The following is a 144,179-nucleotide window of genomic DNA, read 5'->3' as shown; positions in this document are numbered from 1 at the left end:
ACATCAATACACTGGGTTCACTGCCATCTAGTAGATCTTTTATCTGCAGATTCTTAATGCACGTTGGGTCACCAGTGATAATAGTTAAAGGAGCATTGCAGAATCATCTAGACAAGACTGCAATTATAGTTCAGACACAGCATGGGTTTGTCTTGGGAAAGTCTTGTCTGAACAATTTGATTGGATACTATGATGCAGTCACAAAAGAACAGGATGCAAAAAATAATTTTGATATCATATACTTGGATTTCAGGAAAGCTTTTGATACTGTTGCATGGAAGACTGCTCTACAAATTGGAGCAGTATGGCATTAAGGGCAAGTTGCTGCTATGGATGAAGTGATGGTTGAGTGAAAGAAGGCAGAATGGTAATCAATGGACACTGCCCTTCGTGGATTAATGTTATTAGAATCCCCCAGGATTGTGTTGGACTCATTGTTGTTTTGTATATTTATCAATGATATTGATGAAGATATATCAGGCTTAATGTCCAAGTTTGAAGATGATATGAAGGTTGGCAGATTCATTAATGAAGTACACTATTGCAACAAGATCTAGAAAAGTTTGGCAGATGGGCTGCAACTGAAGTTTGACAGTGACAAGTGCAAAGTACTGCATACGAGTAGCAGTAACCCCAAAGTAATGTACCAACTGTGCAGTGCTACACTCAGGGTAATGGAGAAGTAAAAAAGAACTGAGGGTAATTGTGCAGTCAGGTATGACGTTTTCTGAGCAGAGCACACAGGCTTCCAGGGCAGCTGATAGGGTCTTGTCAATGATATACAGGAATCCTGCTAGCAGGGATAAGGAGGTGATTATCCCTTTGTATAAGGCAATGGTAATGCAATGGCATTACCCACACCTTGAGTAATGCACACAATTCTGGAGGCCTCATTTTAGGAAGGATGTAGAGCTGCTGGAACTAATGCAGAGAAGGGCAACTAGATTGGTGAGGGAGAACAGAGGCTTGCTCTTACCAAGAAAGGCTTAAGTTCTGCAAATTGTAGTGTCTGGAGACTAGGCAACTGCAAGGTGATCTGATTGAAGTGTATAAGGGCTTGAATGGTTTGAGCAAGCTCAATGCTGATGGGATACTTCCTCTTGCCCAGATTACACACCTGAGGGGGTATAAATTCAAATTGACAACTGTAGAATAGATGTGTGCCTTTAGCCAGCAGGTGGTTGACTGTTGGAACAAACTTCCATCTGTCATTGTGGAAGTTGATAGCTTAAATAAATTGGATAAACTTTGGAGCAAATGGAAGGGTTAAATGGGAAGTGTTTTTTTTTTTTTTTTTTTTTTTAATATTTTTGAGGGCTCATCTGTATTTTGAGGGCTTGCTTTCTTGCATCATATGCTAACGTGAATGCTAGTCAGATCAAGAGTATTACTTTGTAATCCACAAAAGCCTTGGTAATGTGTGAGTGTGAGTTCTAGTCAATATCTGGAAAGTTAAAATCCTTCATTGTAAAACATTCTGATTTACTGACCCACAATTTCTCTGTAGAGTTTTTGTTGTACTCATCAGAATCATTAGGTCTATAAACACACTCCTACTCATTTTTTTTTTTTTTTTTTTGTTTTCCCAGTGCTTGTGTCACGCCAAACTGATTCAACATTGCACTGGCCACCCTTGTCAACTGGATGCACCATCTAAGATGGTGTGCTTGTTAACTAATAAGCATAATTCCACCCCCCCTATCCTTTCTACACCCATTGTACTCCCCATATTGAAATTCTGCATCCCTTATATCTGAGGGACACCACATCTCTCAAATCCTCTTATCTCCACATTTGTTTACTTGATGAACAAGTCAAATTCATCAAATTAGTGTACATGCACCTGTTCTTACTCTTGGTTACCTTTACACAGCCTGTGTATTTACCTGTTTCATGATGACCTACAGCAAGCCTTGAAATCTGCAGCACCTTGTTTTCTAGGCTGCTGCAGCAGTTAAGCAATTATCCATTAAGCCAATACCAGCAATAATCATACCCTCAGGACACAAGTAAACCCTGTGATTGTGACTATAAAAGATAATCCTTTAGACTCTTTTCCACCAAGCCACCTGGTAACACGATTAAGTAACCCACAGTACATACACTGTGCTGCCACTTTATTAGGTAAACCCCTGCTGTGCACACAAATGGTTTTGTCCCACAATGTTGCAAGTCACACGACCACAGTTGTTGATATAAATGCAACAGAACAACCTTTCTAGTATCAGTTAAGCGTACAAACCGTAGCAAGAATGGGGAAAAGGAGTGATCTAACAGACTTTGAAAGTGGCATGGTAGTAGGTACAAGACATGCTGGACAAAGCATCTCTGAAATGGCAGTTCTCCTGAACTTTTGACGCACCACAATTTCAAGGGTGTATCGAGAACGGTGCAACAAACAGAAAACATCCTCTCAACGGCACTCCTGTGGAAGAAAATCGCTTGTTGATGAGAGAGGTCAGAGGAGGATGGCTAAAACTGTGCAAGCAAACAGATGGGCCAATGTCATACATTACATCAGAATACAACCTTGGTGCGCAGAACAAAATATTGCAATGGACTACTAGTCGCACTTTGTCGCGAATGGGCTACAACAGCCGATGGCCATATCGCGTACCTTTGTTATCAATGAAGAACAAAAGAGCATGCCTCCTGTGGGCACAGCAACACCAGCACTGGACTATCAAGGATTGGAAAACAGTTGCTTGGTCTGACGAGTCAAAGTTCCTGGTGTATCATGTCGATGGAAGGCTCAGGATTTGGTGAAAACAACATGAATCCATGGACCCGTGAGGTCTGACGACTACTGTGCAAGGTTAAGGATTGGAAAACAGTTGCTTGGTCTGACGAGTCAAAGTTCCTGGTGCATCATGTCGATGGAAGGCTCAAGATTTGGTGAAAATCCATGGACCTGTGAGGTCTGACAACTACTGTGCAAGGTGGTGGGGTAGTGTTATGGTGTGGGGAATGTTTTCTTGGCACACGTTGGGTCCATTGATACCCATAGATTCACGTCTGAATGCCACATTGTACCTAAACATTGTTGCTGACCAAGTGCATCTGTTCACGTTGACAGTTTATCCTCGGTCAGATGGTTCTCTCTAGCAGAATAATGCGCCAGTGCACAAAGCCCAAATCACTGTGGAATGGTTCCAGGAACATGACAATGACTTTTCTTTGCTGCAGTGGCCTGCTCAGTCCACAAATCTCAATCCTACTGAACATCTTTGGGATGAGCTGGAAAGGGCTGTTTGCTGCAGGCCTACACCTCCGTTGAATCTCAAGAAACTGCGTGACACACTCATGTCTGCATGGTACTCCAATCCTGCACAACGTTATCAGCACCTTGTTCAATCCATGCCTAGACGAATTCAGGCTGTTTTGAAGGCTAAAAGAGGCTCAACACGCTATTAAGTAGGTGTACCTAATAAAGTGGCAGCACAGTGTATGTTTCACCCATTAACAAACTCTTCTGACCAAAGTGATCTTCTGTGACAGTGATACTGCAGAGACAACTAGAAAGTGTTTACATATTATTGTTATTTACTATATAAAAATTAACCTTAAAACAAAATTCTTCATATCAGATCTTAGTTTGATTCACTAAACCTTTTAATTCTACTAAAAAAATTTAAGAATTCCATAATACAAAGGGTACTAGGAAAGTTTTGCAATATGACGCAACAATGAATCACAGGAAGCTGCTTGTTGCTGCATGTTGAGACATGTTCATACGTGCATAGTAGACGCCGCGCCAAGTCGATGGGCTCAGTTATTCATTAGTAGTGAGAGTGTAAAGTGCTTGCGATGGCATCGTGGTCACGAAATGAGATAAGGACAGTTTTGCGGTATAATTTCGTGCGTGGTTTAACCATAGACCAGTGCTTACAAGAAATGACTCTTGCACTAGATGATGATTGTCCACATCGTACAACGATATTCAGGTGGTATAGAGAATTCCAAAGGGGAAATTTCACTCTGGAGGATTCTGAGAGGCCGGGAAGGCCACGAACGTCAGTTACGGAGGAAAACGTTACTGCTGTGAGGAAAATGCTTGACAAAAACAGGCGAGTGACCTACCAACAGATAGAGGATACTTTGGCCTAAATGCACCAGCAATTCGTTCGATTCTGCAAGATCATTTGCACGTGAAGAAACTTTGTTCTCTCTGGGTGCTGCATCAACTGACTGAAGAGCAGATGACACGACGTGTGACTTGGTGCCGGGAGATGTTAAAAAAGTTTGATAAGGGACAATCTCGGTATGTGAACAACATCGTGACAGGCATTAGCATTAGCATTAGTAGAGGCATTTGATGCAAGAAAGCAAGCTTATGCAGCATCAGCCAAAAAAAAAAAAAAAAAAAAGTAACATAAATAAATAAAAATAACCACTTCCACTTCACCCCTCTGTTCGTTCGAAATACCTGTCCAGCTGAGCCTTAAACTTATTTAGGCTATCAACTTCCACGACAAGGGATGGAAGTCTGTTCCACCCACCAACCACCCGCAGGTGACGAGACTTGGCTGTACTATTACGATCTGCCGACCAAGGCTCAAAACAAAGTTTGGGTCTTTGATGATGACGACACACCCGTAATTGTCAGAAAATCCCGATCTGTAAAGAAGAAAATGATAGCTGTATTTTTCAGATCGAGTGGAATTGTGGAACGTGTCGTTTTGGACACGCAGAAGACAGTCACAGCTAAGTGCTATACTGAACAATGCCTGCCTAAAGTCATTGGATCTATGAAGAACCTGCGGCCAAAGTCAAGAATGGACACCTGGTACCTCCATCACGATAATGCTCCAGCTCACCGTGCCAAAGCCTGCACCGAATATTTGACCACGACAGGACTGAAACTTCTCGAGCACCCTCCCTACAGTCCAGACCTTGCTCCCTGCGACTTTGCACTGTTCCCGCATGTGAAAATGAAGCTAAAAGGGAGGCGGTTTTCCAGTGATGAGGACCTTTTACGGGCTTGGGACAACGAGTGTGCTTTACTCCCTAGTGAAACTTGGCAGAACTGGTTTAAAGATTGGTTTCGGAGGATGGAGAGGTGTATTGAATGTAGAGGAAATTACTTTGAAAAAATTAAATAAACAAAGCTGTATTGCAAAACTTTCCTAGTACCCTTTGTAATAACCCTTAGTTACTGTGTTTGCAGTCACTGAAGAAGTGGTAAGAAAACACCATGAAACATTTGATCTCATTATGTACAATTCAGAAATAAACAGAATATACCAACATACAGTTTGAGTGTTTCATTATCTTCAGGCAATGTATGTATTATTATGTTAGTAGAGTTTTAAATTAATTATTGCTGTACTAGAAATAGAATTTCTTAGCTAAAAACTAAACAAAAAAAAATGCCACCCTTTGTGATTAGATCTTATGAGCTACTTATTTCCCACAATTAAGATTCTATATGCAATATTTGCTCCAAATAATGCAATACAAAAGCTTCATAAATATTAAGTCGTAACTTACAAAATCTCTAGCTAAATTTAAAAATAAGCTAATAAACACGTTGATCATGATGTTCTCATAAACGAGATCCTTGAAATACTCAGAAACTACATCCACATCTATGCTTTCTACTTACTAGCTAAAGATAATTGGAATGATATTCCAATTATCTTTAAATTTTACTGTTTTATGGTTTTTTTTTTTTTTTAAGTCCATGTGCATCTACCATGTTAAAGCGGAAAAAGGTTTACTCTTTCTGTAGAACAAGAATTTCAGCTCGTAGGTAAAGAGGAAAAAGTTACTCAAATATCAGCTTTAATGAGTCTGTTCAACTACGTGGGACAACAAGGTCATGCCACTCTTACAAGACGAAGTTTTGAAACTTATATAGTACTATACGCAGAAAGGCAAACCAAAGGAAAGCAAACAACTTTATTTCTTTTTTAAATATATAATATGCATGTATTAAATTTTATGTAAAATCTTGTACAGTGCAGTTTTATAAGTATGAATACAGTATGTTTATAAATAAATTTGTTTTTTGTGACATTTATGCTTTTTTTTTTTTTGTGAATTATTTGCAGTTTTGATTATTTCCCCAAATTTATTTTTCCGACCATCCCGGATAATCTGATGCCTATGGTATCTACAAACATCCAGAAATTCGAAATCCAGTCACATGTGTCCAAAAATTCATCTTGCTATTTCGTGGAATTGGACTGAACTGTTTGTGTTAGCATGAAAGCAACTGAAACCATGAGACAAATTAAAGCATATCTTCAAATCTGCACTGGTTCTAAAGTCAACCTGTCTAGCCTAACCCAACCCAGCTGACTTCAGACTGCTCCAAATTCCTTCCATTTTCAATGAGATTTTAACCTTGACCTTTACATAAAAAATTATATTATTTCATCTAATTATTGTGTGATAATGTTTTTCAGTGCTACTTGTTTGACTCTACTTTGGTAACCAGCAATTATTTTCTTTTTTAGTTAGCTGAAATAGTATAATTTATAATATTTAAAATTTTTTTTTACTGTTTTTTTTTTTTTTACTATATTTTAGATGCTGTGGATGGTACTCCAAATACTGACATACCAGTGAATGAAAACTCAAAGTTCTACTCTATTATGAGCAATAAATTTGGTTGTCTTTCACTCCTTTATGCAGCAGAGATTGATGCACTAGACTCTACACATTTGGATAAATCAGCTGACATAATGACAAAGTCGTATGTTGAAATAAAAACCTTAAAAAAAACTAGAAGTAGCAAAGAAGAAAAGGAACTTCACAGGTAACATTAAAAGATTGCAAAATATAAATTCATGCAATAATTACAAGTGCATGTGAATATTATTATTAGTTACTTTTTTATTGGTGATCCAAACACAAAAGGTTCTTGAAACTAACACTACTGGCATGAATGGTTAAGAAGCTAGATAAAATTTGGCATTCATACCCTGAATTTCTGTTAAGTTATAATTTGCAGGAAATACATATGGAAGCAGGATGAGAGCAGGAATAAAAGGAATGAATAAATAAGTAAAGTTTGATTGGTAAGTTACAAGCTAAATAGTGATTTTCCATCCAGCTTACATGAATGGATGCAAGCTGGATGGAACAATATCATGTGTTTTAATTAGAAGAAAGTAGCAGTTACAAATAATTCAAAACAGTAACCATGGAAATATTACAGAAAACACATATAACAGAAATCAGATATCTGTGTGATAGGGAGTGGAGCGAGTTGCAAGAGAAAGAGGAGAGAAGGCCACTGATTAATGAGTACTCTCTTTTGGACAGAGTTGAAGATTTTTACCTAAGTTTTTTTAAATGTATACATAAATATTTTATAGTTGGCCAAATCTATATGCAAGAGACTTTAAAAAATTAATTGCTCAGAATAAAAATACTTCTGCAAAAGAGAAAACACTTTTTTGAATACAGAGGAAGTGACAAATACAATATATTTGTGACAAGAGCAGATGACATATCTTAAGTTTGGTGATCTGTAATCAAAATTCTAAGATGGTTGCAGCAAGAAATGAGAAGCCAAATAATTTTGAATTTTAGTGGCCTTGCAAACAGACAACTTCATAATTCTTCAAGAAATTATCCAGAAATGAGAGCTGAATATAACTGAACAAAATAATCTGTTATGAGGCTTCAGTGTACGGTCTGTAAAGTAAATTGCATTTAAACATCCCAATCAGGTTATTCCATAGGTAACTGGTATCCAAATGCTGTAACTTACAAAACAATCTCTTGCTCTGTGCCCTTAGCCAATCTCATTCCACTTCTGTACCCCTTCAAATATGGCTGCATCTTTCCAAAAATGGTATCTCTAAGCCCATATGCAATATTTTAGATGAGGACTGACCACTGCTTTGTATAATGGAATAATCACATCTGTATTCATACTGGCAAGGTTCCTATACATCATTGACAAAATCATATGAACTGTCCAAGCCTGTCAAACATTGTTCAGAAAACCTCATATCAGACTGTATAGTCTAAAGTCCTTTTCATTACAGTTACTTGAGTTTGGTGCTATCCAAGTGATATGTTACTCTAGGATTATTACTATTCAGATGCATGAACTTGCATTTTCCAGTATTAAATCTCAGGCTGCCATTTCTCAGCTCATACAAATAATTTATCTGTTTTGATGAAGTACCATATCCTGATTACTCTCATTAATTACCACACTCCTCTTTGTATCACTTGCAAACATTACACATTGAACTTGAAATACCCATATCACTATCATTAATGAATATTAGACAGTAAACAGGTGCCAAATTCTTTGGAATTGGTGCCTGTTTACTGTCTGAACTTCATGAGACAGTGTTAATAACACTGTCCCACGAAGAGAAGTAGATTTATAACTAGTCTGGCTCCTACCACACACTTTATCCATAGGAGAAACTTGCCCTTGAATGGCACATTCCTCCAATTTTTACAACAATCTTTGATGTGAGACTGTATCAAAAGCTTTACTGAAATCAAAATAAATAACAGTTATTCCTTCTATCCAGTTATTTACTGACAGCCAATAGTAGCTAAGCAATTTAGTTGAATATGATCTGCCCTTAACAAATCCATGATGTCATTCCCTTATAATTCCATACCTGTCCAGTATTCTATATTGCATTCTTAACTAAGGACTCCATCATCTTCTGTAGCAGAGTAATTAAACTGATGGATCTGTAGTTGCTCATTTCACCCTTTGAGCTACCTTTGTGAGTAGGCAAATGTTTTCACATCTATACACAGTCTATAGGGTCATTACTTGAATCAAAGGATGTCTTATTACAACAGCTGAAGGTTTGCATACCTATTCTGCTGCTTCCTTCAATATAATAAAACAGACTTCACCAGTCTGTTTTATTATATTGAAACTTGTGCCTAGTTCACTTGAACCTCACTTCTAGTCCCATCTCAGTTATCATAAAATCATTCAACTCCCAATTAGCATGAGCTGGACACTGGTATTCTCAACTTTAAAAAAACTTCCACACATGTGAACATAAACAAAAAATATTTACTGAACTTACAGTAACCACTTCTTGCACTACTTCTATTAGAATAAGCAGTGGCCTGGAGTGAGGGGTGCTGGGGGTTTCAGAGACTGATGGCATTCATCGTGAAACAGGTGGGTATATGGGATGTGTTAGGGTAACTAAGAATAAGAATAGGTGCATGTATACCAATGCTAGAAGTATAGTAAATAAATTCGATGAATTTGAAGTGTTGGTCAAGACATCAAAGGTGGATATTGTTGGTATATCAGAGACGTGGTGTCACAGATATTAGGAATGCAGAATTGGAATTTGGGGAGTACAATGTGTACAGAAAGGATAGACAGGGAGGAGGTGTTATGCTGCTAATTAAGAAAAACAAAATCAAAAGTCTGAAGTGCATCCAGTTGATATAAATGAACAGCGCACTGTTGAGTCAGTTTGGTGTGAAATAAGCACTGCAAAAGCAAAAATAAGAGTAGGAGTGTGTTATAGGCCTAATGACTCGAATGAGTACAATGAACAATTGTACTCATTGTACAGAGAAATAGAGTAGACTAGTAAATCAGAATGTCTTATAATGGGGGATTTTAATTTCCCAGATATTGACTGGAACTTGTGGGTTGGTCACTCACACACTAGTAAGACTTTTGTGGATTTATTGGATGATTGTTTTCTGCAGCAGCATGTTCGAGAGGCAACCAGAGAGGGTAATACTCTTTATCTGGTTATCAGCAGTGATCATTCGTGTATTAAGAATTTGCAGATAAAGGAACCACTAGGTAGCAGTGATCACAGTGTACTGATGTGGGATTTACTTAAAGATATAATTAGCATCAGGGGTAAAGGAAAGGGTTTTTGCTTCCATAAAGGTGACTACAGTGGTTTCAGACAGTTTTTAAATTCTGTACAGTGGGATCAACTGATGATGTTACCAACAGAAAATTCTAAGTGGGAAGCATTCAAGGAATTAATCATGGAAGCTGCTAAAAGTTTCATACCTATTAAGAAATACTGTTCAAGGTTTAGGCCTAAATGGTTATCAAATGAACTAATGAGACTCGTGACATAGAAGAAAAATGCATGGGATGCATATAAATTATCAAGCAACACAGAAGCCTATGACAGATATAAGCTAGTCTGCAATCAGGTCACAAAGGAGGTTAGGCAGGCGATGGCAGATTATGAGAAATCTTTGGCAAAGGATGCTAAGAAAATCAGCAAAGATTTCTTTACTTATATAAACTCTAAAAGGAAGGGGATGAATCTGATTGGTCCACTTGATATCGATGGTTCGACTGTTGATTATCCTGCTTAGATAGCAAACAAACTGAATGAGTATTTTGCATCTACATTCACACATGAGGAGTTATTAAGGCTTGAAAATGCCAGAAGGTTATCAAATTGTAGCAGGGTGCTTAATGATTTTGTAATAACTGAGATTTAGGTTATATAAAATTACACTTTAAATTTAGGTTATATAAAATTATATAACAATTTATACAACAGTACGGACTACTGTTCAAATAACATGGGAATAATGCAGCAGTGCTGTACTTTTTATTTAGTTTAGTGTGATACTTTTAATTTAAAATTAAACAAATTATTGAGCAGCAAAGCAAACCTTTTGGAGTAGTGGGAATGTTTTGGTTTGGGAGAGAACTGTCAAGAGCAGTTCTACAAATCTGGTTTTTATAGTATGCACTATGTGCAGCATTTGCAAAGCAATCTATAGCAGGACATGATATAGCCAAAGGAGATGCCTGTATGTTTTTCGATGCAGTGTGTGAAGTAGAAATTTAGTATCCAGATGAGTGAATCTGAGAGCTTGAAAAACATGGCTGTTACCCTGAAAGGAATTAAAATGAGGGACCCATCAAGCACTCAGCCACCCAAGGAAATGCTAGAGCCCACACTCGTGCGTGAGGCAGCACAGTGGGATTTCCAAAGACAGAAAGTGCTAGTCTCACAGTGCTATTATTGGTGACCTTATTGTCAGGAAAAACCTCTGCATATTACATCTGAGCAGTGATGTGTGCTAAAAAAAAGATAATGTATGAAACTACAATGATTTCAGCACAAGTTCAGAGACATTATACACACCTGTGAGAATTTCAGAAAGGAACACATGAACACAGTGCTGAAAACAATGGTTAGAGAATTGGTCACTGCAATTGTTCTAAATCTACTGATGAATTTCTGGTGGCTTCAGAACTAATGAACACTTGATGGTTGATGGATCCATCAATAGATACAGTGTAGATCAATGATCCATATGGTTCACAATACCTGCCAGATTTTAGCAATGCTAAATGTGCACAGTCTGTCAATGTAAACAGTTAATAGATAATGGTGAAGACAGGTTACATTCTTACTACCCACTGCTCCAGTGACAGTATGGTATGTACATCTCATGCCATACCTAACAATGTCAGCATTTGCAGTGATGTCACAGTCAATGATTAGAGTGACAAATCTGGGAACTCAAAAAATTATAATAAATCTTTAGTTGGATTTAACTTATTATTGTTATTTTTTTTTGATTTTTAGGAGCATTAGCAACTAAGGCCATATTGCTCCGGGAAATGCGGTGGTCATTCCCTGACCTTTCTGCATCCTCCGTATTTGGTGGTGGCGGGCTCGAACCCCACTCTAATCAAGAAGCGTGTGCTACGCACTGCTGCTCCTTCCCACCTGGCTATGGAGGCGCAATGGATTTAACTGTTCAATGCAAAAACAATTCAAGCCATGATGCATCTTTGTACTTGGTGCTGATAAACTGTACATATTTTAACCTGCTGGAGGTCATGTGCAATTCCTTTTGATCATCCCCCCACTTTTTTGCTTTGACTTCACCTGAAACCTATTCCATTCACTGTGGAGTAAATAAGGTGCTTTCTAAAGCAATCTTTTGCAATAGTTTTGCTATTAAAAATTCAAGAAGCCCTAATGAATGGAATGAAAATCTGCCACAAAATTAGTAATATCTTGCATATGATTTCACAGATTGCCAATAAGTTAAAGTCTGGCTTGCCTGTTTTACAAGATTACAAATAGAAGTTTCGTAGTGATTGGAGAGCTCTTTCCCATAGGGAAACTGAGACCACTGATTTCTGAATCAGACTCCTCCAGAGAATGAACAACTAGAAATCCAGTAAAAAAAATCAGAAAAAGGCCTATCATCATCAATACGATCTAAACCCAAACCCACATTTTTCTTTATTTAGAGTGACAAATGCCTAAAAAGTTTCAATTCTGTCTGGGAACCCAAAACTTATAATAAATCTACTACTATATTAGTTGGATTGAACTGTTTATATATGAACTGCTCATATCCTTTATAGATGCATATGAGCAAATTCTGTTATATTTGATAAAGACTGACCTTAGGAAGGTCAGTCTTTATCAAGTATAACAGAGAATCTGCTCATACGCATGTATCAAGGTGGTGGTGGTGTAGAGGTTTTGCGGCACAAGGGCAACTGAGGCCAAAATGTGCCTATTCAAATATTTGGATTTTTTTTTTTTTTTTTTTTGATTTGGTAGTTGTTGGCGCATCGGCTTCTATGGCCATATTGCACCTCCCAAGGTTTTTGCAGTACTTTGATCCAAGCCCGAGGCGGGAATCGAACCCGTGACCTTGGGTTTCCGGGCAGGTACTTTACCCACTCGGCTAGCCCGGTCGGCTCAAATATTTGGAATGGTACCGGAGTTTGCCTTATTTGATATTAGATATATTCATAAAGTCTAATTTGTTTGAGATAAGCGAAAAGCTCATCCAGATTGGCATTGTTTCCTAATAGGTGGGTTAGTGATAAAGGTTCTTGCATTTGTGTCAGTGAAAGGAAAGTAGTATTTCTGATATGGGAATAATACGAACAATCTAGCAGAATATGTTGAACTGTAAGTTGTGATGAATAATGCATGTATACAGGAGGGTCATCGCTCATGAGAGGAACAAGTGGGTCAGGTGTGTGTGCCCTATGCGCAATCTTGCCAGTATTACTTCTTCGTGCCTGTTTTTCATCAAGCTCGAGCTCCATATTTGTGGTTCTTGTTTAATTTCAAATAATTTATTGTTTGGATGTGTCTTCCAAACATTTAACCATTGGTCCCTACAGATATGTCGGATATGTTTTAGGAAATCTATATAGGGTACTTGGTAAGATGGAGGTGCATTGCTCTTTGGGTGCTTGGCTGCCTGGTCTGCTGTTTCGTTACCTGTGATTCCAGCATGCCCTGGAATCCAACAGAAACTTACAGTATGATTCAGATTCCTCAAATGATTTAGACGAGACCGGATTTCTTTTACTATGGGATGTGGGGTTGAGAAATTGTTACTTATTGCGGAAAGTTCACTCATGGAGTCTGTATATATTAAACTATTAGTGTTGAGACAGATATTGATATTGTATATAGCTAGGTGGGTTGCATAAAGTTCTGCAGTATAACTGCTACATTCAGCCAGGACAGATACAGATACTGCAAATGTGGGAAAGACTGCTGCAGCATCTGATTTTGAGCCATCGGTATATATTAAGCAGCTCTGCGCATTGCTAGCAGCATGTCCTTCGTGCAGTTGCTTGATGTAACAGTTTTCCATGGACTTTTTCCCCCATTGTTGGAAATAGGTGCCACAGTAAGGTGGGTTTGAGAACCAAAACAGATCAGATATTTTGGTTTCTTTGAGCGTGTTTTCAAAATGAACATTCCAGCAATGCATCAAATCTTGTAGTCTAATACCAGTTAGTCTATTTTCAGTGGGTTTATTGTTATAGAATGTTACCCTTTCAGGACTGAAAAGTAGCGGTTGATTCGGATGATCTGGAAGGCTTTTAATCCTGGCTGCATAGGTGAGGAGTAACATTTTCCTTCTGAGGTGGAGTGGTGGTTCGTTTGCCTCTATATACAGACTTTGGACCGGGGATGTTCGAAAAGTTCCAAGAGCAGTGTGAAGAGCACTGTGCTGTATTGTGTTCAGTCTTGTAAGTACAGTTTTTCTAGCTGAGTCGTATACTATTGAACCATAATCTAGACGGGACCTGATGAGCGAACGATACAAATGCAGGAGAGTGCATCTATCTGCACCTCATGCCATGGCAGAGATGGCTCTGAGTATATTGAGTTTTTTCAAGCAGAGAGTTCTGAGATAAGTTATGTGCAGGGCAAAATTAAGTTTAGTATCTAATATTAAACCTAAAAAGTGGATATTGCTGGCAAGAGGGATTGGTTGGTTTTTTAATTTAAGTTCAGGCTCTGGATGTAATCTGCGCTTTTTACAGAAATGAACTGCAATTGTCTTTTGCTTTGACAGGCGATAACCATTTTGTACAGTCCATGTCTCTAACTTATTTATGGAAAGTTGTAACTGTCTCTCTATGCTGTTAATGGTTGGTGAATGGCATGATATAGCAAAATCGTTGGCATATATATATATTTCTACGGTTTTCGGAATATTCTGCGTCATGGTATTCAGTCTAATTGCGAAGAGGGTAGGACTAAGTATGGACCCTTGAGGCACCCCTTCTTCTTGAATAGAATATTGTGAAAATACATTCTGGTGATGAACTTGAAATGTTCTGCACTTGAGAAAGTTCTGGATGAATTGAGGTATGTGTCCTCTCAACCCTAGGGCATACAGCTCTCGAAGAATGCTATACCTCCATGTGGTATCGAATGCCTTTTCAATATCTAGACTCACCATTACCAGATGTTCATTTTCAACATATGCATTGCGAATGTTAGTTTCTACTCTTACCATAAGGTCCAAGCAGGATCTGTTTTGTCGGAAACCACATTGGTTGATATTTAGCAGCATTTTGCTTTCTAGTATCCATTTTAATATCCTATGTATCATTTTTTTCTAGTGTTTTACTCAAACAGCTGGTTGGGGAAATTGGTCGGTAGTTTTGTGGAAGCGATTGATCCTTTCCTGGTTTTGGAAAAGCAAGAATTACAGAATGATGCCATGAGGAAGGATAAACACATTCAAGAAATATCCGGTTGTAGAAAACTAGTAATAATCTTAAAGCTGTATTATTTAGATGTTTAAGCATTATATAGTAGATTCCGTCCGGTCCTGCTGAGCTGTTTGCTGATCTGTTCAGAGCTTCTTGGAGTTCAGCTAGGATGAATGGCTAATTATAAGGAAGGGATTGGGTGGTGTTGAAATTTAATTTATATTTTTCTGCAGAGGTTTTGATTTTCAGGAAAGAATTGTCGTACGCAGAAGCTGATGATATTTGACTGAAAGTCTCTCCAAGGAAATCACCTATTTCCTTTGGGGAAGACAGTTCTCGTCCATTCTTAATCAACATTGGAGCAGAAAAGGGAATGCACTTATTATTTAATTGTTGGATTTTCTTCCATATTAGCCGACTGCTAGTGTCCTTCGTGATGGTACTGGCAAATGTTATCCATGATTCTTTTTTGGCTTGTCTTCTGATTTGTCATGCCCTTGCCTTTTGTTTTTTATATAAAATGGGGTTGGCTGTTGTAGGAAATCTACGAAATAGGTTCCAAGCTTTATTTTTTTCTCGTTTTGCACTGTTACAGGCCTCATTCCACCAGTGTTTTGCATGTCTTTTTTGGTTTGCAGAGGATTGAGGAATTGCCTCAGAAACTGCTGCCAAAATTTGTGCAGTAATGTGCTCTGTGACTTTATCTATTGGTTGCGATTTAATAAATTGATCATCAAAATAAACACAGACTAAATATTTTGTCCAGTTTGCTTTTGTGAATTTCCATTTTACTCTGTAATCTGGAGAGTGGGATTGTTTTGTTTGTATTTTACATATAATTGGAAAATGATTGCTGTTGTGTGGATCATATAAGGTTAACCACTCCATGCTGGGGAACAGTATGGGAGAACAAATTGACAGATCAATTGTTTAAGTGGAGCCTGTGGGTAGATGGACATAAGTGTGATGGCCAGTATTTAACAAGGTTAACTGCTGTTGATTCAGTAATGTCTCTATCATATGTCCTCTTTTATCCATGCTTGAAGATCCCCACAATGGGTGATGCCCATTGAAATCTCCAAAAAGGCAGAAAGGTTCTGGCAATTGTGCTATAAGATCTTCCAATTCTTTAAGCATGAAAAGTCTATTTGGTGGGAGGTATATTAAAACAAGAGTTAGTGTTATTCCAAGCACAATACGCACAGCAACAGCTTCTAAGTCTGTAGAGAGATATGTCGAACTGGGATTTTAGAGTTAACTAGTATTGCTACTCCCCCATGTGCAGATTTTGCAGTATTCCTGTCTTTTCTGTACATTGTGAAGTTTCTAATTGAGAGAGTTACCTGTGGTGTTAAATTTGTTTCTTGCAGACAAATACTCACTGGATTGGACTTATTGATCAGGTCATATATATCATCAGTATTGGCTTGTATGCGTCTGCAATTCCATTGAAGTATGTGCTGCATTATTTGCTTTTAGGAGTTATGTTTTGATCTGTCTGTTTTTTTGAAAAAGTTTGTAACGATCTGATTTATTTCTGTCTTTTTTGGGGAAAACCGGTCTCTCTGTATCCATGTGTTCTTCTGCATGAAGTTCTAATATAGTTTCTTCTTGGTCAGTTCTGTTGTCAACATCAATATGTATGGGGAATTGTTTCTTGGTCTGAGCATGATCTGTTGGTACTGTTTTGTCTGCTTTTTTTTGTAGTTTCAGGCATGTTAGGCGGAACTGAAATTGGAGTATTTCCTTGTGTTTGGCAGGTTCTGATTTAGCATTAAGAACGGACCTGGCCCAATCTGCAAAATAAATGTTTGGAGGGATTGCAATGTCAGTTTGAGTAGCTGTTTTGTTTGTTGTTTGGTTTTTAGGAGCATTAGCAATTAAGGCCACATTGCTCCGGGATATGCGGTGGTCATTCCCTGACCTTTCTGCATCCTCCGTATTTGGTGGTGATGGGCTCGAACCCCGGTCTAATCAAAATGCATGTGCTACGCACTGCTGCTCCTTCCCACCTGGCTACGGAGGCGCCATTTGAGTAGCAATAGAATGACTGTGTTGGGTTGCTTGTGCATACGTGCGTTTCGGCATAAACTGTATAATATGCTTTTTGGCTTCCTCTGATACGTTACTTTTTCTTTTTTGTATTTCTTTCCCCACTTTCCACATTTCTTGAATATGTCGGATGGTTACCTTTGCAATTGGGACAGGTGAAGGAGGTTACGGTACAATCAGCTTGAGTGTGTTCTGTTGAACCACAGTTTGGGCAAATCATAGTGCCACGGCATGCTACCTGGGAGTGTCCATATTTCTGGCATTTATAACACCTGGTGGGATTCAGTATATATGGACGTATACTCTAATTCAGATACCCTGCTTTAACCATTGTTGGTAAGTTTGGGGTACTAAAGGTCAGTATTATTTTCCTTGTTGGCTTTTAATTCTCCATCTTTCTGGATTAATATTCTTTTTGCATATATGTTCCTTGTTGGCTTTAATTCTCCATCTTTCTGGATTAATATTCTTTTTGTATGTATCAATTCTTTGATCTGTCAATTCTTGTACAATTTCATCCTCAGATGTTAATCAGCTCCCACTCTGCTATAACGCCTTTAGATGTATTCAGAGTGGCATGAGGCATTATTTTCAAGGGAATTCCACCAAAAGTAGTCAGTTTCAATAATATTTCCGAGTGTTTTGGCTTCATTGTCTCTCCAGATCGCCAGACTGTAATCACTTTACCATCTTCAGTGATCCTGCAGCATTTTCTAAGCATTTCTGGATTAGAAATGGGGATAATTTGCTAACAGGAGAATCTGATACAGAATGAAAATAAGGAGAAAGGCTGGGTGATCTTGTTGACATAGATCTATTTTTTGTCTTTTATTTTGATAGGAGTCATGATTGGATTAGTCTTGATCTCAACTGATCAAGTGAGGGAAAGGTTTCTTTGTCCATTTTGTACTCCTTTTGGCCCTGAGGGTTGGCTTTCCCACTCAGATTACCGGCCCTGCCATGGGGAGGCAGGAGTAATGCCACGAGTGGCCAAGCGGTTGTTAGGCTAGTTGGGTTAGTAACTCTAATAAAAATAAAAGGAAAGTTGTCTTTTCTTTCCTGACTTAACTTACAACTTGTAAGATGAAGTCAACTGTGCTTTTTTTAAAGAACTTAAGAGAAACTAACAGGGAACTTAAAGAGAAGAGTGATTCCTTTAAAGGAGAACGCTTTGAATCGCTTTATAGAGCTCAGAAAATTGCTTGGCCACGGAAACGCTTGACACCCGGGGGCCCATGTATGAAGGATATTGTTTACATTTTCACCTAATTAGAAAAGCTAAATTATGTTAGCACTGACTGGAGATATAACCAATTTGTATTGCAGAGTTTTACTCAAATTAAAGATAAGTCTTGTTAAACTTAAACATTATGCTGCTATGGCTTTCAGTGGTATTCTGTAATTGTAATTTTGTTTTTAACTTACAGAAGGAAATCATTAGTCTGGTGGCCACAGTCCTTTCTTGCAGGAATTTCAAAAATTATTTGTGGTTTTAGAAATAAATCAGGAATTGTAATCACTGTTAATTCCATTCAGACTCACGACATGATAAAGATGTCACAGGTAAATATTTATAAGTAAATTGCATATTTTACTTTTTTAATCTACCTACCTATTGCTGTAAAAAGACTATAACATTAAAAATCTGTTTGAAACATCAATTAATTTTTTTTGTTAATTTAAAAAATGTCTCATACAGATACAGAAATTATGTAAAGAAATAAATTGCTTTTAAAGATATATATGATACTATGTACAATGTTTAAGTGATCCCAAGGGTACAGAATAAATAAATAAAAATAAATTTTTTGTTTATACTCTGGATGACCACATAAGGTCAGAAGAGTTCACAAGATAGAGAGAATACAAGAACATTATACCTTATTTATTAGTAGTCACTCTTTTTTTTTTTTTTTTCTGGTAGTTGTTGGTGCATCGGCTTCTGTGGCCATAATGCACCTCCCAAGGTTTTTGCAGTACTTTGATCCAAGCCCGAGGTGGGATTCGAACCTGCGACCTCTGGGTTGCCAAGCAGGCACTTTACCCACTCGGCTAGCCCGGTCGGCTTAGTAGTCACTCATGCTTGAACCATGCATGTGCAGTTTTGTACCCTTGCATTTGACCACTTGGCTGAGTGGTCAATGCAAAGATATATATGAGGTATGCCTACTCGTGTAACGCTCATTGAAAATACAAACAAGTGGGTGCACAGTGCACAAACAGCACCACTGAATATTGTTGGCATAATGCCAAGAAATGCCCCAGAATTGTGCACTAATGAATGTTAATGAATGTTATACTTTATTTTAATTAAAAAAAAAAATAGATAAAATAATGAATACAACAATGCATATTAGTATAAACTAAAACCCGAATAATGATAAAATAGTTTCCCTCTAGCTGGCCAGTGTGGAGTGAAATTTTCACATCTTAAAATGCTTACGGCACTGCCTTCTATGACAGTACAGTGGTTTCTTCATCTTTTGTTCATTTGTAAGTCTGAGTTTGGATTTGAATCTCTTCAAAGGCAGGAAGAATTCTTAAAGGCATCTTCAGTCAGGACTGAAGATGCCTTTCTACAGTAACTGAAGAAGACATCTTCAGTCACTGTAGTTAGCCGATTTTCAAAATAGGAAGTAGTTTTTTTGCTCCATGAGTTACACTAGATTTTTCAGCCCACACTACATGTAAATCAGCCCATTACACATACAGGGTGTCTATGAAGTCCTGTTCCTATTTTAAAATTTAGTTATGCCACAACCAAAAGACAGAGCAATGTGGTCTTATGCAAATTATTATGAAACCCCAAAAGTTTATGATCTTCAATACACCTCAACATATGCACCCTAAGTGGCCTTGAGAGCATCAAGGAAAATTCCACTTCTTGCTATGTGCAGGCCAGCATAACAACACAGTGTTCATTGCTTCGGTTATCCTTGCACAAGGAGTTTCAATGTTAGTAACATTGTGTTCTGTAAACAAAATCCTTGGCGTACCTCATTGGAATAAGTCTAAGGGTGTGATGTGAAGGGGAGCGTGGAAGCCAAGCAATTGGTCCATCACAGCCCATCCATCTACCAAGAAATTTTTCATATAGAAATGATGAACATTCGTACTCCAGCGTGGAGGTGTGCCATGATGTTGAAAAATGATGAATGGCTGCACTCTTCCAGCTGAGGGATCACAAATTGCTGTACCACGTCGAGATAAATGTTTCCTGTGATGCTCTTCTCACAGAAGAAAAATGGACCTATCATGCATGAGCCCACACCAACCGCTTAACTTCGGGCTATCACGAATGTCATGCAGGTTTACAAAACCCCATATGCTGATTCACATCCAGATAATGTAGAAAGTGGCTTCATCAGAGAAAAGCACCTTCTTCGGGTATTTGTTGTCTTCGTCGATTGAAGCCGGCATGGAACAATCATAAGCATAGGAAGATTACATGCAAAATTACCAAGGAAGATGATTTTGCTGCAAAGCTTGGTCAATTTGCACTTTGTATGAATAAAGATGTAATTGCTTATGCAAAATTTTATGGATTGTTGATTTTTGTTACTACAGTCCTCAAAAGCAGCACAACAAATCAACTTTTGAGGACTGCACTGGTTGCTGCCTGGACATTTTCGATAGTTTCTTGAGATACGCATGGACACCCAATTTGAGGCAGTTCGATCACATGTCCTGTTGCTCAGAAATCCTGAACCCACCTGATACTTGGTTTGGAGGGAGGATCCTTTCCATATTGATTGCTATAATTTTGTTGCATGGTAATTACAGATTTTGACTCCACAAAACATGACACATTCAGCCTTCCCTTGTGGCGTCACCATTTTTATGCAGCATGCCCTGTAAAAATTAAAAACCATTTTTGAGTTTTATAATACTTTGTAGTTTTGTAACAATTTACATAAAACGACATTGATCTATGTCTTTTGGTTGTGACATAATTAAATTTTAAAATAGGAATAGGACTTTTGGACACCTGTACAGTCTGTTCCTGACATATGTAAGAGATGTGTTCCAGGATTTCTTACGTGTCAAGTTTTACACAACTTGGGAATGACTAACAAAATATTACTACTATATCTCTGATATGCCAAAATTACTAAAACCACATAATATCCTCAGAAGAATGAAGAAAAATACTGTAGTTATATACCATAACAATTAGAAACTTCATCTGGGGACAGCAGTGAAGTAGTTTTTTTTTTTGGTAGTTGTTGGCGCATAAGCTTCTGTGGCCATAATGCACCTCCCAAGGTTTTTGCAGTACTTTGATCCAAGCCTGAGGCGGGATTCGAACCTGTGACGTTTGGGTTGCCAGGCAGGCACTTTACCCACCCAGCTAGCCCGGTCGGCGCAGTAAAGTAGTACCGCTTTCACTTATTCTCTTAGGCAGCAACATGATAACGGTTAAAATGAAATTTTCTGTAAAGAACTTCAGGGGTTAAGTTAAAAGAGATGCTGTCACACCTTACAACATGCGAATGAGGCACACACTACATAATGATAGTTTAGCAGTAGTAGAGGCATATGATGCAAGAGAGCAAGCTTATGCAGCATCAGCCAAAAAAAAAAAAAAAAAAAAACACTTCCATTTCACCACTCCGTTCATTCAAAATACCTGTCCAGCTGAGCCTTAAATTTATTTAGGCTATCAACTTCCACAACAAGGTATGGAAGTATGTTCCACCAAACAACTACCCACTGGCTAAAGGCAAATTTCCATACATCTATCCTATATCTGTCTTTCCTCAATCTGAATTTATTCCCTCTCAGGTGATTATTCTGAGCAAGAGGAAGAATCCCATCGGCAATGAGAATGCTCAAAGGATTCAAAGCTTTATACACCTCTATCAGATTACCTCGCCGGTGACTAGTCTCCAGACACTGTAATTTGCAAAATTTAAGCCTTTCTTTGTAAGAGCAACCCTTTGTTCCATTCACTAATCTCGTTCCAGCAGCTCTACATCCTTCTTGAAATGAGGCCTCTAGTCCTGTATACAGTACTCAAGGTGTGGCCTGATCATTGCCTTATACAAGGGAATAACACCTCCTTATCCCTGCTAGAAAAATTCCTGTATACCATTGACAAGACACCATGAGCTACTCTTGCAGCCCATCTGCACTGCTCAGAGAACTTCATATCTGCCTGCACAATTACCCCCAGCCTTTTCATTCTTTACCACTGTCAGTGTAGTACCACAGAGTTAATACGTTGCTCTGGGGTTGCTGTTTCCCATATGTAGTACTTTACTTTTGTCAATGTTAAACTTCATATGCCACCTCTCAGCCCATCTGCTCAACCTTTCAGGATCCTGTTGCATTAGCATAGCATCAGTAGTGTCCTTAACAACCCTGAAAACCTTCGTATCGTCTGCACACTTGGACATTAAGCTTGATATACAATCATCAATATCAATTATAAATATAGAAAACAATAATGGACCCAACACTGAACCTGAGGGTCTCCACTAATAACATTAGTCCACGATGAGCAGTGTCCATTGATTACCACTCTCTGTCTTCTCCCCCTCAACCATCCCTTTATCCATGGCAGCAATTTCCCTCCAATGCCACACAGCTCCCATTTTTGTGCAGCGTCCTCCATGTGCAACAGTATCAAAAGCCTTTCTAAGATCCAAATATATAATATCAAAGTTATTCCCTGCATCCAGTTCTTTTGTGACTACATCATAATATCCAATCAAATTGGTCAGGCAAGACTTCCCCTTAACAAAACCATGCTGTGTCTGAGCTATAACTGAAGTCTTGTCTAGATGATCCTGCAGTGCTTCTATAACCAGTGCCTCCATTAATTTTCCTGGAACAAAAGTTAAACTCACAGGTCTATAATTACTTGTGTCAGCCTTTGATTCTCGTTTGTGAATTGGGGGTCACATTTGCACATCTCCAGTCTATGGGTACCTCCCCTGAATCCAAAGAAGCTCTCATAATTATGGCTAAGGCTTTGCTTACATCCTTTGCTGCCTCTTTTAATATAACTGGATAGATCCCATCCACCCCAGATGCCTTTTTTATGTTTATCCTCAACAATTTCTCCTCCACTTTCCTCTCAGTTATTACAAAATCATCTAGCTCATTGCCAGAGTTTACTTCACCTCTGGCATTCCCCTTCCTGAATAAATCCTCATGTGTGAATGTAGATGAAAAATACTCGTTTAGTTTGTTAGCCACCTGAGCAGGATCCTCAACTGGTGAACCATCAATATCTAGTGGACCAATCTGATTCATCCCTTTCCTTCTAGAGTTTACATAGGTAAAGAACTCTTTTCTGTTTTTCTTTGCATCCTTTGCCAAGGATTTCTCATAATCTGCCTTTGCCTGCCTAATCTCCTTTGTGACTTGGTTACATGTTTGTTGTTTGTTTTGTTTTTAGGAGCATTAGCAACTAAGGCCATATTGCTCCTGGATATGCGGTGGTCATTCCTTGACCTTTCCGCATCCTCCGTATTTGGTGGTGACGGGCTCGAACCCCCGTCTAATTAAGAAGTGTGTGCTACGCACTGCTGCTCCTTCCCACTTGGCTACGGAGGCGCCTAACTTGGTTACAGACCAGCTTATATCTATCATAGGCTTCCATGTCACCCATTAATTTATATGTATCCCATGCATTTTTCTTCTCTGCCATATGTCTCATTAGTTCATCTGACATCCACTTAGGCCTAAACCTTGAACAATATTTCTTAGTTGGTATGTAAAGCCTAGTAGCTTCCAAGATAAGTTCTTTGAATGCTTCCCATTTTGAATTTGCTGTTGGTAACATCATCAGTTGGTCCCACTGTATAGAATTTAAACACTGTCTCAGACCATTGTAGTCGCCTTTACGAAAGCAAAAACCCTTCCCTTTACCCCTGATGGTAGTTACCTCTCTGAGTAAATCCCATTTCAGCACACTGTGATCACTGCCACCTAGTGGTTCCTTTATCTGCAGATTTTTAATGCATGAAGAATCACTACTGATAATCAAATCAAGAGTATTACTCCCTCTAGTTACCTCTCGAACATGCTGATGTAGAAAACAATCAACCAATAAATCCACAAAAGCCTTGCTAGTGTGTGAGTGACCAACCCACAAATTTCAGTCAATATCTGGGAAATTAAAATCCCCCATTATAAGACTCTCTGATTTACTGGCCCACTCTATTTCTCTGTACAGTTTCTTATTATACTCATCAGGCCTATAGCACACTCCTACTCCCAATTTTGATCTCCCAATGCTTATGTCACACCAAAGTGATTCGACACTGCACTGTCCAGCGATGTCCACTGGCTTCACTTCCTTGGATTTTATGTGTTTCTTAACTAATAGCATAACCCCTCCTCCCTTCCTATCCTGTCTATCCTTTCTGTAGACATTGTACTCCCCAAATTGAAGTTCTGCATTCCTTATATCTGTGTGACACGACGTCTCTGATATCCCAACAATATCTGCCTTTGATGTTTTGAGCAATACCTCAAATTCATCAAATTTATTTACCAAACTCCTAGCATTGGTGTACACACAAGTATACATGCACCTGTTCCTATTCTTAGCTACTCTAACACAACCCATGTTTATTACTGTTTACTTGTACCGCAATGACTTCCAGCAGTCTCTGAAATATCCTGCATCTTGTTTTCCAGGCTTCTGCTCATTCCAATAGGAGCAGTGCAAGAATCACTTTCACCTCTGCCAGTGGCTACTGTTAATCTATTAGTCCTTGTATCCCCCCCAAGCTAGCAGTTTTCCGACCCGCCTAACACTGCCTCGATCGCATCAGTAAATATTCTTGCACCCTTTCTATTTAAGTGTATCCCATCCCTGTAGAAGCACTCTCTCCTGTTAACAAATACAGATCAGGCTGAAAAAAATTCTACCCCTTGAGCCTTGCACAATCTTTCCAGGGCCAAATTGATTGACAAGGCTCTCATCATATACTCCCTCCTATCGTGTCTGGGCAGAATTGCAGACACTTTCAAATTCAACCCTAATTCACGGCTTTTTTTCATCCGTGATCCGTACTTGTTAAGTAATTCTGCCGGTCTCCTACTCTTAATAGCATTAGTGCCAACGTGTACAACTATATATCACCTTTTGTGCCCTTAAAAGGTGATATCCGCTCTACAACATCATCAACCTTTGCCCCTGGCAGATATAGTTTGATGCAAAGTCATTGAAACTGGTAGGACAATGTCAATTTCAACTTCACCACAATAATAATAATATAATCCAACATGTGTATAATATTTTGGTGCAATATGGCCTAGTGATGTCACAAAATTTTCAAAAATTCAACAAACCAAACATAGCATGGGAATTTCTGAATATTTCTTGCAAGCAAAGAATGGCTGTTTGCATGATGCAGCTATTTAATAATTACAGGGCTTGTTTTAATCTCTAGACACAACTATTACATGATGCAAGTATTTAATAATTTCATCAATATAATCCCTGCAAGTTTTTAGAGAAATCCCTAAGGATTTCAATAGCATCTTTTAGGGACTTTTTATTATGATTAAATGTTTATTAAGTGGAAGGAATATTGAAAAACTATTATGGAGGTACAGTTAAACGAAGTGTTGAGAAAAGACCATTTATTTTAATGTAAGCATTACATCTATGTAGAGCTACTTACACAAACTCACATGCACAAAAACTATTTGTAATTTTTTAAAAAATCAGACACTTTTCTTTTCTTTTTTTATTATCATTATTTGATATGTATACCTGTCTCCAATAGAAGTGTGCCTTCATATTGACAAGTAAATTCCTCCAACTCTTTTCTGTTTCTGATGTCATTGCAATACAATTTTCTGCATACATCATTGGTTCAATACTTCTGCAATAAATATAGAGTTCACTGAGCAAAGTAATAAAATCGCAATGTTATAATGCCACTTACAAATATTAGATAACTACAGATAATATAGAAGCAAATTATTAATGTTTTATCCTGTTTTTACAGGGTTCCTGGTCCCCCACTGTCTGCATCAATTTTTGCCATCACTTTCTTACCTTCCTGAGAGATTGTGTCACAGAAGATGATCCATAGTAAGAAGCCACTTTTCAATTTCTCTACAAAATGTTATATTTTTATTCAATAAAAATATATATTTGTGTATTTAATTAAAATTAAATACAAAAAATATATTATTTAACTACAGATAATACAGATGTGACTGTTGATTAACCCATAAAGATTCATATAAATTTTTTTGGTTGTATGGAGTGAAAGTTTAACTCTCGGTAGTAAAGGTTGCAGATTTATTAGTATTAGAATTAATATTGGCCATATCATACTAGGAAGCCTTGGGCTTTTGCTGCATGTCAACCAAAAAAAATTAATAAACTACCTATTTGATCCTCCTCATGTATTTATCCAGCTGAGCTTTGAATTTTCTCAAATTGTCAGCCTCAACCATCCATGTAGGCAACTTATTCTAATAATTAACAACTCGCTTGCTAAAAGTCTAACCTTCTTCCCCCCCCATAATTTGAATTTATGGCCCCTAGTTCTGAAACCATTTGTAACAGTGAAAATTTCACCCTCATTCATTTTACTTTCACCTCTCAGAGCCTTATACACCTCAATCACATCTCTCTAAGGTGTCTAAGTCTCCAACCTGTGAATCTCACAATATTTGAAGTCTTTCCTCGTATGGGTGTTCTTTTGCCAATCTCACCAGGCATGTTGCCCATCTTTGGACTCTTTTGAGAAACTCATGTCTTTATTTAATTTCATTTTATTTCAATACGTGCACATACTACTGATATAATCTAAAAATAGTACACAGTTCTGCATTCAGAACACTTGGGTCACTCCAGTGACAGCAGCTGAAAGATGAGCTATTCTTCCATTAGAAATAACACCATTATTCACAGATAAACCTAAGTTGATCTGTGGATAATGGTGTCACAATATAACACAACATGTCTAATACAACACACATGGCTTTGCAGAGATGCTCATAACAGAGACACAAGGCAGATTTAAGGGAATCCTTAGGAACTATCATAACAATGCTACATATCCACACGTCCTTTTTTGTATATGTTGTGCTCACCATATTTAAATTCGGTATCCTTACGTCTCAGTGGAATGATGTTTCTGATATATCTATAACATCGATTTGACCAATACTTCAAATTCGTCAAATTTATTACTATACTTCTAGCATTTGTGCAAGGCATGTTATACACCGATGAGCCAAAACATTATGACCAGCAAGTTATGCAAATTGAAGCAACTGCAGGTGAAATACGGCATAGGTCTGGACACGGAATAAAAAACACCTGATACTGAGCTCCGTTAATCTGTGTTACTCTTGTTCTTCAGATGGGAAAGGCAGCAGACTTAAGCAAGTTTGACAAAGGCCAGACGACTGGGTCAGATCATATCTGAAACAGCACGGCTAGTGAGGTGCTCACAGTCAGCTGTGGTTAGTACTTACTGAAAGTGGTCCGAGGAGGGAAACCCAGGAACCGCTGGTGAGTTGGATGACCACGGCTCATCGATGCTCGAGGTGAGTGAAGGCTCTCCCAGATGGTACGTGGCAACAGAAGGGCGACTGTGGCGCAACTCGCTGGTAATTGGAATGCTGGCGATGGGAGTAAAGTGTCACAACACACAGTACATTGAACCCTGCTAAAAATGGGGCTGCGTAGAGGCCACTCAGAGTGCCCATGCTAACCACAGTTCACCAGTGACAGTACCTACAATGGGCACGAGAGCATCGAAACTGGACCTTGAGTGATTGGAAGAGGGTCGTCTGGTCCGATGAATCATGTGGATGGCCGGGTATGTGTGTGTTGTTTACCTTGGTAAGCGATGGCATGCCTGGATGCACTGTAGGATGAAAACAAGTCGGTGGCGGCAGTGTCATGCTTTGGGCGATGTTCTCCTGGGATACCCTGGGTCCAGTCATCTATGTGCCAGGCACTCTGACATCTACCACCTACCTAAACATCATTGCTGACCAGGTACACCCTTTCGTGGCAACGGTCTCCTCTGGCAGTGCTGTCTTTCAGCAGGATAATGTGCCATGCCACACTGTCCGGATTGTTTGAGAATGGTTCGTGGAACACGAGAAAGATTTCCGGGTATTACCCTGGCCTCCAAATTACCCAGATATCAATCCCATTGAGCATCTGTGGTTTGTGTTGGAACAGCAACTCCGATCTGCTGCGTCTGAACCACGGACCTTACAGGAGTTAAAAGGATCTGCTGGTTATGTGTTGGTACCAGATACCACAAGACACATTTAGAAATCCTGTAGCATCCATTTGGAGGTCAGGTATTACCCTGGTCTCCAAATACCCCAGATATCAATCCCATCGAGCATCTGTGGTTTGCGTTGGAACAGCAATATCAACTCCATATATTTGCTTGTCCCATGAGGACCCCCCCCACCACAGCACACCTTGCTTTCCAGACTGCTACATGGTCCCAACCAGAAGCATTGCAAGAATCAATTTTGCTGTGCTTATGACTGCCAATTAAACTATTAGTCTGTGTATCCCTCCCCCAAACTAGCAGTTTTCTGACCCACCTAACACTGCCTCGATAGCATCAGCAAATATTCTTGCGCCTGTTTTACTTAAGTATATCCCACCTCTCTAAAAACAGTCCCATGCATTAGCAAGTACAGGAAAAAATGCTGAGAAAATTTCTACCCAACACAAGCCTTGTATAATTTCTACAGGGCCAACTGATTAACAAGGCTCTTGTCATGTTTATGCAAATTCAAAATACTTTCAAATCAAATTAAATCCTAACTCGTGGCTTTTTTTATCAACATTGCTCTATCTGTTAAGTAAATCCTCAGATTATCTATTCTTAATATTTGGTACCAGTGTGAACAACAATATCACATTTTATGTAGCCTTAAAAAAATAATCATTTTACATGATTTAACTTTTGCCACTGACCGACATTGCACCATTCCACCTCTCCTTTTGCATAGCATATTTTCCATTTCCTTGACATAGAGCTAACAATAATACCTATTCCCATGGAACCAACACCTTCTGCCTTTGGTGATACTGCTGTGCTGCCTGATGCATAAATTGAATACTTAGAACTGCTTAGTAAATGCTGAAATTACTTACTAAATATATTTACTCAGATTAACTTTTAATATTTATTAAGATATTACTAGTGAATGAAAGTAGACAGTGAATGAAAATAAACCATGTATGGATTGATGCTGGGTATCAAGGATGTTACTCCTTGTTTTTCTTGTAGACTCAACTGTAGATGTTATTAGTTGCATAATATGATAACTGTAAATGTTTAATATATAATAATCATTTTCTAAACTCAGGTTTAGAAAATGATTATTATATATTTTAGTAAACAAATGTATGCCATTTATCAATTTATGATTAACTTATTAGATTTGTTACAGGTAACTGCTTGACATGAAATTTCACTTATGGTAAAGAAATCACTGATTATTTTGTAAAATGCCAAAAATAATTTGAGAAGCATAAATAACTTTAAGAAGTTCAGTATATTTTTGTAGTACAATAGAATAAAAAGATATAATTTAATACATACAATTTAATAATTTCCTGAAATTATTTATATTTATTTATGTTTGTTTTAAATATTTTCAGCATCATTTACAAGTTTGAATGGAAGCCAGGGCAAAATGTTACTTGGGTCAAACTGTCTGCCCCATCATATTTTGAGATTTTACCAGACTGGTATATTAATGCTTTCTGGAAGAAAACCAAAGGCTAAGAATTGCAGTGCAGGAAGATAAAAAAAAAAAAAAAAACAGCAGAAGAATGCAGAAATATGCTACAATGTGTGCTTAATTTAGTTTATGAAATGATATACACATATATACTGCAAAATGTTGCAAGACTCTGAAAATTTATGTTATATCCTGTGCTTGAAATGAAGTAGGATGAGACAGAATGCATCAGAAAGCCCAAAAATTATGGACTTGAAATGGTCCCAGAGTTTATTCATGATATTTAGCAGCAATTTTGCTATTTTTTTTTTTCAGCTCAGTTAAACTTTATAAATCAACTCCCTTCCCATACACAATTCCAGCACTGGTTTTGTTATACAGATATTTTTCACCTTCTATAATGAATACAAATAGTAGAACTGTCAGAAACAAAGCCAGAATTAGAATTTAAATTACGAGAGTGGCTCAAATGAAAACAACAAAAGCTAAAACAAAAATTCTTATTCAAACTTGGAACCTTGTTTTTTTATCAAGTTCTTCTCTTCTTGCAATATCCATCTTCTATTTTGAAATTGATGTCTAGTTATTGTCAAAGAAGAATTACTTTGATTGCTTGCTTGCTTGCTTGTTTAGCTACTCATACATCTTGTCAAACAATGACAAGATGATGCATGTCCTCTATGTTACTGGCTTGGTACAAACTTGAGGGGGGGATTTCATAAGCTGGATATGAGTCATAGATATATTACTTTCAGTGTAAAATTAAGCAAACTAGTAAAGAAAAATTTTGGAGTTTATATTTCTATCCAATCACCAAAAATCGTAGTTGTATGATCGCATCTGACCTATCATCCTTTAATATACTACTACTTTACACTATGAAAATAAAACTATAAATTATACACAAATAAAATTCTTAAAAACTCTTAACTGATAAATCTATATAGATAAAATAGGGACTATTTACAATTAAATTTCTAAAATTATACATGGAAGCTTTCAACAATGAATATGGTCTTTTTCAACCATAATTATCATGAGTTCAGTTATGATTAAAGAGGCCTGTGCACTCTGGATTCATTATATTGTGGATTATTGTGTGACACAGAGCGAAACGGAAGATAAAATAAATAATGACAGGTTTAATACTAATTATAAAACACACATATATTAAATACATACAGTATAAAAGCTTTCGGTTATTATGGTAACCTTCATCAGTCAAACTGACAGTTACGAGTGTGGAACATGAGGGCATGTACTGCCAGTCATATATGTGAAACTGCATGATGCAATAGTTAATTGTTTAATGTTGAAGCCTGTGGCTGTGACATATGTGAACATTGCCAACGTTTGTTATTCATCAAAATGGTTGCTTCAATAATAGGGGGGACACGACATCCACTGCTTCTGTTGACTGAGGTATTAGAGTGTGTGATGTTCAACAACTCCAACCAGACGCATTGCCAGTAGTGGCACAACTTATCTACAATCACGACATCGCAGTGCGGGTTAATATCGTGGCAGGTTGACCAGAAGTGTTCAGCAATAGCCGAATGTTCATGTCCACTAAACGGATGGCTTTTTCACGTTCCGTAAGACGTTTGATGAGCCGTCTCCCAGTTTACCCCAGTGTAACAGCTAGTGCAGTCATGGCAAGAGATGCAGTAGACTAGACCACTTTGTAGTAAGGACCAGTGTCTTCACTCTAGAGATGAAGGATCAAAACTTTCTGCCTGAGAGCTGCATGCACTTTATCCTATGTGATTTTAGGACCCTAGAAACCTGTTCTGATAGGTTTGGGTAGTATGGGATAAAGGCACTCGCGGTTGAGTCATTATCTTGGACGTTCCTGTTGATCGCTTGACAGTGATAAAAATTCATCCTCACAATGCCCACACAACTTTTAACATCAATTAAGACTGCATTTTTAAGTGCTACTGCACCTATCTTATTTTCTTGACACTGCCCCAGGTGACTATCCTCATTTTTCGATCACTAAAAGATACACTTTGGGGGGGGGGGGAATACTACCAATATAATTACAAGGTACAAAAGAGGTGCTCGAGTGACTCAGCAAGCAACCACAGAATACTTCTCTGACAGTATCCAGTGAAAGGCATGTATTAAAAGAGGAGACTACTTGATAAATAGATTCCTTAGGTTTGAATAAAGAATTGTTCAACATTTGCTGTTTCATTTGAATGAAACTCACAGGAGCTGTTGTTGTTGTTTTTGGTTTTATAGGATTTGATTTGATTTGGTAGTTGTTGGCGCATCGGCTTCTGTGGCCATATTGCACCTCCCAAGGTTTTTGCAGTACTTTGATCCAAGCCCGAGGCGGGAATCGAACCCGCGACCTTTGGGTTGCCGGGTAGTTACTTTACCCACTCGGCTAGCCCGGTCGGCGGTTTTATAGGTGCATTAGCAACTAAGGCCATATTGCTCCGGGGATATGCGATGGTTATTTCCTGACCTTTCCGCATCTTCCGTATTTGGTGGTGACGGGCTTGAACCCCGGTCTCACAGGAGCTTTGTGACTCAAATTAGAAAAATTTGAGTAATTTCATAACAAGAGCTCTGGTTTTTGGTTCTGACAGTTCTACCATTCACATCCATTTTTGCTGGGTACTTGTGCATTACCCAGTATCTAACTCATGTAGATGATATATATATTTTTTTCTACACTGAGTTATTTTCACATGAAGATCTCTTTAAGCCTTATCTTCATGTGAAAATAAAAATTCAAAGTATATGGCAGCTTTGTTACTATACATTCACAGATACATGTAATTTTAAATCTCAATGTTTCCGATCTCAGTGTAGTCCATCTGTATTTATTTCTAATTCCACTTACATTAGCATTAGCATTAGCATTAGTAGAGGCATTTGATGCAAGAAAGCAAGCTTATGCAGCATCAGCCAAAAAAAAAAAAAAAAAAAAAAAGTAACATAAATAAATAAAAATAACCACTTCCACTTCACCCCTCTGTTCGTTCGAAATACCTGTCCAGCTGAGCCTTAAACTTATTTAGGCTATCAACTTCCACGACAAGGGATGGAAGTCTGTTCCACCCACCAACCACCCGCTGGCTAAAGGCAAATTTCCGCACATCTATCCTACATCTGTCTTTCCTCAATTTGAATTTATGCCCTCTCAGGTGATTTTTCTGAGCTAGAGGAAGAATCCCATCAGCATTGAGCATGCTCAAACCATTCAAGGCTTTGTACACCTCTATCAGATCACCCCGCTGGTGCCTAGTTTCCAGACACTGTAATTTGCAAAACTTAAGCCTTTCTTCGTAAGCGAACCCCTTTGTCCCATTCACCAATCTAGTTGCCCTTCTCTGTACTCGTTCCAGCAGCTCTACATCCTTCCTGAAATGAGGCCTCCAGGCCTGTATACAGTACTCTAGGTGTGGCCTGACCATTGCCTTATACAAGGGAATAATCACCTCCTTATCCCTGCTAGAAAAATTCCTATATATCATTGACAATACCATGAGCTACTCTTGCAGCTCGTCTGCACTGCTCAGAGAACTTCATATCTGCCTGCACCACCACCCCCAGGTCCCATTCATTCTCTACCACTGTCAGTGTAGTACCACAGAGTTGATACGTTGCTCTGGGGTTGCTGTTTCCCATATGTAGTACTTTACATTTGTCAATGTTAAACTTCATTTGCCACCTCGAAGCCCATCTGCTCAACCTTTCCAAATCCTGTTGCAGCAGCATAGTGTCAGTAGTGTCCTTGACAACCCTGCCAACCTTCGTATCGTCTGCAAACTTGGACATTAAGCCTGATATACCATCATCAATATCATTTATAAATACAGAAAACAATAAAGGCCCCAATACTGAACCCTGAGGGACTCCACTAATAACATTAGTCCACGATGAGCAGTGTCCATTGATTACCACTCTCTGTCTTCTCCCCCTCAACCACCCCTTTATCCATAGCAGCAACTTGCCTCCAATGCCACACTGCTCCAATTTGTGCAGCAGTCTTCCATGTGCAACAGTATCAAAAGCCTTTCTAAGATCCAAGTATATAATATCAAAGTTATTCCCTGCATCCAGTTCTTTTGTGACTGCATCATAGTATCCAATCAAATTGGTCAGGCAAGACTTCCCCTTAACAAAACCATGCTGTGTCCTAGCTATAACTGAAGTCTTGTCTAGATGATCCTGCAGTGCTTCTTTCACCAGTGCCTCCATTAATTTTCCGGGAACAGAAGTTAAACTCACAGGTCTATAATTACTTGTGTCAGCCTTTGATCCCCCTTTGTGAATTGGGGTCACATTTGCACATCTCCAGTCAATGGGTACCTCCCCTGAGTCCAAGGAAGCTCTCATAATTATGGCTAAGGGTTTGCTTACCTCCTTTAATATAACTGGATAGATCCCATCCACCCCAGGTGCCTTTCTTGTGTTTATCTTCAACAATTTCTCCTCCACTTTGCTCTCAGTTATTACAAGATTCTCTAGCTTACTGCTAGAGTTGAATACACCTCTGGCATTCCCCTCGCTGAATAACTCCTCATGTGTGAATGTCGATGCAAAATATTCATTTAGTTTTTTAGCTACCCGAGCAGGGTCATCAACAGTTGACCCATCGATCTCAAGTGAACCAATCTGATTCATCCCCTTCCTTCTAGAGTTTACATAAGTAAAGAACTCTTTGCTGTTTTTCTTCGCATCCCTTGCCAAGGATCTCTCGTAATCTGCCTTCGCCTGCCTAACCTCCTTTGTAACTTGGTTACAGATCAACTTGTATCTATCATAGGCGTCCGTGTCACGTGTTAATTTGTATGTATCCCATGCATTTTTCTTCTCTGCCATATGCCTTATTAGTTCATCTGACAACCATTTAGGCCTAAACCTTGAACAATATTTCTTAGTTGGTATGTAAAGCCTAGTAGCTTCCACAATAAGTTCTTGGAATGCTTCCCATTTTGAATTTGCTGTTGGCAATATCATCAGTTGAACCCACTGTATAGAATTTAAATACTGTCTCAGTCCATTGTAGTCGCCTTTACGAAAGCAATACCCCTTCCCTTTACCCCTAATGGTAGTTACCTCTTTGAGTAACTCCCACTTCAGCACACTGTGATCACTGCCACCAAGTGGTTCATTTATCTGCAGATTCTTAATGCATGAAGAATCACTACTGATAATCAAATCAAGAGTATTACTCCCTCTAGTTGCCTCCCGAACATGCTGATGTAGAAAACAATCATCCAATAAATCCACAAAAGCCTTGCTACTGTGTGAGTGACCAGCCCCCAAATTCCAGTCAATATCTGGGAAATTAAAATCCCCCATTATAAGACTCTCTGATTTACTGGCCCACTCTATTTCTCCGAACAGTTTCTTATTATACTCATCAGAGTCATTAGGCCTATAGCACACTCCTACTCTCAATTTTGATCTCCCAATGCTTATGTCACACCAAACTGACTCGACACTGCACTGTCCAGCGATGTCGACTGGCTTCACTTCCTTGGATTTTATGTGTTTTTTAACTAATAGCATAACCCCTCCTCCCTTCCTATCCTGTCTATCCTTTCTGTAGACATTGTACTCCCCAAATTCCAGTTCTGCATTTCTTATATCTGTGTGACACCACGTCTCTGAAATCCCCACAATATCTGCCTTTGATGTTTTGAGCAATACCTCAAATTCATCAAATTTATTTACTAAACTCCTAGCATTGGTGTACACACAAGTATACATGCACCTGTTCTTTTTCTTAGCTACCCTAACACAACCCATGTGTTTACTTGTACCCCAATGATTCCCAGCAGTCTCTGAAATATCCTGCATCTTATTTTCCAGGCTGCGGCTCATTCCAATAGAAGCAGTGCAAGAATCACTTTCACCTCTGCCAGTGGCTACTGTTAATCTATTAGTCCTTGTATCCCCCCAATCTAGCAGTTTTCCGACCCACCTAACATTGCCTCGATAGCCTCAGCAAACATTCTTGCACCCTTTCTATTTAAGTGTATCCCATCCCTGTAGAAGCAGTCTCTCCTGTTAACAAGTACAGACCAGGCTGAAAAAAATTCTACCCCTTGAGCCCTGCACAATCTTTCCAGGGCCGAATTGATTGACAGGGCTCTCATCATATACTCCCTCCTATCGTGTCTGGGCAGAATTGCAGACACTTTCAATTTCAACCCTAATTCACGGCTTTTTTTCATCAGTGACCTGTACTTGTCTCTTACTTACTCCTATCTGTACTTACTCCTAATTAAATTCCAAATAGCTTAGGCCACATGGAGAAAGCTTCTATTTAACAACCTCTACAGTTTCTCTAGCCAATAAACTGATTGACAAGGCTGATATATTTGCTCCTATGTCCAGGGAAAATTACAATTACTTTCACCTTAATTTCCAATGCATGATCATTTTGACATAACATCATGACATTTTCTTAACTAGTTTTATATCAATTATATAAGACTAAAAATTATATCATAACTACTCTTTAAGTCATTTTGTCTAGTGTCATTAGTGCCAAATTAGATAATAATAAATTTCCATTTACACTCTGTGTAGACTGCAAGAGTAGTTTACAATTTCACAGTAACTGTTGTACTGCAACCAATATAGAACCACAGCAGTTAACAATAGGCTGTGCATATCAATGTCCACTAACCCAGGTCTGCAGCCAGCCCTTCTATCTCTTTGTATCCATATGAGATGTTAAATGACTGATGGTACCTTGTAACCTTGCTCCAGATCACTTCTGATTACATTTCATCTAGTGTGCCACTGACTTTTCCAACAAGGGATTTCCTCATCATCACAACCTTCTGTGTTGATCATTACTCAGAGCATATTCAACCAACAGAATTTTCCATAATTGATACACCAAATCCTTCTGCTTCCACCAACTTATTCTTCCAAAATAAATTCATCGGTAGTCATCTCTTCTAATAAAATATGAAAATTTCTTCCATTTTAATATAAATTTCTCACTGTCTTTACTTTTAATACATCAGAAATGTAATAAAATGATTATCACAACACTGCTACATTAATCTAAACAGAGCTCAGCTTTCATTCCACAGACTACCAACTTATCACAAGTTTGGTCTGACCCATTGTAACTTTTCTGATTACTTTGCTCTTTGTCACTGAGTTATTTCAGATAGAAAAACTTATAAAACTACTGTAACTTCACCATATGTATATTATGTAAATATCACAACACCTAAAAAAGAATTACAATGTTTATTAACTAGTTATCCCAGATATTTATTTTCCTTGCGGGATAACCACACTAATTTATGAATATTGCTAAAAAAGTATGTGGGGGAACTATAATTTAGCTTGATATATGATAAACAGAGAACAGTAAAGAAGGTGTCCCCACCACTGTTGAGTTTCTTGTAATTTTTGCTTTTGCAGTCACAGCCATTTCTGCATTGCATTTTGTGATATATATATAGAGATAATAGTGTGAACTTCTATCTGGTGACACAACTTATATATCATTACTATATATCATACTATATATATCATTACCATTATCATTATATATATATCATACTATATATATCATTACTATATATATCATTACTATAACTTACATGGACATAGGTATAATATCATATAATTTGATTTGATTTTTTACATATTCCTTAGTAATATACTCAATTTATTGTATTGTGTATTAAAGAAATTGCCCTGTATTATTTATAAGTTAATATGGTTCACAATTTTAAAAAATATTCTCATTAGGAACAGGGATGGCTGAAGGGTATACGGTACCCTAGGCCAACACTGACTGATGGCATTCCCCACCCTCTGATGCAAAGGTTTTAATTTTTTAGAATGATTAATTTTATCAATTTGTGCCAAGGTTTGGGGGGGAGTTGGTACCCCTAGGCCAGTGCCTACTCTGCCTTACCCTAAAGCCGGCCCTAATTAGGAAGTCCTAGACAAGATTTCAAACAAAAAAGTTTCCATTAGCAATTGTAATTCTATCTGTTATCTAAATTAACCAATGAAAAAAAGATGCAAAATGTTCAAGAAAGGACTATTGAAGCCTGCTTTTTCCATTTATTTCAGCACAATTTGGGTGAATAACACAGTCTATTTAAATCTTGTCTCAAGATGATAAATCAAAATAAAACATCTTGTCGGCACACCCTCCCATGTACTATAAATTTAGTTTGGATTAGATTGCAAAACATATGATTCTAAAATGTTGGTCTTATAATCTTAGTGATGGCCATCTTTCAAAATGACAATAAGAATTTAGAAGACAGATCAAAAACCATAAAAATTAACTCAAATTATCCTTAACACAGCAGTTCAAAAAATGTGGCTGCTGACTCTAGTTACTACATGCACTTCTCTGAATCTCCTCCAGTCACTGCTAGCACTGGATGAATTCTCTTGACCTTGTTTAATGATTCCTTGATTTCCATTGCATCTATCACTGTCAGTTTTTAACTTGAATTGTTAGCTGAAGAAAGAAAGTAAAACCTTCAAAACTTCTATAAATATATTGTTTCAACATGGTGTAAAGTTATTCATTAATAACTTTTTAACATTCCTATAATTTAATTTGATTTCTTGACTTAAAGAAAAGTCATCCTGATAGTTGCCTTGAAAGCTTAAGTCTTGCAACCATTTTTAATTACTTTTATTTCATCTTATTCGTTTTATCATTTTTATTACTTTATCAGTTTTTAACTTATTTTTGCATTTATTGTATTTTAATAAAGCTGTGTCCAATCCAGAAAGGAATTTTTACTGATATGATTCCCAACACTCAAGGCTATTTTTTTTTCTAATATCAAAGTTTAACAGTCTATAACACAACTCCATCTACTACCATTTCATGCTCAATTTTAGTAACTCATAGCAACTATGAATAATTTGCTATTCAATTTTTTTTTTATCTTCTTGTTCATACAGCTTGATACCCTATAAAAATAAAATAATTTTTATTATATTCATAAAACAAATTTTTTTCCCTTTTATCCTAAGCTAAATAGGCACTTTTAATTACTGCAGAGCTACATTTTTAGAAAGTCATGACAGGAAAATAATGCTGTCATGATTTTGCAAAAAAAATAAAAATAATAAAAATTTATGGGTTTTTTTCTATTTTTTTTATTTCTTAACTCACGTGTTCACTTCGGGCAACAGCAGCACTGCTTTAATTTATTATATGATGAATAGAGATTTTTAATGGAAATCCAGTTTTCAAATAAAAGAAGATTATTTTGATAAAATTCATTTAAGGCATATTTTGAGGAAGGTAGATTCCTCAACAATATTACTTTTAAGTGAAATACAAGCATGAATGCATTATGGCCAAAGTAGCCTATGCGCCATCAAACCTCCATATCAACAACAAGCATGAAAATGGAGATAATTTCTTGCACATATTTACAGCATAAATTAATGCTCACAGAAGTATACTTAATCATACTACAGACTTTATAAAATTAATACTCTACAGCTACAATCATTTATATATATGCCATGGGGGATGTCTTTGTGTGTGCGCGATGCAAGGAGTGTAAGGAAATCAGGCGACAACTCAGCATTGTTATGGGCCTATATGAGAGCTTGAAGGACAGGGTGGATGCCCTCGAAGGATTAAAAGTGAGGGGCCCATCAAGCTCTCAGCTGCCCACACCAATGCCAGAGCTGTTGTTATTGTTGTTATTTGGTTTTTAGGAGCATTAGCAACTAAGGCCATATTGCTCCGGGATATGCGGCGGTCATTCCCTGACCTTTCCGCATCCTCCGTATTTGGCGGTGATGGGCTCGAACCCCGGTCTAATCAAGAAGCGTGTGCTACGCACTGCTGCTCCTTCCCACCTGGCTACGGAGGCACCCCAACGCCAGAGCTTGCACTTGGTCATCACGCAACACAGCGGCAGCCCCCAAGGCAGAATGCGCTGGTCCCAAAGAAATTAGTAGTTGTTGGTGACTCTACTGTCAGGGAAACGGGAAACATGCTTTGTAAAAAGGATAGGTGGAACAGGACCAGGGGTATGTCTGCCAGGGGCAAAGGTTGATGACGTTGTAGAGCGGATATCATCTTTTAAGGGCACAAAAGGTGATATAGTTGTACATGTTGGCACTAATGATATTAAGAGTAGGAGACCGGAGCCGAGTGGGTAAAGTACCTGCCCGGCAACCCAAAGGTCGCGGGTTCGATTCCCGCCTCGGGCTTGGATCAAAGTACTGCAAAAACCTTGGGAGGTGCAATATGGCCACAGAAGCCGATGCGCCAACAATTACCAAATCAAAAAAAAAAAAAAAAAAAAAAAGGAGACCGGCGGAATTACTTAACAAGTACAGGTCACTGTTGAAAATGAATTAGGGTTGAATTTGAAAGTGTCTGCAATTCTGCCCAGACATGATAGGAGGGAGTATATGATGAGAGCCCTGTCGATCAATTCGGCCCTGGAAAGATTGTGCAAGGCTCAAGGGGTAGAATTTTTTTCAGCCTGGTCTGAACTTGTTAACAGGAGAGACTGCTTCTACAGGGATGAGATACACTTAAATAGAAAGGGTGCAAGAATGTTTGCTGATACTATCGAGGCAGTGTTAGGTGGGTCGGAAAACTGCTAGATTGAGGGGATACAAGGACTAATAGACTAACAGTAGCCACTGGCAGAGGTGAAAGTGATTCTTGCATTGCTTCTATTGGAATGAGCCGCAGCCTGGAAAATAAGATGCAGGATATTTCAGAGACTGCTGGGAATCATTGGGGTACAAGTAAACACATGGGTTGTGTTAGGGTAGCTAAGAAAAAGAACAGGTGCATGTATACTTGCATGTACACCAATGCTAGGAGTATAGTAAATAAATTTGATGAATTTGAGGTATTGCTCAAAACATCAAAGGCAGATATTGTTGGGATTTCAGAGACGTGGTGTCACACAGATATAAGGAATGCAGAACTGGAATTTGGGGAGTACAATGTCTACAGAAGGGATAGACAGGATAGGAAGGGAGGAGGGGTTATGCTATCAGTTAAGAAATACATAAAATCCAAGGAAGTGAAGCCAGTCGACTTTGCTGGACAGTGCAGTGTCGAGTCAGTTTGGTGTGACATAAGCACTGGGAGATCAAAATTGAGAGTAGGAGTGTGCTATAGGCCTAATGACTCTGATGAGTATAATAAGAAATTGTACAGGGAAATAGAGTGGGCCAGTAAATCAGAGAGTCTTATAATGGGGGATTTTAATTTCCCAGATATTGACTGGAATTTGGGGGCTGGTCACTCACACACTAGCAAGGCTTTTGTGGATTTTTTGGATGATCGTATTCTACATCAGCATGTTCGGGAGGCAACTAGAGGGAGTAATACTCTTGATTTGATTATCAGTAGTGATTCTTCATGCATTAAGAATCTGCAGATAAATGAACCACTAGGTGGCAGTGATCACAGTGTGCTGAAGTGGGATTTACTCAAAGAGGTAACTACCATTAGGGGTAAAGGGAAGGGTTATTGCTTTCGTAAAGGCAACTACGATGGACTGAAACGGTATTTAAATTCTATACAGTGGGACCAACTGATGATGTTACCAACAGCAAATTCAAAATGGGAAGCATTCAAAGAACTTATCTTGGAAGCCACTAGGCTTTACATACCAACTAAGAAATATTGTTCAAGGTTTAGGCCTAAGTGGATGTCAGATGAACTAATGAGACATATGGCAGAGAAGAAAAATGCATGGGATACATATAAATTAATACGTGACACAGAAGCCTATGATAGATACAAGTTGATCTGTAACCAAGTTACAAAGGAGGTTAGGCAGGCGAAGGCAGATTACGAGAAATCTTTGGCAAGGGATGCAAAGAAAAACAGAAAAGAGTTCTTTACTTATGTCAACTCTAAAAGGAAGGGGATGAATCAGATTGGTCCACTTGATATCGATGGGTCAGCTGTTGATGATCCTGCTCAGGTAGCTAACAAACTAAATGAATATTTTGCATTGACATTCACACATGAGGAGTTATTCAGCGAGGGGAATGCCAGAGGTGTATTCAACTCTGGCAGTAAGCTAGAGAAACTTGTAATAACTGAGAGTAAAGTGGAGGAGAAATTGTTGAAGATAAATACAAGAAAGGCACCTGGGGTGGATGGGATCTGTGCAGTTATATTAAAGGAGGCAGCAAAGGAAGTAAGCAAACCCTTAGCCATAATTATGAGAGCTTTCTTGGACTCAGGGGAAGTACCCATGGACTGGAGATGTGCAAATGTGACCCCAATTCACAAAGGAGGATCAAAAGGCGACACAAGTAATTATAGACCTGTAGTTTAACTTCTGTTGCAGGTAAGTTAATGGAGGCACTGGTTAAAGAAGCACTGCAGGATCATCTAGACAAGACTTCAGTTATAGCTCAGACACAGCATGGTTTTGTTAAGGGGAAGTCTTGCCTGACCAATTTGATTGGATACTATGATGCAGTCACAAAAGAACTGGATACAGGGAATAACTTTGATATTATATACTTGGATCTTAGAAAGACTTTTGATACTGTTGCACATGGAAGACTGCTGCACAAATTGGAGCAGTTTGGCATTGGAGGCAAATTGCTGCTATGGATAAAGGGGTGGTTGAGGGGAAGAAGACAGAGAGTGGTAATCAATGGACACTGCTCATCGTGGACTAATGTTATTAGTGGAGTCCCTCAGAGTTCAGTATTGGGTCCATTATTGTTTTTTGTATTTATAAATGATATTGATGTATCATTCATTTATGATATTGGTATATCAAGCTTAATGTCCAAGTCTGCAGACGATACGAAGGTTGGTAGGGTTGTCAAGGACACTACTGACACTATGCGACTGCAACAGGATCTGGAAAGGTTGAGCAGATGGGCTGAGAGGTGGCAAATGAAGTTTAACATTGACAAATGTAAAGTACTACATATGGGAAAGAGCAACCCCAGAGCAACGTATCAACTCTGTGGTACTACACTGACAGTGGTAGAGAATGAAAGGGACCTGGGGGTGGTTGTGCAGGCAGATATGAAGTTTTCTGAGCAGTGCAGATGGGCTGCAAGAGTAGCTCATGGTGTATTGTCAATGATATATAGGAATTTTTCTAGCAGGGATAAGGAGGTGATTATTCCCTTGTATAAGGCAATGGTCAGGCCACACCCAGAGTACTGTATACAGGTCTGGAGGCCTCATTTCAAGAAGATTATAGGGATGCTGGAACGAGTACAGAGAAGGGCAACAAGATTGGTGAATGGAACAAAGGGGTGCTCTTACGAAGAAAGGCTTAAGTTTTGCAAATTACAGTGTCTGGAGACTAGGCACCAGCGAGGTGATCTGATTGAGGTGTATAAAGCCTTGAATGGTTTGAGCATGCTCAATGCTGATGGGATTCTTCCTCTTGCTCAGAAAAATCACCTGAGAGGGCATAAATTCAAATTGAGGAAAGACAGATGTAGGATAGACGTGAGGAAATTTGCCTTTAGCCAGTGGGTGGTTGGTTGGTGGAACAGACTTCCATCCCTTGTCGTTGAAGTTGATAGCCTAAATAAGTTTAAGGCTCAGCTGGACAGGTATTTCGAACGAACAGAGGGGTGAAGTGGAAGTGGTTATTTTTTATTTATTTATTTATTTATTTATTTTATTTTATTTTTTTTTTTTGGCTGATGCTGCATAACTTGCTTTCTTGCATCAAATGCCTCTACTAATGCTAATGCTAATATAAACATGAGACAAATTAGAAATAGCAGCTAAGAGACAGAGATCAAATGATGTCTGGTCTGCCTTTTTTTTTTTTTTTTTTTTTTTATTAGGCAGGCAATAATTTATTAGAAGAAGAAATCTTTATTTATTGTGTACAAAATGCATATGCCGTACACAATACCCTTCACGGCTAGAAGCCAGGGATTATTTACCTTTGCTCCTCTGTGGTTCACAAAAGTTCTAAAGTAAAATTTTTGCGACTACGAAAGTTTTTACATTTTACTAAGTCTTAGTAAACTGTGTTAATATGACTTTATTTTGATTTATAAACCATGGTTTATTGTTATGTTTCTGATCTCTATACACAAAATATATGAAACGTATAATGTGTGTGTGCATACACACACATAAAAAATAAATATATATGTGTGTATATATATAACTGTAAATGTGTATACACACACCACATATATATACCGCAAAGTGAACACTTAGCTCTCCTTCAATCACCATTGACAACATCTTCCAGTCCATACAGACCGTAAGTTCTCTTGTTTTTGCCCCATCTCTTAGATATTTTTGAGTTTAAATTTTATACTTTTCTTTCCACAGGTTATTTATTTATTTATCATTTTTATTTTTTATTTTATAGTTTATTTATTATTTTATTCTTCCTTCTGGTCTCTGTCAGGTGTCGGCTGTGATGTATATGTATACCGTTTACGTATATACATCATAACAGAAACATGGACTATTGTTGTGGCTCCTACGATTTTCGCTGCCAACCCTTTTCAAGAAGTAGTTAAAGTCCTAGGACCCACAGCTTTTGGTTCTTACAGTTATTATGCTCTTATTAATTGCATTTTATATTTATTTCAGGTAAACTGATTTTTTACTTACAGGTTCTCCCTATTTTTTTCCATGGTTACTATATTTATAGTTCAACTCCCCTACCATATGCAGAAATATACTGATTTTTACCTTTTTTGTCTATATATATATAATATATATATAAATTAATACATAAGGCCAGTTCCTCACATTTGCATGGGTTACGTGTTAGCACTTCCCATGAAAACGTGAAACTCTGCGGAAATCTGTACTCTTGCCCAAATAGCCACAGGCATATGTTTAGGCATATGTTTTCTACATATGCCTAAACACTTACGCAACCATTTACAATTAACAGAAAAATGTTTAAATGGATTTAAAAGATTTTAGCTGCATTTTACAGTAATGAGTAACATTTTAGACCCATGTTCTGAAAATACTAAATCTAAAATTTTACGCAGTTAAGAAGAATAAGGCATGCACCAAGGTATTCACGACAGGATTCAGCACTCCTCAGTAGTAGGGGGTTGCAGAGGCTGGAGAAGAAGCAGGGTTGGCCGAAGTTGAGACTTCTGGTTCGGGGGTACGAGGAGTTTTAGGCATCGATGTGGAAATTTTCCTTTTCAGGAACATTGTGATGGGAAGCTGCTGCTCCCTTTGTTTGAACTTGTTGAACATTGCTGTGAATGGTGTTAAAATATTGTTAAGGCTTTCCTTGAACTTCATTGCATGAATCACGTTGTTGTCATATTTGTAGAAGCTCGCTAGGCGTTTGGCGCCACGCATTGCCTGTGCTAGGTTTTCCAAGGTTTTCTTCCTCAACCTCTTCCTCTGTTGGAACAAACAAGCTCCAAGTTCATCATCAATTAGTGTTGTTGCTTGTCCATCAATTAAATCATTGATGTCGTCCTCCTCTAAGTCTTCAAAACTTTGTCCTGTTTTTGTTTGTTGTTTGTTGTTTGGTTTTTAGGAGCATTAGCAACTAAGGCCATATTGCTCCGGGAAATGTGGTGGTCATTCTCTGACCTTTCCGCATCTTCCGTATTTGGTGGTGACGGACTCGAACTCCGGTCTAATCAAGAAGCGTGTGCTATGCACTGCTGCTCCTTCCCACCTGGCTACGGAGGCGCCAACTTTGTCCTCTAAGAACTCTTGTGTTCTGCGCGTGGAAAATTAGGCCAGGCTTTGTCATATGGCCTGCTGCATTCCTTCAAACTAGCAGCGTAACCCAATCTCATGCCGCCCTGAATCCTGGGGGCTTCTTCTCTTCGATGGCTATACAGGTGCACTGAGGCATCTTCTTCCAGAATAATGCCGTCTCATTGGCATTGAAAACCTGTTCAGGTTTGTATCCCTTCTCGTCGATGAGCTTCTTGATTTGCAGAGTAGGCTTAGCAGCCTCGTGATCAGCTGAAACAGACTCGCCCATAATCTTTACATTATGGAGTGAATAACGCCTCTTGAATTTCTGGAGCCAGCCTTTGCTGGCAATGAAAGTGATTTCAATGGTGCTTCTGATATAGAGGGTTTGCTGCTTAAATCTGTTGTAATATACGAGGGCTGTTAGCAGAAATTGTATCAATGTTCACAGGCAACTTTTTCTTGTGCTGTCTTCGATCCAAATGAACAGTAGAGTCTTCATCATTTTTAATATCACTTTATCATGCAACTAGGCGGCATATTTAGCAGTAAGAATCCCACCAGTTTGCACTGCTTCTCTGATCGCAGTTTCTTGTTTCCTTATGTATCGAATGGTACTTTCGTTGATACCAAACATGTGGCCTATGGTTGTGTATGTGAGCCCTTCTTGACATTTATCTAGAATAAATGTCGAGAATAGACCAAAAGGGTCAAAAAAGTGATCGTCCAAAGTCGATCACTTTTTTGACCCTTTTAGTCTTTTGCCCGCCACTAGATGTGCTTTGTTTAGTTTCATGCTTATGTGAATACCCATGGGTATTCACATAAGCATGAACACAGATACACACAATGGTAGCCCAACACAGACACACACACAACACACAAAGGTCACAAGCCGTTCTACTCGGATGGCACTAAATTCGAGACTGAAGACATGCGTGCCCCACCTCAACTCAGGGTGAATGCAGCAAGCAAGCAGCCAAATTTTTAATATGATAAATTTCACGATTGACAACATGAAAACACAAATCAGTGAATACAGATCACGCAAATATGGAGATCCGACTGTATATATAGAAATAAGCCAATAATATAATACAAAATGATATTGTCGTATACTGCACAATCCTGGCATCATTATCAAGTGTCAGCAACCAGAATTGCATGACAAGATGACAGTACAGAGTTCTTTGTTTCTAACTTAAAGTATGCCATGGTCAAGGAGAATAATATTATTACATAGTATGTATTAAAAAAAAAGGGGGGGGGGATATACAGAAGGTTGGCAACTAGGTAGAAGTTGTATACCAAAATTGTGTGCCAAAAATTGAAAATTGAGATAATCCAACAGACACATCATCAACATATCTAAAAAAAAAAAAAAAAAAAGTGACCTCTTTAAGTAAGGAACATTCATACCAATAAAGGTAAAGATAGGCTATAATACAGGATGCAGGACTTCCTATAGTTTAAATAGTTTAACCAAATTATTCTAGTAGGAGGTATTACATTTAAATATATGTTTATATTCCTAATAAATATTTTGAAGAACTTTATAAAGATTATCTAAATTAATACTAGTGAACAAGTTCTAGAAGCCAAATGTTTGAATTTCTGTAATAAGACAGGTATTTAACTTAACAGGTAAATTAATGAAAATAATGCTGCTGTTTGGAATAATGTTCCAAATTATTGTAATTATTAATGTTCCAAATTAATGAAAATAATGTTCATCACCTCCTGTAAAAATAGCTATGCCAAAGCCTTACCAGGCTTGGGCATAGCTATTTTTACAGGAGGTGATGAACCTAAAACTAACAGGTGGAATTTTGGTATGAAGTAAACATAAGGGAATTTATAATTATTGATGTTTAATTTTAGAATTTTATTTAAAGCCAATATTTTTTTATAATGATATTGTGTACAGATACAATAGGTTTATTAGTAACGCTAGATTGAACTTCTTTCTTTAAAATAGAGGCATAGAAAGCTTTGAAGATAAAAGCATAATTGTTAGATGCTTTATTGATATGTGGCATAACAAATGCTTATGAAGTTCTAGTAATTGCTTTTTTGATATTGGCAAAGTTGTAGAATTTGAAGGATTTATTGAGAAGAGATTTAGACCATAATTTGGAATACCTATTGACCAGATCATGGAAAACAATATTAATCCATATTTGATATGATTCTATAGGGTTATTGTATTTGTAAGCTGAGTGTATACAGTAATCTAAAAGGTCTTGATAGAGCTGTGTTTTGAAGGATGCATAGTTTAAGGATAAGTCTGAGTTTAAAACCATGAGATAGAATATCTCTAAGATCAGAATGGGTAACAATATCCGAATCTCCAGTAATGATGATAATGACCAAAATTGTTGTCTACGTAAGGTAAATAACTGCTATGTTTGCAGATAGTTATCTAAGTCATCATAACGTATGTGTATGTGTGTGTGTGTGTACACATACAAGCTTTCTGAAATACACATAAGCAGTTACATGTTTTTTTCAAACTGATCTTAATGAAATTTATTTACAACTTTATCTTCACATATGATTTATGAACAAATAGAAATTCAAAAGTATATTACAGCAATTAACACTCCTGGCCAATAAATTTCTGAAAAAGAGACTTTTCTGTAAAAGTTTTTCATAGTTCTGAATTTGAAAATTATAGTTCATTACCCACAAAAATATATATTAAAATACTTCAATCTTCTCCTATCATGCAAAAACAACTAAATGGGCCTAAGCATACTCTCAAATGCTGCAAACTCTTCTCTTGTCAGAGATTCCATATCAAAGCCACGTGGTTCTGACTTTCCTTCCATTTCATACAACTTGGACACTTTTGGCTTCAAGTTCTTGCGTAATTTCTTGATTTCATCATCAAGTTTTTGCTGATCTGAGTATAAAATACCCATAAATATTCAAAATTTAGTTACAATAAACAACTATAAACACTAAACATTAATATATAAAACATTCAATAAACATAAAAAAATGTTTATATAGTGAAGTATTTCCTTATTATTAATATATAATTGCACTACTGACAAATTAGTTACTGAATTGGTATATGAGGGATTGAATAGGTCCCATATACACTACACCTTACTCACTAATAAAACTGACATAAAATTTTCCCAGGGCATTTTCTAGTCAGTTCAGAATTACCTGTCTCAGGTCACAGTCATGTTTATTTCTGGAATTCATCTGACTTCCCTTCATAAAAAAAAAAAAAACACAAATACACATACTAATTAGTAACTACATATTAATATTAGTAGTGGCAAATGATGCAAGAAACCAAGCTTAAAGTATCAGCAAAAAAAAAACCTTCCCTTTTCACCCATCCATTTGCTCCAAAAGTTTGTCCAGTTCTTTGAATTTAGTTAAGTTATCAACTTTCACAATGACGGATGGAAGTTTGTTCCAGCAGTCAACCACCCGCTGGCTAAAGGCAAATTTCCACATATATATTCTACGACTGTCTTTCCTCAATTTTAGTTTATGCCCCCTTGGGTGTGTAATCTGAGCAAGAGGAAGAATCCCATCAGCATTGAGCCTGCTCAAACCATTCAAAGCCTTATATACCTCAATCAAATCACCTCACAGGTGCCTAGTCTCCAGATGCTGCAATTTTCAGAACTTAAGCCTTTCTTGGTAAGAGTACTCCCTTTTTTCCCCCCACCAATCTTGTTGCCTTTCGTGGTACTCATTCTAGCAATTCTACATCCTTCCTAAAAATGAGGCCTTCAGACCTGTATGCAGTGGCCTGATCATTGCCTTATACAAAGGGATAATCATCTCGTTATACCTACTACCTACTAGCAAAATTCCTGTATATCATTGATAAGAACCCATGAGCTGCTCTGGCAGCCTGTCTGCACTGCTCAGAAAACATCATATCTGAGGGTTCATTCAATTCATTCAGAATACCCACTTACAAAACAACAGATGGAAGTTTTTTCCAAAAATATACCACCTACTAGCTGAAAGCAAACTTCTGCATGTCTATCCTTAACCATCCTTCCTCAATTTTAACATATGACCACTGATATGCGTAGTCTGAGTAAGAGGAAGAATGCCATCAGCATTCAGTTGTCTCGATGCATTCAAAGCATTAAACACCTCAATATATCGCCTCGCAGGTATCTAGTCTCCAGCTGCTCCAATTTGCAGAACTGAAGCCTTTCTTGATAGGGCCACCCTTTTGTTCCCTTCACCAATATTGTTGGCTTTCTCTGCACTCGTTCCAGCAGATCTACATAATTCCTAAAATGAGACCTCCAGACCTGTATGCAGTACTCAAGATGTGGCCTAACACCATTGGCTTGTACAATGAGATAAAACCTCTGCTAGTAAAGTTCCTGTATATATCATTGACAAATCCCATGAGCTGTCTGCACTGCTCAGAGAACTTCATATCTAACTGCAAAATTATTCCCAGATTGTTTTCATTTTCCACTAACCTAAGTGTAGTATGCACAGCTGATACATTAACTTGGAATTACTGCTACCCATACAAAGTACCTTGCATTTGTCGATGTTAAACTTCAACTGCCATTTCTCAGCTCTACTTTTGCTGCCTAATTTTTTTTATATCAGCCCCAATAATCTGCCTAATTTTTTATATCAGCCCCAATAATCTGCCTAATTTTTTATATTAGCCCTAATAATCTGCCTAATTTTTCTAGAATCTTGTTGAAGTAGCTCCTTGATTAATGTAATTAACTGCCCTGCCAACCATCATATCATATGAAAACTTATACATTTAGCCTCATATACTTTCATCAATATCATTAATAAATATAGAAAACATCAATGGCCTTGTACGGATTAGTGTTATTAGTGGGGACTCCATTAATAACATTAGTCCAAAAAAACACTATCCATTAATAACCAATCTGTCTTCTCCCACTCAACCATACCTTTATTCGTAGCAGTAACTTGCCCTTAATGCCACAATGCTCTAAGTTATACAGTAGCCTTTTTGTTCAACAGTATTAAAAGCTTCATTGAAATACAAGTTTATGATATTATTTGTTTTTTGGTTTTTTTAGGAATTAGCAACTAAGGCCATACTGCTCCGGGGATATGCGGTGGTCATTCCCTGACCTTTCCGCATCCTCCGTATTTAGTGGGCACGGGCTCGAACCCCAGTCTAATCAAGAAGCATGTGCTATGCACTGCTGCTCCTGCCCACCTGGCTACAGAGGCACCAAGTTTATGATATCAAAATTATTTTTTGTATCCAGTTCTTTCGTTACTACATCATAACCAATCAGATTGATCAGAGAAGGTTGCTCCTTAACAAATCCATGATCTGACCAGGACCATACGTATATTTCTTGGAGACCAAGGTGCCAAGCCTTTGCAGGGCTCCCTTTAAAGATACCCGAGTCCAAAAAAAAAAAAAAACTTTGCATATATAAATATAATCAGAAAAAAACAATTTTTACTGATGTTTAAACACAAACATAATACTGCAAAATATAAAGAACAGTACTGAACTGAACTCTGTTGCGCATTGTTCACACCTCTGGCCTTTAGACAATAGAGCCGCTGCTGTAGAATGCACAAATTAAGAACTAATAGGATTAAAAAGTAAAAGGACATTCAACAATTTAGTGATGCCTGTAACGCATTTACAACTGACTCTCACATACTGTACCAAAAAGTTGCGCTGGTCAACTGCTTTCTTGTGTTCACAGCCAGTGGAAAAGATTAAGGCATATTCCTGATGTGGATAATATGCCATGGTCAACCTGTGTTCTACTGTCATGCCCTATTAGAGAATTAGGAGAGAGTGATTTTCCTTTATTCTGGAAATTAATCTGTTCTTTCGCAGAAATGAGTCATCCACACTTTCAGTAAATTTCACCTGTCTCTGTTTACATGGTAGGTAAAAGTGGGCCTTAGTTTAGATCAGGGCATTAAAAAAAGAAATTGCTTTAAAAAATTTGATATTACATGCAAGGCCCCCTCCCCTCTATGTCTAACCCAAGGCTAATGCCCCATATGCCTGTTCATAAGTACGGCACTGCTATGACTGCAATAGAAGTTAATCTAACAGGTCTGTAATTATAGTGTACCTTTTAATCACCCTTTCGCAAAATCGGACAAATGCTAATAATTTATTGTAATTTTTCCTTGTAGAGGATTTGCGATTTCATGGATTTAAAATAAACTCTGTGGATTTTTTGAAAAGGGTAGTTTTGGAAATTTTAAAGGAATATTAAACTTAAGAATATTATATATTTTATTTAAGGAAGAATACTCTTACCTGGGGTTTTCTTCAGGGACGGCTGAATCCGGGACAGGTGTAATTAATACTTAATTACACCTGTCTTACAAAATCATTATGCTTAATGATTTTGTAATAACTGAGAGCAAAGTGGAGGAGAAATTGTTGAAGTTAAACATAAGAAAGGCACCTGGGGCGGATGGGATCTATCCAGTTATATTAAAGGAGGTGGCAAAGCAACTAAGCAAACCCTTAGCCATAATTATGAGAGCATCCTTGGATTCAGGGGAGGTTCCCATGGACTGGAGATGTGCAAATGTATCCCCAATTCACAAAGGAGGTTCGAAGGGTGACACGAATAATTACAGACCAGTTAGTTTAACTTCTGTTCCGGGTAAAATAATGGAGTCACTGGTTAAAGATGCATTGCAGGATCATCTAGACAAGACTGCAGCAATAATTCAGACACAGCATGGGTTTGTTAAGGGAAAGTCTTGTCTGACAAATTTGATTGGTTATTATGATGTGGTCACAAAGGAACTGGATGCAAAAAATAATTTTGATATCATATACTTGGATTTCAGGAAAGCTTTTGACACTGTTGCACATGGAAGACTACTGTACAAATTGGAGCAGAATGGTATTAAGGGTAAGTTGCTACAATGGATAAAAGGATGGTTAAGTGGGAGAAGACAGAGGGTGGTAATCAATGGGTGCTGCTCTTCGTGGACTAATGTTATTAGTGGAGTCCCACAGGGTTCGGTGTTGGGTCCACTGTTGTTTTGTATATTTATCAATGATATTGATGAAGGTATATCAGGCTTAATGTTGAAGTTTGCAGATGACACGAAGGTTGGCAGGGTTGTTAATGACAGTAATGGCAGTGTGCTACTGCAACAGGATCTAGATAATTTGGGCAGATGGGCTAAGAAGTGGCAACTGAAGTTTAACCTTGACAAATGCAAAGTACTGCATATGGGTAGAAGTAACCCCAGAGAAACGTACCAACTGTGTGGTACTACACTTAAGGTGGTAGAAAATGAAAAAGACCTGGGAGTAATTGTGCAGTCAGATATGAAGTTTTCTGAGCAATGTAGACAGGCTGCTAGGGCAGGTCATGGGGTTTTGTCAATGATATATAGGAATTTTGCTAGCAGGGAAAAGGAGGTGATTGTCCCTCTGTATAAGGCAATGGTCAGGCCACGCCTTGAGTACTGCGTACAGGTCTGGAGGCCTCATTTTAGGAAGGATGTAGATTTGCTTGAGCGTGTACAGAGAAGAGCAACACGATTGGTGAGGGGAATGAAGGGATCCTCTTACCAAGAGAGGCTTAAGTTCTGCAAATTGCAGTGGCTGGAGACTAGGCACCTGCGCGGTGATCTGATTGAGGTCTATAAGGCTTTGAATGGGTTGAGCACGCTGAATTCTGATGGGATCCTCCCACTTGTTCAGAATACGAACCTACGGGGACATAAGTTCAAATTAAGAAAGGATAGATGTAGAATAGATGTGCGGAAATTTGCCTTTAGCCAGCGGGTGGTTAATTGCTGGAACAAACTTCCATCTGTCGTTGTGGAAGTTGATAGGTTAAATAAATTTAAGGAGGAACTGGACAGGCAATTGGAGGGTATGGTGTGATTTTTTTTTTTTTTTTTTTTTGGCTGATGCTACATAAGCTCCTACACTTGCTTTCTTGCATCAAGTGCCACTACTACTACTACTACTACTACTACTAATTCAGGTGTTGAAATTGCAATTATATGGAAGGAGGACGAAAGAAAAGGCCAGTTTTTGTCCTAAATCCTTGCATGGGGAGTAACTGTTGGCATAAAGGGGGATGATGTCCTGAAGCCTGATGGGGGCTTTTCATTAATACCATCTTCAAAGGAGAGTGAATATGTGTTGAGGCCATCTTTTATAGCCCAGGCACATTCCACTGCCGTATTTCAAAAGCGTGGTTGGTGGGGGGGAAGAATTTCCCACCTCATCATATTACACTTATAGTTTGGGAATTTGGAAATTGTAGATTTTTTTTTTTTTTTTTAGCAGGACTCGACTACTCAAGTTGTCTGTCCAACTGTCTAATAAAGTTTCAAGACTTTAGGACCTCCACATATTTTTTACTTTGTCTTTTAATCACCCTTTGTGAATTGAGGATATATTTACAATCTCCAATCTATAGAAATTTCCCCTGAATCCAGGGATGCTCTAATAATCATGGTTAAAGGCTTGCTTACCTCTTTTGCTGCCTCCTTTAATATAACTGGATATATTCCATTCACCCCAAGCACATTTTTATTTTTGGCTTTAACAATTTCTCTTCTACATTCCTCTCCATTATCACAAAATCATTCCCTGTTAGAGTTTGATGAACTTCTGGAATCCCCTTTCCCAGTGCTTTTTTTGGGATGGTATGCAACGCTACAGCATACTGGCATCTTTATTAACAGTGACGTGTGACATTTGGATGCTTTGAAATTTGTAATATTCATTTAATTTTATTTACATGTTTACCTACTACTGAAATGAGCTTAAAGTTATTTAACTAAATTTGCATTGTCTATTGTTAAGATATTTTCTATATAGAACTTTATAACCATTTTTAGAATTTTAAATTATTCAGTGGGACCTCTGTTTAACAAACTCCTTTATAACGAAGTTTTTTGAATTCCGCTTGGAAATTGCATTTAAAATATGTAGTTTCCATTTTGCAAAGAAAATTTTAATATAATGAAACAGTGCGTACTTGGTACGCACTGTTTGCACTTCTGGCCTTCAGGCAATTTAGGCAATTAGTGTCATTTCTGCTTCTTGTGCCTCTGCTACTACTTTCCTGTGACATTTCCGGTTATGGGTTCCTATGCGATTCACATTCCTTTAGATGTTACCTATCAATCACAGAATTAAAACAATCACAGAAGCATTCAAGGCTTCTGTGATTGTTTTAAAGGTACAACATAATTCAATTGTATTTGCTCTCTGTGCAATATCTACCCACTTAATAGAAGCTATGTAGCACCTTAAACCCATTCCTTTGCCTTTAACTACTGCTTATTTTATGTTTATTGTACGAACTTTCCATAACTGCCGCTAAAGGTGCTTTCCCCGATTGTTACTGAGCAGACTGTGTGTGCATGCCAGTACTTTAAAGGCCATACACCCATTGTCGAGCTAGTATTGCGTGAAGACAGTTTTTTATCCATGTTTTGAAACATGGATTGACGTTTGTTTTGAAGCAGGTATCATGTCGGATGTACAGATTGCACAGCAATCTGTACATCAATCAGATTTGTACAGATTGCACAGCAATCTGTACAAAGAATGAAGCATATGATATTGAGTGTCTTGGTTGGATGGCCATATTTAAATAGCACAAGCGATTCATTGAAGGCCGTGAGTGTGTTGCAAATGACCCAAGACCTGGTCAGCCTTCCTCCTCAACTCCTGAGCAAATCATAAAAGCCCAGGAAATGTTGGACGAAGACAGGCGAATTACACTTCATGAATTAGCTGTTAGAATGTCCGTTTCATATGGCAGTGCTCATAATATCGTGAAAGATCACCTGAAAATGTCGTGAATCTTGCCCACTGGATTCCACACAATTTGACTTCAGAACAAAACAGCAAAAAGTAGACCTGTGCAAAGAAATGATTAATTGTTTTGAAACACAGAGTCAAAACTACTTAAATTGAAGAGTGACGTGATGAAACTTGGATTTTTCCCCATGATCCAGAGACAAAACAAGTCGAGCGAGTGGAAGCATTCTGATTTACCAAGACCTAAGAAATTTCAAGCTTCTTGTTCGGCTGTCAAACAAATGGTTCTTGTGTTTTTTGACATAAAAGGCATTCTTGTTACACATTGTGTCTCGTGGAACAACTATGAATAAGGAAACATACTCTAAGGTTCTCAGAGACAAACTTCGCCGCACCATTCATGAGAAATGTCAAAAACATTCCAGTGTGAAGTGGATTCTCCATCGAGACACTGCCAGGCCCCATATGGCTAATATTGTGCAGCCATATCACTGCCATAGGTGCAGAGGTTTTGTCACATCCCCCTTATTCACTGGACTTAGCCCCTTGTGATTTCTTCCTGATTCATGTCTGAAGAAAGCCCTGAAAGGCAAGCATTTTGCATCTGACAACGATGCTTGCAGAGCCACAATGGAAGCACTTAGCAGTCTTTTGAAACATGGCTTGCAAGAAGCATTTAATGTGTGGGTATGATAGTGGCGAAAGTGCATAAAGTTCAAGGGAGAAGGAGAAATTCATAGAAGATTCCGATGATGACAATTAAGATAAGCTCTTGCACCAGTTCGCAAATTAAATAATCACCCTTTTTATATGCATCCTGAAACTAAAAGACAATTTTCATACAAAAAATCCTTATCCAAGTTATTTCTGCACCATAAAGTTTAAAAGCTTATACAATGGCAATCATTTATCTGCCCTTGCTTTTTTTTTTTTCTTGTCAAGATATTTTGAGCACCAGAAAAATGAAATATCATATTTACACCACTAGCTTTTTTTCATAAAAATAAAAAAGCTTTCAAATGTTTATGATATGACTGCTCACAAATATTTCCAGTTAATTTATTTTAGCGATCAATGGTACAGTGTGAAAATAAAACATGGTCATAAATGATATTTTACTTTCTAAAAAAAAAATTTCACAGTATTGTTCCATTCGTTTTAACTTTATATATACAGTCGATTCCGGTTAATTGGGACACATCGGGACAGATCACTTTGGCCCAATTAAGCGGCTGCCCCAATTAAGCGAAATTTTAATGAGCTGAAAAGCACATTCTAACGGAGGCAAAAAAGGTATGAATAAAATAAAGGGAATGTGGTATTTAAAGAAAGCACACTGTATTTAAGTTATATTGGTACAAACATTTATTTAAAAATAACTAAAGCTAAAAACAAACAAAATGTACGTATGTACATGTGTAAAATGAAGATACAGTACAGAATAATGTCCGTGTCAGGCAAAGGTTACACATTACTTAAGGGTTCTTACTTTGAAAAAATTATGAAGTGTACCCTGACGTGTCCTCTTTATGGACTGCAATTGAACAAAGTCGGCGCAGGTATCTAATGCTGATAAAGGACTGCCTTCATTGCCTTCCTGCATGAAATAACATCTCAATTTAGCGATACATTTCCTGGCATCCTGGTTAGTCACTCGCTTAGGTATATCATCGTCATCATTTTCTTGGTCTTTTGGTGTCTCTGAGTGTTTTGCCGCAATTTGTTCAATAATCGTTTCCTCATAATCTTCATTTTCATCGTGGCATTGAAGGTTATCGTCAATTGTTAAAAATTCTTCACAATTTTGGACCTGTTGCAGTTCCAAAGCCATTTCATCTTCTGTACAGCTTATCGCGTCTGAATCACAATTAGTCGCGAAACCACATTTAGCAAAACAATTCCGAATTGTTTTACTGGTTATTACTCGCCAACTATCGGCGATAAATTGTACAGCTTTTAACATTGAAACTTTTGCACTAACCTCTATTGATTTCGAAGATGATGTCAGCAGATTTTCCTCAATTGCTTCAAGGATGTGATTAACCAGCTTTCCGCGATAATAGGTCTTCAAATTTTTTATAATTCCCGCGTCCATAGGCTGTATCAGGGATGTGGTGTTAGGGGGTAAAAATTCCAGTTCAATATTTTTTAAACCAGCTACATTACAGTGTGCTGTGCAGTTGTCCAATATAAACAGAATTTTTCTTGACTTCCGTTGCAGTTCCGCGTCCCAGTTCATTAGCCATTGCGTAAAAATATATGTGGTCATCCACGCCTTCTTATTGGCATAATACGAAACTGGCAAACTGCCTATTGTAAGCCCCTTGAAACAACGAAGTTTGGCACTTTTACCAATAACCAAAAGTTTGAGTTTATCATTTCCTGACATGTTTGAGCAGCACAACACTGTTACACGATCCATTGCTTTCTTTGAACCAGACAGTGTCATGTGCTGATAGCGGAGGGAACCATCCGGCGTTGCACGATAATATAGACCTGTTTCATCGGCACTGTAAATGTCATCCCCACTAAATTTTTTAAGCAACTCTGGCAGTTTTTCACATTTCCATTGCTCAGCACTCGTAGCATCAGCACTGTCCTTCTTGCCATGTGCTTTTTTGTAACTAATGTCATGTCTACACTTCCATCGAGACAACCAACCATCCGTCGCTTTGAAATTTACGTGACCTAGCTTTTTTGCCAACTCTTCTGACTTGTGTTTTAGCATAGGGCTGCTTACACGCACTCCTCGTTTAGATACAGTGGAAAACCATTGATTTAAAGCATCTTCGACGTCTGGATCTTTGCTTTCCCTCTTTCGCTTATGAGATGTTTTCTTTAAATCCACGCGTAATGTCCACTCCTCTCTAAGTTTTTCTTGTTGCTGTAGCAGTCGTGAAATTGTAGATTTTGGCACCTGTATTATCTCCGCTAGCTGACGATGACTGATGTTAGGAGGTTGACTTTTTATCTTGTCAAGAATAGCGATTTTTTCTGAAAGTGACAAATCTTTACGTGGCATCTTGACAGGGGTCTTAAATGTACTGAAAAAAGGGGAGGGGGAAACCAAAATCAGTGCACTGTTTGGTACAGTTTTTAATCTATTCTAACCCACAACATGTATACATATGTACCGACTGTGATCGTAAACAACTGCAAGCAAAATTTCTTCAGAATCCGATTACCACAACACAGAACAAACGTAAAACAACCACTGTACAGCACGACTTCGCAATAACTGATTCCGCTGCTGCCCACATGATCTCTTTGTTACAAACCACCTAAATTAGTTTATTGTTCGATAAAAAAATTTTCTGTTTATACTCCGGCACGACAACCAAGTCAGTAGAGTTTACAATAAATCGCCAATTATCGTATTTAGTAGTCACGGGCTTGAACCCAGGTCCACTCAAAGAACGCATGCGATGCACTCTCGCTCCTGACCACTGGGCTACGTCAGGCCTAATAAACTATATTTAGATGTTTGTGCGTGCCATCTAAATATAGTTTATTGTTCAATCAAGACCTTCATTGCTCCAATTAAACGGCGAGTTGGCCCAAATAAGCGGAACAAATTCAGGCTAAATATTTGTTTTGTTTCTGTTCTTCATAATTTGCCCCAAATAAGTGGCTGCCCCGATTAACCGGTGGCCCAATTAACCGGAATGCACTGTATATCACTCCATCTTAAAAGCTCTTCCTCCTTCATGCCCATTATATAAAACAAGTGAATGAGAAAGTAAGTCTCTCTGGATGAATGTGTACTGTTGGCCAAACTGATGCCTGAGAACTGTAAATCAAATTCTGTGTAAAAATTGGTGTAAGACTGTTCCATGAGCATAAAAAACCTACTGATTATTCCAAATACAACTCTGGTGGAGCAGAATGTTTGCAATAAAAGGGAAATGCATAAGTTCACTGAAAGGTTTGCTTCAGGCTTACATTTTTTGTCAACAAAGCAAAAACAAAACAAAAAAAACACGACTTCCTTCTTCTCGCTACTCTCCTGAGTAGTAACTGCACTTCAAACCTGCTTTTTAAATTTGGCTTAATGGTAAAATTCTACACAGAAACCAAAAACATTGTCATTTGCATACAAACACTTAGTAAGCTGATAGGATATTTAACTAAAATTTTGATATACTAATGATAGTTAACTAAAAATTACTAGGTGTAAGAGATTTGTATCTTCACATGAACCTCTTTACAAATGGACTTAATTTCCATGTTTTATCGTAAACTTGTCACCTTTAATTTGACCTTAATAATGAAAATATTAATTCTGAAGATATCAAAATACAAATATAAGAGAAAAACCAAAGTTCTAATTTGAAATTTTTTATTTGTATGAAATTTTTAAATGAAATTGATACAGTTTTTAATTTAAAATTAATGTTAACATTTGTTTGTTTGTTTGAGGATTTATTAGGTGCACTGGCATTTGGTAACATTTAAACAAATGTAAAATAGGGGCATAGAGGGGGAACAGGTATCCTGTGTGTTATCAGACACTCAGCCTAAAACACTGATGGATCCAATATCTCTCTATTACAGAAGATTTAGGAGAAGTCCGGTTGACCTGCCTCCCTAAACTCCACTCATGCACACCTTCTCGATGGTAAGCCCTGTTACGTCACTTAGGTGGCAACGAACGTGTAGAGTGGTTCTCTTCAAGACGCCTGGTCAGCGTGAAGAGGAAAAGACCAAACCCTCCAGCATATGACAGCACGACAAAACAAATGGCCCTCAGTCCCCAGCAGCTTTCACTCTCCCTCTTACGGCAGCGAGAGGATCACAGTGGAAGCAGAGGGTGCTAAGAATCTCTGGTTACGACCGGGCTGCCATGCACGGAAACTGAACTTGGCCTGTTATAATGTAAGATCATTCATCGGTGAAGACAGGATATTAGAGCTGGAAAAGGAATTAGAAAATGTGAATTGGAATATCATTGGTTTGGCTGAAACAAGAAGAAGAAATGAATCACTTATACGTTTATCAAGTGGAAATCTGCTGTACACCAATGGAAACAGTGAAAGGAGTGAAGGTGGAGTTGGGTTTCTGGTCCATAAAGATTTTAAAAACAACATTTTGGAATTCAAAAGTACATCACCAAGGGTGTCAAGACTAATACTCAAGATTTCTAAGAGGTACAAGCTAAAGATTATAATGATTTATGCACCAACATCGAGCCATGATGATGAAGAGGTTGAAGAAATGTACACCGAAATTCAGAGTCTTCTAGATGAGCAGAAAACCCACTACACTATTATTATGGGGAACTTCAATGCTAAGGTTGGAAAAAGACAAAACAGCACAGAAAGGGGAACTATAGGAAATTTTGGAATTTGTGAAAGAAATGAAAGTGGTGAAAGACTTGTTGAATTTGCAGAATCTCAAGGACTGTCAGTAATGAACACTTTTTTCAAGAAAAGGGTGAACAAAAAGTGGACATGGAAGAGTCCAAATGGATTAACTACTAATGAAATTGACTTCATCCTCACTAACAGAAGATATATTGTGAATGATGTTACCGTCCTGAATAAGGTAAATGTTGGAAGTGATCACAAAATAGTAAGATGTACACCTGATTTAGATGTAGGAAAGGAAAGGAAAAAACTGACTCGAGTAAATAATACAAAGGTCTTTGAGATAACAGAAGAGGACGAAAAGCAGTATGTACTGGAACTTAAGAACAAGTTTGGCTTCTGCAGACTCTTCAGGACTAAGATATCGATGAGGAATATTACAACTTTCTGAAAGTGATAAAGCCCAAGAAATCTATAGGAAAAGAGAAATCGAAAGAAGAAAAATTAGCCAAGAAACACTTGTCATGATGAACCGAAGACGACAAGTGAAGAGCAAGAAAAACACTGACAGGGAGAAAATTGAGTATACTGAGTTATGCAAAGCCATTAGAAAGAGACTCAGAGAGGACATAAGAAGATTTAACACAAGAAAAGTAGAATAAGCATTAAGGGAAAACAAAGGATTTAAATCAGCAGCCATGAGCAGTAATACAGAAAGACAAATGATACTGAAACTAAAGAATAGCGATGGTGTACTTATAAACAGCAGAGAAGGCATAATTCAAATAGCAGAAGACAATTATAGAGAATTATACAAGGAGCGAGGGAATGATGCCAGCAGTGGAGAAGATGGATTGCAAAGTAGCAACACATACGACATACCCGATATTCTTCCTGATGAGGTAGAACATGCGTTGAAGAAAATGAAGAATCAGAAAGCCCCGGGGGAAGATGAAGTTAAGGTAGAGTTGTTAAAATTGGGAGGAAGAGACATAACACGAAAACTGGCAAGGCTCTTCACAAAGTGCATTAGAAAAGGTGTGACGCCTAAGCAGTGGAATAATGCAATCATAGTTTTGCTGCATAAGAAAGGAGATAAATCAGAAATTGGAAATTATAGACCAATTAGCTTGTTATCCCACATCTACAAGTTGTTCACAGGGGTCATTACTAACAGATTAGAAAGAATACTTGATGAGAATCAACCGAAAGAGCAAACTGGCTTTAGGACAGGATTCTCAACTATGGATCACCTTCACGTAATATCACAGCTAATGGAGAAAGCAAATGAATATAAAACACATTATGCCTGGCATTTGTGGATTATGAAAAGGCATTTGATCCATACAGCATAAGGCAATGTTTTGGGCACTGGAAAGACAAGGCATAGATACCCCATATATTATGTTTGTTGTGTTGTTTGGTTTTTAGGAGCATTAGCAACTAAGACCATATTGCTCCGGGGATATGCGGTGGTCATTTCCCTGACCTTTCCACATCCTCCATATTTGGTGGCTCATGGGCTTGAACCTCGGTCTAATCAAGAAGCATGTGCTACGCACTGCTGCGGAGGTGCCCCATATATTATGATTTTAAAGAAAATATATGACAGTGCTACATCCTTTATTAGACTAGACAAAGACAGTAGGAAATTTAAAATCGAGAAAGGAGTTCGACAAGGGGAGACAATATCTCCGAAGCTGTTTACTGCTGCCCTTGAGGAAGCTTTCAGAAGATTAGACTGGTCGCAGAAAGGAGTCAATGTGAACAGAGAGTACCTAAACCATTTACGATTTGCAGATGACATTGTGGTCATAAGCCACGATCCCAAAGAATTAGAGGAAAATCTTAATCAGTTATGCACAGTTAATAAGGATTTTGGACTAAAGATGAATATGGCTAAAACAAAAGTAATAATCAACAAGTATGCCACAGAAAGGAAAATAATGATTGAAGGAGCACTAATTGAAAAGGTGGAGTCATATACTTATCTGGGACAAGTTATTAGCTGTAATAATGATAAATGGCTGGAAGTCAAGAGAAGAATAAATTTTGGATGGATAGCATTCAGGAAATATCGTCACATATTGAAGAGCAATATCCCAGTTTGTCTGAAATGTAAAATAATGATTTTTTTTTTTGATTTGGTAGTTGTTGGCGCATCGGCTTCTGTGGCCATATTGCACCTCCCAAGGTTTTTTTTGCAGTACTTTGATCCAAGCCCGAGGCAGGAATCGAACCCGCGACCTTGGGGTTGCCGGGCAGGTACTTTACCCACTCGGCTAGCCCGGTCGGCTAGTGTAAAATAATGAAACAATGTATACTCCCCACCATGACTTATGGAAGTGAAACTTGGGCACTCACCAAAAGAATGGCAGAGAAGCTGAGAACTACACAGCAAAGAATGGAATGAATTATATTGGGAATCAGACTGTTAGATAAGAAGAGAAACACATGGATTAGGCAGCAAACTCAAGTAAAGGACATTCTTATCAAAACTAAAGAACTAAAATGGTCTTGGGCAGGACACGTAACTCGAAGACATGATGACAGATGGACTAAGAAAATAACAGAATGGTATCCAAGACAAAGGTGGAGATGGATAGATGAAATTCATGAGTTTGTGGGTAGTAAATGGATGGCCAGTGCTCAAAACAGAAGGAAAGTTGCTGGTGAGGCCTTCATCCTGCAGTGGATTGAAAATGGCTGATGATGATGAAACAAATATTGTCATTGAAACAAATTTTTTTTGAATTATAAAAGATGCAAATTTAACTGCCCTCAGATGGCACTTAAATTTCTTATAACACCAACTGGAAAGCAGTAATATAATTTAATCAAAAACATTAGTAATATGGTCTTCAAGGCCATTGTTGTAACCCCTTTCTCGGAACATTTTTTTCCGGAAACTGTGCTGTAATGGATCGTCTTTTTTTATTTTACAGATTAAAACTATGCTTCATTTCGATCCTAAATACTCATTGTATAGTTTTTGTGTTTTTTATTAGTTTTTTCACAGAAAATACATGGGAGTAATTACTCATTTGGGCTATCCTGAGTTATCTCGTGTATGCCAAAAAGTGTGCAAATTATACAGATTTTTTTTTAATAAATTAAAAAGAAAGGCACAGAAAAAGTCTACATTACTCATTATATAAATAAATTTAAAAAATCAAATGGAACGCACAAGCAGTAATCGCGAACTAACTACATTCTGACACATAGCAGCCACAAATGGACAGGCGAGGTAAATGTCGCTTACAAGGTGGCAGTTCAAAAGGATGCCGAAATATTTTTCGATATTGTTTTTGTGCATTATTTTTGTGGGTTAAGTATTCTGCATTTAGGATGGCAAATTATATTTTGCTTATTGACAGCACAGGAACATGCGCTACTGTTCTGACATTGCTGTACAATATAAGTAAAACGAAAGCCAGTTGTTTTCTGCCAGGCGTAAGAAAATGCTGAGAAAATTTAGGATTTACCTGCAAAATTAGCAGGATAAATGCCAGAGAAAATACGTTTCGGTCCTAAATTTGGAGGTACTATAGTTTGCGTCAGGTATTATTGTATCCCGAGATATTTCGTGTAGTTCCAAATAACTTTTAAAACTAAAAACGAGATATCTCGGGATAATCCAGGAAGCAGTTAAAATGACTTAATGACTCAAAATTGGCACACACCGTTTCTGTGTGTATATGGAATATTTAATAAATAATCAGTCACTTGTTAAATATTCTAAATGAATGCAGAAAACTGTGCTAACTTTAGAGCTTGGTAGCATCCAAAAAGTAACATTTATATTATGCCTTCATATCTACATAATTCTGCAACTACAACAATTCTACAAATAATTACCTTCTTCTAACAAATTCTTGACCTTCATCCTTGGCATCTTTATGAACATATTACCAATACATACCCAGTCTTTTCTCACTTTTGCTTCTTCCTTTTCAGACCCACGGGATAGTGCCCTGAAAATGAAATGTGAATGAAATTTTTAAAAAATAATAATAATAATAATAATATACAGAGTAATAATACAGTCAAGTTAAACATGGGTAAACGAAATATGAAACTGCAGGATTACCCAAAATCAAAAACAAGACCTTTTGCACTGAATCAGATATGCTGCCTGCATATGAGAAAGTGATGAAAATATTCAAGAGGCAAACAGTCTGTCTGTACATAGTGAATGATGGTGGCCATTTCAATAGTATTTAACCACTAAAATATGCTATATTCTTGATAATATTTAATTAATAATTACTCATTGTATACAACAAAAATTACTATCACTTACTGTAAACTACTACAAAGGGTACTAGGAAAGCTTTGCAATACAGCTTTGTTTATTTAATTTTTTCAAAGTAATTTCCTCTACATTCAATACACCTCTCCATCCTCCGAAACCAATCTTTAAACCAGTTCTGCCAAGTTTCACTAGGGAGTAAAGCACACTCGTTGTCACAAGCCCGTAGAAGGTCCTCATCACTGGAAAACCGCCTCCATTTTAGCTTCATTTTCACATGCGGGAATAGTGCAAAGTCGCAGGGAGCAAGGTCTGGCCTGTAGGGAGGGTGCTCGAGAAGTTTCAGTCCTGTCGTGGTCAAATATTCGGTGCAGGCTTTGGCGCGGTAAGCTGCAGCATTATCGTGATGGAGGTGTCCATTCTTGACTTTGGCCGCAGTATACCACTTAGCTGTGACTGTCTTCTGTGTGTCCAAAATGACACGTTCCACAATTCCACTCGATTTGAAAAATATAGCTATCATTTTCTTCTTTACAGATCGGGATTTTCCGACAACTACGGGTGTGTCGTCATCATCAAAGACCCAAACTTTGTTTTGAGCCTTGGTCGGCAGATCGTAATAGTACAGCCAAGTCTTGTCACCTGTCACGATGTTGTTCACATACCGAGATTGTCCTTTATCAAACTTTTTTAACATCTCCCGGCACCAAGTCACACGTCGTGTCATCTGCTCTTCAGTCAGTTGATGCGGCACCCAGAGAGAACAAAGTTTCTTCACGTGCAAATGATCTTGCAGAATCGAACGAATTGCTGGTGCATCTAGGCCCAAAGTATCCTCTATCTGTTGGTAAGTCACTCGCCTGTTTTCGTCAAGCATTTTCCTCACAACAGTAACGTTTTCCTCCGTAACTGACGTTCGTGGCCTTCCCGGCCTCTCAGAATCCTCCAGAGTGAAATTTCCCCTTTGGAATTCTCTATACCACCTGAATATCGTTGTACGATGTGGACAATCATCATCTAGTGCAAGAGTCATTTCTTGTAAGCACTGGTCTATGGTTAAACCACGCACGAAATTATACCGCAAAACTGTCCTTATCTCATTTCGTGACCACGATGCCATCGCAAGCACTTTACACTCTCACTACTAATGAATAACTGAGCCCATCGACTTGGCGCGGCGGCTACTATGCACGTATGAACATGTCTCAACATGCAGCAACAAGCAGCTTCCTGTGATTCATTGTTGCGTCATATTGCAAAACTTTCCTAGTACCCTTTGTATTAATCACAGATTCTTAAGAATTCTTGTGATTTCCTTTTTCATTACCCTAACCTCCTGAAGTTTACCTACCATTTCATGGACAATCCTTTATACAGGGTGTTTCAGTTAAACGTTTCAGAACTTCTAAGAGGGGTAGGGTACATCCTGACAACTCGAAATCATTTAGCAATGTGGGGTCGGAAATGCTTTCCTGAAGCGGTGTTGTACACAGAAGCACCATAAAGAAAAGAGACCGTAAGTGAGAAATCGTTTTAATAATACATGAAAAGAAGCAAAAGGTACATGGATTAAAGTAAGTGTTCGAAGTTTCTTCCACGGGCTACAATGCACGCCTCACATCTCCGACGCATGGACATCCGAACATTCTGGAATACTCCAGGCGAATTTCGAATTTCTTCGGCAGCTACTGCGATTCTTGCAACCAGCTCCTCAGCATTGTCAACAGGGGTGTCATAAACTAGCGATTTCATATGACCCCAGAAATAAAAATCAAGACATGATAGGTCGGGTGACCGAGCAGGCCAACGCACGGGACCACCACGTCCGATCCACTGTTGACCAAATGTGACATCCAGGTAGTTACGAACATCTCCGCTATAATGGGCAGGGGCTCCATCGTGTTGGAACCACATTGTCTGTTGCGTCGATGCAGAAATCTGTTCATCTCTCAAAAGTTGTGGCAATACTTGCAGCAGAAAGATCAAGTAGATAGGTCCGGTTAGATGACACGGTAACAGGTAAGGTCCGATGAGGTGATCTCCCATAATACCGGCCCATACATTGACCGAAAATCGAATCTGTGCTGCACAACGTCGTATTGCATGCGGGTTCTCGACCGCCCAGATATGTACGTTATGCGTGTTGAAAATTCCTTCCCTTGTGAAGGAATATTCACGGTCATAAGAAATCGCTAGTTTATGACACCCCTGTTGACAATGCTGAGGAGCTGGTTGCAGGAATCGCAGTAGCTGCCGAAGAAATTCGAAATTCGCCTGGAGTATTCCAGAATGTTCGGATGTCCATGCGTCGGAGATGTGAGGCATGCATTGTAGCCCGTGGAAGAAACTTCGAACACTTACTTTAATCCATGTACCTTTTGCTTCTTTTCATGTATTTTTAAAACGATTTCTCACTTACGGTCTCTTTTCTTTATGGTGCTTCTGTGTACAACACCGCTTCAGGAAAGCATTTCCAACCCCACATTGCTATATGATTTCGAGTTGTCAGGATGTACCCTACCCCTCTTAGAAGTTCTGAAACGTTTAACTGAAACATCCTGTATATTTCCATTTGAATAAAGATGATCTGAACTGTTCAAGACCATTTTTTGTTCAAGAACAAAGCAAAATAACAGGGGTAGTTGTTGTTATTTGTTTTTTAGGAGCATTAGCAACTAAGGCCATATTGCTCCGGGATATGCGGTGGTCATTCTCTGACCTTTCCGCATCCTCTGTATTTGGTGGTGACGGGCTCGAATCCCGGTCTAATCAAGAAGCGTGTGCTACGCACTGCTGCGCCTTCCCACCTGGCTACGGAGGCGGCTCACAGGGGTAGTACAACTCCAGCAAACTAAAAAGATTCAAGATTCAAATCTAGTTTGGAACATTTTCCCAGTTATTTTCAGCCGTAATAAATGGTGTAGTACCTGGTAATAGTTTTTAAGAAAACAATATAGTGCAAGCTCAAAATAATGTGGCCTACTACACTGTGATTCCAAATATACTGAACATTTGGGCTCACATCTGATGAGTATAGGCCTAGCACACCCAGGGTCCTGAGCTGGATATCATCATTTCTCTCTCTCTCTCTCTCTCTCTCTCTCTCTCTCTCTCTCTCTCTCTCTCTCTCTCTCTCTCTCTCTCTGTAATTCACAGTTTTGTTTTGTTTTTTGGCTGGTGCAGCATAAGCCTCAGGCTTCCTTGCACCATATGGCTAATAAAAATAAAAATAAATAATTAACTTATTAGTGCCCTTGTAAATCCTCAGTTGTCTCAGTTGCAATGACATCCATTAAAACATTAAAGAGCAGGTTAGCCACTTACCTTTGTAAGTCAAGAGGCTAACTGCTAATTTAGCAGAACAAATTTGGAAGCCACAACCAAAGCATACAGCATTTTGTGTAGCTTGATAAGGTTGGCTTCGGAAGATGGAATCCTTCTATACTCCAACACTCCATCACATATTCAATCATTTATCTTTTGGCATTTTAGTTCACAAATCACATTACTTGAAAACATATGCTGCAAAGGAGACAAGATCATCTTAGCGAATTACGTGTATTTTTGTATGTGATTCCTTAAATCATTTTTCTATTTAAATGCAGTGCAGCATAAAGCACAACCTCATTCTATATGTAGCTTCTCTTTTTTGTAGTCCCCATAAAAAAAAAAAATTATCCACTTCATTTGCCTAACAATTCTATAAATTTATTCAAACTGTCCACTTCCACAAAACTAGGTAGAAGTTTGTTTCAATAATCACTCTTGAGATGAAAGCATATTTTAACATGTTTACCTTACAACCATCCTTTTCCAATTTAATAATGATAGGAAGCCACCACCTTTTGCTGCACTGACCAAAGAAAAGGCACCTCTGTAGCCAGGTGGGCAGGAGCAGCAGTGCGTATCACATGTTTCTTGATTAGACCAGGGTTCGAGCCCATGCCCACCAAATACAGAGGATGCGGAAAGGTCAGGGAATGACCACCGCATATCCCCGGAGCAATATGGCCTTAGTTGCTAATGCTACTAAAAACCAAATAACAAACAGAAGAAAGAAAAATAATAATGATAACTAGGGGGCTTCGCCCCCTGCTCTCCCACCCCCACAAACGGCTTTTCTACGTAAAATGTAGAGGTATACGGAGTACGTCAAATCTTTTCTACGTAAAAGATACACCTGTCAAAACGCACTGGTTTAAATCTAATCAGGAAATAACTTATGTAATTATTTACCTGTGCATTTGTAGTGTGCGGCATTCTCAAAGTCGAATATATATCACGGTAAATCTCCAGAACGGTGCACACCCTCCAACATGGTGGCAAGCAAAACAGTGGGAAAGCAGTGATTGACAAGTTGTGACTCCCATATTTCGACAGACAGGAACAAAGCAAAGCAGTGGGTGTTTTTCCCCACATTTGCTGCTGGGGAAAAACCGGGAACTCGTTTTCCCATTTCCCATCAGAAAAGGGAGGTGCCTTCACCTGTCTATTATCACCGTCTTCCTCGCTTTCATCGAAGTACCTGCTGATGGATACTATCCTGGACTTCAGCCAATATCATCACTATGTAATTATTTACCTGCATTTACATAGATCACTTAGGAAAAGGCCTTTTACTTCAGGTTCCATAATACCCACGAGTGCTTCAGTAGTAAAATCGTCAAAACCTCCCCCTCCTACCAACATACGAAGTTCTGCTTTTGCACCGATTCCATTTTTTGCCAGTTTGACCATATTTCCTGAATGAACTGACTCTAGCCATACATTTTTCCACAGGCATTTAACGTTGACAGTTTTACTTCTATCAGCAACAAAGCTATGATTCTGATACAGTCCACAATTGAAAAATTTCCATGCCTCCATTATTTCAATAGATTCAGAATCAATTTTTTCCAAAATCCATTATAACGATTTTCTGATGTAATGAGTTTTAAAGGTGGATCTAATGACTGAATGAAAGAAGTTGTATTAACCCAGTACAGCTGTGGCAGTAGAAACATAACTTTAACGTTTGGATGACTTGGTGTGTTATCCAATAGTAATAACACTTTGAAATCTAGATTTTTCCATGAGTTCAACAAGTACAAGTTGAACAGCACAGAACATAACACAGGAATTTTCCAACAAAATAAAATACAGGGATTTCTCAATAATTTTTTTTGACTAGCGAGTCAATAGTGGGGATTCAAAAAGAGTGGAAATGTTGAAATCCATCCAACATATTAACAGGGTTTTCCCCACACAATAAGCTCAAAAATACCCTGTTATGCGTGGTTTACCGAAATTCTCTAACCGTGAAACAGTGTTGTATAAGTACCGTGCTGTGCAAGGATTGCTGCAATGTATCAATTGCATTAGAGCGAAACCGTGTTGTACAAGTACTGTGTTATACGTCTGTATTTACAAAATATTACGCCACAGTATTTAAAAATATACGATTTTCATTAATATACAAAAAATGTTAGAGAATCACGTGCACAATGTTGGTGAACATAATGGAAGCAGTTGTCAATATAAAGACTGCACAGGGTGTTCGACTACGGTAATCTGAAGCCAGAATGGGGAAAATGCATAATCTATCAAACTTTGAAAAAATGTCTTATCATGCATGCACAATTAGCAGGAGCCACAATTCAAGAAACGAAAGGCTTAACTAGTGTCTCAAAAGCATTCATCTCAAAGGTTTTTAATGAATGGAAAATAAGTGGTTCTTCAACATCTCAAAGGCATAAAGGTAGCAGAAAAACAATACTTCAAAGAGCAATGCCATCATGCTCTAAGGAAGACTATATGGAAAAATAGGCCATCCAGTGTTCAGTAAATAACATCTGAATTCAACCAAGTGCACAGATGCCCATCCAACTATAACATGTGTAGGGAATGGCAGTCATCTGCCTTTCAGAAGCCACTTGTTTCAGAGAAAAAACAGAAAATCCACCTACAGCGGTGCCAAACACTTTTTGGTCAATGGAACAAATTCACACGGTCAGACAAATCACAATACACTTTGTTTTGTATTGATGGTAGGCACAGAGTGACAAGACCTCACAAAGCAATGAACCCTGCTCGCCCTGTTAAGACAAGCATCTGGAGGCATTATCGTGGTATAGGGAATGTTTTGTTGGCATAGACTGGGTCCATTAATATCGGTGGAAGTTGAGCATCATCCAGAGAGTACCTGAATTTTGTATCAGATCTACTGCACCCTATTATGTTACACTTTTATCCCAGGGGTGACAGCCATTTCACAAATGACAGTGCATATTGTGCAAGAATGGTTCAGAGAATATGCACAGATTTCACCATTTTCTCTGGTTCACACATTCATCTGATCTCAGTACTATTGAGAATATGTGGGATAAGAGAGAGAGAGAGAGAGAGAGAGAGAGAGCACTATTCGGCAACAAAGTCCTCTTCCTCCAACTTTTTCGCAGCTGTGCAATATTTTTCTGAAGACTGGTTACAATCAGACCAAAATGCACTAAAATACCTTACAGAATCCAAGCCAGGCCGCACACTTGCTGCGATTCAAAGAAAAATGGCCTGATCTGATACTCAATAAAGGTTCATATATATTTTTGACCAATGCATGTATAATAAATAACAATAAAAATTTTTTTAAAAATAAATACTAAAGTAAACGATAATAAAAAAATAAACATCTGCAATGTGCTTCCTTCTTCCCATAAGTCCCCATGCTATTAGCCTCAACTACTCACAGAGGTGTGATTGATTGATTGATTGATTTAAAAATTTTTGGTGCGAGAGCTACTGCGGCTAAAATGCACTCACGGAGATAATTTATTCTAGTAATCCAACTCACTACGTTAAAGAAACCTTCAATCTGGTCTAAATCCTAAAACTTTCAATCTAGTCCTTGAGGTTGTCAAAGACATTCTCTCAGATATGCCAGACAAGCTGTACTTGCTACCTGGGAGTCTAATGCTGATGGAACTGATATTCGGGTGACATTCAAGTCAAGTGGACCGAATTTCGGCAAAGTCCTGACAGTTTGTGACAGCCAAATCCTCTGCTTGCACCTTCGCGATGGTGGGACTGTGAGTAATTTTGGGTATAACCTCCATGCACAAGCACACTGTGGGTGACCACCCAGGTGTGAACCAACGTAAGCAGGGGTCGAGGTGTGGCACCCACCCCACATGGAGGAATGCCACCCCTCTGTGTTACCAGACAATACTAGGTTGTAGATGCCTCTCACCAACCAGTGCAATACCACCACTCCTTGGAGGTTTGAAGTGGTGGAACCCATGTTTAGTCTCCAGAGCTAAGTACCGGTCAACCCTTCCCCATCTCTTCCATCATGCAGTATGACTGATGACTTTTGAGGTTATGATGAACATCATGGCAACATACAATCTTCTTTACATTTCGAGGGTATAGCTCTAAAACAGTGTTTGCAGCACGGCCGCTAGTTAGTACACCAGACCGAACCTATTGGTAACGCTTTAGGAGGCTTCCATATCAGCTGGTGTATAATCTTGCTACCTCTACTCTGCCAGATAGTGACTGGAGGGAGTCCCAGTAGTGTATATACGGAGTGAATTGTCGAGGCCATGTTATGTCAAGGATCTGGGTATATTCTTACCAAGTGCACGCCATATCGTAAAATTTTATTACTTCATACAGCATGTCCTCTCCCCCCCCCAACTTTTTCTTACTATTGAATACACCATGAATTGTCAAACTAATAGAGTAAGGTTATCTGTGAAAAGATCTAAACCTCCCAAACACTTCCTAGTTCATTTCACAAATATACGTGATCTCAATTCTAATATCAACAATGTCCATTTCCACTTGCAGTCTGCCAAACCCCATGTACTTTTCTGACAGAATCTCAGTTATCAGTTGATTCAACCACTGCTCATCTCAGTTGCCAAAATTATTCGCTGTATGATTCCTTTCATCTCAAAGATGGTACTTGTGCATATGTCCGTTCCAATATTCCCTGACAGAGACTTGATAATTTGGAATCTCCTCTTTTCGATCTTCTCTGGCTTAAAATCTCTCTACATTACTGTGTCAAATTCATCTCTTTTCTCTACCTTTCTCCCAACTCCACTAATCACTTAGAACTCTTTGCAACTTGACTTTCTCCAGTCAGACTTTCCTAACAGTGAGGTAATTTTCCTTGGTGACTTTAACGTTCACAACTCCAGCTGGCTTCCGTTTTCTAGTCACACCAACCCAGCTGGTCGAGATGCTAAGGCTTTTGCAATTACTAATGACCTTGCACAGATTGTTCATTTACCTACAAGAATACCAGACAATCCTAATCATACAGGCAACATGTTTGATCTTTTTCTCACAAACAACCCTTCTAAGTAAACGGTCGAAGTAAGTGGTCCTTTAGACACCTCAGATCACAACTTGGTGATTGTCTCTTCTCCAATGGAGCCTTTATCTCATGGCTATTCCCAACCTCATGTCGTTTGGCATTAAAAGAATGCAAAATGGAATGACCTGCGAGATTTCTTTTCTTCTTTTCCTTGGTCGGATTACTGTTTCAAAACTTCTGATGTCAACGTTTGCTCAGATCATGTCAGTGAAATCATTCTTGCAGGAATGGAATCCTTTATCCCACACTCCACTTCAAAATCTCGTCCTTTATCTAAACATTGGTTTTTCCAATAAATGTGCTAAGGCTGTTCAAGAGAAGAACGTTGCATATTGTAATTGGTTTGTTTCTAATTCTTCAGTTTCATTTTCTGCCTACACCAAAGCTCGCAACAATTGTAAAAATTATTCAGTCCAAAACTAGAGTTTTAACAGGCTAAGAGTAGAAAACTTGCTTCTTGCCCAAATGGTAGCCGAGCATTCTGGTCTCTTGCCAAAGCTATTGGCCACAACTTTTGCCCATCTCTGCTCCCACCTCTGTCCAAACCAGATGGTTCTGTTGTCACTTCAGCCAAGGATAAAGCTGACCTGCTAGCATCCCATTTTTCTTCCAACTCATGTATTAATGATCTTGGTAAAAACACTTCCCACCATTCCCAACACGCTGCATTCAATGCCTCCTGTGGTCTTCCATCAAAAGGATGTCATAAGGATTTTGACGAATCTTGATGCTAAGAAAGCTCCAGGTCCTGATGGTATTTCTCCACTTGTTCTCAAAACCTGTGCTCCTGAACTTACTCCTGTTCTTTGCCACCTTTTTTCACTTTCTTATTCCAAAGGTGTGTTTCCTTCTGCTTGGAAGTTTGCTCATATCCAGCCAGTTTCTAAAATGGGTGACAATCCCTCCCATCCAATTATTGTCCCATTGCAATTACTTTGGTGGCAGTGTTTGGTGGGTCGGAAAACTGCTAGCTTGGGGGGAGACAAAGACCAATAGATTGACAGTAGCCACTGGCAGAGGTGAAAGAGATTCTCACACTGCTTCTATTAGAATGAGCAGAAGCCTGAAAAACAAGATGCATGGTATTTCAGAGACTGCTGGGAGCCATTGCGGTACAAGTAAACACATGGGTTGTGTTAGGGTAGCTAAGAATAGAAACAGGTGCAGGTATACTTGCATGTACACCAATGCTAGGAGTTTAGTAAATAAATTTGATGAATTTGAGGTATTGCTCAAAACATCAAAGGAAGATATTGTTGGGATATCAGAGACGTGGTGTCACACAGATATAAGGGATGCAGAACTGCAATTTGGGGAGTACAACGTCTACAGAAAGGATAGACAGGATAGGAAGGGGGGAGGGGTTATGCTATTAGTTAAGAAACACATAAAAACCAAGGAAGTGAAGCCAGTCGACATCACTGGACAGTGCAGTGTTGAGTCAGTTTGGTGTGACATAAGCATTGGGAGATCAAAATTGAGAGTAGGAGTGTGCTATAGGCCTAATGACTCTGATGAGTATAATAAGGAACTGTACAGGGAAATAGAGTGGGCCAGTAAATCAGAGAGTCTTATAATGGGAGATTTTAATTTCCCAGATATTGACTGGAATTTGGGGGCTGGTTACTCACACACTAGCAGGGCTTTTGTGGATTTATTGGATGATTGTTTTCTACATCAGCATGTTCGGGAGACAACTAGAGGGAGTAATACTCTTGATTTGATTATCAGCAGTGATTCTTCATGCATTAAGAATCTGCAGATAAATGAACCACTAGGTGGCACTGATCACAGTGTGCTGAAGTGGGATTTACTCAAAGAGGTAACTACCATTAGGGGTAAAGGGAAGGGTTATTGCTTCCGTAAAGGCGACTACGATGGACTGAGACAGTATTTAAATTCTATACAGTGGGACCAACTGATGATGTTACCAACAGCAAATTCAAAATGGGAAGCATTCAAAGAACTTATCTTGGAAGCTACTAGGCTTTACATACCAACTAAGAAATATTGTTCAAGGTTTAGGCCAAAATGGATGTCAGATGAACTAATGAGGCATATGGCAGAGAAGAAAAATGCATGGGATACTTACAAATTAACACATGACACAGAAGCCTATGATAGATACAAGTTGATATGCAACCAAGTTACAAAGGAGGTTAGGCAGGCGAAGGCAGATTACGAGAAATCCTTGGGAAGGGATGCAAAGAAAAACAGCAAAGAGTTCTTTACTTATGTAAACTCTAGAAGGAAGGGGATGAATCAGATTGGTCCACTTGATATTGATGGGTCAACTGTTGATGATCCTGCTCAGGTAGCTAACAAACTAAATGAATATTTTGCATCAACATTCACACATGAGGAGTTATTCAGCAAGGGGAATGCCACAAGTGTATTTAACTCTAGCAGTAAGCTACAGAATCTTGAAATAACTGGGAGTAAAGTGGAGGAGAAACTGTTGAAGATAAACACAAGAAGGGCACCCGGGGTGGATGGGATCTATCCAGTTATATTAAAGGAGGCAGCAAAGGAAGTAAGCAAACCCTTAGCCATAATTATGAGAGCTTCCTTGGACTCAGAGGAGGTACCCATAGACTGGAAATGTGCAAATGTGACCCCAATTCACAAAGGCTGACACAAGTAATTATGGACCTGTGAGCTTAACTTCTGTTCCAGGAAAATTAATGGAGGCACTGGTTGAAGAACTGCAGGATCATTTAGACAAGACTTCAGTTATAGCTCAGACACAGCATGGTTTTGTTAAGGGGAAGTCTTGCCTGACCAACTTGATTGGATACTAGGATGCAGTCACAAAAGAACTGGATGCAGGGAATAACTTTGATATTATATACTTGGATCTTAGAAAGGCTTTTGATACTGTTGCACATGGAAGACTGCCACACAAATTGGAGCAGTGTGACATTGGAGGCAAATTGCTGCTATGGATAAAGGGGTGGTTGAGGGGGAGAAGACAGAGAGTTTTAATCAATGGACACTGCTCATCGTGGACTAATGTTATTAGTGGAGTCCCTCAGGGCTCAGTGTTGGGTCCATTATTGTTTTCTGTATTTATAAATGATATTGATGATGGTATATCAAGCTTAATGTCCAAGTTTGCAGATGATACAAAGGTTGGCAGAGTTGTCAAGGACACTACTGACACTATGCTGCTGCAACAGGATCTGGAAAGGTTGAGCAGATGGGCTGAGAGGTGGCAAATGAAGTTTAACATTGACAAATGTAAAGTACTACACATGGGAAACAGCAACCCCAGAGCAACACTGACAGTGGTAGAGAATGAAAGGGACTTGGGGGTGGTTGTGCAGGCAGATATGAAGTTCTCTGAGCAGTGCAGACGGGCTGCAAGAGTAGCTCATGGAGTATTGTCAATGATATACAGGAATTTTTCCAGCAGGGATAAGGAGGTGATTATTCCACTGTATAAGGCAATGGTCAGGCCACACCTAGAGTACTGTATACAGGTCTGGAGGCCTCATTTCAAGAAGGATGTAGAGCTGCTGGAACGAGTACAGAGAAGGGCAACAAGATTAGTGAATGGAACAAAGGGGTGCTCTTACGAAGAAAGGCTTAAGTTTTGCAAATTACAGTGTCTGGAGACTAGGCACCAGCGAGGTGATCTGATAGAGGTGTATAAAGCCTTGAATGGTTTAAGCATGCTCAATGCTGATGGGATTCTTCCTCTAGCTCAGAAAAATCACCTGAGAGGGCATAAATTCAAATTGAGGAAAGACAGATGTAGGATAGACGTGCAGAAATTTGCCTTTAGCCAGCGGGTGGTTAGTTGGTGGAACAGACATCCATCCCTTGTGGTGGAGGGTGATAGCCTAAATAAGTTTAAGGCTCAGCTGGACAGGTATTTTGAACGAACAGAGGGGTGAAGTGGAAGTGGGGTTTTTTTTTTTTTTTTTGGCTGATGCTGCATAAGCTTGCTTTCTTGCATCAAATGCCTCTACTAATGCTAATACTTCTACTCTTTCTAAAGTAATGGAGAAATCAATTAACTGCCAACTCTTAAACTACCTAGAAACCTTCTTTCTGATGAACGATCACCAGTATGGATTCCATGAGTGTCACCCCACTAGTGATATTCTGGCTTATCTTACCCATTTATGGACAAATTAAATGGAAAAGTTTGGTGAAACACAAGCAGTTGCTCTTGACATCTCAAAGGCTTTTGATCGTGCTCTAGTATAAAGGTCTTCTAAACAAGCTTCCATCTTATGGTGCCAACTATTTTTTGTAATTGGTTATTCAGTTTCCTCTGTGATCGCTCACTGAGGGTGATGGTAGGTGGCTCTCTCTCTTTTAACATTTCCAATAATGCTAGTTTCCCACAAGGTTCAGTTCTTTCCCTCACTCTTTTCTTCTTGCCACTTTCCATTTTGAGAAACCCTGCCCTGCTCAATCAGCTTCAACTTCTCGAATATCCGCTACCAAATCTTAAATGCTGATCTCCAGGTAATTCTCCAGCGGGTCAAAGACAACTTAGTTGATTTCAATCCTTCTAAAACTCAGTCTTGTCTTATATAGCAAAAAGGATTCTTCTGCTCCTATGCTTATCTTTGGTGACACTCAGAATTCTAGGCAAAATGATATATCTCTTTTGGAGATTACCCTGACTTCTAATCTCTCTTGGCACAAGCACATTATAAATACTGCTTCCTCTGCATTAAAAAAACTTGCTTTTCTCTTTCGCTCTCGGCGTTACTTTTCTTCCAAACAGCTGTTCACTCTGTACAAATTGCAAATCTGCCCTACCATGAATATTGTTCCCACAACTGGGGCAGTTCCCCCAATACCTCTCTCAGGATTCTAGATTCCATTCAGAAGAGGGCAGTTAGGTTAATTAATTATTCATATCTAACAGAATCTCTCCACTTGCTGTCTCATAGACGTACTGTTTCTGCTGCAAGCCTCTTATAGAGATACTTCCATGGGCACTGTTCTTCCGAATTGGCTTCTATAATTCCCGCTCTCTCTCAAAACAGTCCGAACACATGCCACCACCACTAGCCAACATCCATTTACTGTCCAGCTTCAAACTCACAGAACCAACTTTTCATCTTCCTTGTTTATTCATTCAATTGCCATTTTCTGGAACATCCTTCCTTCATACTTATTTCCTGAAAATTACAGTCTACAGAAGTTCAAGTCTAACGTTAACAAATATCTTCTTTAGTCTTCTCAACCTCCAACCCAAGCATGGTACTAAGTACTATAGGTTTTAATACCTTTCGTGTTTCGGGTTTTCATAAAAAAAAAAATCTTTCACATAATATAAATTTTGGGACCGTAAATTCTGGAATAATTTAAAATAATAAATTTCATTATTACCTTCATTCAGTTTCACTATCCCTCCCCTTTAGAGCCATATAGGTCAATGAAGTGCTCTCTAAAGTGTCTAATTCATAGGCCTCGTAGCCTACATATTAAGTCTTTCCTCATGTGGGACACCATGCAGATTTCACCATGGAGGTTGCCCATCTTTGGACCCTTTCAAGAAGCGATGTCTTTTGTCTCCATACTTGGACATGCTATTCCAAGTGTGGTCTTACAAATACTTTATACAGTGGAATTATGACCTCCCTCTCTCCACAAGCAAATATTCAATCGGTTGAATGTTTTCTTGCAGAGAAAGAACACTGTGGGCCTTTCTTGCTACCTGTCTAAACTTCGTGGAGAAGTTCATGTCGGACCACATCTTAATTTCCAAATCACTTTCTTCCTCTACTGATTTTAATTCAACCCACCAAGTGTGTACATTATTTCGTGGTGGCTATTCCCTAAGTGTAAGGGAATAGTCACCACTTTTGCATTTTGCTACATTAAAACAGAGCTGCACTTTTCTGGCCATCCCCTAAGCCTGTACAAGTCATCCTGAAGGAACACTTCTTGGTGTCGATTATTAATTACTCTTCCAATCTTCACAGCATTAGCATTAGTAGTGGTGGCAAATGATGCAAGAAAGCAAGCTTAAATAGCATCAGCCAAATAAAAAAAATAAAAAATACACTTCCCATTTCACCTATCCATTTCCTCTAATAGTTTCTGTAGTTCTTCCTTGTATGTATTCAAGCTATCAACTTCCACAACAGATGGAAGTTTCTTCCGGCAATGAAACACCTGCTGGCTAAATGCAAACTTCCACACATCCATTCTGCAACCATTCTTCTTCAATTTGAATTTGTGCCCCCCACATGCACAGTCTGAACGAGAGGAAAAATCCCATCAGCTTGCTCAATCCATTCAAAGCCTTAAACTTCACCCATAAAATTTTGACATCAGATGATGTGAAAGATGAAAGCATGGTTAATAATCAGTACCAATCAGCATTCTTTCAGGATGTATAAATTTAAGAGGATATAAACTTAAGTTTAATAGCAATAAGGGGATATAAATTTGATGGGTGGGAGAGGGAGAGAGAGAGAGATTCTCTCTTAAAATTATACAATAAGGGATTATATAATATTATACAATGAGGGTATATAAATTTATTTATATTCCCTAACCAAGGATAATGATATAAATTTATTTATATTCCTTCACTGACATTAATTAATTTAAGAGCATATATAAATCACTTTATATTCCTTCATGTGTTGTCTGAGAAAGAGTAAAGATGTCATCAGCAACTAGTTTACTCAATCCACTTATTATATATCTTGCTATAACATATCCTGATTACTGTCCATCTTTGTATCATCAACAAAACTTTAACATTAAACTTGAAATGCAACTCATTTTAAACTTAATCCCATACTGTTTTTAATATTTATTAACAACAATGTTTTTAATAAATATTAAAAACAGTATCAGACCAAACACTGAAGCAAGAGGGACCTCACTCATAACACTAGTTCAATGTTCCCAAACTTTCTCGGTTCATGGTTCCCTTAGTTCCCATAGCCTTTAAAATCAACCAAATTATAATAATAAAGAAATTATTTATGTCATACAAATGTTAAAGAATGTTTATTCTTCATCATCATGATCGACTAAATGCACACTCATTAATGGTTCTTTATTCATTGTTGGCATGGCACTCGTTGGAAGCACAAGGAGTCGTTTTCTTCTTCTTCGGAAATGCTTCAAGAGTTTTATGTTTCCAAGACAGTCTTTTCTTTTCTTTAGAAATTTCACGATAGCAAGCATAAGCAATTTTTTTAAATCTGTAGCAACTTTCCTAGTGTGCTCAAAATTTGAATCTTGTGACTAGAAAATCTCAATTGCTTTTTCTGTGTTGAAAAGCTTCGTCAAGCCCCTTGAGAGTAAAGGAACGAACAGGAGTTTCATCGGTTAAATCTTTTTCCTCAGCTTCTTCACATTTTGCCATTTCAAGGTCTTCATTTGAGCTCTGCATCTTGTGTTTGAAGCAAATCAGTGATGTTAGTTGTAGAAACCTCAAGCTGCAATTGGTTAGCAATATTAACGACCACTTCTGTTTCATTTTGTATGATCTCTGCTGGTTCTTGAAATCCTTCAAAATTATCAATAAAATGACAGTTTATCTTCTCTGTAATTTTGTCCCACACTCGTTTTATTATTTTGATCGCACCTAAAATAGGGATTTTTTCCAAAATTCTTTAAGAGTTGGACCTCCCTACTTATCGCTGCCTAAAAAAATTAATGCATGCACAGTAGTAATGTGTTGTATAACTATGCACGGGAATTGAAATGCTGTATTTATGAATGTTTAGAATTTATTTATTGCAATTAATGTTCATATTTTCGATTCTGTTGATACTTGATATTTGGGAAAAAATTCGTAAAGCAAAAACCACCTGTAGTTAGTTCCAAACTTAATAAGTAATGTTGAAACTGTGAACTACCTCGAGCTAGTAGCTCACATGGTGTCCGACAGATGTAGAGTAGCACTGTGTTCCCCGAAAATATAAAATATCCCGTGCCGCTCCTGTGAGTTCGCTGTGGTGCCCTGGAGCACTGTGGCGTAGTTTGGGAACCGCTGCACTAGTCCAAAAAGAGTAGTTTCCACTCTGAGTATCCTGTGCTATGCGAATACACTGTAATTTCTGCTATTTGTTCCCTTTGCTCACACACTTCTGAAAAAATTTATTGCACAAATAGCACTTAGCTTCATACTGTACTTAGTAATTCACAACTTTGCTTATTAATTAGTGTATTACTTAGATCTCATATTGCAGAGCACTTCGTTGTAAGTTACCATGATATTGCTATGCTTAATAAAAAGCATTGTTATTTATTTAAAGTGTATGCCATTACCCTTACCTCGGTTTCAGCCCTTTTGTGGGCTGAAACCCAGGTAAAGTTTCATAGCGTGTTGCAGTACTGTGCTTGGGTTGGAGGTTTAGAAGATGAAAGAAGATATATGTTGACATTAGAATTGAAACTATAGTAGGATTAGGATGAGGTTTTTGCCCTAAAATTTACTTCAGTTTATGATAATTACAAATAATAATGATCCTTTCATTATTTAATGAATAAAGCAGACTATCTTTTATCATTTGTATATATTTATCAATGTTCAGTGCATATATCTAATGAAGACCAAAGCTATGTTCTATATCTTTGACCAGTACTAAATTATTTAGAGTCTCTATGACATTTGTATGTCATAGAGACTCTAAATAGAGACTTTGTATTAGAAAATTTTAGCCAGCGGGTGGTTGATTGCTGGAACAAACTTCCATCTCTCATTGTAGAAGTTGATAGCTTAAAAAGATTCAAGGCAGAAATAGACAAACATTTGGAGCGAGTGGATGGGTGAAATGAGAAGAGTTTTTTTTTTTTTTTTTTGGCTGATGCTATATAAGCTTGCTTTCTTGCACCATGTACCTTTGCTAATGCTAATATTAATGTTAATACTGTATACTGTCTATTCACGTTAATACTGTGTATTAATGAAAAGCCCCTATCAGGCTTCAGGACATCTCCCTTTTTACTTATAATTACTCCCCATGCATGGATTTAGGACAAAAGCTTGCTTTTATTCCTTCATCCTAGATATGTGTGATTTCAATACCATTCAAATTTACATTTCATCCTGATGCAGCCATTCCTGAAAAATAATCTCAGGTAAGAAAATTTTTCTGCCTTATAATATATTTCTAAAATTTAATATTCCAAAAATAGCCTATACTATCCTATTTGGTAAAAAATTCACAAAGTTGATTTTAAATTCGAAATGAGAACATAGATCCACTACAAGGAAAAATCACAATAAATTATTAACATTTGTCCAATTTTACGAAAATTAGCGGGTCTCGACTACACAAGTTGTCTGTCCAACAAGTGTATTGATATGGGAGTATTTAAATAAATAACAATGGAAGGATTTTGCTTTTGTATGGGCTCAAACATTTTGTAAACTGTGTTCAGTAGGACCAAGTGATGTTAAAAAATGTAAATACCAAATGGGAAGTGTTCAGATAATAATCAGAGTTCACTAAGCATTTTACACCAACTATGAAGTATTTTTCAAGATAGAGACAGACTGCTGATAAAATGAATAAATATTTTGCATCAGTATTCATACAGGAAGAAGTGTTTGGCAGAGGTCTACCTGATGCTGATTAGAAGCCAAGCAATTTTATGATAACAAAGTAGAGAGAGAGAGAGAGACTGTATATGTCCATATGTTTGTGGTTGCTGGATAAACTGGAGTGCTGGGAGCAAGTTTTGAATACAGGGATGTATGAGATAGAGAGTGTTTTAAAGGGCCACCACTCTTAATGAGCTAACATGATGATGGGAGTTCCGTACAGATCAGTATTGGGCCCCTTGATGATTTTAGTATTTTTTAATGATTACTGATGTGGGTTTTTCAAGTTTAATGTCTGGGTTTGTGGAAATGATATAAAGGCGAGCACAGTGGTTAACGACAGTGGTCAGAGGAGGTTACTTCAAGAGCTGGACAGACCAAGCAGATGGGCTGGGAAATGGCAGCTGAGGTTTGACAGTGATAGATGCAAGGTGCTTCGAGTAGGTAGTAGTCCCAGAAGGTAATTCCATTTGTATGGCACTGGGCTCAGAGTGATTTGGGAAAGTAATTTAAGGGATGATTATATGGTCTGATATAAGTTTCCTTTGAAAAGTACAGATGGGCTGCTGGAGCAGTTCATGGGGTTCTCCTGTGTATAGGAACTTTGCTGGCAGCGACAGGGAAATGATCCTGCTCTATAGAATGGACATTGCATTTTAGGAGGGACGTGGATCTGTTGGGAAAGGAGAAACAAGAATGTTCTTGACAAGAAAGATTGGAGTTCTGTAAATTGCAGTCTCTGGAAACTAGGTATTCTGCATGATGACTTTATTGAAGTGTATCAGCATTTAGTTCACTCAACCCTTCCAAACCCTTATATGGTTCAATTAGATCACCATGCAGATAGCTAGTGCAGAAGTTCACAATCAGCCAGAGTGTGGCCAATTGTTGGAATAATTTTCCACCCTGGTGTTGTGGAGGTAGAAAATCTGAGTAAATTTGGTGAAAGTTTGAACAAATTACTGAATGGTTTGGGAAAAATAAAAAGTGATGGTTATTTTTTATTTTTTTGGCTAGTATTGTTATAAGCTTTGCTATCTTGTATCACACTGCCAATACTAAAACTAATGCTAATGCTAAAAAATAAAAGCAAACAACACAGTAACATGCACAGTATTATTAAAATATAATATGGCTGTGGTCCTGGTGTAATATATGTGGTTAAACATGCTGTGCAATCAAACCTATAAGCTGTAACAACAAAATGTACTGCCCATTGCAAACTGAATTGTTCACAATTTTTTTATCTCTTGTAAAAATAAAATTATAAATCCATGTGACCGTAAAATAGTTAATCATAACTGCCAAATCACTAGTTGTATTAACCGCTCTGATCTATGTGGTCAAGCCAGAATACAAACAGACATATTTTTAAAAATTTCTCTGGCCTTGGCCATCAAAGAGTATGGAAAGAAATTTTTTGAGACCATCTTATAACTGGTATACTAATCTAATGGAAGGAGGCAGTGGATTATATATCAAGAATATATTGTTTTATTCCGAATATATAATTTGTTGGTTATATATATAAAACCAACTTTTATAGCAGATTGGTTTGTGTTCATTAAGTGCCAAAGCAACTAAGGCTATGGGGCATTAGTATATTGTGTGTAATCTGTGGTAAAACTGGAGGATAAAAACCCCAGTTTCTGGTGGGGGAGGCATGCAACCCTTGCCAGAGACTGCCTAACTTGGCCACATTGAAATAAAATGTCCATAAAAATACCTCAAAGAGAACAGTGATTATATCCAAAATGCAATCTGAAAGGTTTCATAGCAGAAATTTTGTTATACAACTTACAAAACAGGAGTAGTTCTGAACCCTATCCAACCACAGAATTTTAAATTTAAATATATCTAATACAATTATATAATTTACCAGGAATCTGGCATGCTCTTCAGCTTTGATCTGCATTATTCATTAATTTTAACTGAAAATATAGAGTAGTCATAAAAAGTTCATGTCTAAGTGAACAGTTAATAAAGAATCATGCTGATATAAAATGTCACCACACATCTGCTTCTACATTATTTTCTCCATAGAGTTTTGGTTTCAGCTTTGATTTCTCTGGCTGTTTTGGGAGTGAGGTGGTTAGGAAACTGTTTTGCATAACAAGACTGCTCTTACTAAACATATTATTTGTCATTATTTATCCGATATAGTGTTGAAATAATAAAGATTGTACTTTTGAAATAAAGTGCACTTTTTAGCTATTTCTTGCTGTTTCTCCCAAAAATACTGAATGGTTTGTCTTTAAAGAGTACACCAAAATGCCACAGGACCAGGTACACAATGCAATACTTAGCAAACCTGCTCGTGTGACTTTTTTGGTGCACCTTTTAGAATAAACTGCTATACTACTAACCTCAGGGCTTCTCTATTCTGGTTTCGCTTTCTGTCCATATCTACTATTTGTGCCTTGTCTGTAAGAATTTCCTGTGCTGTCGCTTCCACTTCAGTCAAGTATTGCATAGCATGGCTCCAGCCAGCCATCTCTCCATCTGATAAATCTAGCATATAAAACAACTATATTCTAACAGGTAACTTTTTATTCTATACATCACCAAAAGGCTTTTCAAATTATTCTAAGTTTTTTAAAATTAAATAATCTCAAAGAAAGTCAAAAGCAAATTGGCCTAACGAGAAAAATACTATCTATATAAATACTGAATTAACATATATCTATATAAATAACTGAATTAATACTGTTTTTACTGTCTCTCCTGTTAATAAGCACAGATATCTGTGCTTATTAACAGGAGAGACAGTAAAAACAGTCTGTCCTGTTAATTAACACAGATATTTGTTTTATATAGATAATATTTAGATAGTATGAATCAGAGCTGTAATACTCAATATGTTCTACGTTGATAATAATATTAGTAAATTAATAAGAGGAGTTTACCTCTATATAGTACGTGGAACACTTCCGTATGATACCCTCCAGAAATTAAAACGGAAAAAACGAAAAAATCGACAACTTACCGGTACATTAAAGTAAAATATAAATAATTAAATAATCAATTTAACACAATTCAAAATCAATTCAAAACAATTAAAATTCAAATTAACGCAATTAAAAGAATCTAACGAAAATATTCAAAACGATTTTCCTTCCTGAAGCTGACAATGCTTTTCGACCGACTGTCATGATCACAGGAATGAAAATTACCGAATCAGGCTAAACCTGCAACTTAAATAGTGATTATATGTCTTCGCGCATGCGCGTAAAGGTCCACGCATCGGAGATCAAATATGGCCGCCGAACATTAACAGAATTCTCGTGTAATTTAATTTCAACGGTTTCTGCAATTAATAGTCGCGTATAATTACGTTGAACGTTAAGTATTTTGGCCTCGTTAAACATACTTTTTTATTTAACGAGGCCAAAATACTTAACGTTCAACGTAATTATACGCGACTATTAATTGCAGAAACCGTTGAAATTAAATTACACGAGAATTCTGTTAATGTTCGGCGGCCATATTTGATCTCCGATGCGTGGACCTTTACGCGCATGCGCGAAGACATATAATCACTATTTAAGTTGCAGGTTTAGCCTGATTCGGTAATTTTCATTCCTGTGATCATGACAGTCGGTCGAAAAGCATTGTCAGCTTCAGGAAGGAAAATCGTTTTGAATATTTTCGTTAGATTCTTTTAATTGCGTTAATTTGAATTTTAATTGTTTTGAATTGATTTTGAATTGTGTTAAATTGATTATTTAATTATTTATATTTTACTTTAATGTACCGGTAAGTTGTCGATTTTTTCGTTTTTTCCGTTTTAATTTCTGGAGGGTATCATACGGAAGTGTTCCACGTACTATATTGAGGTAAACTCCTCTTATTAATTTACTAATAGATAATATTTAAATATAAGGGATGTAGTTAATTTTTAAATATATTTAAATATTAAATATGAGGAGTGCAAGGATATTTGCTGATGCTATCGAGGCAGTTTTATTGGGTGGAAAATTGCTAGCTTGGAGGACTGCAAAAATTGGAGACATACAGACAGCAAAGAAAGAATAAGAATACTGTATATGCATGTATTAACATTAGCATTAGTAGAGACATATGATGCAAGAAAGCAAGCTTATGCAGCATCAGCCCAAAAAAAAAAAAAAAAAATCTTCCACTTCACCCCTCCATTTGTTCGAAATACCTGTACAGCTGAGCCTTAAATTTATTTAGGCTATCAACTTCCACAACAAGGGATGGAAGTCTGTTCCACCAACCAACTACCAGCTGGCTAAAGGCAAATTTCTGCACATCTATCCTACATCTGTCTTTCCTCAATTTGGATTTATGCCCTCTCAGGTGATTATTCTGAGCAAGAAGCAGTATCCCACCAGCACTGAGCATGCTCAAACCATTCAAGGCTTTGTACACCTCTATCAGATCACCTCTCCGGTGCCTAGTCTCCAGACACTGTAATTTGCAAAACTTAAGCCTTTCTTCGTAAGAGCAACCCTTCGTTCCGTTCACTAACCTTGCTGCCCTTCTCTGTACTCTTTCCAGCAGCTCTACATACTTCCTGAAATGAGGCCTCCAGACCTGTATACAGTACTCAAGGTGCGGCCTGACCATTGCCTTACACAAGGGAATAATCACCTCCCTATCCCTGCTAGAAAAATTCCTGTATATCATTGATAAAACACCATGAGCTACTCTTGCAGCCCTTCTGCACTGCTCAGAGAACTTCATATCTGCCTGCACAATTACCCCCAGGTCCTTTTCATTCTCTACCACTGTCAGTGTAGTACCACAGAGTTGATACGTTGCTATGGGGTTGCTGTTTCCCATATGTAGTACTTTACATTCGTCAATGTTAAACTTCATTTGCCACCTCTCAGCCCATCTGCTCAACCTTTCCAGATCCCGTTGCAGCAGCATAGCATCAGTAGCGTCCTTAACAACCCTGCCAACATTTGTATCGTCTGCAAACTTGGACATTAAGCTTGATATACCATCAATATTATTTATAAATGCAGAAAACAACAATGGACCCAACACTGAACCCTGAGGGACTCCACTAATAACATTAGTCCACGATGAGCAGTGTCCATTAATTACCACTCTGTCTTCTGCCACTCAACCATCCCTTTATCAATAGCAACAATTTGCCACCAATGCCACACTGCTCCAATTTGTGCAGCAGTTTTCCATGTGCAACAGTATCAAAAGCCTTTCTAAGATCCAAATATATAATATTAACGATATTCCCTGCATCCAATTCTTTTGTGACTACATCATAGTATCCAATCAGATTGGTCAGGCAAGACTTTCCCCTAACAAAACCATGCTGTGTCTGAACTATAACTGAATTCTTGTCAAGATGATCCTGCAGTGCTTCTTTAACCAGTGCTTCCATTAATTTTCCTGGAACAGAAGTTAAACTCACAGGTCTATAATTACTTGTGTCAGCCTTTGATCCTCTTTTGTGAATTGGGGTTACATCTGTACATCTCCAGTCTGTGGGTACCTCCCCTGAGTCCAAGGAAGCTCTCATAATTATGGCTAATGGATTGCTTACTTCCTTTGTTGTCTCCTTTAATATAACTGGATAGATCCCATCCACCCCAGGTGCCTTTCTTGTATTTAACTTCAACAATTTCTCCTCCACTTTACTCTCAATTATTACAAGATCATCTAGCTCATTGCCAGTGTTTACTTCATCTATGGCATTCCCCTTCCTGAATAACTCCTCATGTGTGAATTTAGATGCAAAATATTGATTTAGTTTGTTAGCTACCTGAGCAGGATCATGAACAGTTGAACCATTGATATCAAGTGGACCAATCTGATTCATCCCCTTCCTTCTAGAGTTTACATAAGTAAAGAACTCCTTGCTGTTTTTCTTTGCATCCCTTGCCAAAGATTTATCGTAATATGCCTTCGCCTGCCTAACCTCCTTTGTAACTTGGTTACAGATCAACTTATATCTATCATAGGCTTCTGTGTCACATGTTAATTTATATGTATCCCATGCATTTTACTTCTCTGCCATATGTCTCATTAGTTCATCTGACATCCATTTAGGCCTGAACCTTGAACAATATTTCTTAGTTGGTATGTAAAGCCTAGTAGCTTCCAAGATAAGTTCTTTGAATGCTTCCCATTTTGAGTTTGCTGTTGGTAACATCATCAGTTGGTACCACTGTATAGAATTTAAATACTGTCTCAGACCATTGTAGTCACCTTTATGAAAGCAATAACCCTTCCCTTTACCCCTGATGGTAGTTACCTCCTTGAGTAAATCCCACTTCAGCACACTGTGATCACTGCCACCTAGTGGTTCCTGTATCTGCAGATTTTTAATGCATGAAGAATCACTACTGATAATCAAATCAAGTGTATTGCTCCCTCTAGTTGCCTCCCGAACATGCTAATTCAGAAAACAATCATCCAATAAATCCACAAAAGCATTGCTAGTGTGTGTGAGTGAAATTAAAATCCCATATTATAAGACTCTCTGGTTTACTGGCCCACTCTATTTCCCTGTACGGTTTCTTATTATATTCATCAGTCATTAGGCCTATAGCACACTCCTATTCTCAATTTTGATCTCCCAATGCCTATGTCACACCAAACTGACTTGACACTGCACTGTCCAGCGATGTCGACTAGCTTCCCTTCCTTGGATTTTATGTGTTTCTTAACTAATAGCATAACCCCTCCTCCCTTCCTATCCTTTCTGCAGACGTTGTACTCCCCAAATTCCAGTTCTGCATTACTTATATCTGTGTGACACCACGTCTCTGATATCCCAACAATATCCGCCTTTGATGCTTTGAGCAATACCTCAAATTCATCAAATTTATTTACCAAACTCCTAGCATTGGTGTACACCCACGTATACATGCACCTGTTCTTTTTCTTAGCTACCCTAACACAACCCATGTATTTACTTGTACCCCAATGACTCCCAGCAATCTCTGAAATATCCTGCATCTTATTTTCCAAGCTGCTGCTCATTCCAATAGAAGCAGTGCAAGAATCACTTTCACCTCTGCCAGTGGCTACTGTTAATCTATTAGTCCTTGTATCCCCCCAATCTAGCAGTTTTCCAACCCACCTAACACTGCCTCGATAGCATCAGCAAACATTCTTGCACCCTTTCTATTTAAGTGTATCCTATCCCTGTAGAAGGAGTCTCTCCTGTTAACAAGTACAGACCAGGCTGAAAAAATATTCTACCCCTTGAGCCTTGCACAATCTTTCCAGGGCCGAATTGATGGACAGGGCTCTCATCATATACTCCCTCCTATCGTGTCTGGGCAGAATTGCAGACACTTTCAAATTCAACCCTATATTTGCATTTATATTAATGCTAGGCATTAGTAAATATATTTTATAAATTTGAAGTACTTGTTAAGTCATAAAATGAGGCATCCTAAGGAGATTAGAAATATGATGTTACTCAGATGCAGAATTTGAATATGGGGAGTACATGCGTACAAAAAGGGCAGACATCCGGGGGGGTATGCTTTTAGTTAATATGTCTTAGTTATTGGTTAAGAAGTGAGTCTTAGTTAAGAAGCATATTACATCTTGCATCATATGCCTATACTCATGCTAAATCTAAGGCAGTGCAACCAGCCAATGTGGGTGGCCTGCAAACTGTTGAGTCGGTTTCGTGCGACTTTTATCAATGATACTGATGAAGGTATATTGGGCTTAATGTCTAAGTTTGCAGATGATATGAAGGTTGGCAGGGTTGTTAAGGACACTAATGACGACAGTATGCTACTGCAAGAGGATCTAGAAACGTTGAGCAGATGGGCTGAGAGGTGGCAACTGAAGTTTTAACACTGACAAATGTAAAGTACTGCATATGGAAGCAGTAACCCCAGAGTAACGTATCAACTGTGTGGTACTACACTGACAGTGATAGAGAATGAAAAGAACCTGGGGGAATTGTTCAGGCAGATATGAAATTTTCTGAGCAGTGCAGACAGTCAGGAAGAGTAGCTCGTAGTGACTTGTCAATGATATACAGGAATTTTTCTAGAGGGATAAGGAGGGTTTTTTTTTTTTTTTTTTTTTTTTGGTAGTTGTTGGCGCATCGGCTTCTGTGGCCATAGTGCACCTCCCAAAGTTTTTGCAGTACTTTGATCCAAGCCCGAGGCGGGATTCGAACCCGCAACCTTGGGGTTGCCAGGCAGGCATTTTACCCACCTGGCTAGCCCGGTCGGCGATAAGGAAGTGATTATCCCTTTGTATAAGTCAATGGTCAGGCCACACCTTGAGTACTGTATAAGGTCTGGAGGCCTCCTCTTAGGAAGGATGTAGAACTGTTGGAACGAGTACAGAGAAGGGCAATAAGATTAGTGAATGAAACAAAGGGTTGCTCTTACAAAGAAAGGCTTAAGATTTGCAAATTACAGTGTCTGGTGACTAGGCACTTGCGAGGTGTATAAAGCCTTGAATGATTTGAGCAAGTTCAGTGCTGATGGGATTCTTCCTCTTGCCCAGATTAATCGCCTGAGGGGACATAAATTCAAATTGAGGAAAGACAGTCGTAGAATAGATGTGCAGAAGTTTGTCTTTAGCCAGCATGTGGTTGATTGCTGGAACAAACTTCCATCTGTTGTTGTTGTAGAAGTTGACAGCTTAAATACATTTAAGGCAGAACTAGGCAAACATTTGGAGTGAGTGAATGGGTGAAATGGGAAGGATTTTTTTTTTTTTTTTTTGGCTGATGTATAAGCTCACTTGCATCATATGCCTCTACTAATGCTAATAAGCACTATTAGCATTAGTAGAGCACATCATATGCCTCTACTAATGCTAATAAGCACTGAGAAAACAAAAATAAGAGTAGGAGTTGTGTTACAGAACTAATGACCGTGATGAGTATAACAAACTATACAGAGAAATAGAGTTGACTAGTAAATCAGAATGTCTTATAATGGACTAGTAAATCAGAATGTCTTATAATGGACTAGTAAATCAAAATGTCTTATAATGGGGGATTTTAACTTTCCAGATATTGAATGGAAGATTGGATGAAGTACTATGAAGGACTTTTAAAAGAAGACCGGAAAGAGTTCAAGACAGTGGGGGATTTCGTGGAATACTTGGGCTTAAAAGTTTCTGTTAGGGAAGTGGAACACTTACTAAAGAAGGGAAGGAATGGCAAATCACCTGGACCTGGAGGAATTTATATGGAACTTCTGAAATATGGAGGAAGAGGAGTGGCTGTTTTGATATAAAAATGTTAAATGGTATACTGAGAAGGGAAGCAATACCAAAAGAAATGACAACAGGATATATTACATCAATTTATAAGAAGGGCGATTGGAAAAGCTGTTCAAATTACAGAGGAATATGCATCCTGAACCTGCTGTTAAAGATTCTTGGAAAATGGATCAGGAACCATAAACTGCAGCCATTATCAACCCATTGCAGGATGGAAGCCTCCTCAACAATTCATATTGAGGGAAATAGACCATAATCTGCCACACTGGTCCAGTGCAGGTTGGCAGATCGACCATATTTAGCAGTCAGGGGCTTGAACCCTGTACTCAAGGAGTGTGTGCTACTGCACTCCTGCTCTGACCACTCAGCTACAGAGGCCTCCATACAGAAGCCTGAATCTTGGTGTCAGAAGAACAAAGTGATTTTTCAGCCAGGAGGTCATGTATAGATCATATCTCAACAGTACGACAGATCCTTGAAAAATGCCAATTGAAAGGAAAAGAAATCATGATTTTCATTGACCTTGAAAACAGCATTCCAAGAAAACTTATGGAAAGCACTGAAAGAGGCAAATATTGGTGGACAATTGATTGACATTATTAAACAAGTTACAGGAATAATGAATGCAAAATTAAAGTGGGATCAGCTTTGTCACCTGAATTCCACACTTCAAAGGGCTTAATACAAGGCTGCTGCATGTCACCAACATTTTTCAAAATTTATATCGACATCTGCCTAAGATCCTGGTCAAAAAAATGCAATAAAATGGGATTGCCGATCAATAAGAACATCTATATTCACAATTTACTTTTTTGCAGACGATCAGGTGGTGATAGCACAAGACTTAGAAGATGCAGACTATGCATGTCGTAAATTGTTTGAGGAATATAAACAATGGGGTCTAAAAATCAATTTTAGCAAGACTGAAATGTTGTCTTCATGATCAGGATACATTCTAAATACTGAGGGTCTTAAAATCAGCATGTTTGGGAGGCAACTAGAGGGAGGAATACTCTTGATTTGATTATCAGCAGTGATTCTTCATGCATTAAGAATCTGCAGATAAATGAACCACTAGGTGGCAGTGATCACAGTGTGCTGAAGTGGGATATACTCAAAGAGGTAACTACCATTAGGGGTAAAGGGAAGGGTTATTGCTTCCGTAAAGGCGATGGACTGAGATGGACTGAGACAGTATTTAAATTCTATACAGTGGGACCAACTGATGATGTTACCAACAGCAAATTCAAAATGGGAAGCATTCAAAGAACTTATCTTGGAAGCTACTAGGCTTTACATACCAACTAAGAAATATTGTTCAAGGTTTAGGCCTAAATGGATGTCAGATGAACTAATGAGGCATATGGCAGAGAAGAAACATGCATGGGATACATACAAATTAACACATGACACAGAAGCCTATGATAGATACAAGTTGATCTGTAACCAAGTTACAAAGGAGGTTAGGCAGGCGAAGGCAGATTACGAGAAATCTTTGGCAAGGGATGCAAAGAAAAACAGCAAAGAGTTGTTTACTTATGTAAACTCTAGAAGGAAGGGGATGAATCAGATTGGTCCACTTGATATTGATGGGTGAACTGTTGATGATCCTGCTCAGGTAGTTAACAAACTAAATGAATATTTTGCATCGACATTCACACATGAGGAGTTACTTAGCGAGGGGAATGCCAGAGGTGTATTCAACTCTAGCAGTAAACTAGAGAATCTTGTAATAACTGAGAGTAAAGTGGAGGAGAAATTGTTGAAGATAAACACAAGAAAGGCACCCGGGGTGGATGAGATCTATCCAGTTATATTAAAGGAGGCAGCAGAGGAAGTAAGCAAACCCTTAGCCATAATTATGAGAGCTTCCTTGGACTCAGGGGAGGTACCCACAGACTGGAGATGTGCAGATGTGACCCCAATTCACAAAGGAGGATCAAAGGCTGACACAAGTAATTATAGACCTGTGAGTTTAACTTCTGTTCCAGGAAAATTAATGGAGGCACTAGTTAAAGAAGCACTGCAGGATCATTTAGACAAGACTTCAGTTATAGCTCGGACACAGCATGGTTTTGTTATGGGGAAGTCTTGCCTGACTAATTTGATTGGATTCTATGATGCAGTCACAAAGGAACTAGATGTAGGGAATAACTTTGATATTATATACTTGGATCTTAGAAAGGCTTTTGATACTGTTGCACATGGAAGACTGCTGCACAAGTTGGAGCGGTGTGGCGTTGGAGGCGGGTTGCTGCTGTGGATAAAAGGGTGGCTGAGGGGGAGAAGACAGAGAGTGGTAATCAATGGACACTGCTCGTCGTGGACTAGTGTTATTAGTGGAGTCCCTCAGGGCTCAGTGTTGGGTCCATTATTGTTTTCTGTATTTATAAATGATATTGATGATGGTATATCAAGCTTAATGTCGAAGTTTGCAGACGATACAAAGGTAGGCAGGGTTGTCAAGGACACTACTGACACTACGCTGCTGCAACAGGATCTGGAAAGGTTGAGCAGATGGGCTGAGAGGTGGCAAATGAAGTTTAACATTGATAAATGTAAAGTACTACACATGGGAAACAGCAACCCCAGAGCAACGTATCAACTCTGTGGTACTACACTGACAGTGGTAGAGAATGAAAGGGACCTGGGGGTGGTTGTGCAGGCAGATATGAAGTTCTCTGAGCAGTGCAGACGGACTGCAAGTGTAGCTCATGGTGTGTTGTCAATGATATATAGGAATTTTTCTAGCAGGGATAAGGAGGTGATTATTCCCTTGTATAAGGCAATGGTCAGGCCACACCTAGGGTACTGTATACAGGTCTGGAGGCCTCGTTTCAAGAAGGATGTAGAGCTGCTGGAACGAGTACAGAGAAGGGCAACAAGATTAGTGAATGGAACAAAGGGGTGCTCTTACGAAGAAAGGCTTAAGTTTTGCAAATTACAGTGTCTAGAGACTAGGCACCAGCGAGGTGATCTGATAGAGGTGTATAAAGCCTTGAATGGTTTGAGCATGCTCAATGCTGATGGGATTCTTCCTCTCGCTCAGAATAATCACCTGAGAGGGCATAAATTCAAATTGAGGAAAGACAGATGTAGGATAGACGTGCGGAAATTTGCCTGTAGCCAGCGGGTGGTTGGTTGGTGGAACAGACTTCCATCCCTTGTCGTGGAAGTTGATAGCCTAAATAAGTTTAAGGCTCAGCTGGATAGGTATTTCGAACGAACAGCGGGGTGAAGTGGAAGTGGTTTTTTTTTTTTTTTTTTTTTTTTGGCTGATGCTGCATAAGCTTGCTTTCTTGCATCAAATGACTCTACTAATGCTAATGCTAAATCAAACAAGTCTATAAATTAAAATATTTGGGATCAATCTTATAAAGTGATGGATCATCCCAAGCAGAGATCAATAAGAGAACCGCAGAAGGCAGAAAGGCTATTGGAATGTTATATTCTGTTCTATGGAGCAGAAATATTCTAAATAAAACAAAGAAACTTATTCAAATGATTGTACAGTCTTCTATGTATGGTGCGAAAACCTGGACGTTGAATATGCGAGGGGAAACAAACTGCTCTCCACAGAAATAGATTTTTGGAGACAATCAGTAAGAACTTCTAGAAGAGACAGAAAATGGAATGAAGACATGAGAGAAAAGAGAAGTGAAAAAGCATATTATTGACACTATCAAAGAAAAGCATTTAACATGGTATGACATGTAAAACAGATATCCAAAGGCTATCCTGAAATGGATACCTCCTGGAAGGAGAACATGGATGGATGGAGTACAGGAGTGCATGACAGCCTGAGGTTTAACCGACCAAGACATCTTGAACCACACTTTATGGTGGGAAAAAATTCCTACCAAAAAATAACTTGTAGGTTGAGCAAACTAATTGTAAATGGAAACACTCCTCTTGAAGAAGAAGATATTGAGTGGAAGCTGTGGGTTGGTCACACACACAATAGCAAGATTTTGGGGATTTAATGGATGACTGCTTTCTACAGCAGCACCTGAGACAGAGAGACAACATGAGGAAGCATTATTCTTGATTATCAGTAGCAATTTTCATTCATTAAGAAGCTACTGGTAAAAGACCCACTGAGCAGCAGTGATCACAGTGTAGCAATGTGGGACTACTGTCAAGGCTACTGTAATAATAACTCTACTTTCAAAAGTAAAGGGAAGGGCTTTCATAAGGGTGAATGCAGTGCAGTTGTCTTAGGCAGTTTCTAAATTCTATACAGCACGACTAACTGATGTTACTAACAACAAATTCTAAATGGGAAGCATTCAGGAAAGTAATCATAGAAGCTTCTACGCTTTTCATACCAACTAAGAATTGTTCAAGGCTTAGACCCAAATGGATATGAGATGAACTGATAAGACTTGTGTCCAAGAAGAAAAATGCATGGGATGCATAGAAAGTATCAGGTTAATACAGAAGCTTTGATAGATATAAACTAGTCTGCAATCAAGTCACAAAGGAGGTTAGACAAGCTAAGGCACATTACAAGAAGTCTCAAGCAAAGAATACAAAGAAAAGCAGCAAACACTTATTTGCTTACATTAACAGTAGAAGAAAGGGTTTGAATGATATTGATTCACTTGACGTCGATGGTCTAAATGTTGATTATCCTGTTCAGGTTATCGAGAAGCTGAATAAGTATTTTGCATCTACATTCACATATGAAGAGTTCTTCAGGGAACCAGCTGCTACAAGTTTATCAAATTAACATGGAGCTAAATGATTTTGTGATAATTGAGAGGAAAGTGGAAGAGAAACTGTTCAAGCAAAATATATTAACATCCAGTTATATTAAGTGAAGCTGCAAAGAAGGTAAGTAAACCCTTATCCACAATTATGAGAGCATCTTTGGATTCACAAGAGGTTTTCCAATGGCCTGAAGATGTGCAAATGTGTCCCAAATTCACATAATGGGACCAAAAAGTGACATGAGTAATTATTGCCTCTTACAGAACTGCTAGCTTAATTTCTGTTCCAGGGAAAATAAGGAAGTGACCTGTTAAAGAAGTAATGCAGTACCAACTAGACTGGATTACAATTATAGTGCAGTCACATTTTGGATTTGTTAAGGAGCAAGCTTATCTGACCAAACTGATTGGATATTATAATACAATAACAAAGGAACTGGATGCAAAAAATAATTTTGATATCAGTATTTGGATTTCAGGAAAGCTTTCAATATTGTTGCACATAAAAGACTGTTATACAAATTGGAGCCATGCGGCAATGAGGGGAAGTTACTGCTCTGAATATTTTAAAATTAGCATTAGCATTAGTAGAGGCATTTGATGCAAGAAAGCAAGCTTATGCAGCATCAGCCAAAAAAAAAAAAAAACCCACTTCCACTTCACCCCTCTGTTCGTTAAAAATACCTGTCCAGCTGAGCCTTAAACTTATTTAGGCTATCAACCTCCACCACAAGGGATGGAAGTCTGTTCCACCAACCAACCACCCGCTGGCTAAAGGCAAATTTCCACACATCTATCCTACATCTGTCTTTCCTCAATTTGAATTTATGCCCTCTCAGGTGATTTTTCTGAGCTAGAGGAAGAATCCCATCAGCATTGAGCATGCTTAAACCATTCAAGGCTTTATACACCTCTATCAGATCACCTCGCTGGTGCCTAGTCTCCAGACACTGTAATTTGCAAAACTTAAGCCTTTCTTCGTAAGGAAGGATGGATGGAAGGAAGGATGTAGATTTTTTAGGAAGGATGTAGATTTACTTGAGCATGTACAGAGAAGGGCAACAAGATTGGTGAGGGGAATGAAGGGATCCTCTTACCAAGAGAAGCTTAAGTTCTGCAAATTGCAGTGGCTGGAGACTAGGCACCTGCGCGGTGATCTGATTGAGGTATATAAGGCTTTGAATGGGTTGAGCATGCTGAATTCTTTAAAAGGAGTGCAAAGCAACATCACTGCACAAACTTATAAAGCGGAAGCCATTCTAAAAATGTGCAAAAAATTAGTATATCAGATGGAGTAACTGTGATCCAAAAAAAGAAAACAGAGTGACAGCAAAAGGGAAGTGAAAGTTAATGACAGTAATGGCAGTGTGCTACTGCAACAGGATCTGGATAATTTGGGCAGATGGGCTAAGAAGTGGCAACTGAAATTGAACCTTGACAAATGCAAAGTACTGCATATGGATAGAAGTAACCCCAGAGAAATGTACCAACTGTGTGGTACTACACTTAAGGTGGTAGAAAATGAAAAAGACCTGGGAGTAATTGTGCAGGCAGATATAAAGTTTTCTGAGCAATGCAGACAGGCTGCCAGGGCAGGTCATGGGGTTTTGTCAATGATATATAGGAATTTTGCTTGCAAGGAAAAGGAGGTGATTATCCCTCTGTATAAGGCAATGGTCAGGCCACGCCTTGAGTACTGTGTACAGGTCTGGAGGCCTCATTTTAGGAAGGATGTAGATTTACTTGAGCATGTACAGAGAAGGGCAACAAGATTGGTGAGGGGAATGAAGGGATCCTCTTACCAAGAGAAGATTAAGTTCTGCAAATTGCAGTGGCTGGAGACTAGGCACCTGCGCGGTGATCTGATTGAGGTATATAAGGCTTTGAATGGGTTGAGCATGCTGAATTCTGATGGGATCCTTCCACTTGTTCAGATTACGAACCTAATGGGGCATAAATTCAAATTAAGAAAAGACAGATGTAGAATAGCTGGAACAAACTTCCATCTGTCGTTGTGGAAGTTGATAGGTTGAATAAATTTAAGGAGGAACTGGACAGGCATTTGGAGGAAATTGGTGATTTTTTTTTTTTTTTTTTGGCTGATGCTGCATAAGCTCATACATTTGCTTTCTTGCATCACATGGCACTACTACTACTAATTGATAAGCATCAGTGCAGATCTTACAACTATGGGTAATCTCAAAGTGAGTGATAACATGATATGTCAAAAAGAAACTAGTTGAGAATAAAAAAATTCTGATGACTACCTCATTAAGATTCAGTGAAAGTGGAACTGCATAAACTACAAATTATCTAAATTTGAGAAACTGAACACCTAATTGTGGCAAATTTATTCATAATAAATTTTAACAACAATTATGATTCATTTTTTTTTTTTGTTTGTTTCTTTTTTTGAAATGATTGTAAATTAAGGAGCAACGGGGTTTTTTTTTTTCTAACTGTTATAAATTCCGAGTGTTCATTGTAGTATCTACAATAAACATTTAAATAAATATTTAAATTAAATATCGCAAAATTAAATTAATCGTTAAATTAAATAAATAATATTCGTATATTCCAAAAAAAAAAAAGGAAAAAAAAGCATTATTAATTCTCTCACTGCAACTTAATTCGTTTTTTTTTTTTTTTAAACCCAATCACGAATTTTATATAAATTCTGCACAAGGCAAAAGCAGCTTGCCTTACTTGTGCTATAACTATTACTATTAACTTCGTTTTATTTCAACTCGGGGAAAAAAAAAAGAAAAGCAAGACAACTAATTGGTGAAAGCACCCTACGCCCACTTTTAAAATTCCACTAAGAAATAAAATGAAAATTTAAAAAATAACAATGCCTTGCACTAGAATTGCAACTACCTTCCTCCATATTTGGTAGAACACTGCGCCTCCTCGTGGAAGCTCTGCTGTTAATGAACCAGGGCATGGATACGTTCCCTAACTGTTTAAAATAACTAAATGCACAAGGCATTTAGTTATTATAATATAGGCAATATAATAATTCAAGTACTGTACTGTACAGGCAGTAAGAGAATTCAGGAGATATAAAAAAAAAGAAAGAAAAAGCAAAAAAAAGGGACATGAGGAAGAAGACCCAAAGAAGAGACCAGAGGAGCTTTTAAGAGTTTAAATGATTAAATGTCTAGTTTCAGAAAGCACACCATCTTGTTACACAATGCATTTTTCTTAAACGAATCGGTCTGTATTTGTTTGTGACCTTTGATCTCGATCAAAGTTCTTGATTAGCCTTATTACTTAGTTTAGTTTTATGAGTCTGTCTAGGCTTAAAGTTAATTTATATATAAGGTTTTAGGAGAGTATATATGATAGTTAATATCTGAGGTCAATTTTGGAGAAAGTGGAACTCTAATACCAGTGAAATCTCAGATTTTAACGTTGTTTAATTCTCTCATTGCATTTTACTAGGGGCGTTTGAAAACTTCGTGGCCTGAGTATGAAGGGTTTTTTTGGGGATTCTGGTGACCTGTTACTTTTCAACACAGTCCCCTTTGGAGTAAATACACTTTTCCCACCGATGCTGCAATATGTTAATTGAAAAGAAATAAACTATAAGGCCATATCCACTGCAGAAAGTACTTCACTGTCGATGGGAAAATGAATGCCAGTCAGGTATTATTATTTTTTTCAAATGAGGGAATAGATGAAAGTCCGATTGTGCTAGATTCGTGAATATGGAGGATGATTCAAGATTTCAGAGCCGCACTCATGCAGTGTTGTCATGGCAATGACAAACTTGTGAGCGGTGAGTTGTCGTGGGGGAACATGACTCTACTGCTGAGTTTTCCTTGGTGTGTATGTGTCTTTGATTTTTTTCACGCTTTACAATGTCTGCGTAATATCTCCCTGTGACATCTTGTCCTTTCTGAAAGCAATAATTCACTAGCAACGGTCCATCACTATCCCAAAAAAATCGATTGTACCACTTTGCCAGCAGAAAGAATCATCTTGGCTTTCTTTGGAAGAGGAGAAGAGCTGTGTTTCCACTGCTTAGACTGATCCACTGTCTCTAGCTGAAAACGATATGCCCACCTTTCATTCATGGTCAAACATTTCAAACAAATTTTCTGGATCTGATTGACAACAATAAAAAAAAAATGTAGACTGCCCTAATATGAGGCCTCCAGACCTCAATACAATGTGTGCAGGTCTTATGAAGTTAAGAAAACCCATGCTACCATCGCCTGAGACGGAATAACTCAGCCACGTTGTGAAAATCGCCCATAAAAATTCCTTACGTCATCGACGGGACTCGAACTCAGGTCTTTTCCACCCGGTGTGAGGACAAGGTTTTTTTTTTTAAAATTCCCATTATTGTAATGGCCATGGTCAGTGCGTGCTACCATGTAGGCAGGCAAGGCAATTGCCTGCGGGCCCGGGCCCTTTAGAAGTGCAGTGTCTTTGGCTGTCTCATTTTTTGCAAATTTCATTAATTAAATAGGGGCCTGAACATGTTCTTTGCCTCCGGGCCAGTAAAAGGGTAGCTACGCTACTGGCCTATAAAAAGAGGGCACCTTGGGAATGCTAGTCTCCACTACCGGGAACACAGACCCCTGGTGAGTGGTTTATAAAATAACCACTATCAAACTCCCCAGGGGAGAGGTTCAAACGGCAACCAAGATGCCACAAGGTACTATGACAGCAACTTGGGAGGACTCAACAACTAACATACTGCAGCCAATTCTGCGGGAACCACCGAGCAGGCTGACACCTGATCAACAAATGATGATATTAGGGTCTCCCGTAAATGATTACATCTACCCATATATTTATTTGTCTGTAAATTGCGTGTGTTCTCTAGTCGATTTTTCTGTTTGCTGAATGAAAAAAAAAACAACTTCTGGAAGAAAACCTTTGCTATCTATGCCTGAGACCGACTAACTCAGCCACCGAGTGAAAAAAGCCCATTATAGTTCCTCGCGTCATCGACGGGATTCGAACCAAGGCCTTTTCCACCCGCTGTGGGGAGGACGGTGACACCACTGTGCTAGCCGCGCAGACGGACTCCTATAGGCCAATTGCTCTACCTCCACGGTAAGCAAATTGCTCGAGAGACTCCTACACATGAGAATTACTAGCCACTACAACTCAGCAAACCTCGCCTATAGCAGACAATATGGTTTCAAACCAGGCTCATCAACAATAGCTGCACTCCAAAACCTTATCCAAGCAGCAAAACAGTGTTCCAATAAATACTTCCTGGTGTTTTCAATTGACTTTGCCAGGGCGTTCGACTCCCTTTTGTGGCCAAGCGTCCTCGTTAGACTCCGGAAGGCAGGCCTGCCTATACAACACCATAAGATCATACCCACACGACAGAAAAGTGGAAGTTATAACCAACATCGGCGCTAGGCTGGACGTCGCCCGCCTACAAAGCTGAAATGGGCGCACCTGCATTGCAAGGCGGACGCCCCCAAACATACTAAACTTCATATTAACACTTCGAAACGGCGCCCGCCTGCAATGCAGGCTTGCTCCCGCCGACCCTGGGTATAACACCGTATCACAAAATAACTAGACCCGTACACCGAGACTGCCGCGGGTTCGGTGCTGGGGCCGCTCCTGTGGAATGTAGTTCTAGATGATTTCCTTTCGATGGACCTGGGAAAGGTAAACAGTCAAGCATTTGCAGATGACCTCATCCTCTCACCGTAGAGGCGAACTCAAGGGCTAATTGGAAATCCAGGCAAACAGGGTGTTAGAAAAGCTACTAGAATGGAGGAAGCTGCAATAATTGACAATTTCGCCGACAAAGACGGGCTCAATCCTATTAAAAGGGACACTAGACACTCGTCGGCACTGACAGATTAAAATTGAGAGTGCAACCATCAAGCCTAGCACACAACTAAAGTACCTTTGGAATCATTTTAGACTCAAACTTATCCTTCAAGCAACATCTTCTGTACCGGAAGGAGAAACTCAGAATATGCACGGTCATGATTGCAAGAATCACTAGAAAAGACTGGGGATTAAAACGAAGAACTCTGGCACTCTACTACAAAGCGATTTTTATCCCAGAAATAACCTACTGCTCGCCATTATTGTTTACCAAGGCAGTTACAGTCATTAAAAAAAGAATTCTTGACACCATCCAGAGAAATATTCTACTAACTATAACTCGTGCCTGCGGTACTGTGAGCATTCATGCCCTACAGACCCTAGCAGGCATGCTTCCTCTTGATCTAGAGGTGGTGCATTGTGGGCTAATGTACATGCTCTCTAGAGGAATCCAAATGATGTTCATAGGGTACACAACAGATCCGGTGAATAATCGGAAACAGCAAAAAACGCGTCTGGTGTTGCACCTGTGGCAGGCATGGCAACAGAGATGGTCCAACTGCTGTAAAGGAGAAATCACAAGAAAATTCATACCCCAAGCAGCAGAGTCTACCTCAGGACCCCACATTGGTTCTTACCAGGATTACACACTACATACCTACTAACGGGCCATGGTACCATAAATGTCAAGCAAAATAATATGAGAATTGTAGACGACCCAAATTGTTGATGCGGAGAGGTAGAGACTTGGCAACACAATGTATGAATGTGAATATTATGAAGATCTCTGAAGCATCCTGATAACTAGACTACATACCTACCCCGTAACCAGGAACACCTTTTATTGGACACGGAAGAAGAATACAGAGCATACAGTCAGTTCGGGCAGGATCTTTTTGCAAGGAGAGGATATTTATTGCACTGCACAACAATGCAAGAGATTAACAAAGCAGACTCTACGGTCTGCTTTGTTAATCCCCGCACCACACGAGAACAAAAAGAGCAGCAAGGAACTTAAATAAAGGAATGGTGCCCCTATCAACAAATCCTTATTTACTGAACACCCAGAAATGACACCTAAAGTTGACGCTGCTAAATAGAGAAGGCAATAAACAAAACAAAGAGGAGGTTGCCTATGGCGACCCGACACTGATGATGAACATGTCCCAAATCAGCATTATGTCTGATGGACCAGAACTGACTACCCACAATGCGCCGAGTAGTAGTTAAGATTCCACACCAAAACCGAAATTAGCAAATTGGGGGAGTAGACAGGTTCCTGTCTCCTTCCCTGCTTCCGCCTCCAAAAGTTCTAATCCACTTACTTCGTGGTTAGAATCTCTAAAAAAGAATGAGGATTGACGAAGAAAACCCTTTCATTATACTATAAAACAATATTCTTACCGATTGCGTCTTATACTACCAGTATATGGGCCAGAAATGTTATCAAAGTGAAAATACGAAGCAAACTGATATCCTTACAACGCTCTGTTCTTTGGGCCAGGGCAACAACTAAATTTTTATATTGTAAATAGTGTAGATGATGATTGTTAAAAGTCGTACGCGTTTTAGTGCTACTCCAGGCCTTGTTTGGACTTGGCACTATTATCACTAAACTGAAGTAGTGATAAATGTTAAATTGCTATATTTTAAACATTGAGTGCCATGTTTACCTAAAAATACGTAGTGGTATTACTATGGGTAACTGGGCGTGATGCCTAAGGAGTAGAATAATGCAATCATAGTTTTGCTGCATAAGAAAGGAGATAAATCAGAAATTGGAAATTATAGATCAATTAGCTTGTTATCCCACATCTACAAGTTGTTCACAAGGGTCATTACTAACAGATTAGAAAGAATACTTGATGAGAATAAACGGAAAGAGCAAGCTGGCTTTAGGACAGGATTCTCAACTATGGATCACCTTCATGTAATATCACAGCTAATGGAGAAGGTAAATGAATAAAAAACACCATTATGCCTGGCATTTGTGGATTATGAAAAGGCATTTGACTCCACACAGCATAAGGCAATGTTTCGAGCACTGGAAAGACAAGGCATCATCATCATCATCAGCCATTTTCAATCTACTGCAGGATGAAGGCCTCTCCAGCGACTTTCCAGTTCCTTCTGTTTTGAGCACTGGCCATCCATTTACTACCCACAAACTCATGAATTTCATCTATCCTTCTCCGCCTTTGTCTTCCAGGTTTTCTTCTAGCTCCTCTTGGGTACCATTCTGTTATTTTCTTAGTCCATCTGTCATCATGTCTTTGAGCTATGTGTCCTGCCCAAGACCATTTTAGTTCTTTACTTTTGATAAGAATGTCCTTTACGTGAGTTTGCTGCCTAATCCATGTGTTTCTCTTCTTATCTAACAGTCTGATTCCCAATATAATTCGTTCCATTCTTCGTTGTGTAGTTCTCAGCTTCTCTTCCATTCTTTTGGTGAGTGCCCAAGTTTCACTTCCATAAGTCATGGTGGGCAGTATACATTGGTCCATTATTTTACGTTTCAGAAAAACTGGGACAAATTGCTCTTCAGTATGTGACTATATTTCCTGAATACTATCCATCCAAAATTTATTCTTCTCTTGACTTCCAGCCATTTATCATTATTACAGCTAATAACAACTTGTCCCAGATAAGTATATGACTCCACCTTTCCAATTACTGCTCCTTCAATTTTTATTTCCCTTTCTGTGGCGTACTTGTTCATCATTACTTTTGTTTTAACCATATTCATCTTTAGTCCAAAATCCTTACTAACTGTACATAACTGATTAAGATTTTTGTCTAATTCTTTGGGATCGTGGCTTATGACCACAATGTAATCTGCAAATCGTAAATGGTATAGGTACTCTCCGTTCACATTGACTCCTTTCTGCGACCAGTCTAATCTTCTGAAAGCTTCCTCAAGGGCAGCAGTAAACAGCTTCGGAGATATTGTGTCTCCTTGTCGAACTCCTTTCTCGATTTTAAATTTCCTACTGTTTTATCTAGTCTAATAAAGGAGGTAGCACTCATATATTTTCTTCAAAATCACAATATATGGGGTATATTTCTGCCTTGTCTTTCCAGTGCCCTTATGCTGTATGGAGTCAAATGCCTTTTCATAATCCACAAATGCCAGGCATAATGGTGTTTTATATTGATTTGATTTCTGCATTAGCTGCGATATTCTTTCTAATCTGTTAGTATGACCCTTGTGAACAACTTGTAGATGTGAGATAACAAGCTAATTGGTCTATAATTTCTAATTTCTGATTTATCTCCTTTCTTATGCAGCAAAACTATGATTGCATTATTCCACTGCTTAGGCGTCACACCTTTTCTAATGCACTTTGTGAAGAGCCTTGCCAGTTTTTGTGTTATGTCTCTTCCTCCCAATTTTAACAGCTCTACAGTAACTTCATCTTCCCCCGGGACTTTCTGATTCTTCATTTTCTTCAATACATGTTCTACCTCATCAGGAAGAATATCGGGTATGTCGTATGTGTTGCTACTTTGCAATCCATCTTCTCCACTGCTGGCATCATTCCCTCGCTCCTTGTATAATTCTCTATAGTAGTCTTCTACTATTTGAATTATGCCTTCTCTGCTGTTTAAAAGTACACCATCGCTATTCTTCAGTTTCAGTATCATTTGCCTTTCTGTATTACTGCTCATGGCTGCTGATTTAAAACCTTTGTTTTCCCTTAATGCTTGTTCTACTTTTCTTGTGTTAAATCTTCTTATGTCCTCTCTGAGTCTCTTTCTAATGGCTTTGCATAACTCAGTATACTCAATTTTCTCCCTGTCATCGTTTTTCTTGCTCTTCACTTGTCGTCTTCGGTTCATCATGACAAGTGTTTCTTGGCTAATTTTTCTTCTTTCGATTTCTCTTTTCCTATAGATTTCTTGGGCTTTATCACTTTCAGAAAGTTGTAATATTCCTCATCGATATCTTAGTCCTGAGGAGTCTGCAGAAGCCAAACTTGTTCTTAAGTTCCAGTACATATTGCTTTTCGTCCTCTTCTGTTATCTCAAAGACCTTTGTATTATTTAGTCGAGTCAGTTTTTTCCTTTCCTTTCCTACATCTATATCAAGTGTACATCTTACCATTCCGTGATCACTTCCAACATTTACCTAAAATGGAACAATAGGGATGCCTTCCCTATTGTTCCATTTCTATCTGTTCCCCCAGCCTTCAGTCTCTCCCTCCACTCAAACTTAACTTACTGAGTTAAGTAACTTAATTGGACTTGCACAAAATTTAGTCCTGAACAGTCTGCAGAAGCCAAACTTGTTCTTAAGTTCCAGTACATACTGCTTTTCGTCCTCTTCTGTTATCTCAAAGACCTTTGTATTATTTACTCGAGTCAGTTTTTTTCCTTTCCTTTCCTACATCTATATCAAGTGTACATCTTACCATTCTGTGATCACTTCCAACATTTACCTTATTCAGGACGGTAACATCATTCACAATGTATCTTCTGTTAGTGAGGATGAAGTCAATTTCATTAGTTGTTAATCCATTTGGTCTTTTCCATGTCCACTTTCTGTTCACCCTTTTCTTGAAAAAAGTGTTCATTACTGACAGTCCTTGAGATTCTGCAAATTCCATAAGTCTTTCATTTCTTTCACCAATTCCAAAATTTCCTATAGTTCCCCTTTCTGCGCTGTTTTGTCTTTTTCAAACCTTAGCGTTGAATTCCCCCACAATAATAGTGTAGTGGGTTTTCTGCTCATCTATAAGACTATCAACTTCGGTGTACATTTCTTCAACCACTTCATCATCATCATGGCTCGAAGTTGTTGCCTAAATCATTATAATCTTTAGCTTGTACCTCTTAGAAATCTTGAGTATTAGTCTTGACTCCCTTCGTGATGTACTTTTGAATTCCAAAATGTTGTTTTTAAAATCTTTATGGACCAGAAACCCAACTCCACCTTCATTCCTTTCACTGTTTCCATTGGTGTACAGCAGATTTCCACTTGATAAACTTATAAGTGATTCATTTCTTCTTCTTGTTTCAGCCAAACCAATGATATTCCAATTCACATTTTCTAATTCCTTTTCCAGCTCTAATATCCTGTCTTCACCGATGAGTGATCTTACGTTATAACAGGCCAAGTTCAATTTCCGTGCATGGCAGCCTGGTCGTACCCAGAGATTCTTAGCACCCTCTGCTTCCACTTTGATCCTCTCGTTGCCGTAAGAGGGTGAGTGAAAGCTGCTGGGGACTGAGGGCCATTTGTTTTGTCGTGTGTCATATGCTGGAGGGTTTGGTCTTTTCCTCTTCACGCTGACCAGGGGTCTTGAAGAGAACCACTCTACACGTTCATTGCCACGTAGGTGACGTAACAGGGCTTACCATCAAGAAGGCATGCATGAGTGGATTTTAGGGAGGCAGGCCAACAGGACTTCTCCTAAATCTTCTGTAATAGAGAGATATTGGATCCATCACTGTTTTAGGCTGAGTGTCTGACAACACACAGGATACTTGTTACCCTCTAAGACAAGGCATAGATACCCCATATATTATGATTTTGAAGAAAATATATGAGAACACTACCTCTTTTATTAGACAAGATAAAGACAGTAGCAAATTTAAAATTAAGAAATTAGTTCCATAAGGGTACACAATATCTTCAAAGTTGTTTACTGCTGCCCTTGAGGAAGCTTTCAGAATATTAGACTGGTCGCAGAAAGGAGTCAATGTACCTAAACCAATTTACCTAAATTAGAGTACCTAAACCATTTACGATTTGCAGATGACATTGTGGTCATAAGCCATGATCCCAAAGAATTAGAGGAAAATTTTAATCAGTTGTACAGAGTTAGTAACGATTTTGGGCTAAAGATGAATATGGCTGAAAAACAAAAGTAATGATGAACCAGTATGCCATAAAAAGGGATATAATAATTGAAGGAGCAGTAATTAAAAAGGTGGAGTCATATACATATCTGGGACAAGTCATCAACTGTAATAATGATAAATGGCCGGAAGTCAAGAGAAGAATAAATTTTGGATGGATAGCATTCAGGAAATATAGTCATATACTGAAGAGCAATATCCCAGTTTGTCTGAAACGTAAAATAATGAACCAATGTATACTCCCCACCATGACTTATGGAAATGAAACTTGGGCACTCCCCAAAAGAATGGAAGAGAAACTGAGAATGACACAGCGAAGAATGGAACGAATTATATTGGGAATCAGACTGTTAGATAAGAAGAGAAACACATGGATTAGGCAGCAAACACAAATAAATGACATTCTTATCAAAACTAAAGAACTAAAATGGTCTTAGGCGGGACACATAGCTCGAAGACATGATGACACATGGACTAAGAAAATAACAGAATGGTACCCAAGAGGAGCTAGAACAAAACCTGGAACACAACGACGGAGATAGACAGATGAAATTCATGAGTTTGTGGGTAGTACATGGATGGCCATTGCACAAAACAGAAGGAACTGGAAAGTTGCTGGAGAGGCCTTCATCCTGTAATGGATTGGTAATGGCTGATGATGATGGGTAACTATGCCACTTTATTTTTTATTTTTATTATCTTTTATTTATTTATTTATTTTTATTTTTTGCTGGCTTCCATGTCTGGGCAACCTGGGAGTGGGATTGCTGGCACCGACCAGTATTGCACTACCTCTGCTGGATGTGGGATTTTGTGCACATATATAACATTAGACCCAGGCCGGTTTCATCTTGCTTGGAAATGGAGACCAGGCAACAGGAGCCCAGGTGTTTGCTGTTCTCTGGTGGCCAAGTCGCCTAGAGTTTCTACACCAACACAGAGAACAAAGGTGGAGATGGGCTACTTACTGCCTTGGAGCCACCATGATACACATATACACAAGCCCTGGATGATGGAAATGTATACAGGGTGATTCACTACCAGGGCAACAAACTTGCAGGAGGTGTAGGGGGCACAAAGACGAATCGGAATCACATAGCATTACAGGGTCCGAAATGCCTTCGTCATGCGGTAGAGGACGTTGAACGGTCCTCTAGAATGGACGAGTATTCAAACGTTGAACTGGCCGACATGCACCTCCTGTATGGAGCTGCGGACTGTAACGGGCGCGCCGCTCTTAGCTTGTACCAGGAACGTTTCCCGCACAGGCGTGCTCCTCATCATACGATTTTCGCACGTGTGCACAGAAGGTTACGTGAGACTGGTTGTTTTACGAGAGGTACCATGAATCGAGAGCGAACGACGAGGACGCCAGACAATGAGGAGAATGTCCGTCTTTCAGAAGGCAATCCGAGTACAAGTACTCGAGCGATAGGCCAACGATTGGGTATTTCCCAATCCACTGTATGAAGGATACTGTCAACAAACCAAATGAGTTCGTACCACCTGCAACGCGTCCAATCATTGGAGCCTGCAGATTATCCACTTCGGAGTACTTTTGCTACTTGGTTTCTTCAACAGAAACGGTTCGCAAATGCTGACTTCCAGCGGCATCGCTGTTCACGCGACCTCCCGTTCAACGTCCTCTACCGCATGACAAAGGCATTTCGGACCCTGCAATGTTATGTGATTCCGATTCGTCTTTGTGCCCCCTACACCTCCTGCATGTTTGTCGCACTGGTAGTGAATCACCCTGTATATAATTGTATATAAATCTATGTAAGTTTTGTACATATAGGAATGTATGAAAACTGTGTGTATTAATAAATGGAAAAAATGCCTCCCCCTCTTCTCCTGGTGGGGATGTCCCCACTGATCTTCACAGGGATGCCTTCCCTATTGTTCCATTTCTATCTGTTCCCCCAGCCTTCAGTCTCTCCCTCCACTCAAACTTAACTTACTGAGTATGCCCATTAAGTAACTTAATTGGACTTGCACCAAATTTAACCCCTCTCACTTAAACCTATACCCCAATTCGGCTGTAAATTCACCGCAATGCTTCCCCCTTTTTTTTTAGGTTTTTGCCACTGAAATCTTCGGAAACCAGGTGGCAGGGCCTACCAGAGTAGTTAAAAATCTGCTGGGTGCAATACCTGGCTCCTCGTGGCAATGGTGGGGCCCAACGGCTAAATGGTCAGAAGAACAACAGAACACTACACGATATTCCACTCCCCACACACTTTTAAATCTCTGGCTTCCATAGAGTACAGTGATACACAAACAGACTATACAACGCAGAGTTGGCGGAAAACCCCTGGTGCCATCAGACAGCTAACACACTTTTCACGTATGAGTCCCCTTGAAGGCACGAACAGAAATAATCTTGAAGTCAGAGGAGACTAGACCAAGGGTTGAAAGAAAGGAAGCTGAAGCATAGCTACAGATGCCCGTGAATGAAACAATTATGGATGAAACAGAAGGAGGAGGACCGAACTGATTTTAAAGTTCCTATGACTTCTATTGGCATCGTAATATTGGACCTGAGAGCAGTGAGAGGCATCGAGAGGAAAGTCGTGACCAACGACCTGGACATCAAGAACGACGACTCCATCCTCATGGTGACAAATGGAACTTAAGATCCTCCACCTTGACTTTCTTTTCTCTCCCAGATGGAATCAGAAATAAAGTCCAAGACTTCGAGCGATTGAAAAAAGAACGAGACATATCCAGAAGTTGAGTTAAGCTAGTAGAAGTGGAAGCGACCAAATTGAGATCGTCCTTAAAGGCAATACCATTAACTTGGCAGCTAGAATTTTGAACGAAATAAAGGAAGGAAACTTCTGCAGCAAACTGTCAAGAACGGCGTGAAAAAGAAAAGGAGACAGCGGATAGCCCTGATGGAGCCCGCGAACAAGACAAAGACGAGAACTACAGCCAACAGCACGGAGGTCGATGAAAGAGTTAAACTGCAGGAGAGAAATACATCCAATGAAGAACGAAGGGAAGCATTTGGAACGGAGAGCTTCGATAATCGCGGAAAAGGAGACCTGGTCAAAAGCCTTTGAGGTTGAGTGAGGCAAAAAACAAGCTGGAGATTCCGAGAGAAGAGTCGATAAGAGAAAGATATTCTCAGCGTAACCATCGACAACTGGAAAGCTCTTCGACAGAAATCAAAGGAAACAACACTAAGAATCCGACAAGCAAGTAGCTTATGAAAGACAGTAAGAACCATTGAAGTCACCGTTATAGAACGAAAGACACCCAGGGTTGATAGTTAACTCTTCTTGGGGATTAAAATGGTGTAAACTCCCAAAAGCGAATCCGGAAGGCGGTCCAGCAAAAGAAGGAGATGGTGGAGGAGGAGGTCGATTAGAATGGCTGCAGGAATGTTCTTAACTGAGCAAACGGAGATGCTGTCGGGTCCAATGCTAGCCGAGATTGCGGGAAAGGAGGCCCGAAGCTCCAATGTGAAGATGGGCTTGTAGAAGGCGTCGCTAAGTACAGGACACTCAGGAGGAGCTGAGGAATTGACCGGGACATCATAAAAGGCCGCAGAGACGATCGAAGACCAGTAGTTCTTGATTTCTTCAAAGGACAAATATCATTCAAGATGGAGGGCATATCTACGGCGGTTCTTATCATAGGGAGACTGGATCCTCGCATACTCTTTCTTGCGAAGATTTCTCTTCTCCAGGCCAGGACGAGGTCGAGAGTCAGCAACTGAAGCAGCAATCTGACGGCGAGGACGACGGATAGCCAGGTCGATTGGCGAAGGAAGTACGAAGATAGTGGTCAAGATCGTGAAGACCTAGTTGATCTTGAAAGGCTTCAGAGATGAGAGACTTCAGAATAAGATGACCATGAGAGGAAACCGGTAATTCGGTAAGCGACTTAACCAAAACATTGTATAAGACTTTGGACCAGATCATGAGAAAGGCACTGGAAAAGAACTGCTGGGAAATGCATCAGATGGAGAACTACAAACGGAATAAAAGAAGTCAGTACTCAAATCAAGCTAAGAAGAGCCGGAGAGCAGACGATTATGAAAAGGAAAAGAATCCCCAAATACCGGAGGCGTCAGGCAACAAAGGAACTGAAGAAAAGAGATCATTGTTGAGATCCAGGACAATAGTGGTTGAATAACTCGTAAAAGGAACATAAAAAGTATTGGAGAAGGTGGAATATGAGGCATCAGCAGTTGAACATGAACAAACAGAAACGTCAGTTGTAGAAGAGCCACTGGGAAATAAATCAGAACTGGAGTTGAGATCACTATAAAGTCTGTCATCTTATTCTCTTGCCATAAAACCAACTGATGATGATTTCGAAAATCTTATGTCAAGACACAATTCAGATTTTTTGTAGATGAAAACCTGGGAAAAAGTTGTGCACTTCTTTCTTTCTTAGGGAGAGTTAATTTTAATTCTTTTTCCCCTTTCACTTTCATGAGTTCACTTTTCTAATTACGGATTTAAAGGCGAGTACTTTGTACATATTACCGGCCAAGGGTGGGTTCGTCCACTAGCAAGAGGGGTGACAGGGTTCCGTTGCCCAGGAACCAAGTATCCCATGAATTCTGTCCTTTCAGTGGAAAATTATCAGAGTACAAGCTGGAGTTGAGTGGAGACAAGTCGAAAAAGTCCAGATTTTCAGAAGAGGAATGAGTCAATGGCGAAGGAGGAACGGCTTGCGTTGAAAGAGTAGTCAGCACCTGAAGACAGATCATCAGTGGAAGACACAATCGAACCAGAGAACTGCTTAAGAAGAGTGGAATATGACTTCGATTTTCGATGACTCTTAATAGCTTCAATGGTGCGATGCGGAAACAACTAGGGGAAATGGAAATGTTTTTTTTTTTTTTTGCCTGCTGCTGTATAAACTAGCTTTCTTGCATTATTTGACACTGATTTCCAGTTTTGATATACGTGCGCATCATTCCGCTAAAAGAATAGTTAGGATTCATTTGTCTGTAGCAAAAATTTCTCCAATTCCTATGCTAGTTATTCTTGAAATGAAGGAAGGATGCACGACCCTCAAATTGTACTAGAACTTATTGCCTTTTGTTGCTTCATTTGTAATGCTGTTCTTTGTATTGTCTTTTGTTGCAAATGAAGCAACAAAAGGCACCAGAGCTAATCCTCTCAAGGTGTTCTCTAAAAATAAAGAGGAAAATCAATTTATGAAGAATGTACAGGAATTAAAAGGGAAAAAACTTTTATTTTGTATTTCTTCTTAAATTTTTTTTTGTTAATTTTTGAATTGTGTAAAATATATTGTATAAATCAAATATTATAGAATATATATTTTAAAGTTGACATATCAATTCTGCTAAACGCAAATATTTATTAAATTTTGTTTAAATGTGCTTTCGTAACACAAGACAGTAGTCTCTCTCTCTCAATTTTTGCTAAGTTATTAAGAAATTAGTACAAGACTTATAGTCAAGCTGGTGGTCCAATTTAAAAGGTCTTCCATCCTTTTTGCGGCCTCTATTATATGTGATCTGAAATGGCTGCACAATAAACGATCTAATTCTTTCGAAAGCCAGCTTGACGTTTGGGCCATACTGTCTGTATGGTCAAAGGTCAAGCCACCTTGTCCAAATGTCAAGGTGGCTTGACATTTGGGCAAGGTGGCTTGACCTGTACCCACGAGTGAAGATAAGATATTATTTCGTGCACCTAGTTCCTTGGGATCATAAGACGCAAGGGAAGTTTAGGCAACTTTTTCAGAAAAAGTGGCCTCATAGTCCAGAAAATGAGTAGTTCTTTGAGCCCTGAGAAAATTGGTAGTATATTTTGCAATACCTTGCAATCTTACTATGTCATATGAACTTACGCCATGCAGTTTCCTAACTTTTGCATTCCCTTCAACCTGGCGCTCGTGGCTGGTGCCTCGGTTATTAAACCCACATACCCTGCTGTGCCACGAGGTACTGTCCCCTCTATACCTTCCCTGTGTTACATAATTTTTAATTTCGATAACAGAGGACAGCACACATTTCATCAGTATGAGATTGTATACACAGTATTCGTGAACCTGAATGGGAAACTTTTTTTAACCTGGCAGCAAAAAGCGAAGGAAAAAAAAACATTTTAAGCAGGGACATGGAAGGTGGGACTGCAGGGAGGGAGGGCTTCATCCACTCCAAAGCAGAGTCCCTTTAAATGAAAAGATAATAATAAAAAAAATGGTTTACAAAATTATATTCATTAAATAGCACATTCTTTTTCATAGCACATGTATTTCTTTGAATTTTCTTTTCTATTGAACAGTTAATTTATGCCTGATGCTGGATTACTATTTGCTTTCACTTCTTCGCGGTGTCTGTTGCCATAAAGTAAGTTATTTTTAATCTTGGTTATTACCGTATTTAATTATATACCTTAGTATTGCTACCATCCCTGACCAGAGTGTAGTCGCTGTTCCCTGACCTCTTTCTCTCGCCACTCTGAACTTTGACCTTGTCGAGTGCTTAGGACGGCGACCTACTTTCTTCCTTGCGTCAGAAATATTGACAACGTTTGTCATAGAATAAGAAATCTTTATTGCAATAATAATAATGCAATCGATATATTGCAATATTGCCCTTCAAGGCCATCAGGGGTTAACATACAGTCATACAAGGTAGTATCTTGGATTGAGTTTGAATTTCGTTTGATTGAATACAATGCCTTTTGATATTTTCCCGAATTATTAATAGGATTTTCTTACCTTATTTCGTTTAATAATCTCATAAAGGGTGTTTCTCAGTGACTGTGTTTTATGAGTGTTCTTTCATAAAGTCTGACACCCTAACACTTTGATTTTAAATATTGTTCCTTTTGGCCAATTTTTGATTTTCCCACGAAATACTACTTCTTGCTTCGGTTAATTTACTTTATTCACTCTACGAACTACGTTTACCAACACCAAAAAAAAACTGGCTTAGACTCGTCTCCAACTCAAGAACGGCTGTGTCTCTGCCTTTAGCTTCTGACCCTGATTGTTTATGTTGCTTCTCGTGTTTTTTTTTTTTTTTTTCCTAAAAACAAACAATGTGGTCTTCTGAAAAGATTGGGGACTTCAGAAATTGAGTTATTAATTTTTGAATCCGACACTTATGCCACCGTTGAACAATCTTCGGCTGTTTGTGAGACTACTTTCTGATCCTATTGGCGATACTTCCAACACCTGATAAATATGCTCTGCTACACAGCTTCGACTTGATGGTGGTATAAGTACTGGTTCTACACTGCTTGACAAAATTAACAGAACACGTAGAAAACGTGGTGTAACTCGTGCAGCTTGCCATGAAGCGGGGAAAAAAATTGATATAGTGATACCATAGAATAACGATGAAATGAAGAGACAGCAAGAAACTTTGGACAGGTATAAAGGACATTTATAGCGGTTGTATAAGAATTACTAAAAAAGTCACATTACACAAGTCGATACAAGATGATCCCCTCCAACGGCTAAACAGTCTCGACAGTGATGAACCATACTCGATATAAGGGCGTCTATAAGATTCTATGAAAACAAATCCCATTCTTCCACCAGCGCACACCTCAACTCGCCTAGTAATCGATCGAGGAGATGGCTGTCTGCGTGCGATGCAACGCGCAAGGTCGTGCCACACACGTTCTATCCAATTTAATTCTGTGATCGTGCTGGCCACGGTAGTCGTTGGATATCTTGAGCTCTATATGCGGTGGCGTTCTTGCGCATAAAACGAAAATCTGGGCGAACCGTACCCCTAAAAAGTCCCTCATACGGTTCGAGGATCTGTTCTCGGTACCTCTGCACAGTGCCTGGCCTGTCTCCTCTGAGTAAAGTGTGAACAATGTTGGGTCCCACTAGGGGCCCAACAGCTAAATGGTCAGAGATACAACGGTACACAACACCACACATCTCTGGCCTTCACAGAGTTCTGTGTCACACGTACAAAGAATACAACGCGGAGATGGGGGGAAACCCCTGGTGCCGTCAGACAACTAACACTTTACCTCTGCGCAGTTACGGTACCCTTATCAAGAGGGGCGCGGTCGTTAATCATTATTTCACCCCACACTGGAACACCCACCGCCTTCACCGTGTCGCTTTCTCTAATGTTGGAGGGATCGTACCACATTCCCCGTTGTTTCCGGATGAAATAACATCTAGAATTTGTTTGTAGGCTAAAACGGGACTCGTCAGAGAACAGAACTATACCCCATTTGTCAGGGATCCACGTCACAGTTCATGGCACCAATTTTGACGAGGTCTGTGCGATTTTTTGGGTTTAATAGGATACAAACCACTGGCTTCCTTATGTAGAAGCCAATTGAATTGAACCTTCTTAACACAGTCAGTTTGGAAATGTTTTCACATGTGGCTGCAGCAACGTCAAGAGACAGTTGATGACAAGACATCCTAGGGTTCCGTACTTGCTGTTAGAGCCCGATAGCTGTCTGTTCTGGTTGACATAGTTCTCGGGTGACCTTGGCAGCTCTTCTTGTAACGGTTCCTCTCTCTCCTGGAACTGTAATTCGTCAAGGACTGACGGAGTTACTGAATGTCGATGTAGTCGGGAGTTACGACCAGTGGTGCCTACAACCAATTACACTATATGCATCGCTAATCTGGTGTTCCACCGTCATATGTAAATAGATTCCTGGCAGTTGAGTACTTCATAATGCGAGGAATGAATACGGTCACGGGCAACCCATTCACCATCTCCAGGGCTGTTTTACGTCCTAACCTAAATATCACCCCCGGAGAGTTCATATACCATCCAGTAATATTCTTCTTTTTCTGAAATGCTTACCAGTGTGATTGACGCCTCTGGTCTTCAACGATTTATCTCTGCTCCACGTGTTGGACGCAGCAATGGCATGGCAACCCCTACCTACCGTTACATTCTATACTGTCCAACCTCTCCTGCCTAAAGAATTTCTTTCCAAACAACGCAGTGAACCTTTTTAATTAATTGGCAACACTGTGAAAGCTCTGAAAGCAAGCAATTCAGAGTGGGTGTTCTCTATAGAACGGGAGCACCCCTGATGAAACCCCTAGAATAAAGAAGATAGAATAAGCTGTAATGCTATAATTAAGAAATAATACCTTGTAACAAGTGAAAATTCAGCATAAAAATCACTGTTGAACATTTACTTTTGTGAGATACTGTAAATAATTGGTTCTTGTAATATATTTTTGCCATTTTTCTACATCCTTCTAGCCGGTCGATTGTGTAAAATGGGTGAAAGCAAACATTTGCTAGAATAATAAACAGATTTAATGATAATAATAAGTACTGCGACTACATCCACAGGATACCCGCGAGGGCTTCAACCTAGCGATCAACTTTTGGATGCCACTGCTAAGCCAGAGAAGGTGTGCAACATTGTCTACATTGGCCAGAAATGCGATCCTTGATGATTCGCTATTTCAATAATTGCCATAGAGCGAGAGGTTGCTGCATTGTTTGCTTAAGTTCGGGGTTTTAGATGGATAACTTGGATAATTATTCCACTCCTTCTTATGTTCTGCTTCGTTTTTGGAAATATATATATACACACACACAGACATATTTGAATAATTAAATATAGTTGAAAAAGGTAGTTGAAACGGTAGTAAAAGAAATTAAAAGAAATAAAGCAATCATCAGAGGCAGCAAAATGCATTTTCCTCTACATGAGATTTAATTATTATTTTCGCTCTACAGTTTTGCCATGCTACTGGCATTAGTTTTTATTTTAAAACTACTTATATATATATACATACACTGTGCTGCATCTTTATTAGGTACACTTAACTAGTAGCACCTTGAGCCCCCTTTAGCCTTGAAAACTGTGTGAATTCGTCTAGGCATGAGAACAAGATGCTGAAAACGTTGTGCAGGAATGGAGTACCATGCAGACATGAGTGTCAAGCAGTTCCTTGAGATTCGACAGCCGTTTCCAGCTCATCCCAAAGATGTTCAATAGAATTGAGATCTGTAGACTGAACAGGCCACTGCAGCAAAGAAAAGTCATTGTCATGTTCCTGGAACCATTCCATAGTGATTCGGGCTTTGTGCATCGGCGCATTATCCTGCTGGAAGTAAACATCTGACTGAGGATAAACTGTCAACATAAACGGATGCACTTGGTCAGCAACAATGTTTAGGTACGATGTAGCATTCAGACGTGAATCTATGGGTATCAATGAACCCAACGTGTGCCAAGAAAACATTCTCCACACCATAACACTGCCCCCACCACCTTGCATACTAGTCGTCAGACATGACAGGTCCATGGATTCATGTTATTTTCGCCAAATTCTGAGCCTTCCATCAACATAGTGCACCAGGAACTTCGACTTGTCAGACCAAGTAACTGTTTTCCAATCCTCGATAGTTCAGTGCTGGTGTTGCTGTGCCCACAGGAGGCGTGCTGTTGTTGTTATTTGGTTTATAGGAGTTGCATTAGCAACTAAGACCATATTGCTCCAGGAATATGCGGTGGTCATTCCCTGACCTTTCAACATCCTCCATATTTGGTGGTGACGGGTTCGAACCCCGGTCTAATCAAGAAGCGTGTGCTACGCACTGCTGCTCCTGCCCACCTGGCTACGGAGGCGCCTCAGAAGGCGTGCTCTCTTGTTCTTCATTGATATCAAATGTACGCGATGTGGCCGTCGGCTGTTGTAGCCCATTCACGACATTTTGTTCTGCGACCAAGGTTGCATTCTGATGTGATGTGCGACATTGTGACCCGTCTGTTTGCTTGCACAATTTAGCCATCCTCCTCTGACCTCTCTCATCAACGAGCGATTTTCTTCCACAGAGTGCCGTTGAGGATGTATTCTGTTCGTTGCACCATTTTCGATACACCCTTGAAACTATGGTGCGTGAAAAGTTCAGGAGAACTGCTGTTTCAGAGATGCTTTGTCCAGCACGTCTTGCACCTACTACCATGCCACGTTCGAAGTCCGTTAGATCACTCCTTTTCCCCATTCTTGCTACGGTTTGTACACTTAACTGATACTAGAAAGGTTTTCGTGCTGCATTTATATCCACAACTGTGGTCATGTGATTTCAACGTCGTGGGACAAACCATGGGACAAACCGTGGGAAAAACACTATCTTACCATACCTTAGCACAAGCACCACACCTGAAACTACCGATGAACAGGTACAAATCGCCGAGGGCGACAATCAATACCCCACAGATGACGATGCTGTCTCCACTTCTCTGTTGCACTACAGGGCAATTGAATGCCACCCTGAAGAAGTTATGCATGACGTAGCTACATCGGCCACTAAATATTGCCAAACGGCAACAACTTCGATACACGTGGAAAACTACCCCCGGATAAGTAATGATTATGTGATTCTCATAAACAGTCAGCTGAATACTCTCATTAATGAGATTAAGCAAATTAAAGCACAAAACTCAAGCCTACTTGAAGAAGTACAACTACTAAAGGCAGAAGTAATTAGAAATAAGATCACCGTTGTGAACCAGCCTTCTGTCATAGAACAAAACCATCGAAATGTCAAAGGAGCTACATCAAATGAATACATGATACCAGCTTATCGTGATAGTCATCAAAGTATGAAGAAACCCACTAAACCTCAAACCAGCAGTACTAAAGAAAAACAATCTTTAACTAATAGGAAACACAGCGACCTGCCTACCCCCATTGAATTGAGTCAATTACCTGTATTAGAGCACCCTTGTGAACCTAGGTGTGATATCGATTATATATCTGAAGCAACCGTATCTCACAATGAAGCGTCTCAAAATGCTCCATGCCTACACTCAAGGTTGAGTGGTGACACCAATAAAAAACCCACTTATGCACATATTGTCTCCCAGCAGTCATCCGTCAAACGATCGCGACGTAACTCCCCTTCGGAAGTGTCATTAACGATCAATAATCCAACTTCTCACCAAGATAGGTCTGTAAATAGTTTGGTAGCCCAGGGGACCGGTCCCACTCAAGAAACATCACCAGCATACCCCAACAAAACCACACCAGTCAACCAATCCAACGTATTGGAGAAAATGTACAATATAACATCCGTCCAAACAAAATCGAAAATCTTCATTTCGAGACTTGGACCGTCCACAACCGATGCAAATATATCTAAATTCTTTGAGGAACAAATAGGGATCAAGGTGGCTGTGAGACCTGTGAAAACAAGATATCCCTCCTATTCTTCATTCACAATTACTTGTGAAAAACAGGATGAACTAAAAGTGCTAGATACCAGCACCTGGCCGCCAAGAACTCTAGTAAAAATGTACAAAGAACGGACATCTTCCGCATCCTACCGCACAAGATCGACAATAATACAGGGATAGCAACCAATGTCAGCCTCATGCCAGCCTGTCTCAATAACTCCCCTTAAATGCTTCTACCAAAATGTACGCAGTATCAGCAATAAACTACACCCCCTACAAACCATCATGTTACTAGCTGAATATCAGTTCATCTGCTTGACAGAAACCTGGTTATCTTACGGAAGGCAACTGGATGTCATAGGTCAGCCTCTTGATTACCTCAGCCTCCATAATTCCAGGGATAGCAGACGCGGTGGAGGTGTTGCGTTACTGTACTCATCCAGTTTCAAGCAGTCCAGATTTCAGGTGACCAAATCAGATAAATTCGAAGCCCTATGTGCCACATTAAGAAAGGATGCCATACAACTACAAATTTGTCTTGTATATCTACCCCCTGACCACACAGAAGATTCACGAAATGAACTGATAGCATGGATAGCAGCCAACTTAGTCCCCAACATCCCCACCTTCATTATAGGCGATTTCAACATGCCTACGCCTAGACATGATGAGGCCACTGAGGATCTCATATCAGCCATTGGCACATTTGGCTTATTTCACCAAACCACACCTCCTACCAGGGGAAACCAGATGCTGGATCTATTATTCCACAATCTTCCACACCTAGGTCTGACCACTGAACACCACAGCTTCCCCTCCGATCACTCTCCCATCACGTTTGAGTTTAACGTCACTGTAAACTCAAACACTGATGAAACTCTCAGGAACCAGAAGATTACCAAAACAGTATTCTCCATCAAATATTTAAACCCAGAGATCATCCTTGCACGTCTCATAGAAATAAACTGGAAGGATCTACAGCAGGAATCAATAGACACTGCTATATCTAACCTGGCTAACCAGCTGCTTGAAATTGCCTCCCAAGGAGCTTCCAAACAATTAAAACTCTCTGATAGATCCAATACATGGTTCAATGCCGAAGTCCAAGTAGCATTCAAGAGGAAACAAAAAACATTCAGAATATGGAAAAAGTACCATAACTCAGCTGACTATCATATGTACAAGAAAGAGCGGGCAACCTTCCTCAAATATAAACGAAATGCAATCCGGCAGCTGGCACTCAACAGAATAAACCGCTCGAAACGTATTACATCCAAATGCAACAAGGATTTCCATATCGATGAGAAGGTATTTCAGGAATGGGTATCTTCGACTTTCAACGAGTTACCATTAGACCCAAAAACCCCAAACCTAAGTGATTTCATCTTGCACTCCAGACAGCCCCTTCTAACTATAACGCTAACAAAACAACAACTTATAAATACCGTCAATAGACTTCCTAATAAATCTACAATTGGTCCTGACCGCTTCCCTCTCTTCATGGTTAAAGTGTGTAGTGCCTTCATTGTGGAGCCCCTTCTTGTAATCTTTAATCGCATATTGAAGTCCGGATCAATCCCGACAATGTGGAATCACTACAGGGTACAACCCATACCCAAAAGAAGAAACCCAAAGGAACCTAAGGACTTGAGACCGATCTCAGTGGGTTGCTCTCTATTAAAAGTGTTTGAGAAAGCTATCTTATCAGCACTGATCGCCCAATGCTTCTCTCATAGACCGAAACATCTGCACACCGTGATCCCCAAAGATCTACATATACAAACCTACTGGATACCCTATTTAAAATTCAAACTGCTCTCAACAGTAAATCTCAGCTAGACGTCATCTTCCTGGATATTTCATCTGCTTATGATAAGCTCTCAATTCCCGCTCTCATCAACATTCTGGAAAAGTACTTTGGCATTACTGGAAGCCTGCTAAAAACCATCAACCGCATCCTTACACCAAGACAACTCATCATCAGCTATAAATCCTTCCAACAGGAGTGCAGTATAACGAGAGGAGTACCACAGGGAGGTGTCCTATCCTGTGTACTGTTCGCCGCTGCCCTTGAACCCTTCCTCGCAAGGTATACTGATTTCTCATCGTATGCAGACGACCTCAAATTATACATAACGTCTAAAGAAGCTGAACAAACTCACCTGACTAATCAGCGAGTCTCCGTCCTGATCGACAGCCTTGTAGCATATCTACTGCAGATAGGTCTGGAAATAAATGCATCAAAGTCAGCTCAACTTACCTTTACAAAAAAGAGAATAAAAAATGACATCACAGCCTATCACAACGGAGTGCAGATAAGGAAAGTGAAGTCTCACACCAGACCTCCAGAAAATATACCCAAAGCAGCCACCGTGGTACTTCCCAGGGTACCATATGACAACACTATTAACCGGACACGGACCCTACAAGGAGAAGCTGTTTGGCTTCCGACTCGTTGAGGACCCCAACTGCATATGTGGAGAAAGTGAAAGCTGGAGCCACATAGTCTATGATTGTCAACACTATGAAGACCTCAGAGGGCTACTAATAACAAGGTTAAGATACTTCCCAAAAGGACTGGAGCACCACTTCCTGGACACTGAGGATGAATATAGGGCACTCTCCCAGTATGCGCAAGACTTATTCACCAGGAGAAAAACACTAATAGCTATCTACAGCAACGTACACAGAGATTGACAAAAATCGGCGCCAAATGTGACAAAAAAACTGAAACCTTGCAGAGGACCAGTACTTGGAAAAGAAGAGTGCTGATCACACGGAAGAGAAAAGCAAGGACGGGGGAATGCAGCACAGACAGTAGAGAACAGACTAAACGCAGCACAGTTGCAAACAGCTTGATGGCGATCTGAAGAGGACACCCTCGCCCTCTTCACCTATTATTCCCACTTCCTTGGGGGGAGGGGACATTTTTTGTTCCTTCTCCGCCACCCCCAAACTTCTACTCTGGTGGGGCATGGGCATGCCCCACTGAAAACTGGGGCTATCTACTCTATTGGCCCCATATTTCTGTCTTTTCCCCCCAATCTTCGGTCTCCCTCCCCTCTCTACCTTCATCATAGCGAAAGCCCCACACGTCAAAAACTAAATATGATAAAATTACCTTACGCCCAAAACTCGGCCTAGCAAACCAAAGCGACATTACCCCAGCGCAGATTTTTTTATTTACTTATATATTTATTTTTATTATTTTTTTTTTTTTTTTTTTTAAGGTCCTAGCCGCCGAAATCCCAGGAAATTAAGCGGCAGGACCTGCCAGAGTGAATCTACAGCTACTGGGTTCCTGGTCTGCCTCCACGGGGCGTAAGTGGGACAACGTTGGGCCTCAATAGGGGTCCAACGGCTAAATGACCAGATGAACAACGGTACAGAACACAACACATGAACAATTCCCACACACTTTTAAATCTCTGGCATTTCCCAGTGAACTGGTTCACCACAATGAAAGCAACGCGGAGATGGGGGAAACCCCTGGTGCCGTAAGACAACAACACACACTTACACTTACACTTACACTTACACCGACCTCGGCTTGACTTGGGACGAGGGCCTCACTTTTCAGACCCACTTCTCGACCATGAAAACTAAGACTTTCTCGGCGATGTGGGCAATTCGACAAGAGCTGACGGGGTTACTGAACGTAGATGTAGTCGGAGGATACGTCCAGCGGTGCCTACAACCTATCGCATTGTATGCATCACCAATCTGGTCTTCTGCCCCGACGTCGTACATAAATAGATTCCTCGCAGTCGAGTACTGGGTAATGCGATGGATGAACAGGGTCACGGGTAATGCTTTCACCATCTACAGGGCTGTTTTATACACCAACTTAAATATCACTCCCTGGAGAGTTCACATTGCATCCACGAATATTCTTCTTCTTTCTCAGATGCTTACCGGTGTGATTGACGCCCCCAGTCTTCGAGGACTTATCTCTTCTCCACGTGCTGGACGCAGTAATGACAGTCCCTACTTACCTTTGCATTCTAAACTATCCAACCTGTGCTGTCTGAAGAACTTCTTCCCAAACAACGCAGTGAACCTTTTCAACTCATTGACAATAGACCCTGTGAAATACTCCGAAAGCAAGCAGTACAGAGTGAAGAGCATCTCAGAAGCGCACTGCTTACTTCAACTATAATCTTGACAATGAGTGAACTTGTAAACAATATTGTAAATATACGCACTTGTGTAAATATTGTAAATAATTGTATTCGTGCATTTTTGTACACTCTTCTTATATTGTAAATACTGTATATAATTGTAATTTTTGCTATTTGTACACCCTTCTTATATTGTATATAATTGCAATTCTTGCATTTTGTACACCCTTCTAGCCGGTCGGCTGTGTATAAGGGGTGAAAGCAAACACTTGCTATTTTTTTTAATAAACGGATTTTAATAATAATAATAATAATAATAATAATAATAATAATAATAATAATAATAATTTGTGTGCACAGCAGGGGTGTACTTAAAGTGGCAGCACAGTATATATATAACTAATAATAAATATAAAATCAAATTAAAACATATGCCAGTAGTATGGCAAAACTGTAGAGGGAAAAGTAAACATAAAAATTAAATCAACAGGGAAGGGGAAGTAAAGGCGACAAGACAGAAACTGTAGCCAAAAGCCTCCAAATAATTTAGAAATTCAATTTAATCCAATTAAAATTTAAGGCCAATTGTAGCCAAAAGCCTCCAAATAATTTAGAAATTCAATTTAATCCAATTAAAATTTAAGGCCAATTGTATAGAAATTTAGCGGCACCCGCCCCCCCCCCTTCCCTTGTAAGGTACCAGTTCCGAGAGAATATCACCAAAAAGGGGCTTAACGAACTACTAAAATAAAACAAAGTAACAAAATAATACTGACCATTATGCCCCATATCGACTGTCGATATATATCATCGAATTCGGTTAAGCAGTGACATCTGCTTACACATTCAATAATCGTGCGTTAATTAAACTCATTCAAAACTTAAGTTTCATTTTCTAAATTTATAAAAACAAACCCACTTGCGTACGAATCTCATTATAAAAACCACATCCGCCAGTGAATAACAGTAGGACCGATGTGAGCATGGTTGCACCATTCATAATCAGAGTCGTAGTGATTTCAAGCGCTCACTTGTATTTCGTGGAATTATGAAACTAATAAATCTCTTGCCCGATGCCCTTGTCTCTCGAGGGGCATCGCGAAAGCAGTTCTGCGCATTGCAAGAAACTAATTTCTAACTTCGTGTCAAGGCCACTCGTATTTTATGACGTTCATTCCCAGCTGGACAACGTTGCACCTAAAATTGTAATCGGACGATCTCGCAAGCATTCTGCCCACTTGCAGCGCAACGAGCTGGCGCACAAACTCTGTTATGAAATTCTTATGATTGTGTTCTCTATCTGTAGTGATGCCCAAATGAATGGAGTGTCATCTAACACGCCAAGTCTATTTTAGAGGTCTACCACAAGAACTTCATGACGTTTACTCCCAGCTGGACAGCATTGCAGTGCACTCAGATCCAATCACTTTAAGGGTGTCGCGAAATTACTAACTGAAATCAATTATCAATTCAATAAAAGTGTCCAATAATTGCTGAACAATAGAAAAAGTTTAAGCCACTACAGGTATTTGTGGCAAGATTTACAAAAAAGTCAATTTAAAAGATATTTAAAAATTAATTTAATTAAAATTTTAAAAATAACGAATTCTTAATGGCTATTTAAAATAAATGAAACGGCAAATTATACTATTTGAAATAGCCATTACCAATTTGTAAATGTACAAAAGTAATTCTATAACGTAATTTTTCAATAAGATAAAAAAATTAGTAAAATATATACATTTTTATTATTTTTAGTTCACAGAACTTTTCTGCCGATATTAAAAATATATTTCCCCCCTTCTCGAGTCATGGCTAATAAAAACTATGGAATGGAGAATTAATCGGACCTTTCTCAACGTTGGTCTTTAATAATATGTACTGTTTATTAATTTATTTATTTTATTCAAAACTTAACTTACGTATTTACAACCAGACATTTCCCATTTAAACTTTAAAATCAGTCGATTTAATAATGTAATACAAACTATTATTTTAATTGAAACTTCTGTTGAAAATAACTAAAAGTTCTTATATTCCACAACAGATGTCGCGAGCGTTGAAACATTGTACAGTAGTCTAATAAGTAGCCAATTTGTTGAATTTACGCAACTTCTTCCTTTTTATGGTTATGAAATTCTGCAGCAACATTTCTCGATTATAATCTTGCCTTTTATTCGTAGCTAATTGAGAAATAGGGTGGGCTAGTAAATCAGAATGTCTTATAATGGGGAATTTTAACTTTCCAGGTATTGACTGCAACTTGTGGTGATCACTCGCACACTAGTAAGACTTTTGTGGATTTATTGGATGATTCTTTCTGCAGCAGCACGTTCGAGAGGCAACCAGAGAGGGTAATACTCTTGATCTGGTTATCAGTAGTGATCATTCGTGTAATAAGAATTTGCAGATATTGCAAAAAAAAAGAGAGGAGACAGGTATAACGTCAGTAAGATCTCGAGCATCGTTGCCAGAATTGATGCTTTCAGCTGATAAGTACGCCGCTGCGAAGGCTGAGGGCTGTGGAGATTTAGAAGGGGTCGGCAGCTCAATCTTACCAAAGAACATATTAATGGATGACTGGACGGTGGCTTTTTTCTTTTCATCATAGATTTCTTAGTAGCAAGCAATCATATCATTCACCCCTCTGTTAACTCTTAAAAATCGTTCGCTATCAGGATCCATCTTCTCAAACCTTGCCATTGCCGATGCAATTTCACGAAATACCATCGCCATCTCTCTGGTGATGAAGCGTCTCGGCTCTTCGTTTGATTCATCTTGAGCCTCGTCAGCATTTTTTTTTTTTTTTTTCACTATCGCTGCCTGCAAGTCGATAAGATCTTCGTTAGCTAATTCCTTCTCTTCTTCCTCTATTAACTCCTCCACGTCTTTGACATGAACCTCCAACTGAAGTAGCTGTGCAACCTTTACAATCTTATCTGTAACCTCCTCATATAATTCTTCTTTTTCAAATCCTTCGAAGCCTTTTACATGCCATGGGCATATTTTCTTCCATGTACCATTTAAACAACTTTTAGTAATTTCTGCCCAGGCCTTATTAATGTTTAAGATGGCGTGGTAAATATTGTAAGATTTCCAAAAGTCTCTTAATGTAAAATTTTTCTCATTGTCTACTGCAGACAATGCCTATGCAAAGGCACTGTCTGAGTGAAGTCGTGTTTGGCGGTAGAAATATGACTCTCACGTTCGAATTGAAATCATCTAGATGCGTAGGATGTCCAGGAGCATTATCTAATAGAAGCAAAATCTTGAAAGGAACGTCATTGTCTTTATAATATTTTTCAACCTCGGGAATGAAGCAGCATTTAAACCAATCCTCAAAGAGAGATATCCATGCTCTCTGGTTCGATCAGAAATGCACGGGTAGGGTGGCTTTATTGATGCTCTTTAATGCACGAATGGTACACAAGCAGTGGTTTTATTCTGTAATCTCCTGCTGCATTAGCCCCAACAAGAGCGTGGCCCTATCTTTTGACGCCTTGAAACTTTGTATTGTATTTTCCTCTTTGGCAATGTATGTTCGATTCGGCATTTTTTTTTTTTTTTTTTCTTTCAACATATCACAAATTTTTCTGCAGCTGCAAAATCGGAACTGGCAGGGTCACCGCATACTTTAACGTTGTGGAAACCAGAGCGATGCTTGAACCTATTAAACCACCCGTTACTTGCCACGAATTTTGGTTGGGGTTCGCCGTACTTATCCTTAATATTGCTTAATATCCTTAATATCCTTAATTTTGCTTGAATGGTTATTAGACTCAGCGGCACTAGCTTCTGAATCTGATTTTTCATCCACATTATTAATAGCTTTTCCATATAGCACCTGAATGTTGTTTTGTGATCATTGTAGATCCTAAGTGTGTTGATCCTTTGACATGGTTTTTTATACGCGCACTGTCCCATAAAATAGCATTCACTGTTGAAGCAGCGAGACTTAATTCCCTTTCAATAGATGACAAACTTAGTCCTGATTCATACTTCTTAATAATTTTCATCTTCATTTCTAAAGCAATTTTGTTTTGTTTCCTGGCACCACCACCATTGCACTTTTCGTTGATCGCTTTCCTTTCATCATTGTAATACGTAAATTGGAATGAAGAGAAGTTTCTGAAAATTTGTTTTTTATATGATTGAAGATTTCAGTGAAGGGGAACACATTTCACCATAAAAACCCAAACAATTCCAGTTATCAATATTTCAGCAAATGCAGTAAGATCGAGTTTACTATCCACTTATAATTATAGGCAAGAACGGAAAAGCCCAATAAACCGGAAAGTGCAAACTGTTTTTATTGTTTTATGGTTGTGACCTCCAGAAATTTGTTTTAGAAAAATATCACAAAGGGGTTCAAAATTGATTCTTATAATGGGAACAAATGATAACGATGAAAGCGTAGTGCAATTTCCATTATAAATATGACCTTTTAGAGAGATAAATAGCTTAGTAATATAGCGATATTTTTAACTTCCAAGGACTTTAATTGCGTATATGATCAGTTGTGTATGCAGAGTGTGTCAATTAAAAGGCTCCGGGATCTTATTTTTAGGTGTAGGCTATCTGTCCCCTGGACCTTATTTGTCATATTTGGACTGAAATATTTGAGTTTTATGTAAAAAATACTATAGTTTAGCTTTTACGATTTAGAAATTTAGAATACTGTATGTTTAATCAAAGTTTTTTTTTTTTTTTTTCCTCAATGGGAAAATTGCTCTCCGTCCTCGGTTAATGAGAACTCATTGCTATACTTGTGAAACAAACACGAACCACTTTAGGTTTCTTGAAGAGAGTGATAATTAAAATAATAATAATAATAATAAAAACACCAAACCGTTGTTTGTGATGTCCACTTTTCATACGCACATTTAGCTGACTAAAACAGCCAACTACAAGGGCACTTCGCTATTCTGCAAACGAATCAAGCAGTTTAACAGGATCAAAAAATATTTATACAAAGGAATAAATTAATAAAAAAAATTCATTCTGCCAATTTAGTAGATTTAAATTTTATTAAAATAAAATTTACAATTAAACTTGATTTAATAATTAAAAAGAAGTTGAAAGAACACGTCATGAAGCATGAAGGAAGTGCATCGTTATTATTATTAAATTATCATATAAGGCTACCGAATATTTTTATTCATCTGTCATGCATTGTATTATGTTCAAAAATTGCGTGTGCTCTATGGTTGATTTGCATATTTTGCTGGACGAAAAACCCGAGTTGCCGGTTGTAAAAAACCTTGCCATCTGAGATCGACTAAGTGTCGTGTGCATTCCATTCCATTTATTTGAACACACAATTTTATATACATTAATTTATATACAAAACTTACAGAGATGTATATACAATTCTACATACATTTTAAGTCTCGTTATACATATACGTCATGTCGTGTTACGTATGACTTCCTGGTGCATTGTGTGCGTGTGTCCTGTCTTCACCTATCTTCATCTAGATCAAAAGCCCATCTTCACCTAGTTCATCTTTGATGGCGTAGAACCTCTACGAAACTGGCCCGAAAAGTGCCACTTCACTATCAGGGAGCAGCTAATACAAAGGCAGCCGCTGCCTGGCGCCAGCCCCCCCCCCCCCCCCAGGTTAACCCCAGGCACGAGGAGCCGGGCCCGGGTCTACTGTCTCTGTTCGTGCCGAAATGCACAAGGACCGACCCACAGAAGATAGAACAGTGGTATCGTCACCGTCTTCCCCATACCGGGTAGAAAAGGCCCGGGTTCGAATCCCGTCGATGACGAAGAACTTTTTTCACTCCGTGGCTGAATTAACCGGTCTCAGGTGTAGATAGCAAGGTTTTTTCCCCCAGAAACTGGGGATTTTCGCCCAGCAAACAGACAAATCGACCATAGAACACACGCAATTAACAGACATAAGACAGAGCACGGCAGATGAATTTAATTATTCGGGTGGCCTAAAAATAATAGTTAGTGCAATACCGGTTGTCGTATGCATTGTATGTATAAACAATGGCGGGCAAAAAAACTGCATCACTTTGTGAAGTTTGCAAATGATGTGTTTTGCACTGCATTGTGGGTTGCAGATATGTTCGAAATGTATTTGTTAGATGGGATATATATCTCTGTGAATGAAGTCCAATAAAAAAGACACCACCTGATATACCTAATTGCCATAAATATCTTCCCAAAGGGTAGAATGCGTAATTAATGGAAATATGAGAAATCATGCAAATGGCAATGATGACAACCAAACATACATTTTATTGCATTTACTGTACAAACTGAAATGACAAGTTAACCTAATAGTATTATGTATTGTAAATCAGCAAAATAAGTCCTCAATATTTAGTTGTTCCTCCTCTAGCTGCAATTATAGCCTTGCAACGATCTGGCATACAGTTAATCAACTTCTGGATATACGATTGCCCAATTTCGTGGTACCACATCCTTACAATGCTCTCCTGCAGCTGAATCTTACTTGTTGGCTTCTTCTTCTTAGACGACATTATGTACCAGCAATTTTCAATAGAGTTCAAATCTGCATTGTTCAAATCCGGGCCAGTTCAACACTGTAATGCCAGCATTTGTGAGGTATGACTGCACCGGAAGAAAGACATTGGTGTAAGTAAGTTTTAAGCCTTGTAAGACAAGAAGACAAACTCATCATTAAATCTAAATACCATAAAACTAACCAATTTTGCTGTGTGGAAGGTGTTGAGTTCTGTTGGAAAATGCAGTTTTGGACGTCTGTGGTGATCCCTAATAACGGGTTTCAGGCGCTCCTCCAAGATAGCAGTGCAGGTTTCTGCATTCACCGTTCCGTTAATAAACTTAATTTGCTCCACCCCCCCCTTTGCTCGTTATGCATCCCCAGACCATCGACTGGCGGGGAACTTTACAGTCGGTGTTATGCAGTCAGGATGGTATGCCTCCGATTTTCGCCTTCTGACATATCGCTTCTCATCCGAGCCATGCAGGTTGAATTTCGATTCGTTAGAAAAGATGACGGTGCCTCATTGCTCTTTTGTCCATGAAACATGCGTTTTAGCTCAAGCAAGTCGCTTCTTCCACATTTGTTGGGTCAACAAAGGCTTCTTAGACCACATTCCGAAAGCCGTCTTTGAACTGTCTTTGGACAGTTCGTGCACTTGTTTCAACACCAGACGCCATCTCAAAGTCCAGTTTTAGATCGGCACTAGCATGGCGATTACGAAGGCCGTTTCAAATATCGATCTTGGGAAGGCGTAGTCACTCTCTTACGCTTTAATTTCGGCACCCGGGATACTGTTGACTGGTGGCACCTATTTTATCAGCGATAGTACGCGTAGAAAGCCCTTCCTGGGACAGAGCAATAGCTACACTTTTTTTTTTTTCTTGTTATCAACTGAACATATGGAACCATGCTTCCACTTCCACAAAACAGGATACTAATGAGCGTGCAGCGAACTCTTCCAACTCCGTATTTGTAGAAAAGGCTGATGCCATACCTTACAATTACTGTCTGATGCAATCTGACGCAATACCTTTGCTTTGCGACAAACAAAATGACTGTAATCAAACAATATCTTATAAGTTTCGCTACAAATGCTACTTTTTTTAAGGTGATGCAGTTTTTTTGTCCTCCACTGTATGTTTACACTGTAGAACACGGCAGAAGACTGTATGTTCTACCGTGGTCCCTAGACAAAAGTCCAAATCCATCTAGTGCCACTGTCAAATTTAAACAAAACTACATGAATGGGCCTGAATGAATGTTGTGTAGGGTTTGTGTAGAGTGTGTATGTGTTGTTGTGGTATTCGATTTGCTTGCGTAGTATTCAGGCCAGAGAGCAGTCAACACCAGAACAACCGTTTCCCGGCGCCCGTCCCCAAGCATATAAAGCCGGGACCGGTCTACAACTCTGTCTCTGCTAGCCACACAAAAATCCCGCACCCACCAGTAGAAGTGCTAGACCAGTGGGTGCCAGCAATCCCGCTCCCAGGCTACCCACGCCTAAGAGCCAGCAAAAAAAAAAAAAATAAAAAAATAATAATAATAATAATAAATAATATATAAAAATAATTAATAAAAAATATAATAAAATAATAATCTTCTTCTTCTTCCAGCCACAACATCTATCTGAGGAGCTGTTGTGGCCACAAACAAATTCCTCCAACTGCATCGATCATGTGCTCTACGAGCGGCATCGCAAAGTGTCATGCCCAGGAGTTCACTGATCCCATCCTTCCACCTAGTTGCAGGTCTTCCTCTGCACCTCTTCCCCTCGGTTTTTCCTTCCATTATATTCTTCAATAGAAAGTTTTCCCTTCTTACTATATGAACAAAAAACTTGAGTTTTCTTTTGTTGATGCTATGAAGAAGAATTTTAGTCCTGCCAATTTTATTCAATACCCACTCATTTGTTCTTCGATCCAAGTAATACGCAGAGAATACGCAGTATTCTCCTACAACACCACATTTCAAATGCCTCAATTTTCTTCTTGTCAACTCATTTCAGATTCCATCCTTCCCATCCATTCACTGGAAAAATTAACGAATCAATGATTCTCAGTTTCGTCTTTAGGGGCAGATAATGATCTCTCCATCAGCGACCAACGTTTTAGCAATTGCCCGTCGTCTCCTTACATCGTTTGAGCAGTCACTATTTTTATTTATTCTTGACCCTAAGTAATCAAATTCATCAACTTCTTCGATATCTTGCCCATTAACTTTCACTTTATTGGAATCGAGATTATCACCAATCACCATAATTTTAGTTTTACACACATTCAGAAACAGTCCTTTTTTCTTACTTGCTTCACATACTCTCCTCAGAGTTTCTTTAAGATGATCCTTAGAACTACAAATTCGCACAGTTTCGTACAAATTCGCACAGTACATCTCCATAACGAAGGTTGTTTATCTTCAGTCCTCCAAGTTTGATGCCACTCTCTAAATCTTCCAAAGATTCACGCATGATATCTTCGGCATAAAGATTAAAAAGGTGAGGTGACAAAATACAGCTCTGTCTGACACCGTTACCTATTGTGAAAAAGTCCGTGTTTCCCATGTTCGTTCTCACAGTTCCTTCCTGTTCCTGGTCAGCTGAATTATGTGGATTGGAAAACCCATAATAGTCATCGTTTCCCATAGTTTCTCATGTTAAACACAATCAAATGTTTTTGCATAATCTATAAAACACAAAACGACTGGAACATTGAATTCTTTGCATTTTTCAATGATTAGTCGTAGGCTTAAGATCTGATATTTAGTTCCTCTACCCCCTTCTGAAGCCTGCTTCTGGCATTTCTGGCTTCTTGCTCTTCTGGCATTTCTGGCTTCTTGCTCTTCTGGCATTTCTTCTTCAAGTTTTTTTGAGATTACATGCAATATGATTTTAAGAAGAATCTTGCTAGCATGAGAAATTAGGCTAATAGTCCTGTGATTTGAGCAAATTTTCAGATCTCCGTTTTTTAGTAAGAGGATAAAAATTGATTTCTTCCAATCTGATGGCCACCGTCCCGTTTTCAAATTTTTACAATCATTTTATGAAAAAACTCGGCACTATTCACACTTGTAGCTTTAATCAATTCCGTTTGGATTTCATCAATTCCAAGTGACTTGCCACACGTTAGTTCTCTGATGGCTTTTTCGACTTCTTCCTTCAGAGGAACTGGTTCATGATCACACTCTTGAAAAGGGGGTGGCAGTTCATTAGGGCCAGCAGGTGCTCGGAAGAGCTGCTCGCAGTATTCTTTTCACCATCCTTTGATTGTGTTTTCCTCTGTTAAAATTTCCCCTTTGGAGTCCTTAATTACATTAAGTTTTGGTCGGAACTTTTGTCTTAAGGACTTAATTACATCTTTTAGTGTTGTTTCGTTTGCTGTGGTATTCGATTTCTTTACACTTTCGATTGATATAATCCTGTTTGTCCTGGCTTAAACAGCGCTTGATGACTTTGCTTAGTTCCTGATACTCTTCGTTTCCTTGTACACCCTGGGCTTTTGCAGTTCTTCTCTGTTCAATAAGTTTAAAAGTGGCTTCTGTAATCCAAGGTTTCCTGATCTTTGACCTTTCTCTAATGTGTCTATTTGCTGAATCCTTAATAATGCTTTTTGTATTTTCCCACATTTCCTCAGGCAGCATATTGTCATGTAGTTGTAATAGAGCTTGAAAACGATTGCCTGTTTCAAGCATGTAATCGTTTGGAATATTTTCTACATCCAATCGTCTAGGAAAAATCTTATTCATGGTCTTTTTCAGCTTCAGCTTGAGAACGATGTGGAGTAGCTGATGATCACTGCCACAATCTGCTCCAGGAAGTGTTTTTCTGTGATTACATTGGAACGCCACCTTTGCTGCATAAGTATATAATCAATCTGATTCCTTGTTTTATGATCAGGAGATTTCCATGTGTAGGGCCTTCTCGGGTGCTGCTGAAAGACGGTATTACATATGACAAGACTGTTCAGGTGACAAAATTCAATTAAACTTTCACCCCGCTCATTTCTAGTGCCAAGACCAAACCTACCACATTCCAGACTAGAAGTGCTGCTTTCTGAGCACTCTTGCAGCCTATTCAACTCATCCTGAAGGAGTGCTGCTTAGTATTTGTCATTAATTACCTCTACCAATGTTTACGTCGTTTTCAAATTTTTCCAACAAGGCTTCTGTCCGTTGATGTCGGTTACGAAAATCAGAAATAACAGTGGTCCAAGAAAGGATCCCTGGGGGACCTCACATCTTACTTTACACCAGTCCGAAAAATATCCATTAATCATAACTATCTCTGCCTTCTGCCCTGCAGCTACTCAACAATCATCTTAGAATTTTTTCAGCAGTCCCAACACGTTCCAGCTTATACAATAAGTTCTCATGAGGTACTGAGTCAAATACCTTCCAAAATTCAAATAAACTATGTCGAAATTGTCCCCTACATCCAGTTCATGAATAGCTGTGTCAAAATAGCCAATTAAGTTAGTTAAACATGATTTTCCTTTAACAAAACTGTGCTTTATTCAGATTGCATATCCATCTAGATGTCCCTAGATTGCACTCTTAATCATTGCCCCTACCACTGAAGTCAGGCTGACCGATCTGTAGTTATCGACAGATTCGCCCTTTGAACCGCCTTTATTTATTGGTGATAAGTTGGCACTTCTCCAATCCAAAGGAATCTCTCTCGAGTCCAAAGAGGCTCTCATAATTAACTTCAATGGTTCATTACCTATAAAACCTCTAATTTTTTTGCAGCTGCACGGCAGGACCGTCCATTGGCGACTAAAAAAATAGTTGTCTTACCGACGAATCGCGTTTCTTGTTTGCACTGTTGATGAAACACCCGACGCCAAATTGTGGAGAGGAATCACTCCTAGAGAAACAGGTGGCCACAGTGTTTTGGTATCCTGGTTGTTTTTCTTGGAAATCTCTAGGAGCTTTTTCCATACTTCTAGACTGCACTCTGAATGGAAAAAACTACCTATCCATCATACTAAAAAAAAATAAAATTATTATATTAGGGTTACCCGTAAATGATTACGTAAACCCGTATTTGGGTCTGTAAATTGCGTGTGTTCTCTGGTCGATTTGCCTGTTTTGCTGTAAGAAAAAACTCCAGTTTCTGTGGGGGGAAACCTTGCTATCTATGCCTGAGACCGACTAACTCAGCCACAGAGTGAAAAAAGCCAATTAAAGTTCCTCGCATCATCAACGGGATTCGAACCCGAGCCTTTTCCACCCGGTGTAGGTAGGACAGTGAAGATAGCACTGCTACCCGCTCAACCCATCCATCGTACAGGATCCAATGAATGAACTAACAGAGAGAGCCAGTGGGCAATATGCCAGGCAAATTCCCACAGCATAATGCAACGTCTGGAGCCGCCATTTACCATCGAGGAGCTTCAAGAAGTGACGACACAATGAGGAACAAAAATTGCCCTGCTCCAGATCTTCTAAACCAGAGATAGTCAAGAAAGCTGCTAAATATGCACCAGACCTATTGCTGCAAGTCTTTAACTGCAGTCTACAGGCCGGAAAATTTCCAACTAACTGGAAAACAGCAAATCTCAAACTCATGCTTCAAAACTCAGCCAAGCCTCCAGAACTACCAGATTTATATCGCCTGATAGCCTTGCTGTCTACACTCAGTAAACTCCACGAGAGACTGCTCCACAAGAGGATTCTCGAACATTACACCGATGCAAAACTGACCTCACCTCACCAGCACGGGTTCAAACCAGGCTCATTGACTATAGATGCCATACAAAGCCTCCTCACCAGTGCAGCGCAATGCAATAAAAAATGCTTCCTGGTCATAGTGGTGGACTTTCCCACGGCGTTTTACACACCCTGGTGACCGAGTGTCCTCAGCAGACTCCGAAAAGCAGAAATCCCAATGAACCTCTATGACAGAATCTGAACCTACATCTCTGATAGAAAGATACAGGTGATGAAAGATACCAGAAAGATACCAGTTTGGTCAATTTCCAGAAAGATACCTTTCTGGAAATTGACCAAACTTGTCTTCAGGGGCTATCCATAGGGATCCATCCTGGGCCTGCTCCTGTAGGAACATGGTCTTCGGTGAATTCTTTGGAGATGTAGGAGCTCAAGCTTTTGCCGATGATGTCGTGCTGACAAAGGCGGCAGACTCGAGATCGGGCCTCGGACTCTCTTGCCAGCCAAGTCTTGCAAATATTACAGGACTGGCAAAATTGCTCACTAAAAATTTCACCTAAAAAGACCAACTCAGTGCAAGGGCAAGCTGGATTTCAGAAGACCACCACAGATAAAAATAGCAGAAACGACAATAAAACTGGGAGTCTGCTGACGAGGCTACTAGAGACGGTCGTTTTCAAAGCCGCTAAGTGGATTTTTGTTAATTATTGATTTGAAATTATTGTTTTTCTAAAACTTTTGATTTAAATTTAGTAGTATAACATTATTTTGTGATTTTCTGATTAATTTGGTGTATTTATTCTTTACTCGGCCTTTTATTGCATAAAAGTATCGGTAAAGGTTTCCACGTGTTTCAACTCCGCTAACCGTTCGTAATTTTCCCGCCTTTGTGATACGATATACCGTACTAGATAGCGTTAGTTCGTTAGCAGTTAAATTGTACGTTTAAATAAATACATATAACGACTTAGATTACAAACGTAATATAATTAATTTTATTTAACATAATTAATTATACATATAACCACTTAGGTTACGTAACATAAATAATTAGTAAAAACAAATAATTAATACATAACTTGATACGAAAGTTATATAAAGGGATTTCGCAGATAACACTCGTTACTGAAACGTAAATATTTCGTAGATAACACTCGTTACTGAAACGTAAATATTCCGTAGATAACACTCGTTACTGAAACATAAATATAGCGTTATAACTGTGTTTGGATACAAGTTTAGGATTTAATTTTGTACAGAAATTGAAATTTTATTGAAAGTAAATCTAAATCATGACTCAAACCAGAGCAGCAAAGCAAAGGGCTCAAGCTAATGGGAATGCTGTGGCCCAGGGGAGAACTGAGGGGGGGCAGTTGTCCTCTGAATCACAGCCTTGTAAGATGCACTATTTGCTTGATGTTTGCGGAGCAGTCAAGTATGGGACATGATACTGCCATGGGGGATGTCTTTGTGTGTGTGCGATGCAAGGAGTGTAAGGAGATAAGGCGACAACTCAGCGTTGTTATGGGCCTATATGAGAGCTTGAAGGATAGGGTGGATGCCCTCGAAGGATTACAAGTGAGGGGCCCATCAAGCTCTCAGCTGCCCACACCAATGCCAGAGCTTGCACTTGGTCATCGCGGAACACAGCGGCAGCCCCCAAGGCAGAATGCGCTGGTCCCAAAGGAACTAGTAGTTGTTGGTGACTCTATTGTCAGGGAAACGGGAAACATGCTTTGTAAAAAGGATAGGTGGAATAGGACCAGGGTATGTCTGCCAGGGGCAAAAGTTGATGACGTTGTAGAGCGGATATCATCTTTTAAGGGCACAAAAGGTGATATAGTTGTACACGTTGGCACTAATGACATTAAGAGTAGGAGACCGGCGGAATTACTTGACAAGTACAGGTCACTGATGAAAAAAAGCCGTGAATTAGGGTTGAAATTGAAAGTGTCTGCAATTCTGCCCAGACACGATAGGAGGGAGTATATGATGAGAGCCCTGTCAATCAATTCGGCCCTGGAAAGATTGTGCAGGGCTCAAGGGGTAGAATTTTTTTCAGCCTGGTCTGTACTTGTTAACAGGAGAGACTGCTTCTACAGGGATGGGATACACTTAAATAGAAAGGGTGCAAGAATGTTTGCTGATGCTATCGAGGCAATGTTAGGTGGGTCGGAAAACTGCTAGATTGGGGGGATACAAGGACTAATAGATTAACAGTAGCCACTGGCAGAGGTGAAAGTGATTCTTGCACTGCTTCTATTGGAATGAGCCGCAGCCTGGAAAATAAGATGCAGGATATTTCAGAGACTGCTGGGAATCATTGGGGTACAAGTAAACACATGGGTTGTGTTAGGGTAGCTAAGAAAAAGAACAGGTGCATGTATACTTGTGTGTACACCAATGCTAGGAGTTTAGTAAATAAATTTGATGAATTTGAGGTATTGCTCAAAACATCAAAGGCAGATATTGTGGGGATTTCAGAGACGTGGTGTCACACAGATATAAGAAATGCAGAACTAGAATTTGGGGAGTACAATGTGTACAGAAAGGATAGACAGGATAGGAAGGGAGGAGGGGTTATGCTATTAATTAAGAAACACATAAAATCCAAGGAAGTGAAGCCAGTCGACATCGCTGGACAGTGCAGTGTCGAGTCAGTTTGGTGTGACATAAGCATTGGGAGATCAAAATTGAGAGTAGGAGTGTGCTATAGGCCTAATGACTCTGATGAGTATAATAAGAAACTGTTCGGAGAAATAGAGTGGGCCAGTAAATCAGAGAGTCTTATAATGGGGGATTTTAATTTCCCAGATATTGACTGGAATTTGGGGGCTGGTCACTCACACAGTAGCAAGGCTTTTGTGGATTTATTGGATGATTGTTTTCTACATCAGCATGTTCGGGAGGCAACTAGAGGGAGTAATACTCTTGATTTGATTATCAGTAGTGATTCTTCATGCATTAAGAATCTGCAGATAAATGAACCACTTGGTGGCAGTGATCACAGTGTGCTGAAGTGGGAGTTACTCAAAGAGGTAACTACCATTAGGGGTAAAGGGAAGGGGTATTGCTTTCGTAAAGGCGACTACAATGGACTGAGACAGTATTTAAATTCTATACAGTGGGATCAACTGATGATATTGCCAACAGCAAATTCAAAATGGGAAGCATTCAAAGAACTTATCGTGGAAGCTACTAGGCTTTACATACCAACTAAGAAATATTGTTCAAGGTTTAGGCCTAAATGGTTGTCAGATGAACTAATGAGGCATATGGCAGAGAAGAAAAATGCATGGGATACATACAAATTAACACGTGACACGGATGCCTATGATAGATACAAGTTGATCTGTAACCAAGTTACAAAGGAGGTTAGGCAGGCGAAGGCAGATTACGAGAGATCCTTGGCAAGGGATGCGAAGAAAAACAGCAAAGAGTTCTTTACTTATGTAAACTCTAGAAGGAAGGGGATGAATCAGATTGGTCCACTTGAGATCGATGGGTCAACTGTTGATGACCCTGCTCGGGTAGCTAACAAACTAAATGAATATTTTGCATCGACATTCACACACGAGGAGTTATTCAGCGAGGGGAATGCCAGAGGTGTATTCAACTCTAGCAGTAAGCTAGAGAATCTTGTAATAACTGAGAGCAAAGTGGAGGAGAAATTGTTGAAGATAAACACAAGAAAGGCACCTGGGGTGGATGGGATCTATCCAGTTATATTAAAGGAGGCAGCAAAGGAGGTAAGCAAACCCTTAGCCATAATTATGAGAGCTTCCTTGGACTCAGGGGAGGTACCCATTGACTGGAGATGTGCAAATGTGACCCCAATTCACAAAGGGGGATCAAAGGCTGACACAAGTAATTATAGACCTGTGAGTTTAACTTCTGTTCCCGGAAAATTAATGGAGGCACTGGTGAAAGAAGCACTGCAGGATCATCTAGACAAGACTTCAGTTATAGCTAGGACACAGCATGGTTTTGTTAAGGGGAAGTCTTGCCTGACCAATTTGATTGGATACTATGATGCAGTCACACAAGAACTGGATGCAGGGAATAACTTTGATATTATATACTTGGATCTTAGAAAGGCTTTTGATACTGTTGCACATGGAAGACTGCTGCACAAATTGGAGCAGTGTGGCATTGGAGGCAAGTTGCTGCTATGGATAAAGGGGTGGTTGAGGGGGAGAAGACAGAGAGTGGTAATCAATGGACACTGCTCATCGTGGACTAATGTTATTAGTGGAGTCCCTCAGGGTTCAGTATTGGGGCCTTTATTGTTTTCTGTATTTATAAATGATATTGATGATGGTATATCAGGCTTAATGTCCAAGTTTGCAGACGATACGAAGGTTGGCAGGGTTGTCAAGGACACTACTGACACTATGCTGCTGCAACAGGATTTGGAAAGGTTGAGCAGATGGGCTTCGAGGTGGCAAATGAAGTTTAACATTGACAAATGTAAAGTACTACATATGGGAAACAGCAACCCCAGAGCAACGTATCAACTCTGTGGTACTACACTGACAGTGGTAGAGAATGAAAGGGACCTGGGGGTGGTGGTGCAGGCAGATATGAAGTTCTCTGAGCAGTGCAGACGAGCTGCGAGAGTAGCTCATGGTGTATTGTCAATGATATATAGGAATTTTTCTAGCAGGGATAAGGAGGTGATTATTCCCTTGTATAAGGCAATGGTCAGGCCACACCTAGAGTACTGTATACAGGCCTGGAGGCCTCATTTCAGGAAGGATGTAGAGCTGCTGGAACGAGTACAGAGAAGGGCAACTAGATTGGTGAATGGGACAAAGGGGTTCTCTTACGAAGAAAGGCTTAAGTTTTGCAAATTACAGTGTCTGGAAACTAGGCACCAGCGGGGTGATCTGATAGAGGTGTACAAAGCCTTGAATGGTTTGAGCATGCTCAATGCTGATGGGATTCTTCCTCTAGCTCAGAAAAATCACCTGAGAGGGCATAAATTCAAATTGAGGAAAGACAGATGTAGGATAGATGTGCGGAAATTTGCCTTTAGCCAGCGGGTGGTTGGTGGGTGGAACAGACTTCCATCCCCTGTCGTGGAAGTTGATAGCTTAAATAAGTTTAAGGCTCAGCTGGACAGGTATTTCGAACGAACAGAGGGGTGAAGTGGAAGTGGTTATTTTTATTTATTTATGTTACTTTTTTTTTTTTTTTTTTTTTTTTTTTTTGGCTGATGCTGCATAAGCTTGCTTTCTTGCATCAAATGCCTCTACTAATGCTAATGCTAATGCTAACTGCCAAAACAAACGAAGTACTTTGGTATAATTACAGATAATAACCTGTCATTCAAACTGCATCTTCTTTATCTAAAAGACAAACTGTGGAGACATGTTGCATTAGTAGCTAGAATCACACTCAGGGACTGGGGACTCAGCAGGAAAACCTTGAACCTGTACTACAGGGCATATTCATCCCAGCAATAATATATGATCACCAATTTGGTGCGTAAAAGAAGGAACAGTGGTCAACAAAAAAACCTTAGAAACAATACAGCGAAAATCCTGCTCACTATCAGGTGGGCCTATCGCATGGTGAGCACACATACAGTCCAGGTCTTGGTGGGGGTCCCGCTGTACCTTGAGGTGACCCGCTCCGGGATCATGTACTTATCTAAAGGAATGCTTGCTACGATCTACGGCTACACACCTTACATCTTATGAAAATTCTCAAGGACGAAAAACAGAGGCTTGTGGTTACCTGCTGCAGACCTGGTAAATTGGTGGACTGAGTCGATAAAGGAGCGATAATGGGGAAATTCATTCAGCATGTAAGCAGAACTTATTCAAGAACCCCAGCATGGTTTTACCAGGCCTCAACACAACTTTTCTCTTCACGGGCCATGGGCCTTTCAAGGCAAAATTAAATGCACTAGTAATCATAGAAGAATCAAACTGCATCTGTGGGGAACAGGAAACGTGGCAACACATTATGCATGAGTGCGAGTTTTATGAAGACCTGAGAAGTTTATTCATTTAACAAGAATCAGATACATACCATGCAACCAGGAACCCCAGTTACTGGATGCAGAAGAGAAGTTTGGTCCTCAGCCGATACGCCCAAGACCTGTTTTCTACGAGAAGAGTTGAGATGGCCATCCATCAAAATGGATGGCCATCTCAATTAAATGCATGTAATTAAATGCACCCATCCAGTCGAATTAACATAACCTCACAGCCAAGGACCATTTTTAGCAGTTGGAATGGACAAAAGAAATAGACAACTCAACGGAAAAGAACCCAACAGACAAGGACGAGAAGAACAGTGACACCTACCGACTATGACATATTGCCATCTGGCGACCTGAACCCAGTTCCCTTACTCGGTATACTTCCGATTCCCTTCCCTTGGCAGGGAGAGGAGATAGCCTTGTCTCCTTCCCTTTCCTGCGACTCCCTCTTTCTCCTCCTGGTAGGCATGGGCCTGCCTCAGTGAACTCCGTGGGGACATCTTTTGTCCCCATATTTCTATCTTCCCCCAGTCTTTGGTCTCCCCCCCCAACTCCGCCTAAACTGTCAGCATCTGCCCCACACACCATCAAAATTTAACAATTCCTAAATTCAAATCGCCTTAAAACTCCCTCTTGGCCTTTCAAATTCTAACGTCTAACCCCTTATATATATTTTTTCCACATAGGCCTTTGTCACTGAAATCTTCGGAAACTAGGTGGCGGGGCCTGCCAGATTTTTTATAAAATCTACTATGTACCTGACCTGCCTCCCCGTGGCAAAGTGTGGTAATGGTACACATTCCACATCTTTTCACTCCACACACACTTTTTAAATCAGTGGCTAATACTAATACTCTGTTTGTGTATTACTAATACTAATACACAAACAGAGTATTAGTATTAGTAATGGCCGCATGGTGCAAGAAAGCCTATGGCTTATGCTGCACCAGCCCAAAAAAAAAAAAAAAAAACCCGAATAAAACAATGATAACAAAAATAATAATAAAATAAATAAATAAATAAATAATAATAACTAATAAAAGGAAATTAAACCTATCATCCTATGCGCTTCCCTTACCCGAAAGTACTATCCAGATGACCTTTGAATTTCCCCAAACTGTCAGCCTCTACCACCCATGTAGGCAACTTATTCCAGTAATTTATAACTCGCTGGCTAAAATAAAACTTCCTGCAGTCCAATCTAAACATTTCCCCCCCCCCCGTAACTTGAATTTATGTCCCCTAGTTCTAGCATCATTTATAATCTTGAAAATTTCATCCTCATTCATTTTACTGATGCCTCCCTCTCAGAGCCTTAAACACCTCAATCAAATCTCCCCTAAGGTGTCTAGTTTCCGAACTCTGCAACCCACATATTCCAAGTCTTTCTTCATAAAGACGCCCTTTTGCCGATCTCACCAGTCGAGTTACCCGTCCTTGCACCCTTTCAAGAAGCTCGATGTCTTTATTTAGGTGTGGTCTCCATACTTGAACACAGTATTCTAAGTGTGGTGTAACAAAAGCCTTATATAATGGGACTATCACGTCCCTATCTCTACTTGCAAAA

General features: G+C 39.1%; 1 protein-coding gene across 3 annotated transcripts; it reads right to left on the bottom strand.

Annotated features, from left to right (window-relative positions):
• Positions 1–25,715: 25,715 nt before the first annotated feature.
• Positions 25,716–125,358, bottom strand: Pdrg1 (Pdrg1 prefoldin-like subunit). Of its 3 annotated transcripts, XM_090375778.1 has the most exons (5): positions 99,419–99,502; positions 84,989–85,133; positions 64,329–64,444; positions 48,136–48,282; positions 25,716–25,851 (listed from the first exon to the last, which is right to left on the bottom strand). In XM_090375778.1, exons 1-5 carry the CDS (start codon positions 99,483–99,485, stop codon positions 25,835–25,837), a joined length of 492 nt encoding a protein of 163 aa, XP_090231904.1. In that variant the 5' UTR covers positions 99,486–99,502; the 3' UTR covers positions 25,716–25,834. The 3 variants fall into 3 exon arrangements, with proteins under 3 accessions (XP_090231904.1, XP_090231905.1, XP_090231902.1); XM_090375779.1 differs by lacking the exons at positions 25,716–25,851; positions 99,419–99,502 and adding an exon at positions 125,246–125,358 and having other exon boundaries at positions 48,006–48,282; XM_090375776.1 differs by lacking the exon at positions 25,716–25,851 and having other exon boundaries at positions 48,006–48,282.
• Between the last annotated feature and the right edge of the window lie 18,821 nt (positions 125,359–144,179).

The sequence above is a fragment of the Mastigoproctus giganteus genome, chromosome 6 (genome assembly GCF_048544385.1).
Source record: "Mastigoproctus giganteus isolate SK-2022 chromosome 6, ASM4854438v1, whole genome shotgun sequence".
Classification (NCBI taxonomy): Eukaryota; Metazoa; Arthropoda; class Arachnida; order Uropygi; family Thelyphonidae; genus Mastigoproctus; species Mastigoproctus giganteus.
This window is presented reverse-complemented; position numbering and strand designations above follow the sequence as displayed.

What these genes read in the sequence shown, in the direction of transcription:
- Pdrg1 (XM_090375776.1), bottom strand. Translation starts at nt 99,485, where the DNA reads ATGCCCTGGTTCATTAACAGCAGAGCTTCCACGAGGAGGCGCAGTGTT. An exon ending in TCTACCAAATATGGAGGAAG is followed by an intron (nt 85,134 to 99,418) that starts GTAGTTGCAATT and finishes TTTATATGCTAG; the next exon opens with ATTTATCAGATGGAGAGATG. An exon ending in CAGAATAGAGAAGCCCTGAG is followed by an intron (nt 64,445 to 84,988) that starts GTTAGTAGTATA and finishes TTTCATTTTCAG; the next exon opens with GGCACTATCCCGTGGGTCTG.